This window comes from Lonchura striata, chromosome Z (assembly GCF_050655825.1).
Source record: "Lonchura striata isolate lonStrDom1 chromosome Z, ASM5065582v1, whole genome shotgun sequence".
Taxonomy (NCBI): Eukaryota; Metazoa; Chordata; class Aves; order Passeriformes; family Estrildidae; genus Lonchura; species Lonchura striata.
Genome location: NC_140740.1, coordinates 63496614 through 63640792, shown reverse-complemented (window position 1 = coordinate 63640792; position 144179 = coordinate 63496614). Strand labels below are relative to the sequence as shown.

The following is a 144179-nucleotide window of genomic DNA, read 5'->3' as shown; positions in this document are numbered from 1 at the left end:
GAAAGGAAACAAGCTCAAGACTATTTCAACTCAAAAGGATTTAGATTCACATCTGTGCATCAAAAAAGTTCAGCTGCAAAACAGCACATAGAAGAACTTATGTCATACAGCAGCAACAAATGTAAGGCTCATGAAGTGTCAGATGAGACACAGGGCCTTGGTGTGTCTCTGCAAAGGCAGAGTCCAAGTGCTGCTGGAGAAAACAAATTATGGGCGGAAAGAGGGAAGTAAGGATAGGAATAAATGGCAAATTTTCAAATCAGACTGCCAAAGGGAAAGGTGTCAGGTGTCCCAGGAATTCATAATTGTGGTATGCAAAAGGTGACTTACAGTCAGGAAAGTGACAAATATTTGCCATTATTAAGTAATTTAGACTAACAAAAAAGAATGGTCAAGAAATTGGGAGTTGCTGAAAGACATCTGCACTGGGTTACAAGATAATAAAATGGAAAGTGAAATTAATTATTGACATATGCAAACTGCTATGCATGGGGAAAATAGTTCTGGTTTTATATACATAACAATAGGTCCTAAAGTTTGGATTTTTATGAAGCTATGATAGATAGTACTAAGAAAATGTTGGTTTATCAGTCATTAGCTGTGAAAACAGAAAAAATATTGGCAAAAGAACAGAGACCACAACAGAAAATACCATGTCCTTCTTTAAATCTAAAGGAAACTGGAATGCATCAGGGACACCTTTGAGTTCCTCACACCTGAAATATATCTGAGGTACCTTAAAATTGTCAGGATATAGAAGGAATCAGAGGCAATGATCAAAGGTACATCTTCTGCACATGTAGCAATCCAATAGTCAAAGACTTTTCAGCATGGAAAGCATGGATATATATACATATTTACAGAATTGTCAGAGACCTGGAGAAGGTGCAGAGGCATACTTGCTCATTCTTTCTCTTAATACCAGAACTGTGAATCTTCAGAAGGATTCAAAACAAACAGAAAGATGGGATACTTCACACAGCACACATTGAATTAATTGTTGCAGGATGTTCAGAGTGTTAAAGTTTTACATGCATTTTAAGAACAAGTGGAAAATCACTGACAATTGATCCATAAAAACTCACTATCTCTTGCTCAGATTTGCTATGCTAATAATATATTTCAGAATGTATTGGGACATACTTTTCCTGTCTTACTCTTTCTAAAGCATTCATTAATTGTTAACTGTTGGAGCCAGTTTACTGGGATAGATGAACATCTGGGGTTGCCTATGACAATTGTTCTTCAGTAGAGAGGGGATCAGAATTCGTGACTTTCACTTGTAGATAAGGGTCTAGAATGAAAGCAATTCTTTAATGCTATTTCAGTGTACAATATATTAAAGGCTATATGTTCTATATGAATAATATTTTAAATGGTTCAGGAATGTACAAATTAGTCATTTCAAGGACAGTGTTGCATTGATTGGAATAATTTGTTTATTTTCTGGTGAAATCAATTTAAACAACTAAAAATTTTCTGCATGAGAGACTTAGCCCCTTTTTTATATTATGCCAGGATAATTGATATAGTAGGCTACATATAGGTACAAATGTAAATGCTCTCTAAGATGGAGAAGCAACTCAGACATCTGTATCCTGGTAATGTAATAGTGGTGAGTCTATGCCATGCATGTCTGAAGCATCAATAGTGTTGCAGGCATTAGCAGAAGTGTCAGTGCTTTATTTTTGTCTCTATCTCCTTGTTTAGTTACAGGACCAGTGAAAAGAAGCAGCTTTTTGAAGAAGGAAATAAACAAGTTCTGACAATGGTAAAATAGCTCTAGTACTGAGTTTCACGGAGTCTAAAAGATAAGTTTGACTGCATTTGACATCCAGAATATCCTACAATAACTTGTAATATTTCTCTAGACTTCACATGGATGCTTAATCTACACTGAGAGATTTCCAATGAGATACAAAAATCTGTTTTCAGGGAAAAGACATGGGAGAAAGCTGTAAGTTCACAATGCATGGCCTGCTTTTATTATGTATTGCTTATTAAAATAATTATTGAATAATAGATATGAATGGCCCAATGATGACTGATAATGCCCCAATTTTTTATGCTAGGGTTATATTAAAGCAGTCATTTGGAAAAGTGAGAACAAATCAATATTCCTTATCAACTAATCATGCCTCTTACTGTCAAAATTGAGGTTTTCAGTAGAACACCAGTGAGTACATAATTAGGCAAAGAGGTCTTCCACAAATAAGGGATGTTATTTATTTATCAGTCTTCAATTTACCAAAAAACAGAATTTTAATTTTACTGTACAACAAGCTCCCAGTGGGTACGGTTTTCCTTTGACGATGGTTGAAATAATTTGAAGTTCAATCAATTACTAATTATGGATAGAAGTGCATAGAGAAAGAAGGAAAAATGTATTTTCATGTATTGCTTACACCATAGAACTGCCACTGGAAAATGATAGTTTGCTGAAAAAATATGTGAGAAACTTTTTAGTGTAATTGTAGTAGCCATTTGTGCTTTATGAACCTGTTGTTTTATGTGGAATGTGTGATTTGGATTTATCCTCTCCTAAATCTTGAAATGAGGGTATTTTTAATCCCTGTGTGGTCTTTTGACTGTGTCTGGTATGAATTTGTACCATAACAGATTAGTAAACATGCAAATTACTGTGATACTTCATATGTTTAATAAAATATATGGTTGCAACTGGTAGGTGCTTGCATCTTTATAAACTGATTATTACTGATTGACCATTGAAAGCTTTCCTGGTATACACATTAAAAAAATGCAATGTAATGTGCAACATTTCTAGCTGATTATTACTGTTACACAAATTTTTAAGTTGAATGGGATTGTTGGCATCAGACCTAGAAAGAGAATCAACTCATTGCTTCCCCAAGTATTTGTGATAAAGAAAAAAACATAAAAGGATGAATATGATATATCTCCAAAGTTAAGTTACACCAATTATCGGTTACAGAAAACTCATTGAATATGCAGGAATATGAATGAAGGTCAAGAAAAAATCTGAAGTTTTAATAGATTCATAATACCTTTAGCATGCATACAATGCTCTTATTGTCCCCTCCATTTCTTCCTTACTTGCACAGTACTTTTTAAATTTACTGCTTTATTTATTTACTGCTCTGAGTTTTCTTAATTTCATATTGTAATCCCAGAATCTTAATTCTTTATTGTAAGACCAAACTCAGAATTCTCTGAGTTTGACAGTGAATTTCTCTTAAGTTCTCCTGGAATATGAAATTCCCTATTTCTTGTGATATTGTATGATTTTATGTCATTTTTTCTCTGAAGCTATATAATTTTTTCAGGGTGAAAATTTTTTATGGGTAAGTTAAGTCTGCTCTCAATAGATTCAATTTTCCTAATGTGCCTAAGAAACACCAAACCTATACATTTCTCCCAAGCAGAAATCAGAAAACTGTTAAATTCAACCACGTTCCTCTAATTTGCTGAAAATTCAAATTGCCTCACTGATTAGATGGCCATGAAAAAGAGTGATACCACACTAATGGCACTGATTCGTTGTCATCAGAGGTATCTTGAGTGTCCCAGCAGTTTTCTGGAACTCTCAAAAGTAGTAAGTGGGCATTTTTTAAAATTCATGACAAGAGAAGGCAGAAAGGCATTTGTCACTACTGGCTGTTAAGGGCATAACTTATGGTAACATTTTTGCAAAGATGGTAGCTGCAAGACTCCACTAAGATCTCACTCTGTTCTTCTGAGGGAAGTTACCTCTTTGGAACAACACTCTGATTTTTTTCATTGTAATGTCAACAATCCCTGCCTTGGGCTTATTGTGTGCCTTTTTAATTCAGAGCACTATAGCATAATTTGCTGTTGCACAATTAATTTAAGAAAAACAAAATCTCTGGCACTTTTGCATAACTTAAGAAGAAAATGTTAAAGTCAAGAAAGCTGTACCAGCACAGGCTGAAGTAAATCAAGGCTGTCATACAGGTGAGAGCATCCTAATTGCCTATATGATATGTTTTTTATCAGTGTTACCAAAAATACTACAAGGTCAGTAAAGATAATTTTCTTTAAATGGATCCTTTAAGTATCTCTTTTTCTTTCCTTACATTTTTTTTTCCCAACAATGCCGTCACAAGAAAACCATCAGATTTGAAATGCAAAAAAACTACACTGAGACTCTAAGGCAAGAATATTGAACATCTTTATAGAAAGTTCCAAAGATTGACAATGCTTCATGAAATGTAGTACTTCAATCTCAAAATTTTGGAAAGTCATTTAGGAATAATACTTAGAGATGACATATCAAAGGAATTAGAATTGGGCATGAATTGGCTTATTAGTGGAGAAAGATTCACAAACAGTACAGAAATAAACTCTGGTCTCTCAAAGGATGACAAGTGTGTTCAATGACTTCATCAAAATTAAAAAGAGCACACTGAAGAGAACTTACAAAATTGATCTTTGTGCTGCTGAAGACATTTTAACTTTTCAAGTTTCTTTGATTTTAGAATTTCTCATTAAATATTTAATAAGGACATTGACATCCAGGTGATAATTCTCCCAGTAGCCACAGAAGACTAAGAGAAAGGGTTGATTAATGCAGTTTCCATTCACATCTTTGGTAGATATAAGGAAGGATTCAATTAATTTGATCCAGTATGGCCAAGACATTCAGAGACTGCTCTATAGATAACAGAACTTGTTAGTACTGTTGTTATGTGTACATGAACTCGCCTTTCTGGCTCACCAGCCCAAACAATGAAAACACTGTAGTATCTTAGTGAAAAGCACCATCATAACAAAATAACAAGTAAACAAACAAACAAACAAACCCCCTCAAAACCAAAACAAACTAAAACCCCCCAAACAAACAAAAAATGTTACATGTTAATTTCTGGGGAACTTGCAAATCAGATGGGAAATAAAGTACATTTTTTTTTCAGACTAGACCCTCAGAGCATCAAGGAGTCCAGTCAAGATTGAGCTGGATATTTTTCATGCTAGATAGAGCTGTAGGATATAAAAAGGTACTACTTACGTATTTTACAGAGAACATAATGAAAACCTAACTTTGCTTAGATACCTGGTAGCACAGACAGAGACTGTATCTAAACCTCACAAATAGTGGTTCAAGCTCCACATTCTCTCTCATGGGAAGAACCTTTTGATACTTTTCTCCTAATTCAATTCCCAGAAATGGATGAATGTAAATAACTAAAGGCTTATGAAATGCATCATTATGTTCATAAAACTCTGCTGTAGGTGCTGGTACCTGTCATACTTTGAAGAAAGCAATGATAAAATCCACTTGCATTCTCAAGCAAATAAACTTTGGGTACCAGCACTGACTCAGAGACAGTCTGAATTCAGACATATTTCCTCTTTCCTTTGAGTTTTATCTGAGCCAGATATTTTCATTTTCTTACTGAGCTAAGCTAGCTAATCAGGTCTTCTCATCCCTTTGAACTCTGTAGTTTCTAATTAGCAATATCCCATTTCGAAGTGCTATGGAGCTTTGGTTCCTTGGAAGAACTGCCTCATTCCACCTTGAGGTCCTGATGCTTGCAGATGGCAGTGCCCAGCCCCAGATATGGATACATGGATAGATGTCAGGTTTTTGTTGCTTTGAACTTAACCCATTTAGGCAGCTGCTGTCAGCTCTAGAATGGACACCACCCAGTTCTTCATGGCTATGCATCTATTTATTCTCAATTTTTCTGCTTACCAAATGTTTCTTGATGCCATATATAGCAGTGATAAAAACCAGGAAAATGGGGAGGATGAAAGTTTCATGGAAGAAGTAAAGGATGCAAAGAGCTTGTAAAATATTCTATCAGGCCCTCATTCTAAGCATTTCTATTAATTGCTTTGTCATCGAAATGCTTAGAGGGACCCTAATGATCTCAAAGGATTCAGCTGGACCACCCAGAGCAACAAATGGACAAAGAAGCCACAAGGGCCTCTTGTAGGATTAAACTTACTCCCATTCTAACATCTTGGAAAATATTCTATGAGGGTTCTTCCCACCATCACCAAATAGTGAAAACCTTTCTTTGCACTCATCCAATGACTTTAGTGCCACTGTCCTGCCTGAAAGACAGACCGGAAGAAAATATTCGCCTCTAAGACTGACTTGACAGAAGTGTTATGTCATAGCAGTATTACCATTGGAAACACATCTTAAAGGTTTCTGTATTCTTGTGAAATGTAATTAATATGCTACCTGCCTATAGAATTAGCATTTCTATAGAAACAGAAGGGAAATAAAAAGTAGTAACATAATAGATACATTATTTTAAAGTTATGGTCAATAAACCATGAGAAATCTTCCCCCAGCAGTGGAGTAGAATTGAATACAACAAAACCATTGTGAGTTATCTGAGCTGGAATTGAGGCTGTGGTGAATATCAGGCATATGGTCTGTTACTTATTTTTCATCTGTTTTTTTGCATCTGATTGTCCATAGTTATGAACTAAAAACCTGCTGTGTACCTCTTCTGTTAATAAATATGTGTAAAAAGATGAAAATGCAGTGCAAAAAGATGACCACATGGCAAGGTCATAGACTGAACAAAAGGCAAACACTTTCATTAGCACCTGATGTCCATTAAATTTTACAGCAATCAGCTTGCATTTTAACCTCAACAGTTGCACTTGCTTTGGCCTTCTGAGATTATCCAAGACCATGATAGTTATAAGAGCACTGTTATAAGAGCAAGTACTTTTAATGATGTGTTTTGGAGATGCTCACATTAAAACAAAAGTCTTCTTTATGAAGCACTGAAACTGTACTTTTTAATGAGGTGAAACTCTCAATTTATCTCAATTTTTAGAGACTGCAGAGAAGATAATTTCACTGCATGAGAAAATATTCAAATGTAAGAAGAATCCCTCACAGAGAGGGAAAAGTTTTAAAGTATAAAAAGGCCACAATTTTGCCCTACGTCATAAATCCTTCTGTAATCCATTGGTAGAGTGTGAGCTGTATCAGAAATGGAGTGTTACATGCAGAGACACACAGCATATGTTCACAGTGTACTCTTAGATGAACGTGTGTTTTAGTACTCCCTTTTCAATTCCTCATATATCATGAAGATGATTTCTCTATAAGTGCGTGAAACAGGTTAAATTCTCATTAGAGACCAATCCAGCCACATGAATAATAGCATTCTTAAATTAAAAGGTAGACTTAACAAACTAATTGACAGGACAAAGCTTTTAAAGCCTACATAAAATCTCTTAGCACATTTAGGAAGATTATGGTTTAATGTACAACTCTTTGGCTTTTCTGACATATCTTCAGTGCCTGCCGAAACCTTCCCCCCTCCTGCACCTGGACTGGAGCTCATTGTGCTTTAAGGAGGGTTATTTTGGCTTGAAGAGAAGAGGACTTTCATGACTTCAAACATGGACATTAGATCAAGTTTTTATCTTCTCACATAATCCTGTCTTTGATGTCACCAGGCTGAGGCCTCTCAGAATAGAAAGAGAAAGCTGTGAAAAGAGGCCCATTTAATTTATACATTTAAGTGATGCTGTTCTAATTCACCAGACTAGCATTTTCATTGTTTTCTGCTTTGCATCCTAAAGGCAGGCTTACACCAGGCAATTATGAATGGCTCTTCTGAACAAATAATTGAAATTCTCTAGTTGTGGGATATGGTTAAGCAATGTCAGAATTGGAGACGAGAGGTCAAATGTATTCCCATTGGCACCACTGAAGTTACAGACTACTCTTTTCACTTGCCTTAAAGGATGAGTATTTGTAATAATTTGTTTTAACAGCAGTTAATCAGGTAAGCTGCATGATACAAAGAGCAAACAAGAAAATAATATTTTGTATTTGTCTTCAATCCAGAACAATTGTCTTGAGTTAAAATAACAAATCCTGAGAAGGTGGTATGGAAGAATGCTTTGCAGCATGACGATTATCTAATGAGAATTAAGCTGGTAAAGATACATAACATTTACAAAACTTTTCTCTTGGAACTGTGCTAAGGAGACAGCTGTAAAAACAGCAATTGATTCTATGCACAAATTTTACTGTTGAATAATTCCACCAAGCTATTGGTGGAGCAATGGCTCTGTAATTGAATATTTTTCCTAAACCTAAAAAAGAAATTGAAACACCTGAGGGATTGAGATATAATTTCAGCATTGTTTACCTTGTAAAGCAAATAATTTAGTCTTTCATGAAACAACTAGCCCCAAATTATCAACAAAGAATCCACCTACATTATTTTCTAGTGAATTTTGTAATTTAGGAATTTTGTGCCATTTTTTACATATCCTAAGGGAATCAAAACTCTCTGTGTGTGCATGTGGACAATGGAATTATACTGCAGAAACACAAATCATGAGATAAAACACCTTATCAAGCTGCAATTTGAATAGAAAGGTCTTTTTGTTCAGAGGATTCACTCAAGGAATGGACTGACTGGAAGAAAAACAGGATATTCCAGAAATAAAATATACCTACCTTCCTGATTCAGAGATATTTATACATAGTGATCATTGCCATGAACCACAACCAAAACCATTTGTTCTTCCACTTTCACCAAAATACAATATACAGGATAAAATTTACATACTGTTTGTTGCCATACATACTATTGTGCCTGTTTCACAAAATACACTTGGTCCAAAGCAAAGTACTGCTAATTCAAGCCATTCAAAATTCAAAACTTCTGTCTCTTTCACAACCCCCAGATATTTTTCTTTTCCTTTTGAAAGTATAAACGGCCAAAGTTCAGTCCTTCTTTATAACAACAAAGCTAAAACATATTTCTCTTTAAAACAGAATCTGATATGGATCATAGTTATAATTACATTAATTGGAGAGAACAGAGTTCATAAATGTACCCATTAAAATTATTGGAATTTTTATACTACTACCACTTCTCACCACTGCAGTCCCAAAACTCCATTTTAATTACATCTTTAAACATCATGTAGATTAAAGCTCCACACTTACAGTTAATGAGTTTAAAGCAGAAAATTTTAGTTTTTCATGAAACTATTTTTTTCTTCAGCGTTTGACAACCATTTTATATCACCAGCACAAATAAATATTACCTATAGAATCCCACCCATGGCACAATTACATATTATTGCCCATTTTACAGTGCCTTTTATGGTTATTAAAGTGTATTTGAAGACACACGTTCTATATTTTTTCCTGCTTTCTAGTGTGAGGTTAACATAAGTTATACTCCAATTCATGTTTATTAGTGTGTTCTGGTTCTGACAGCATCTCCATGAGAAACATTACTGACTTCCACAACTACCTTTCTGATGATCATAAAACAAATACTGAACAATGTGGAAAACCTAAAAAATAACCCCCACAACCCTGCAACCAAATAAAAAAGGCCCCACAAACCAATTGCCAACCCCATCCCCCCACCCTCTCCCCCCAACCCTGCTTCCCCCGGTCTGAAATTGAGGAATGGCTGTCTCTAAATACAATCTAGAATCTATGCTGCATCTCTTTGTGTAAATTTTTTTTGCTGCTGTGGTTTGAGATGTAAAAATTTATATTGGAGCACTGTCCCATCTGTGCCAGTCTATACCAGCGATTCCAAGACTTTTGGAACAGAAGGTTAAAAAAATTCCTTACACTAGTCAGAATAAATTAAACTCTGGGCAAGGGAATGTCACATCTCTGCTGTTGTTACTATTGATATTAGTCCCACTGACTTCTCCAGGAGAAGATCAGTCTCTTGTTTTGGTGAAAAACTGTCGACCTGCCAGTTCTACTGCCTAGGGATTGACCATATTTAAGTAGATTAGCCACTCAGAATAAGCAGATTTCTTCTCAGTAGGTACATGAAAACATTAGCATCAGCATTATACTAGTTCATTAGACTATACAACATCATGTTAAGAAAACAATATAAATATAGTGTATAGAGGTATGGTTTATTTAATTGTAATTTATGTGGTTTCATGAGAGAATTTGATCAAATAGTAGAATCAGAATTTCTGCAGGTACTGTAATACTACAATACCTGGGCTGCTAGTGGCTGGAGACCATTTCAGAGTAGTCCAAAGTCTGCACTTTGTCACACATGGATGGCAGTCCAGGGAATGGTAGAGTGGATGGCTGACAATTTCCTGTCTGCTGAATTTTCCTCTGAGTAGAGCAGCAAAACTGGGAACTACTAATGCATCCACAGATTACCTCCTTTCCCTCCTAATGGGTGAAACTGTCACTTTTTTCTTGGCCTCAACAAGGTTGTTTGTTTCCCTCACATGCCCTGGCTGCTAGGAGAAGTTGTTAACAATATAATGCAATCTAGAAATCTTTTGTCCAGTGGGGAAGAGGTTTTGAGCTACAGTTTCTATATACAATAAAAAACCAACCAACCAACCAACCAACCAACCAACCAACCAACCAACCAACCAGAGCAAAGTCCTTAAAGATGGAAAGTGTTAGGACTGAGCACTTTGCTGTGTCCCTTCATCTGGCTGGCTTAGTTCCTGGCCAACAGAATTTTAGTCACCTAGGGAACATCTTAGTAGGGGACAGATAATTAATAGCATATTCTATGAAGAAGAAATATTTCACTAGCCTTAAACAGGAATCAAGCCGTGTCTCATGCAGCCTGAGTGAATGTATCATGGAGCTGCTGGAAACCAGGATGCACATCTCCTTCAGCCACAGAATAAAGAAATGGAGTTTGACTCTCAGTCAACACTGGCTATGTTGGGTGTCTTACAGAATGACTTTGATGTATCCCATTGTAAAGCAAGTATTTTCTGTGGGGATTCCAGACAGCTAAATCAGTGGCTCTGGATTCTGCCACCTGACCCAGGCATACACATTTTTCTGTGACTATAATCCTACCTATGTATATTTAAATAATACGGAAATACTTATACCTTGTCATACTTTGCTCCATGCTCTCTTTCCTTCAGCATACACAGAGATAAAGAGATGCAGAAATAAGTTGTAATACCAGTAAATATTGAGCAGAAAATATTGAGCAGTGGAGCACAGAGGAATTATCACTTCCAACAGTTCTGCCAATACAACAACACTCACCTCTGCAGCTGTAGCTGCTGGAACCTCCTTTTGGGCTCATTTATCTTATTCTATCCAGTTACACAGCAAGTCAGTACTAGATAAATAAGGGTAATCTAGTCTTTTCAGAATGTTGACTCACGATTTTTAAAGCCATTTATTTGAAAACAAAATATGGTACACAGTGTCAATAATGAAAGTGAACACAGATCTTTACTTAGATGGCAGCTCTTGCCTATCTTACACAGTTGTAAGTAGTTAAGGTAAATGTTGTCAGGGGAGAATTTAATCCCAGGAAAAATATTTCTTTCTGACTTGCAATCATCCTTAGGACCGTGTATTTTCTGAACTACCCATGACTAACATTAGAGTCAGAATTTTTTAATATAATTTATTACAAAGGAGAGATCAGACAGCTTACAAACAGAATAAAGATGCATGCACTAATGATGTTTGTATTTTGAAAATGCTTCTTAGCATAATGTTCATCATATTTCCATGAAAGTAGAGTGGTGATGATGTGATTAGACAGTTAAGTTACTTTGTCATTAAAATGATTTTATGAATAGGATAAATAATGACAACTGGATACCTGTGATAGCCTTGATCTGGAGAGTCTGTTACCTATATACAGAGATCAGAATGAGAATAATATATGTAAAAAAAAAAAAAAGTAAAATTAAAACTGTTTAAAAACTGCCATGAGCCAAATTTGCCAAAGAGAATTTTATAAATGTGGGTAAGAGAGAGTATTCACAGGCAGGGAGATATACTTGTGACTAGGAATAATTGGGAAGTTGAAATCCAGTTAGTATTTGTGCTTGTGAGTACTGGCAAAGTGGAAACAAATGGGAATACTGCAGGGATAAGAGTAAGCAAAGAAAGGTTTGAGATTTGATGTAATGAGAAGACAAAGAGTGAAGGAAAGAAAGAGGGACAGAGAGGAAGGAAGGAAGGAAGGAAGGAAGGAAGGAAGGAAGGAAGGAAGGAAGGAAAAAATGAAAGAAAGAGGAGAAAGAAAGAAAGAAAGAAAGAAAGAAAGAAAGAAAGAAAGAAAGAAAGAAAGAAAGAAAGAAAGAAAGAAAGAAAGAAAAGAAAGAAAGAAAAGAAAGAAAGAAAGAAAGAAAGAAAGAAAGAAAGAAAGATAGATAGATAGATAGATAGATGCTGAAAATATTGTGTGAGAGAATGACAAGAGTTTGACAAGATCTGGAAAGGAGTTTCAAAGTCAGCAATAAAACACAAAAATCATTGGTCAAACTGATGTTGTCCTTATGGGATTTACTGCTGGGGCCATCATAGCAGTACAATCAAATCTTCAGCAGACTTCAGTACCCATTTTAAAGAAGACAACATCATAAATGTGATAGAGGGTGCTTTTCAAAAGGGCAGACTCATAAAGTCAGTAGTGGAGACTGCTGGAAGACAATGTTCATGTACATCAAAAGCTCTTAAACATATGACCCCAAATACCTATGGCAGGTCATTACTAAAATGTCATCTTTCAAATTGTTCATTCATATAGACTACTTCGGCTCCACAGATTTATACATTGATGAGATACCCATGTTCTAGTTATAGTAGGGATCTGAAGTGGAACAAGATGGTTTTCAAATTATCAGGAAAACTGAAATTCTTCACTTTTTGGAAAAACAAACACAGAGTAGAGAATGTTTCAAAGGACTTCAGAAGATTTTGGTCCCAAACACAGTTGAGACAAGTTGAACTGAACTCACAGCATTTTGGTGTTGAAGAGCACATCACAAAACCAATAACACACAGCACAAGTACTTGTGTCTAAGAAAATTTTCCCAGTGTAGGTAAATTTAGGTGAAGTAATTTTCAATTGCACAGATCAAGTCCCTATTCTCAAATACTGATATGAAAATGACATTCCAGTTAAAGAGAATGTACAATATAGGTTCACTATTTTGATAACATTTTAAGAATTATTAGAAGTTACATTAAAAAGAAGTTGCAGATCCAAATTCCCCTTAGAGTCTGGCTCTTACAAAGATTCTAGAAGGCTGTATTTTTATCTTCATATTACTGTTGGCTTATATTAATACATATGAGAAGTAGGTGAAAATTTTTCATTTTTTTGTTTCCAAATCATGCCATACATTGATTTTGTAGGAATGGCAAAACAATTTGTTTTGAAACTCTGCAAGAGAAAACAAAGTTTTTTATGAGCAATGGAAGCACGAAAGCTGAGACACTATAGATTTTCTTCCTATATTCTCTAGAGCCCATGACTCATATGCGTACTCAATTTTTCTTTCAGTTATCACAAACCATCCAGTTCTTTTGGTTTCATGCTTAATGAAAGCCAAAGAAATTTCATTATTTTTAGGACTATAATTCTCTGGAAAGGTGGAGGCTTGAAGGGAAGAGGAATGGAGAGTCTGACTGCCCAATTTTTTAAGGTGTTTTGTGAAGGAAACTAGAGAATAAAATTATAATATTAATGTAACCAGTACCACACAACCAAAGACAGTGTGGGAACTATTTTAGCTTGAACTATTAGCTTGTAAGTGGATGAGATTTCAGTAATTCCATGTATGTTAAGTACTGGAAATTCTGGGCCAATTATTACCATCAGGTCCTTAGAAACACAAACTAATTAAAAAATACTCCCCATTCATCAATTCATGGACACACATACAGAGAAAGAAAACCCCGCAGAACTGAGAGATTAAACCTTGATTACAGCTGAAGTACAATTTGCACTGATGGTTATGAGTTCTTTGACTAAATAAAATAAATTTAAATTAGATAGTCTAGTAAAACTTACTTGGACTTAGAAATAAGAGTAGATTATCTTTCTTTAAATTGATAATAAATAGTAGTTACTGAATTTGAAAAAAGGAAATAAAGCTGTTGAGACATTTAATCTTCAGCATAGGATCCTGCTTCTAAGAAGAACAGGAGATTGTATAACATGCCATGAATAAATGCATTTTTAAAAACTATTGAAAGATTGACACTAGTTCTTATAAAAACTGATAAATATGAATGGGAAAATGAATAAAATATAAGGTCATCAGCAGCTTACCCTATTTTATGAACTTTGATCATGTAATAGGGTTTGCATTTGTTTCTCAGATCTGAATGGAGATGGAATTCAAGATAAGATATTAATCATAATTAAACTGACTATAACAGGTCTATGCTAGCAAATTCTTAACGACAACAAAGAATGCTTAGCCATAATGAACTGCTTCATTCATTAATTTCCTCATTAAGGGGCCCTCCACTTAATAAGTTCTGTAAAAAGTTAATATAATATTGTATTTGTATTCTCTCTTTTATCAATTTCCACTTCGGTGGTATATTATTTGGAAAATGAAATAAATAATTTAAAACATGTAATTGCTTGTATATATTCACATAGTAATTCCCTAAGCAATGCTGTGTTTATAAGTTGTCAGTGTGCATATTAATTTGTCATACCCACCAATCTCATGTTCATTTATTTACTACTATTCATTGAGAAACAGATTAAAAAGGACATGCTGCCCCTTCTTCGAAAGTTTTAATGAGGCCAAGTAGGCCAAACTGTATATTCCAATTGAATCCTGCTGGTTGTTAGGACTTGAAAATTACTCATTACTTTTCTCCATGATTTAATATGTTTGTATGCATGATTATTTATGAATATATGTTAAATGATAGACAAAATAACACTTTCTCATTTGGATATTAGAATGTATTAATTGTTTAGTATGTACAGGCTCATAGGAACTTGTTGAATACCATTAATTAACTGAAAAGCGTGTCATATTGATAAAAACTCGTGACAGCCCTGTGCAGAATAAACAGGGATTGAACTAAAAGGACATCTTTCTTTTCCTTGTTCTTCTCCTCTTCTCTCCTTCCTACCACCAAACCAGGCCCTTATAAATACCTATATGACAACTACCCACAGAATTCAGGAGCTAAGCTTTTGTTTTCCAGAAAAAGCTGTGAACACACTGCATGTAAGCAAGTAAAAAAGCATATTGTTCTCACCTTTCCCAAAAGCTACCAGAATCAAAGAATTATTAAGGCAGGGAAGGACTTCTTGAGATCATCTCATGGAATCTACTGCTCAACTAGTGCTACAAAGCTGGGTTTTGAATATCTTCACAGAAGAAAATTCCACAGCTTGTCAGGACAAACTCTGCTGGTGTTTGGCCATCCTCACAATATAAAAATATTTCTATGTTCAGAAAAATGTCCACTGTGTAAACCACTAGTGATCACAATATTTTGGGCCTGGCCATTCACCCTTTGTTTACCAAAGTAGTCACCTCAGTGCAGAAATATTTCAGGTTTCACTGGATGTTGAAAGGGTAGCCAAGAAATGAGATAACTCTCTGCTTCTTTTAGCACTACCAGCAGGAAAAAAATAATAGGAAAAAAAAGGTATTATTGCAATCCTTGCATATGTTTAGGGAAGAAGAATTGAGGATTTATTGCAAAACTGTGTAATTTAAGTGATGTTTTCAAAAAATAAGATGTTGTGCAACAGATTTTCTCTGACAATATGAAATCCTAGACCTAAATCCATATGCTCATGGAAATAAGATTCTAGAGAATGTGAAGAAAAGTATCTCTTGGACCCATTCAATACCTTCATGACCAGCTCTCTTGTTGATGAACCATTAATAGTAAAAGATCTAACTGCATTTCTTTGTTTGGCCAAAAGTCCCACTGCTGGGAGGATGCCTTTCTGGGGACTGAAGAGGAAGACAGTGTATACCTAGGAGCTGCCTGAAAGTGGAAAATGCTATAAAGCAGTAGTTAAGTACTTTATGGAGTTAAAAGAACAATAGATTGAACTCATATTTTAATCTGAAATGCCTTTAAGCTTTTCAATGCTTTATTATATGTTTTATAACTATATAAATATATAGAAGTAATGATATGTTTTACATTTTTTATTTCATTTTCCAAATAATGTATCACTGAAGTGGAAATTGACAAAAAAGAAAATAAAAAATACTATTAATTACACTGTATTTTGGAAGAGCAAAGTGAAGGAGTTTCTACCTAGCACAGACTCTAATGAATGAACCTTAACTCAGCCAGTTACTCTAATACTTTACAGAATTCAATAATAGGGTTTCATGGTAATTCTGTATGAAAGTGCTTATGTCCTGCATTAAGCAACTCTTTCCTACACTTCCTTTTAATATTAGGACATTAAACAAATAACAGTAACAATGTTTATAAAGCAAGGTTTTCTATGAAAGGAAGACTGTCTCAAGGCACAGCCTTTGCAGAAATGAGTGGGTTTGTTGCCCTGAAGATAGATTAACAGTCTGAACTGCTTGTTGAAGAACATATTTGACTGGTATTCCTATTCAAATTCTTAATTACTTTCACATACCTGAAAGAGGAAACTAGCAAACTGATTCTACCATCTTTAACAGACAACTACTCACATCTGCCCTAGATAAAGAATAACATAGTTACAAATGAAACCACACAGATTATAAATATTTTGTGGTTTTTCTCTAAATTGCAGGTCACTGCAAAAAGATGTTGAGATAATAAATCTACCAAATAAACATATTCTCCTGGCACTCAGCAGGGGCTGGCTTGGGCTCATTTGTCTCCAGTTCATTATCTTTGTCTGCATTATTCAGTAGTCTGGTTCATGGTCAATGGGCTTCAAACAACTTTTAACAGCTAAAGTATTTTTCAGTTTTGAGTCACTCTCTCACTTTATAAGACAAATTTGAGAGTTGCTCAAATTGCTGTGGTAAATTAATGTCATTAATGCTGTAACTGAGTGTCATTTATTCACATGGTATTGTGAATGTTCAACTTGGAATTAGCTAACATATGTGGCAAATTTCCAAATTTTCCATTTAAGCACTGTTAGATTCAGTTTCATATATGAATAGCAGCTGTTAATTGAAAAAAGACTTGTGCTGCATCCTTTACACATATATATGACTATTATTGTTTTAAAATTATAAAATATATACTATTTATTTTATAAATACTTATTTTATATACAAAGATCTACAAAACACATTGAAATAAAACTCTGAACAACAAAATATTTATTTGCATATATTTATAATTTATTGACATGTAGCAGTACTTAAAATCCCCAGAATTATGTATTTCTAAATCATGACTCGGACATATTTCAATCTTAGGGTGCCAAAGATATTTTTAATACTGTTTATTGGGTTTGCAAAGTTTTGATAGCAGGGTGACTAAAGGCATGAGTGAAGGCGCTAGAATGTTCCTCCATTCTTCCATGTCTGACTGAGCCAATGCCAGCTAGGCATTGGCTGCCACAAGCCAAGGCAGAGCCAATAAATGATGCCTTTGAAATGACTTATTTAAGAAGGGAGGAAAAAACCCTTCTGCACAAAAAGCAGCAGAGAGGAGTGAGAGCAAATGGGAGAACAGCCCTGAAGACAGCAAAGTCAGTGGAAAAGGAAAGGAAGGAGGAACTAAGATTCCTCTGAAGCTTGTGATGAAAACCAGGGTGAGGGAACTGTGCCCCTGCAGCCTGTGGAGGTTTGTGGTACAGCAGAGATCCCACCTACAGGCCATGGAGGACCTCATCATGGAGCAGGTGGATATCCAAAGGAGGCTGTGACTCCATGGGAAGCCTGCACTTGAGCAGATTCCTGGCAGGACCTGTGGCCTTATGGGGACAGGAGCCCACACTGGAGCAGATTTTTTGGCAGGACTTGTGTCTCTGGTGGGGGACCCATGCTAGAACAGTGTTTTCCTGAAAGACTGCAGCACATGGAAGGGACCCATGCTGGAGTAGTTTGTGAAGAACTTCAACCCCCGGGAAGGAGAAGGACCCATGTTGGAGTAGGTTGTGGAGGACTGACTGCCATGGGAAGAATCCCATGCTGAAGCAGAGGAAGAGAGTGAGAAGGAAGTGAGAAGGAAGTGAGAAGGAAGGAGCAGCAGAGATAGCATGTGATGAGCAAACTCAGAGGGTCAACAAGACCCATTCCTTGTCACCCTGTGCCACTGGGAGGGTGAAGGTAGTACAAATTGGGAATGAAGCTGAGCCTGTGAAGAAGGAAGGGTTGGCTGGTGGAATGTGCTTGAAGAGTTGGGTTTATTTCACATTACCCTATTCTGCTGTGTTTGGTAATAAAGTGATTTCCCCAAGCTGAGTCTGTTTTGCCTGTGACAGCAATTGGTGACCCCTTCCTTTTCTTATCTCATTCCATGATCCTTTCATTGTATTCTCCTCCCTCTGTGAAGCTGGGAAAGGCGAATGATAGAGCAGCTTCATGGGCATGTGGTGGACAGTTTTCTCATTCTCATGAAGATCCAAAAATTGCTCCTTGACAATTGTGGGCCCATATGTCCAATTTCAGAATTAATCTGTGATAGGGTTATGTCTGTAAATTACTTTTGTCACAGAAGGAAGGTCTGGGTTTCTCCTTACATTCAGGCAAGAAGATAAAGTTGCATGTTTTGAATTTAGGAAAAAACCTCTTTTTTTGATCTAGGGAAAACAAATCTAACCAAATCTGAATTCTAAATAAATTAAACTGCAAGACATTTTTCAATATGAAATTCTAGGATTTTCAGAGACACAGGTTTGTTTTTTTTTCCCTAAAAATGCAACAAAATATATTCTTGCATTTAAAACAGCTGGCATCCACACAGAAAAAACTCACATTTAAATACTTCCAAAGCAAATATATAACATTGTATACACTTAGCAGTAAAGTTGCATCAAGGAAAGAGCTGAACGACAAAAAACAAACCAGAAATTCTAGCTTAATTTTATTATGTTTATTTGTCACAGGTCTTAAGACAGGCATGAGTTGTGTCAGACAACAATAATTTTTTTCACACTGTTAGGCAGTTCTATCTGGGGCCAGAACAAACTGTAATTTGACTCTTGGTGATACCATTTGATAGGTACACAAAAGCAGTAGAGACTACATCAGGCCCAGAAATCAAATAGCTATGCATGCTACATAGAAGAACATACACCAGTGCAAAATAAATAGTCTTTTTTTTTTTTCTCTATCAGGTTAGATTACACAGTAACATCTCAGCTGAAATTTGGGAAAATGGAAAGGATAATAAATATCCTTAAATATTGATGTTAAATTCATTACATGCTTATCACTGCATGCTAATTTATAAAGCTTCACTGCTGGGGAAGAACATATTCTGCAGTCTAAAGGCTGTGCCAGCAAAAGTATTTCAGCACCAATTGCTTCCAAGTTCATTAACAAGAGGTCATAACTGAATACAGAACAAAACAAAATTCTTTTGTGAGCAAAGTGATTTCAGGAACTGCCAAAAATGCATGCAAATACAGAATGGGGGTAAAACATTATTACAAAAAAAAAATCAAACAGAGGCAGCTTAGGGACCTAGCAAATGCCAGCTATTTCATACTATTAATTTTTTGTAATTAAACAACTAGCAAACACCTAACAATGCTGGGATAACAATGCTGGCAAGTCTGAGAAGTAAAAGTAGTGTGAAAAAGAAGTAATTTGGAAATAATCAGACACTCATCCATTTTCATTATGGATTTCCTATCAGCATAATTTCTCTGTCATTCAGTAGTCAGACCACAGCATGACCCTCCTACAAAATCAATAGGTGAAACTTCCAAATTTGTTTCCACACTAAAAATACATGGAAATAATTTAAATAAAACAGTGAAAATTATTTTGCTTTCAAAAGCAAAAGGATTAATAATATTGTTTTTAATTTGGTCTGATATCTATCTGAAGATCAGTTACTGCAATTTGTAAGCTGTGCAGTGGCATAATACTCAGCTGGCTGGCAGGAGACACCAACACTGAAGCTGCAAATAAATTATTAGACTACAAAAGAGAACTTCATTCATGCTTTTGAAATCTTGATTATTTAGGAAAGAATTCCAACAAGATAAATGAAAAAAGATACTTGAAGAAAATACAAAGAGAATGGAGGAAAATCATGGGCATCCCGTAGCTGTGTGAGGACATGAATTTTTGTACAGTAAATATAAATGACTAAGGGTTTGCAAGAAAGCTTTGCTGGGATGTGAGCAACTGAAATGTATATAAAATGAAAAATATGTGTTATTAAAGAGATGAAAAAATAACACCAGGTTTGAAAACATATATGGGCTTGAGATTCTTCTTGCAACTGAAAAAAGCAAAAAAAAGTGAATATACATATAATAGTACTGTTTCTTAAAGTATACCTCCTCATTGAGATTAACTTCGTATCAAGAAAATACACAAGAATTTTAATACTGGTCAAAAGAGCCTTCTGGGTTTTTGGCACTTCTTTACACTCTCTGAAGACAAAAATCTACTAGTCTTTTGCAGTTGGGCAGCTAGAGATGATAGATCTGCTTCAATTTCACTGGGATACATTTAATGGAACATCTGCACCTTAAACCATTTAAAAAATATATTTTCAAATGTATCCTATCCTCAGGTGGTAAAACCTGTTTTCTGTGTATATGTCTTTTAATAACAGGAGCTGTGGTGCATTTGCTTATATCATTATTGCCCTACTGATTAAGTAATCCAAATTGCAATTGTGATACTTACAAAAGCAAATCATTCTCCAGAGTCTTTATATTCTGCTGTGTACTGAGAAATTAATTTGAATGGGGATAGGAGAGACTGTGTAAGAGAGTGATAATGGTAATGATCGATAAAATAAACCAAAAACAGAAGAGGCAGATTGTTTACTACATATTACTAGACATCACTAGACATCACTAGACATCAGAATTCATAATTCATACAGTTAAAAAAAAATCAATCAAGATGTTCTCATGCTTCACTGATTTGAATTAATTATGTGGGTTAGGGTTTTTTTCTTATTAGGAAAAAAATGCCTTCAAAATCAAGGTCTAACTTGTTTTCACTTCTGCAAGTTTGTAGTTGCTCAGAAGCGCTAGCGTAGATGTGGTATTTGTTGAGTAATACATGTTCTTATTTTAAAGATTTGTAAAGAGGGAGACCAGAAACCATATGAGATGTAAAAAGACAAATGTAATCACACAAAGAATGATAACTTTATGAACTAGGAATCTTGACTACTTGGCATTCATTCTCAATTACCTATCTCTTGTTCCATCAGTTGATTGAAGAGCACTAGAAAATATCTCAAGTAAATGAATGGATTTTATGAACCCACTCTGGCACAAAAAGTATGCTTCAATAAATTGACCCTTTTCACCAGAGCAGGTTGCTCAGAGCCTCGCCCAGTCTGGCCTTGAACACTGCCAGGAATTGGGCATTCACAGCTTTTCCGTACAGCCTGTTCCAGCACCTTCCCACCCTCACAGTAAACAATTTCTTCCAATGTCTAATATAAACCTCCTTCAGCCCAAAGCCATTTCCTCTCATTCTACTATTACATGCCCTTGTACAGAACCCCTCTCCTGCTTTCTTGCGGGCCCTCTTCATGTACTGAAAAGCTGCTATAAACTCTCCCTGAAGTCTTCTCTTTGCCAGATTGAACAATCTCAGCTTTCTCAGCTTGTGGTCATGGGAGAGGTGTTCCAGCCCTGTGATCAATTTAATGGTTCTCCCCTAGACTTGTTCCAGCAGATCCATGTCTTTCTCACGCTGGAGACCCCAGACCTGGATACAGCGCTGCAGATGGGGTCTCACCAGAGGGGCAGAATCCTCTCCCACATCCTGCTGGCCACCCTGCCTTTGGATGAGCCCAGGATACAATTTGCTTTCTGGGCTGTGGGTACACAATGAACTTCTGATCCACAAACACCCCCAAGTCTTTCTCAGGATTCTCTCAATCCCTTTCCCACTCAGACTGCACTTATGCTGGGGATTGCACCAACTCTGGTGCAAGACCTTGCACTTTACTTTCTTGAACCTCATGAGACTTGCATGGGCCCATCTCTGAAGCCTGTCACAGTCTCTCTGAATGGCATCCCTTCCCTCCAGTACGTCAACCACACCACACAGCTTGGTGCTGTTGACAAACTTGTTGAGGGTGCGCTTCATCACCCTGTCCATGTTGCCAAGAACAGTGCTGGTCACAGTATGCGTTATAAAAGAACATATTCTTAGATCTGCATATTTATTGTGATAATGGGTTTGTTTGAGAATCATTTTTACAGCATTTTTATATTAGGAAGCGAGAGAAGTCTCTCACAGATTCACCAATCACACAGTGAACCAAAGAATCAAACCAACTGATTCAATTGATCAAACCAATTAGCTAGCAGAAAAAAATAGCAATTACTTCCTGTCTAAATCTGATAACTTGTCTCTAAGTGACAAAAGTCTTGAAGGACCAATTAAAAAGGCGGCAGTATTTCCTCTACTGTATTTAATTTTGGAAATAAGTCATACCTAATTTTCAGCATGACCTATCTTTTATAACAGATAGGTGCAACAACCCTTATTATTTTTCAATATTATAATATTGATGTGTGATACTGTCATTTAAGGCACTTGAATATTTATACTTTCAAACCATTACTTTTTGAATCTGTTTTTCTACCATCTGGTTGGCATTCAGATCCTACGACAATTCTTGCTAACATTCCCCTGACCAGTGTAACACAGAATCTTTTTTACAGGCATCTATCCAACAAATATGATCTTTTTTCTTCTTGTTCCTATAATTTTAGTATGGCCACTTAGTTTACTGTGGAGTTCACAAGTTTTGTCCATTTCCCCCACTAATCTATTCACTCGACAGAAGAGAAATAATAAAAGGTTTCACAGCTGTTCTATTTAGAAGTGAAATTAATTCCTGAACATGATGTTTCCATGTGCAAAAATACTACTTTTTTCAGTTCAACTGTAGTGTTTTGCTTTAATTTCCTTCCCTCAGTGTATACCTGTTGGACTATCAGCAGATACAGAAAACCAAGTCAAATGTCATGATTTAATAGAAAAAGAATATCAGGCAACATCACTAAGTCACTGAAAAAACATCAATATACCACTATTCACTCATGGCTCACATGTGTCTTGAACAGGTAAAGTGGAAAAACAAAGTTATAGGATGGTTTGTCTGAGAAGAAAATAGATTAAGATTCTTCACACTTATGAAGGCCCAGATGAGACAAGATATGCAGCAGGCTTTTCAAAGCCACTGTAAGTGGCTTCCAGATCACTTTGGATGATATTTAAAACTTACACCAAAATACTTACACTGCCATTCATTAAATTTAAGCACTTTGAAGGATGCTTTATGACAGCACTACTATTTAATTATTTGTGAGGTTCATAGTATTTTGCTCCTGGCTCCTCTCTGATCCATGGTAATTTACATTAAGTTGGGAGCATTTTTCTCACCTGAACATTATCAAGATCTGCTGAGCTATCTACTGAAAGCTAGCCTTAATGTTTGGCCCAGTAGACAATTTCCAGAAAGGATTTAAAATTATCCCACTGAGTTTCTCTCACCAAGTGTGATATTCTGATTAAATTGTGCAGATTTGTGTTTCTTCCTACCTTTCCGCAAACTAACATTATATACAGTACTCAAATTAAAATCCAGAAAGTAAATATTAAACCTGCTGTACCTCTATCTGCTGGTTCAATCCTATCTACCCTGCCAAACTAGAAACAGACTGATACACTGATAATTAGACCTCAGTTTTAAGTGTTCCCACCAAGATCCATGGAAGCACTACCCTCATTCTGAGCTATCCTGAAATCAACATAAAAAGTTATCTTCCATCACCATTAATACCTTCAACCTTTGATATGCCTATTCAGAAACCCCACCTATCTTGAAAACATATGCTGCAAAAAGCTCCAGAATGGCAGTATGAAGAGAAAAAGTTACTATACATGGAGTTTTGTAGTTATGTATTCAATAGATTATTGCATAATTTCTTTGGCATGTGCACACTGATAGCCCCTCACAGTATTAGTCTTTTCAAATGTATAAATCTGTTTGAAATGGATTAGCCCTCTTATGTCCCTGTACTGAATAATGGTACTGATACAAATGTAAATTAGCTCTTTCTGTTACACATCACATTCAAAGCAAATGCTTGCATTACAAAGGATATTGATTTGCTCTGAAGATGTGAAGAGGTTCAGCGGCACAAAATTCTAATCAACACTTGCTGCCATCTTCTGGTTTCCTAGAAGTCCACAGAAAGTACTTCAAACCCAAATAGTTCTTTGGTACAAACACAAAATTAAATGCCACTAATCTACTTTCCAATTTCCTACAAAAACATACATTAAGTTTTGACAACAGAAATAAAAAAGAAATTAGGGAAAAATACTCATAATGCATATTTTGCATAAATGCACAGATGTTGCATAGATGTTAAAATAATGTATTTGGTAAGCTTTCAGTGACAGATATGCTTTACTATATAATGTCATTTATGATACACATGTATAGTCTTTCTAATGTATTATATGTACTGGTATTTTAAATTTGTATAAAAACTAGATTAGCAACAGAACCACCAAAACATAGTAAAGCAAATTTTGGTTTTAAGCCCTTTTGACATGCAGAGCACAGAATACTTTTGGACACTGAAGGTCAACCTTAATGTAGTACTAGGAGATGTGGAAGAGGGAATCTGAAGAATTCTGAAGTAGCTTCCAAGGCCCAAATCCAATAGAATTGAGCATGGGCATGAAATGGGAGGCAAGGCCCTAAATTCTAAATTGACAAGGCCCTTAATTGAGGTTCAAAACATCAGAAGATATGGGAATACAAAACAATAACACAAGAACTTGCCAGCTAATTATAAATAAGCTTGACCTGAAAATGGATTAGGACCTTAACGTCTAGGAAAATAGATTAATTAATATACATATACAAGCAATTTAGTGGTCTGGTAATCCAAAATGCATGCATGATAACATACCACAATTTAGGAGCATATGATTTTCTTTAGCATGACCACTTCAAGCCTACCCTGTTCAGTTTGAAAACAACATTTTCAATAAAGCACCTTCATGGTGGGATAGGAGTGTCCTGCTGGATGGTTACAGGCAGGACAGAAGAGGCTGGGAGGTGGCATTCTATGTAATGACAATAATAGAATCTATGAAGCTTACAGTTGGCAATGGCACAGATGAGACAAGGGATTAACAAATAATGTGGATATCATTGTGGGCGTCTGCTACAGACTTCCCAGCCAGGATGATAATGCTGACAAATTATTTGAGAAACTAAAGGACACTTCAAAGTCAACTGCCGTTGTCCTTATGGTGGACCTCAACTTCCCAGAAATCAACTGGGAGCATCACACAGATGGTACAATCTGGGACAGAAGATTCATAAAAAAACCTGTGTGACAACTTTGTGAAAGAGGTTTTAAGCCAGCTGACCCAGAATCACGGAATCATAGAATATACTGGATTGGAAGGCACCCATCAGGATAATCAAGACCAGATCCTGGCCCTATGCATGACACCCCAAGAATCACACCGTGTGCCCAAGAGCATTGTACAAACACTTCTTGACACAGAGAGGCTTGGTGCTGTGGCCACCTCACTCGGCAGCTTGCTCCAGTGCTCCAGCTTCACCCTCTGGGTGAGTGAAGAACCTTTTCCTAATATACAACCTAAACCCCCCCCCCCAATTCAGCTTCATGCAATTTCCTTGAGTCCTGTCATTAGTCATGGAGGGAACAGATCAATGTCTGTGCCTCCCCTTCCCCTCACAGGGAAGTTGCAGACTACAGTGAGGCCTGTCTCTCCTCAGTCTCCTTTTCTCCCGGCTGAACAGACCAAGTGACGTCAGCCACTCCTCATCCTGACTTTTCCTCAAGGTCCTTCACCATCTTTTCAGCCCTTCTTTGGATCCTCTCTAACAGTTCAATGTCTTTCTTATATTGCAGTGCCCAAACCAGCCCCCAGCACTCGAGGTGAGGCTGCCCCAGCTCAGAGCAGAGCAGGACAATCCCCTCCCTTGCCTGGCTGGTGAAGCTGTGCCTGATGCCCCCTGGGACAGAGTTGGCCCTCCTGGCTGCCAGGGCACTGCTGATCCATGTTCAACTTTCTTTCAAACAGGACCCCCAGGTCCATTATTACAGGACTGCTGTCTCATTCCCCAGTGTGTACATCCACGGTTGCCCCATCCCAGGTGCAGAATCTGGCCCTTTCCCTTGTTGAACTTCATATGGCTGGTGCTTGCCCAGACCTCTAATTTGTCAAGGTCTCTCTGAAGGGCCACTGGAGTACAAGAGCCTATACAACCATTTTCTATTAAAACACTCATACAGAAGAACTATAGGATTAAGATTTGCTTTTGAGCCATGCAGTCCAAGTATATTTTTTTAGAACCATAAAGTGAGTAACATTGCAGAAAGTAAAGCATAGCAGTGATAGCTCCAGTCACTCTGGTCTGAGCAGAGATGGCTAAGTTGACACCCCGTTTCAGTGGGGATAGTCATGGTTCATTTTCAGATGTTCACATTCTGAAGAACAGTTTTGCAAGGGCTTGTCTTCAGGGACTCTCCAAAGACTACAATATCAATGATTTTTCAAAAGGGGACACAAATGTGGCATTAGTCACTAGGACTTCTAGAAATAATTTTTAGTATCTACATTGTCTTATCCTGCAGACAGAGTAAACATGCAAGAATGTCTTTACAATAAGTTCTCTCTTCTCTTCTACATGTGGTACCTAAGAATAAGCAACATGGGAAAATCACAGTCTTTATCTAATTCCATATAGATTACACCCATTCAATGCTAGATGACTGCTGTGCTGTCACGGGTGCTTTCTAAACACCAATTTCACTTCAACTGTCCAAGACCAACTCCAAATGCAACCACCTTGTGTTGTGAGAATTCACATTTTCCATGTGCACCTCATTAAAAAAGGGATATAACATAATTAAAATGTATTAAATGTATCTCTTTTTTGAATATAAACTATCATTAAATCCTTGAACCCATGAAAACAACACAAAAATCTGTGTACAGCCACCAGATGGTGCCACCTCCATAATTTAACTCTCCCATCCAAGCATCCTTCACAAAAAACAGCAAAATCAATCATTTGCTCTGAGTCTTGCAATCTTGTGAGTAAAAAAAAACAAAGGTCAACTTTAAGATCCAGAGACTCCATTTTGGTTAAAACTGCTCACTGGCATTTGAGCTTTTCCACTCTCTTTTCTGCAAAACAGTCACACTTCATGATAAAGAGTTGTCTTTCTGGTTTGGTGTGATGGTTTTTACTGAGATAGCGTTAATTTTCTTCACAATAGCTAGTGTAGGGTTATGTTTTGGATTTGTGCTGGAAGCATTGCTGCTAACTCAGGGATGTTTACTGCCAAGCAGGGCTTACAAGGTGTCAAGACATTTTCTGCTCTTCACAGCACCCCATGAGTGTGTGGGCTGGGAATGCATAAGGAGCTGGGAGAGGACACAGCCAGGACAACTGAACTCAATTGACCAAAGGGATATTCCAAACCATATGCTGTTGGGGAAGAAGGAAGAAGGGGGGACTTTCAAAGTGGTATAATTTGCCTTCCCATGTGTCTGTTATATGTGATGGAGCCCTGCCTTCCTGGAGGTGGCTGAACACCTGCCTGTCAATGGATAGTGACAAATGAATTCCTTATTTTGCTTTGCTTGTGTGCATGGTTTGTATTTTACCTATTAAACTGTCTTTACCTCAGCTCATGAGTTTTCTCACTTGTGATTCTCTCCTTCATCCTGCTGCAGGGGTGTGAGTGGGCAGCTGGGTAGTGCTTAGTTGCCAGCTGGGATTAAACCTTGATGTTTGGTCAACTGAAACAAGTGAAAAAATATTTACCCATATGCTGGCCTTCAGATCTGACACCATACACTTACCTACTTACCTTCTCTCTTGTCTCCCTTCCTATTTTCCCCCATCAAGACATGCATTTAACAGACTCGAGAGTCTTACAGATCAAATCTAGCATGTAGACTACTGTTTGACTACTGCTATTACCAACCTTGAGCATTATCAGTGTGCAGCTGCATTAGCACAATGGTATCATCTGAGGTTCAGTAGCACAACAGAAGTGGGAATGCAGTATAGAAGTGCAGGCTTCATTGAAGACCAGTGCTTAGTGTCTAATTAAAACACAAATAAGGTGTTCAATAACTACTTATAATATATGAAAAGAGGCAAATTTCTACACATTGAGCAGGATAAGCAGCATATTGTAGGTATTTATGTGGCATATTATGAGTATTTGTCTGTGTAGCACAGCAGAAATGTACACTGGTGTTGAATATAAGGAGCTGTTTATAATAAAAATATGAATATGAGGATGGCAAATAAGTTCTATGAATTGATTTCTCAAAACTGAGGAAATAACATATACCTGCCCTTTGTGTCAAAAAGAGGTCTGTGTCATGCAAAGTATCATGTAGTGTGCCCTGAGCAGTTCTGTCAATTGTACCTGTATACTCTGAATAATTTTATTGACACATTCTCTTGTGCAAATTTGTCATGTCAAATACAGATTATTTGTATTTTCAGTACACAGAGTTGCCCTACTGGGGTCCTGGTGCCATTTCTACTGGATTAAGTGGCAACGCATCCACTTACTTTGCTGATGAGGGAACCATTTGGAATGATACCTAACACTGCTCTTCCAAAAACAGACAATATAACAAATGCTACTGTAAAACTTTACTTTTTTGGAACTTCAGAGTATGTGTGATGGAAGTGCCAAGGAAGTGGCACTTTTAAGAAGAGTTGCTCAAGCTGCTCAGCCTTCTTTTCTATGTTTCTTTTTTTTTCATTGGAAACTCTTTAGAGTTCTTCTTTCCCCATATTTTATCTATACTGGAAAAATAAGGATCAGGATAGAGCTTTCAAAATTCCTTTGAGAAATACAGTAGGAATAGGTTTGATATGGGTCTAACAATTCAAAGGATGAAAGGTCTCAATATTTCAAGTGCTTTAATACTGAAGCAATTTTGTACTATGTGTGTTCAAACTGAGTAGTTGTTTCTCTCATTCCCTTTTCACTGACAACTCCAATTTTTTGTTTATATGATAATACTTGGGCTTTCAGTGAAACTGCATACTTTAAAAGAGTAAAAGATGCTTTGATAGGCTTCAGTAATCAAAGACCTAGAAAAGCAGTGGAGCAAGAACAAATCTCTCAAATGGTATAAAACAAAGAACAGATCATTTATATGTGAAATTTTTGATAGAATAATGGTTTTCTTTACATATAAATGTATAAAACTGTAAATCCTTCTGAACCGATTTGCTGGAAAAAAATTACTGCTATTACTAAAAAAGTGTCAGAATTTTTGTCTGTCTGAAACCATAATCCATAGGTTTGGAACTGTACATCAGCATGGCTTTTTTATTTTTATTAATTTTTTTGAAAAAAAAGCCCAACTACATGTTTGTAGGACCTCTCCATATTGTCTCAGTCTCCACACAGATTGTTTTTCCCCCTTTTGCAGGTTCTTAATTTACAACAATTCTACATAATTCCCTCAAACAAAAACATCTCTCCTTACATCACTTGTAAACCCTGGATATATGCCCTCTGAGAAGGATAGGTAAACTATAAAATCCATGAATACTGCTTGTGTGGGAAGATGATGGGATTAAAGGTAATGGTATGAAAAACACAGGGGAAAATACAGTTGCTACTCCCTGGATGGAATGTGGCCAGCATACCTGACCTCCCACACACAACACAGTCTCAAGGGAATTAAAGGAAGGGTGGAGTGGGACACCAAGACCAGGCTCTGTTGACACCCTTGCAGAGGAGGGAGGAACTTGGTAGTACTTTCTAGCTGATAAACTGCATAGCAGCTGAAAAACAAATGAGATAAAGAAACATGTCATGCTGTTGCATCAGCAGCTATGGTGAATTCACTCTCCTTGGACTGACACATATCCCTGTCCCAAGGTTATGTTTGGTACTATACTAAGATATCTGCTGCTGAGGTACAGCCTGTTTTGTCTACTGCCATGTCAGACTACAATTTTGAACAAAGCTTGAAGATCAGAGTCTTCTCAGGGACAGTCTTAAAAAGGCTACTGGACTTCTAAAGCCTCTATTTTACCAAATCACTGAATGAATCCTTTGATGATGACAAGAAGAATAAAATTACTCTCTAGTTTGTTCCTTGAACTGCAAGAACTGGCCTTAAAATTTAGCTGAAGTGTCTTATTGATAAGAAAATCCTGGAGTTTTTATTGCATAGCTTGAGCAGATAAAAACCTCTGATTTTATCTTTGGATTTCAAAGTCCTTAAGCAGTTCATGCTCAGTAAGACTGATTTACTAAGATTACTATATGTTTCAGCAGTAACTGCATTGCTGCATGTGTAATTGAAGGATTGTATGACTTACACATTTCACCTTCTCTTGAGGAAAAGTTAATGTAAGCAGAGCAAACATTCCACCACGATTCAGCTGATTCTGAAGGAGATTCAAAATCAGGTGACTCCAAAAGATTTAGGAAATAAGACACCCTTGTGGTGTGTGGTTTTGCTGCAGTTATAGTCTAAAAATCTCCAACTAGCTCAACAATTTTGAAAGCCCTGTAAGATTAGGCTTTTAGGTTTTCAGGGACACAATAAGAAGGTTCACAGTTCCTCCTGCTGTATTCACTGCACTTGGTGCTTCTTTGAATTAAAACCATTTGAAAGCACTATTGCAACATGGAAGAAACAAGGATAAGAACATTCATATTGATGAACATGAAAATGCATAGAATCATGGCCGTATGCCTAAAGTAATGTAACTTCATTAGATACTGGAAATTAGAAGTTTTTAAAGAGAGTGTAAACTAAGAAGAAACATCTTTTACACTGGATTCTATTTTTTTTAAATGATAAATCTACTTTCCTGAATTCTAATATGTGGCTGAGAGGGATGTTTGTGATTGTCCTGAAGCAAGGACAACATTTACCCTGAAGATGACCTGCCATCCTGGCAGACCTGTGAGGTTCTGAGTCACTTGAGTAGAAGTCTTAGCAGGCTTCACAAAGAGGGTAGCAGAAAGCTGACCTGGAATCCCTCACTGTCTCAAAGAAGTCTGTGGCCTCCAGGCTCAGCTTGCAGAAATTCCATGAGCAGTGAACCCAGAAAATTGGTTGCTAACATCTTGCCACATGTTAAACAGCTTTGTTACAGCTGTAAAGTGCCACATATTAAATAGCTTTGTTACAGGTGTAAAGTGCCATCAGGCACTTCAGAAGCTTTGGTTACAAAAATGGGAAAAGCGGAGTGATTACTAATTGATTTCAATGGAGACTGCAGGAACATACAGGATAAGAGTTCAAGTGGAAAAACTGCTGTCCAGGTGCCTCTGATTGTCATGTTGGCTCTGATTGCATTGTGTATGTAGACAGAGTTCCCAAATTTTGTGGAAATACCAGGGAGAAACTTTGGTTCATGGGACTGGATGGATGCCCCAAGATGCTCCACTATTTGATGCACTCTGTTCCTTACTTCACAGATACTGCTCCAGCCTGGGCTTGAAATTACACTGCTCCTGCCAGTGCTAGTGAGCTGTGGGACATGAAGAGGAATGAAGGGGAAAAAGATAGAACTCCGTGCCTTGATGAGTCTGCAAATGTTATGGATTTCTAAGTAGGTAAGAGTCACTAGTAGGACACACATGCTTGTCTGTGGTCACATACCCTAGGCCTAGCAGTTCATCAGCAGTAAGCAGTTTTTCTCAGGTGGAGAGCTTCAAGCCTCACTGATTGCTGTAGAAGTTTCCCCCACACTTTGTGAATTCAAAAAAATCCATCATACCATAAAATTTTCTTTGCAATAACAGAATAAAAATTGTATCACTGTGATCAAAAGAAATCATACTTGACCTAGGACACTCCTGCTTCCCTGACTTCAGAAAGCCTTCTCCAGAATATTTGAACAAGACAAAGAAATTTTACCCATACCCTAAGGAACAGTAGACTTGCAAAGTAAAGTTACTTTGGAAAACTAACTGGTAGAAGATAATCTTGAAGACATATAGTGCCAAAGCCCAATTTTGGAAGAGTAACTGGACAGAAATAGATTTAATGTCTAGCTTTTCTAAAAATAAATAGGAAGGTGTGTGATTTGAGTCACAAAATAAAGCCTTGTGTCCACACTTTTCTCTAGAGATAGCTTATAAGAAATATGTCTGGCTTTGTGTAAGAAATTTATAAAAGCCAGCTAGAGATTCTATAGAGATTCTCATGTATGTGTATTAGTGCATGGACACAGTTACATTTGGTGTGCACAAGCTGCTGATCACATTCAGGTTCATTGGTCCAATTAACCTCTTTCTAATGTAGTTGTGGGTTGTGTTTTTTGTTGTGTGTGTGGGGAGTGTTTTTATTTTATTTTATTTTTATTTCTGCGGTTTTTCAATAGAAAAAGATGCTAAACCCAAGAACTGGAAATGCTGAGATTGTAATTTTTCCAAACAATACAAAGTAACTTCAGAGAAACCTAGGACTGTGCATTTACATCTTCTGTTATCATTCTTCAGTCTCACTCTTCCCACTTCCTTGTGTTAATAAGGAACAATGTAATTTTTATATACATAAAAATGTATTTATTTATATCAAGATACTTATTTCCAAATTACTTTATACTGCATATTGGGTGGATGCAAGGCATTACTGGTGTGGCAAGTTCTGGTAAGCAGGCTTATAAATCCCACAGTGAAAGGAAAGGTCAGTATTATTAGGCAGTATTATTTATTTCTGTAAAAACGAACAAAAAGGTGTATAATATCTGGCAGTTTTCTCATTCCTTTTCCCTCAGTGGTTTAATTTTTTATACTGAATACAAAGGTTCAGCAACACTGACAAACATGAGGTGTGTAGGAAATCCAGTGGCTCACTTCAGTGACTCCCTGTAGCCACCTGCTGTGAAGGGCCTTCGGTCCGAGCAGTGAAAGTCTCCAGCATCAGGAGTGCAACTGCCAGGGAACCTTGTGAATGGTCAGACAGGGAAATTTCCTTAAAAAACCTGTGACTGCAGGGGTACTCAGCACAGCCACTCAGGGCAAACATGGCCCAGTTATTTCCATGTGATTCAGCTGATACCCAAGCCAGAAAACACCCTGGGAGTCAAGCTCTTTGGAGAGACAAATTCAATTCAGTTTGTTTCAGTCATTATGCCAGTAATAGCTCAGCCACTTTTGAACAGCTCAAGACATGCAGTAATTTCAATATCTGCCTAGGCTGGGGAAGAGAAAAATACTCCCAAACCTGTTATGGCTATGCCACATTTAAATCCCTTGGACAAACTAATGGGTTCAGTGGGGAGCAAATAGATGATTAAGGGATTGGAATCCCTTAGGTTGAGGGAGTCGGGCCTGCTCAGCCTCAAGAAGAACTGAGTGAGAGGCAACCTTAACAACGTCTGTGAGTACCTGAAGGATCCAGACCCTGCTCAGTGGTGCCGAGCAATAGCACAGGGGTCAACGGGCAGAAAATGATGTACAGGAATCTCCATCTATACATGAGGAATAGCTTCTTTACTGTGCAGTGACCGAGCACTGGAACAGGCTGCCCAGAGAGGTTGCTGAGTCTCCCTAACTGGCGATATTCAAGAGCAAGCGGGCCGCAGTCCTGCGCCATTTGCTCTCCTTGCCTGAGCAAGGAGATTGGAGCAGACCTCCTGCGGTCCCTTCCAGCCTCCCCGATCTGCGGTACCGCGTACCTGCACTGGAGCGGGCAGCCGGCACGGAGCGGCCCGGCGGGCGGGGCCGGCGGCAGGCGGCGCTGCGCGGCCCCGCGGCCGCCGCCGCCTCGGCCAGGCCCCGCCTGTTCCTGGGCGCCCGCAGCGGGAGGAGCGGGCAGCGCTGCTCCGCCCTCGGGCCGCGGGCGGGGCGGGCTGGCGGAGCGGCCGGAGCCGGGGCGGCGGCGCTGCTGCTGCTGCCGGGCGGCGTGAGGCAGGATGGTGTTCGAATCCCTGGTCGTGGACGTCCTGAACCGTTTCCTTGGCGACTACGTGGTGAACCTGGACAGCTCCCAGCTGAAGCTGGGCATCTGGGGAGGTACGGGCCTGGGGAGCCGCCTGCCCTCCCTGCCTCCCTCCCGCGGCCGCGTGCCTTCCTGCCCGGCCGGGCTCGCCCTGCCGCCCGCACCAGGGAGGAGGCCGGGGCGGCGTCCCGGGCGCGGCCGGGCCGGGCCGCCGGCCCACCCGACGGCTCTGCCGCCTTCCCACCTGCCCGGCCGCTTAAAAATAGCCGCGGGGGCGGGCTGGGAGGCGGCGCCCGCGGAGCGGCCGGCCGCGGCGGCGCGGGAGGGGCTGCAGAACCGGGGCAGGAGAAACCGGACCAAGTCCTGGAGGCGCATGAACGGCCGCTTCTGTTTTGTTTTTCCATATGGAGCCTCCCGTGCTGTCTCCTAAATGGGGACGGACCTTGGCTGACCGCGGTGTCTCTGGTGCTGGCGGAAAGTTTGGGAATTGCTCGGCGGGCAGTTTGGAGGCGGGAGCCTGACCTGGTTGTGGGAATGCGACACTGAACTGGTTTACGGGCGTTTTCCACTCCCGGAAATAAGCCGTGCATAAACGCCAAGGGTTTTGACGGTGTTTTAGTTCTTGTGGGAGTGAGTGGCCTCTCCGCGAGCGGCAGTGACATCCCATTCGTTCTTGGCGCTGTCATCTGTAGGTCTGGAATATTTGTTATTTTTAGCCTTAAAGAACCAGGAGTAGATACTGCCTTAGGTGTTTGCAAAGGCGGTGCCTGGCTGTACTAGGCGAGGTAAGCAGTGGTTACATGATCATGCCAGTTCTGAAGACAGTAAAGTGTTCTGTTTGAATATGCGCTCCTGAGGTCTCCTTAGTAAGGTATCTACAAGAAAACAGCACCAAAGGTCTGTCAGACACAGACCATGAACGGATGCCTATGCAGTGATTTGTGCTGGCTCAGTTTTGAATGTACATCCCTGGTGTCTGCAGCATCAGCAAAAGCAAACACAGAGGGTCAGGTTTTTTTACAGGTGCATTCAGACAGTAGGTGTGAAACATCCTCGAGGTATTTGCCTACCTGCAAATCCATTCCTAGGCACTCATATACATTAACAAGATTTTGTAAGCTTCTTGAGCATATTGCAGCATGGACATTTTTGTTTTCATGCTTGTTTTCTGAAATGGCGTCCTCATTTAGTTTCAGCTCTGCAGCAATTTTCCTTCAGTTAGTCAAGGCGTTCATAGCATCTTTGTAAAGTTTAGTCTCTATAAGGACTCCTAACACAGCAGCAGCACGTGTAACTGCTGGGGACAATGTATTAGTCCTTAATCTCTAGCAGTAAGGCTTAATATCGCATATCTCTTGCTGATCAGGTGAGCCTTATTTGAAAAGTTTGATAATTGCACCTTTCTGCAGAACTGTGTCAAGCTAATTGCATGATTTATGTACTGAAGTTACCATCGTTTCTTCTTGCTGTTCAGTGAAGACAGAATATTTCATGAAAAATATGGAACATTGTATATGTTTTGGGAAATAGTTGTACATTGCAAAAAAGGTGAAACTTATTTTTCCCAGCTCTCTAGGTTGCTGATGGTTAGTCATGACAGCTTGTGCCTCTGTGAAACAACTATTAACAGATTGTACATTGTCTCAATTAAAAAAAAAAAAACAAAACCAAACTGAACAGCCCAACTCAAACAAAAACTAAAAAAAACTTCTCACTTTTTCTTTGAAGTTTTGATATTCAGCTGTCATATTTTTCCATGTCTATGGAACTTAATTTTCTTTTTATTATTTTATCTCCAAGAGGCTCTCACATTTTAGAGGCTTTAGTATATATTTAATATATATTTGTATTTAAACTAAATTTCTTGTTTCTCTAGTGCTTATGTACTAGAATAAAATTATTTTTTCTCTACATAGCCTCTTGACTTGTTTATAATGTATACTGATATACCAATGTCTTGCTCTTAGAGGCTCAGAACAGCCTCTGTTGTGTTGGTAAGGCATCACCTGTAGAGTTTTATATTTTCCTGGACTACCACATTTTTTGACTTAAATTATGTCAATGTTTAATGGTATGTGTATCTACAATATTTCTTTTATTTCAAATATCTCACAGGACCTAGAAATTGCATTCTGCTATGTAAAAGGCAGCAACTATTAGTAGTAGCAGCAGTAGAAAATGTAGACTACATTTATATGGAGTGCATAATTGATTATCAGATCCTTACACTCACAGTATACCTAAAGTCTATGGATAATTTTGTAAGCTTGTTAATTACTGAAATTCTGTAACTAAGGTATTTTTAAGAAAAGTACCATTTTTGCCTTCATATTTTGTGTACACTTAATAGCTGTTCATGCTTGTCTGTGTGCTCTGAAAGCATTTCCATTACAGCTGTGTGTTTTCTTACAGTGTTTGTCTTTCTGTATCATGATAAGATTGCAAAATTTTACATAATTCCTGTACTACTGAAATTGTCCCAAATCCATCAAATGAAAAGAAAAAAAAAAAAGGAAAGTTGTTTGGTTTTTTTTCCCCTGTAACAAATCACCACTGCTTTTTGGATGCTAGAGCATTGCACAAGTATTCTCTCTCTCTCCCTCTCTCTCTCTCTCTCTCTATATATATATATATATATATATATATATATATTCTTAAATTTTAAAAGGCATGCATTTTTTTTTTTGCCTCTGAATGATTAAAAACTGGAATGGTTTATATTAGAAGGCTGTAGGGAGCAAATAGTGCCCTTGTGGTTTTTTTATAGCTAGCCTCTTTGAATTAAGGTTAGTAACATGTTCATAGGCTGTGTATAAAATCCAATTTTACATAGTTTCAGCCTCTAAATTCAGAGCATTATTAATGACTTTTTAATGATCATGCCTAATATTAACCTTGGTTTTGATAAATGAGATAATTCATCATGCACTATTAAAGCTATTCTATATTTAGTCAGTGTAGTAAAGTTGTTTGAGGACGCTGCTCCAGAAAATACATGAACACATTAATAATTACAGTAATGACGTTTTTTCTTGTTAAAAAACCCACAGAATAAAGGGTATTCAATATGGACGATCTCAATATTGAAAAGCATATGATATCCTAAAACATGAATGGCTGAGAATGTTGCAAGAACTGAATGACCTGAAATATAAAAGGTAGTGCAGAAAGTTGAAGGTAGCTCAACCCACACAGGTATAAAAGGTAATTTGAACATGTGAAGCCAATACTGGAGAAGCCAAGGCTCAGAAAAAAGTGTAAAAGGAGAAAATCATATGCCTTGGGAAATCCATTAATATGAAGTAAGGTAAAAAAATGTGTTAAGCAGCCATTAGAGAAAGCTGTAGGATAGCTGATACTGGGAAGGACAGTATTTTTTAACCTCTTTTTTTTTGGTGTTCACTAAGAAAGATAGTTTCAATGGGCTGCGTTAACCAGTGTGCAAGTACTTGGCTTAGATGAACAGGTTAGATAAGTATTTAGGTCAGTCAAATATTTTTGAATGCTCTGGATCTGGTCAAGTTAAAATACTTGAAAAGATGCTTGCAGCAATGTGAGATGTCTGCAGTTATTTTTGACAAGAAGTGAAATGCCAGTGAGGTTTCCAGTAGTGAGAGATTAAACAATTGTTTTATTACAGTTCATTATACTGTTATTTTCTTTTGACTCTGCCTAATTTTTCAGTGTTTTGTACTACCCTTTAAAAAGCTTAAATCTTGGTTGACTTGGCACACTTGTGTAAGGTTTCAAGCATGTCTTACTTAACACAACTTAGTATTTGAGTAGCTGGTGTCTTTTTTGGGGCAGCTGTGTGAGTAAGATGATATAGGCAGATAATTGGCATGTTTGTGAGCATACAAACACTTTTATTTTTGCCTACAACTATTATTATAGTGAAAGACAAATACTTTTGTTTACTTTGCCTTGTCTAGGTACAGCAGGTGCAACCTCCTGCCCTCCTCTTACATAATAGTAATTTGAATTCACTGGAGTGATACATAATGTCTGGTAGTTTTTACTGTCTTTCACGATCTATTTTACAGTAGATGTCAATAGACGAGATATTTGGCAGGCGCTGATCCTCAAAGGCTTGCAGCTTGTCTCTAGAGAGCATGCTTAAACACAAATAATTAACAGCACAAACACAAGTGGGAAATGACTAGCAAAAGCAGGTGTTTGTGTTAAGTGATCAGAGAGGTTCACAAGCTGACAATGCTGTTGGAAAAAAGCAGAAATTTTGTTACAATATTTGAACAGGAGTGTTGGGTACTGATTAGATACTAGCTAAGGTATTTGCATTTTCTCATCTTTCATCTCTCTCTTGTCTGCTTTCCTTCCCCTGCCCTTTTATTTGCAAGACAGCAGAGAGTGGTTAATTAGATAAAATCTACAGGATTTTTATGTTGATTAGTTTTATTCCCCCTTTTATCTTTTGTTTTCAACCATAATGAATTTTCTGTTAGACTTCTTTGGTGAAATAGTTTACTAGATCTATTTTTGCAAGCTGAATCCTTGGTAGTAGATGTTAGTTCATGCATTTAAATTAATGAAGTTATTTCGAGTATCTAAAATTAAGACAATAAAGCTATTTTTCTAGAATTTTGACAGCTGATTTATTTTGATGAATTATTCACATTGTCCAGAGATCAGTAAATCTAAAAATTTGCTTTATAGTGTAGCCTAAATAAATTCTAGACTTTACTATAGATATTTATAACTGTTCTGGCTTTTATTATTGTTTTGGCTGGTAGCCTGCATGTTTAACCGTAGGTATTTATACAACTCCGACTACTTGTACGTACAGTTTCTAAGGTTGCTTAGTTGGGTAATTTTTAATCATGTATTGGATGCATGTCTGACATCAAAACACTTAGTTGCTCCCAACAGGAGGACACCAGCCCTGCCAAAAAAACCCAACCAACCATCAGCAAAAATGACAATAAAGTCTTTAAAGTCTTTATGTGTTTTCTGATTTTTGCAATTAAAATCTACTGTCCAAGGCTAATTCACAAGCTGTTTTACATCCTGTAACTAGGGTTTATTACCTGGTTTTCTTGCTTCTGTTTGTGGGGGTTTTTGGTTTTTTTTTTGCCTCCAATCCCCACCTGAATGGTCAGGATTCAATGTGGTTGCACTTAGATCTGCATTTCATTGCAAGGGAAATGACTACATGTAGTGGAGACTAAATTTTGATAATGAAGGAGAATACTACAATAACTACATTTCAAATACTGAGCATCAGAGTTGGTTGCAAGCTTTGCAAGTGTGATGGCTTTGGAAATATTTCCTGTTTACTGCTGGAATGTTTAGTCAGTGTCTTGGGCTCTCTTTCAAGTATACTAAAAAGAAAGGTTACATCAATATACATAACCTAGTGCCTGTTTAGTAGACTTTCATATGCTTTGATGGTCCATTCACTGATCAGACCATAACAAGGCTTTTGCAAGTGAACTGTTATATTTTAGTGAACATGTTTCAGTAAGTTTGTACTAAAATTCAGATGCTTGGAGTTGTACTAATGGGTATTTCTTCTAGTAATTCTTAATTAAAACATCAAACTTTTTAATTGTAAAATCATAAGTGATTTTTAAAAATAGTAAAATCATAATCAAAAACAGTGAAGAATTATGTACCTCACTTCCAAATCCCAGCATTTAATGTAGAATTTTCGAAAGCTTCCCATTTGAAACATTATTGATTCTCGAGTTATTGTCTGCCATTATAATGTGCTCAAATAAAATGAGAAATAGTTCTGCCATCACAAAACATTATTTGTAAATGTTTAAGATAATCCTTACTCACTTTGCAGTACTTAGTTTTTGGAAGCATCTGGGCTGCCAAATTATTGTAGCTTGTACCTCTGTGCCTCTGTGGAACAGTGGCATGTGTCAGACTCTTGATAAATGAGAGGGGTTGTTTACATAGCCATCAGTGAAAGTGAAGAAACTCAACCCAGCTAAACTGCTTCATGGCACAACTGAAGAAACTGCAGAAATCGCACCTTGTGCCTGGTAGCTTGGTTACGAACCTGAACCTTTGCTCTGGATACCCTTAGAATTACTTGCCATGAATACAATTATAATTAGTGATATCTTCTTGAAGAAGCAAACTGGTTTTTTTTTTTTTTTTAGTGTTAAAATGGTATCTACAGAGTAAGCTTTATCAGGGAATAAATTTAGAATGGAATTGAAAACTATGGTATATAAAACTCTGCATGTAGTATTTCTCTGGAGAGGCTGATGTTAGCACATATCAGGTGTATAGATTTCTACTGGAATGTGATTCTAAATTGCTGCAATGAATAAATTAAAACATTAAAATCTTCATAGTATTTTGTGAGTGCTATGAGATGGATGGATTAGTTTACCTGATCAACTCCTCCATATCAGTTCAACGACTTGAGTCAACTGTTCTAGTGCGTACACTTTTGAGATTTGGGTCTAATTTCCCAAAATTGGTGCTACTTTGAACAGTTGTTGATTGCCATTAGCACTATATAACTGCAAGAATATTCTTGCAATTGGAGAGCTCCCATTTCTCCATACATTTTGCTATTTCTAACGTGCATCCCAAAAGAAAAGCATTTTGGGTTAATTCAACCTTCATTTGCAACCTCAAGTTGTATTGCTTTCCAGGCCTGTAATCTGCTTCTGGTTTCTGGAATCTCATTTATGCCTCTGCTCAGCTGTCTATTTCATGTGCATGTGTTAATGCTCTACAGCTAGTTTGAAAGTAATCATCACAGAAGATCCATTCGTGTAGATTTTGCAGAAGACATTGCTTTGGACTGTGTGCACATGTTTATGTTATGAGTTTTCTGGTCCCAGTATTCTTTTTGTTATGGCAAGTGTTTGATGTGAAGTATGTTGTAAAACTGATCTTGCAATTTAAATTTTCTTTGTTCTCTCCTTAAAATTTAGGTTACCAAAATACTTACTGTGAATTTTTGTAGGCCTATAAATAAAACTGGCAAAAATAAGATCTTTTGAGGGCCAAAATTCCACTCACATTTACTGTTGCTGGATTTCTACAAGGATAGGAGACAGATGGTTGAGAAAAAATAAGCTAACTTTTGATTTCAAAATGGGTTCTTAGAAAATTGAGAAAGGGTTTTCCAGCATCTTTACTTTGAGTAATTTTATGTTATTTTTCATGGACATGCAAGCTCCGTGAGACAATCTCAGATATAATTTTGTGGAATGATTAATCATCTTTCATGGATATTTGCCATGTAGGCTGTGGATCTCTTCCACGGTAGAAGTTTTGGGGACCATAGGTCACGGACCACTGGGGTGCGCCACTGAAGGGGAATGAAGCTCCTAAAATTTGTAGGTACTTGTGGTTAAAAAGGAACAACAGAAGTGAATCAGCAGTCCTGACTCCAGTGTCAGTGCAGCTGATGGTGTGTCCAAGGTCCAGGTTTGATTCTGGGTATCTTTATACAGTTAAGATTTCTGTGCCATGGAGCTAATTTGCTTGTTTACTATGAAAATGAGATATCATCTGCAGTTTGTTCTTCTAAACCTCTCTGGGAATAGGTCAGAGGTCTTTGGGTGTCTCTGGAGGTCTTGATCCCTCCTTACTGGATTGACCTTAGGTAGACAGTCCATGCCTGCTTCTTGTCCTCATTCCTTTGCTTATGCTCATTTTCAGGAGCCAGAACAAAGACCTTTGTCCAAGAAGAATTCTGGCTTATGGTGGTCTGTATGGCCACCCTTTCCTGCCACATCCTGTTCCTTCTCATGGCATGTTCTCACTAACAAATCTTGGTTGACTCCACTGCTATCCTCCATTGGTGTTTGAGACATATTAGGCCCCTTATCTTCTAGGCTTCTGTAACCCACAGGTTCAAACTTTGGGACTTGTAGTGTGTACCACTTTGGTTATTCCAATTTTTCTTTTGGCTTCTTTTCTTTTAGGAGCTGTAGCACTGAAAAATCTGGAAATAAAAGAAAATGCACTGGTAAGCTTGTGAAAGTAACAGTAATACTTGCAAAAATTATTCCTGAGCTATGTTATATGTGTTTAATGGGTTTAATGTTCATTTTTTGGTTCTTATTTTAGAACACACTTTCTTTTAAGTGGAAGCTCACTGATTTCTTTCTCTGCTCATATATATATTATCTGATAAATTTGAAATTAAATTTAAAGGGGAAAGTATGCATTTTTCATCCCCCTAGGAGAGCTCTCAGCAATTGCTAGAAGAATGTGCTTAGGTCAATGTGCTTTTAGTAATACTGAAAGACCTTTTTTTTCGTGTAGCTCATGAAGCTAGGACTATGTTTTTGTGAATGTATTTAGCCTAACATAGCATAACAGTCTAAACTGGTAACCAAATGCTTGCTTAACCATTTTACTGATTTTTTTTTTCTTATGAGGTTAGTTTGTTAAGGTTTTCATGATAACTTTTCCTGCATTGAAACATTTCACAAGTTGCTGAATTGAGCTTAAATTTTCTAAACATCTTTCTTTCAGAGTCAGTTGGATGTGCCATTTAAAGTTAAAGCAGGACATATTAGTAAGTTATATTTTATCTTATACACATGCAGGAGTTTCTAAAAGTACTACCTTTCCTTGCAAGTGACTTTAGGCATCCCAAGCAAGTGATTTCCATACTTTGTATACTTTGTACACTCTGAAGTTATCTCTTCTGAAAAGAAACTCTTTTGAGTTTTCAAAAAAGTGTACTGGAGTCTTGTTTAATCACCTCAATATTAATGAGGAAATACCCAGCACAGCAAATATGAGCAATTGGGCAGGATTGGATCTCATTCCTTGCCTTAATAAGACTCCACAACTGATTTTTACCTTTCACATGCCTTTTCATCTCCTTCCTTCCTTGTTTTTGCTAAAATAAAAAGTTTTCTTGTTGCGAGTTGATTGTTTTATAAAAGTGGTTTCTTAAAGTAACGTAAGTTTAAAGCCATTGTGCTTCCTTTAAATTGACCCTGGAATAATGTGTTTTCTGTGATTGATTTAGTATTTTATTAAAATTTGCACTTGGGAGGGCACTATAACCTCATGCTCCCTGTGTTCACAAAACCTAGTATTTATGACTGATAATGTATAAGCTGCCCATATGCTTTTCTTGTTTCTGAGGGTGCTGCAGTGGATTGTCAAGGAGGGAGACACTGCTGTTAAGAAGTAGGAATGTAGTTTAAGGAAATAAGGAAAGACTGTAGATTTGATAGTTCTGCTTGTGGAATAACTTCTCATGTTGTTTATATATTGTGTAAGAAAATAAAATCCAACTGAGGAATCTTTTGCCTCAGGTTCATTGGGGTATTTTCTCTCCAGTATAATAACTGTTAAGAGATTTTATATTTAATATTAATTATTTTTTAATTTCTTTTCCAGTCAACTATTTAATTGTCTATTTTGACCTTTTGTATTTGTAGGTCAACTTAACCTACAGATTCCATGGCAAAACCTTTATACTCAACCTGTTGAGGCAGTCCTTGATGGAGTTTATTTGCTTATTGTGCCCACAGCCAGTAAGTTAATTTATAGGAAGAAGTGACTATAGATTGGTGGGATTTCAGAATTATCTGGAATGGGTTGATACTGTTTTGATGAGCTTTATTCTTAGTAGATACTTTTAGCAATTACAGTTAAATAATGGAATGGAAGTCTTTCAGTAATTTAGGTTTCATCACCTATTTTTTTTGCTATGCAGCTGTTATATGTGACTTTTACAAAAATGTAAAAATTACAGCTTTTGAAACAGTATCTTTAAAAACAATATACAAGGCTTTTCGGTATTATACATTTTTACATTATGTGTTTAGGCATAAAATATGATGCTGAAAAAGAAGCCAGGCAGCTCTTGGAAGCAAGACAAAGGGAACTGCAGAGAATAGAAGAAGCAAAGCAGAAGATAGCTGACAAAGGTAAGACTGGGAAAAGCTAATGGAAATGATGCTGCTTCTTTCTTTACTTGAATCCAGAAAGTATGTCTATGTATTCTAGATTCTTGTTTTTTCCTTGTTACTTAAAAACCTATTAGTTATGGTTTTTTAGGTGTAATTGCCATCAGTATTGCAGAACCAGCATTCTGAAAATAAAAAGGTTTGAGTGTTGATGTGGTCTGATATAAATTGTGCTTTTGTATCGTATGTCACCTGACATTTTCTTTCCTCTTTTATGAGAAGCAGTTTATTTCCAGTATCAAAGCATTTTTACTGATACGGCTTTTTAAAGGTTTGCTTCAATCTGTTCTTCATGCAAATTTGCTCACCTAGAGTATTGGTGGGTGCTGATCATACTTTTGAATTACCTGATTCTTCACTCTGCAGGTGTTAAAGCTAGGAAACCTACTAATCTGAGGTTGTTAATGTTGTAGATTATACAGAGTAAACATGTGTCTATATAAATGGAGTACAATGTTATGGAAAATTCAAACACTTATCATGCTATATTTATTGTGTTATTGTTTTGTCTAATTAAAAAAGATACTGAAATGTAAACAAAATGTTAAATTGTTTTTCTTTAACATAGATAAAGTAAAAGAAGAGAAACAAGACACTTTTGTAGAAAAGCTAGTAACTCAGGTCATCAAAAATCTTCAGCTGAAGATTTCTAATATCCATATTCGCTATGAAGATGATGTAAGTACTTTTGTTTATCTTAGCGTAAGGGGTTGTGCACTGTAACATGAAATTGGGAACTTGTCTGATTTCTTCTAGTTCCTTTTCATGTTGAGAGAATACCAGTAAAGTTGTGGAATTTTAATAGTTTGATTAGAAAGAAACAAACATATGCTTATGGAATATTAATTAATTTGTTGTCTTTTCCTGTTTTTTTAGATCACAAATCGTGACAACCCCTTGTCATTTGGGATTTCACTTCAGAATCTAAGTTTGCAGGTAATTTTATATCTTACCTTTTATCTGACAAACATGTTAATTTCTACAAATAGATGAAATATTTTTGTGTGTTGGGCTTTATGGTAACATACTGTCTAATGGAAAATGCACCTATAATCATCAGTAGTGCAAGATGGTAACTACTTGGTTTATCAAATTCAGCATAAGTACTGTGGTGGGTCTGCCATTAAAGATAAAATGCTAGCATTAAAGTAGATCTCTAGGAGGAAATTGTTATTTGCCTGCTGTTTTTTGTGGTTTCCAATACACTTTGCTGGATTTGGGATGTTCATTCTGCATATTTTACTGAAACTGACTTGAGCTCCAAGAAAGGAAGTTACTGCCTGATAACAGGGAGTGTTGGGAAAGGAAAAAAACGGAAAAAGAAAAAAAAAAAGACATATTTTTCTCAACTGGAGGTAATTTTTTTTTGTCTGTGGGCTGCACTTTAAGGTGCTAAGAGTAGTAATCACAAGATGGTATGAATTTTTTTGTTTCTGGAAGACTGTGTAGCAGGAGCAGTATGTTGCTTGTGCTGAGTTGCTCTGATCTTAAGTAGTTTTTGCTGTCTAACTGCTAGTCTTAAAATATGCCTTAAGTAAATGTTACTTTCTTGAATGAAATGGTGATTTTGTAAGGGTCTTCTTTAGGCTCAAACTAAAATTAATTGCTTCCAGATTTATAAAAGAATTCAGTCCCTTGTTTCTCTCTGTCCAAAAAACCTGTCTAAAAATATTATTGGTGTAAAGGAAAACAGTTTGCAATACTGAAAACAGAATCTTAAAGTATCTTTGTTTCTTGTGTGCAGCCTATCAGTGTACATACATGTACCTATTTTTGGGGGAATTAGCCTTTTCAAGTTTTTGTTTAAATTAATGGATTAATCATCTTAAATCAGAAGATTGTATTACATTATTTTCCATGGTATTTAGTAATGATGATGCTACTTTCTTTTTCTGTACTTATAACATGTTGGTGAATTATAGATATTGGAGTATTTTTGTTTAATTCTCATTTCAGACCTCAGATAAGAATTGGAATCCATGTTTACATGATGAAACTGCCAAGTTGTTCCACAAGGTACAGTATAGACTGTATGCTAAAGAAAGAATTGCTAATAAAACAAGCTGCATTAGAGTTTCAGAAATTAAGATCAAGAAAACATGTAACTGTGTAGACTTATTGTAAAAGTAACATTCTGAATATTTTTATTCATCCAGACTTAGTGAAATCCAAATTATTAATCTAAAATTTTTAGATACCAATACATATGTTCTGTTGTGTTTCCAGCTTGTGCGACTGGATAACCTTTTTGCTTATTGGAATGTGAAATCAGAGATGTTCTACCATGGTGGTTGGGATGAATCATTGGTAAGATAGTGTATCTTGTCTTCTAGTTGAAACTGGGAAGCAGAGAACACGCTTCACATTCAGGCCTGCTTCTTTTTATGTCAATGTCCTGGGGAATTCTCTGTAACTAAAAGCATTTTAAGGAAAAAACAGTATACCTTAAGTCTTTCATGTGATAGAAGTATAATCCTCATCTGAGAAAGTTAAAAAAAGCCAGTCTTCTGTAAATATCTGAATTTAGACAATTGATGGTCATCTTACCACTATTGGGTGTTATTTTATTAGATAAATATAGACGCATCATTCTGTTTAAAACATAGATGAGTATTTTGAATTTTGCTTTGGGTCAGAGGGATTATCTGAGAACTGTTTAAAAATGTTAACACTTTGTATTTTAAAAAATTTATGTGGAAATAGAAATGCAACTTCCTGTTCACTTCACTGTGTGTGTAGGTTAACTTAAAACAGGGAGTTGCCAGCCACAACATGATTCCAGACGGTTATGATTTTGGTAAGTGTTAATTGTAATACTAATTTTTAATTGTATTTTTTACTGCATCTCCGAGGTTGTCACTTTGGCTGTTACTCAAAAATCTTACTAAGGAGTGCCATTTAAGCCTGGAAGAGTAATTGTTTTCTGACAGTGAATACAGTATTGTATAGTGATATTAAAAAAGCCTTTATAACAGTGAGTCTTGAGTCATGTATCATTCTAATGGAATGTAGTAACATTAGAATAGTAATTAGAATAGATTCTCATTGTTAACATCCGTTGATTAATTCCTTTATTTAAGAAGTTTAGCAGTAACATACACACTGTGTAAGTTTGGTGAATTCACAGTAGCTTGAGTATGTTTTTGAGGTCACCTGCTTTATGCAAAGTATCTTTTTTTCCATGAGAGGTGGAAAAAGTAATCACACAACTTTGAAACATTAATTTCCTTTTTTTTTTAGTGGGACTATTGCAAGTTAGATTGTTTGAGTATTACTTATGTAAGTCTGAAAATCACATTGGATTACTCAAACATGGTGATATTTTGCTTTCCACTGTACGGAAAATACATGTTTTTTGTTTATGATGTCCATCTGTGACTGCTTAGAAACTGTTCACAAGTCTGAATGGCCTTGGAAGTGGCTTGTTCTCCAGCAGGAAAGTCCTCAGTTCACTATAGCCAGGGTTAGAAAAGGCACTGTCATTTTTATGCTGCTACCTTCCCCTAAAAGTCTCTATGTTGACTGACAGAGAACTATCTAGTAATTTCTTCTGATTCCTTAGCCATCTCTTTTAGTTGCTGGATTTGATTATTGTTGCAAGAAAACTAATGTTAAACATTATAAATTGCTAAAGTCTTTATGCAGTAAGTTCAAAATAGGTTTATGTAAAGATTAGGATTCAAGATTTACACTCTTAAAATTCAGCAGTGCCATCAGAAATGCTGACCATGCTTGTTTACTGTGGTAGATGAAAATTTGGTCCTGTTTGATGCAAGTCTTTGGAAGTCTAAAACTTTGATAGGAAAGTAATAAGCATGAAGTCTAATTTTATACTTCATGTAAATAGAAACATTATACTTATGTATAAGAACCATAAAAAAGAGGAATTTAGGAAGCTAAATAGAGGGAGAAAATTAATTGAAATGCTACCATATAGAGGTGTAGCTAAAAGTTTCATGGTTTCTTGTAAAAATGCATGTTTCCACTAGTATGAACCTTTCAGATAATTTGGAATATTTGATACGTAGGTAATATATCAGTATTTTTGTTGAGATGAAAGAAACAATATTTGAAAAAAATATGATTTACATGAACTCAGATAATATAAGAATTCTTAGTGTTGCTTAATTGCTGAAACAGATGTAAATATTGAACTAAACATGGCTTCAAAAGCCTGATATTGCCAAACTATGGAACAGATAAAATATTTCTGCTCTGAATGTTTTTTCTTGTAATATTGATTTTGTTCCATGCTTACTTGGGCTTGGAATTAGAAACATGGAATGTTTGGTTTTAACCATTGTTGTGAGTATAATTTATTGAAGAGTAAAGCATTTGTAACAGCAACAATAACAAAAAAATCTTAAGGAATCACAGTTCCTATAATGAAATAAATGCTATATCTGAAACTGTCTTGTACTATAGTATCTTGTATCATAGCCAAAAAAGATTCCATTTGTTACAAATGTAGACTATTTATTGAAACATCTGCATGTAATTCAGTGTACAGGAAAGTTAGTGGTGGTGTTCTGCAAAAATTTGTTTTGTAAATGTTGACAGAGTGAAACTGAAAATTGAGTATAGATTGTATTCTAAGTTGTGCTGGTGCAGTTCATGTTTTTCAAATCTAGCATTCTAAAACTAATAGTCTGGCATAATTTAAGATAAATATATATATAATTTACTGCAGTCTTAAATAATTCAATTACATTTTTTATATCAACTTGTATTTTTTAGTATTCCGCCCAATTTCAGCTAAAGCCAAGCTCCTTATGAATCCTCGATCTGATGTTGACTTTTCATCACCGAAAATAGATCTAGATGTAAACTTACAGGATATAACTGTTGAATTCAATAAGCCACAGGTACCAACTGTTTTTCTGAAATTATATGTAATGTAGTAAAAAAGTTAGTTTGCAGAATAAGGAAGGCAGTCTGAAATTTTATAGTGTACATATAGAATCTAGTAACTCAGTCTTGTTTTTTTTGTAACTGATTTTCTGTTCAAAGAGAAGCTTGATACCTGTTGTTCTCAGAAAGATAATAATACTGTTTGAATTTGTTTGCCCAGTACTTCAGTGTTATGGAGCTTCTTGAGTCTGTTGATATGATGACTCGAAATCTGCCATATAGGAAGTACAGACCTGATATTCCAGTGCACAGCAACCCCAGGAGATGGTAGGCAAACTTTGACTTTAAAAATAATTTGTTGGTTATTAACTTGAAATAATTACCAAGGAATTTCTTCTTACTTAAGAAGGTTAGAACTCATTTCCTTCTGAAAGGAAGTATTCTCTTTTGTTTTTATTATTTTTTTAAGCTGAGGACCTCAAAGCAAAGCAAAGCTATGGACACAGTATTTGAAAATCTTAAACTCTTAAAGACCATTATCAGGAGCTTAAGTCTGATAGTATTTTTGTATCATAAATTTGTTTAAGTGAAAGCCCCTGTTATATGTTAGGTAGTTCTACAAGAATATAGTTATTACCTAAAAACAGGCAAACCTTTGCAGTACGGATGGCAAGGGTTTGATTTATTTTCAGAAGATTCCTTGCAAATATATTTGTATTAGTCTAACATGTGCATGCATAGATTTGTGGATACTTTCAAACACCTTTGAACCAGCAATCTGTCAACTTTTTGTGGAGGGGTAAGAGGAAAATTCTTAGGTTTCTCAGCTGATCAGAAGTGTGCTATTAGTCAGGGGAGTTTACTCTTGGCAACTTGAATTTGTGAGAGTCTGCAAAGCCTTAATATACCAAAAGAAAGATAAGCTATATGTTTTTCTTTGCTTTTAGGTGGAAATATGCTATTGATGGCATCCTTGGAGTAAATGTTCAACCTAAGCTCCAAATGTGGTCATGGGAACATATTTCACATCATAGGAAGCAAGTGAAGAACTATAAAGATTTGTATAAAACAAAGATAACATCAAAAAAACCTAATGAAGAAATCTTAAAATTGTTGGAGGTTAGTAATTTTCTGTTGAAGGCTTAAATATTGCTCATCTTGATACTTGTTCGAACTTCAGTGTTAAAATGTTCCTAAATAATTTCTAAGTTATAATAAAATTTTCATTGGCCATACTTGCATCTTTGTCACTACCTTTCTTTGTAAGTAGTATTAATGAATACATGAAGTAAATCTTTAAATTAGGAACTGCAAGAAAAAACAGCTTTAGCTGTTTTTTAAGTTTTCAGATTGAGCGAATTAACTTGGATTGCATGAATTGAATTGCTTGCTGTTGTTTCCTGTAAAACTGAGGTGTGGTATGTAACAGTTGTTGAATTGTCAAAAATAATTTTTCATCTCTCTTCTAGGAATTTGAAAAATCCTTGGATATTTTTAATATCACTTTAGCAAGGCAACAAGCAGAAGTTGAGGTAAAAGTGCATCATTTCAATGTTATGAATAACTGAAACATGAAGTTGTGGAGATTTTAGGCAGATGCCTTTTAGCTATGGTGATTGAATTGTGTATCATACAGTCATTCAATTTTCCTTGTTAATGGCTTTTTATTATAAGGCATAGTTTTTCATCTTTAATAAAACAAAAATTAGATAACACCATATACTCTTTCTTCAAAATGATTGATCTGGAATCACTCTTTCTACTTCTGTTGGGAAAGATCTGCTGTGGAAAATGTGGCCAACGGATGACTGAAGTTAAATTGGAAATGTTACACCCAAAGCTGTCACTCCCCACAACAGCCTAGGCTATTAGTTTATTCCTTTTCTTCATGATACTGTGTTATATTGAGTGATCAGCTGTAGTATGTTGGCTCTTTGAAAAGAGATGCAGTATTTCTGTTTGCAAATGTTACTCTGAGTACAGCAAATGCAGAATACATTTAAGTAAATTAGTGCAATTAGGCAAGATAATGTGACTTGAGTAGTTAGCTTGATTTTTTAGCCTTGGTTTTCCTAGGCTAATGTACTGCTTAGTTTTACATATAGTATCTGAACACCTTTCTAGAACATTGAAGTGAAATATTTGTAGTTTTTCTGAAATCTATGATCTTTCTCCATTAATAATTAAGGCACCTAAAAGTAAGCAGAATAAGAAGTATACAATCTGAAAGAATGCAGTGATAATTAATAAAACTTTATAAAGCTCAGTTACTACTTATGGCAGTGCTTGAAAGCAATTTCATTTTTACTTTTTTTGGTGTGTGAAGTATATTAAATATAGTATAAATGCAATTGCTCCAGTCAGAAATATTGTGCTTCTAACCCAAAACTGTGAAGAGTAATCTATAAATGTGATTTTTCCTTCTATTTGTCTGTATGTACACCCCCATTTGAATGCTTGTGTTACCATTATCCAGACTCTTAACAGAACCAGAAGAAATACTCAGGACTGTTCAGTTCCCCTTCAGTTTGTCCAAACTGGAGTGCTTTTCAAGGGTTGGGGGAAGGTTTGGTTTTGGTTTAGTTCTCTTTTTATTTTACAGTAGTCTTGTAGTGTATAGTATCTCTTGGTTTTTATCTTTTTCCTTTAACTTTCTGCAAGCTGATGGAAATTTAAAAATATTTCCTATCTAGTTTTGTTCTTCCTTCCCCCAGTGTGATTATGCTGCTTACAAAAGGTTATGTCATATTGCATTCCTTACTACCTTCCCTTCAAATCCTGAGTTTTAAGATACATTTCTGTAACACTTAGAAGTAGGTTGCAAGAAAAAGAATTTTCAGTTGTTTGGGCTTTAAGTCTTGCATTTGAAAAATGTTGGAAGCACATCTTGAAAGATGTGCTGGCTCATTATCTGAATATATTTCAAAGTATTGAAAATCGGGTCACAGTGATTCTAAGGTGTGTTCTGTCTCCATCTATCTGTCAAGACACATTTGTGTTGTTGTTATCAGGTCATACCTTTGAAAAAGGATTCCAATGACTTAGAAGGGACAAATCTACTACTACTTTGGTATCCTGACAGTTAGCCTTAGGTCTGCCGGGTCACCCACTAGATGTGGGTTGAGTAAAACCAGGCAAATGATCCTGCTGTTTGCGAAGCTTTTCTGTTTTTTAAAAGCATACCTAAGAGTTGAATTTTAAAGGCTTACCTTTATTTAGATCTTGAAATCAAGCTGCTCAGAAATTGTGTTTGTGATCACAGTGCTGATTTTCAGGCAACTTTGTAGCCAGAACTTTATATTCCAAACCTCAGACCATTTTTTGCTTTTTTTATAATATTTGAAGTACCAAATAGTAGCTTCAGTGAGCTAAGCATCAGGTCTCTGTATCAGCCTGAGAAATGTTATCTTTTCAGCCTAGGGCAGACTTTTAGCATTTACTTCAGTAAGAACACAGGATAGAGTAGTGGAATCATTAAGATTGGAAAAGACCTGGAAGATCACCAAGTTCAACTGTTAACAGAAAATTGCTAAGTCTACCAGTAAACCATGTTCCAGAGCACCACTCTACGTGCCTTTTAAACCCCTCCAGGGGTAATGATTAAGCCGCATCCCTGGGAAGCTTGTCACTTTGCTTGGCAACCCTTTCAATGAAGACACTTTTCCTAAAAGCCAATATAAACCTTCCCTAGTACAACTTAGGACTGTTTCTGCATATTCAGTTGCTTGTTACTTAAGAGACTGACCTATCTGGCTACACCCACCTTTCAAGTAGTTCTCTCTTTTAGTCAAAATAGTTGACCTTGCTAATTAGGTCTATGACTGTGTTGATTACTAAACCATTGTAAATGGAAGAGAGAGAAAGTTCAAGAGGATTATTCCGCAAATTTTTGTAGCTCCTGTACTGGACAGATTATTTTTCTTCACCTTTGCAGAAGTGGCTTCTGTCTGCAGTCCTTCTTTCCCTGGGTTCTGGTGCCTGCTTCTGCCTCAGACACGTGAAAGAGTCATAGCTTTAAACATTGCTTATTCTCCATGGCAGTTATCCTTTAGCACGAACCCCTCAGTATCCCAGAAATCTGTAGTTTCACAGGCTTAACCTCCTTATATCGAAGGCCTATCCATTTTTCTTTTGGGTCATTCACTTTGTAACTTCTGCTTGATGACATGGTAAGCTTTATAAGGAGGACTATTGAGTACTTTGTTCAAACTTTTTGTAGATTTGTGTTGTTAGGCTCACATTCTCCATCATCTCTCTGAGGTGAATCAATAATATAAATCTACAAGCCTTTACATTTTTGTGGTGAGTCCTGCCTTCCTTTGTCCAGTAGGTATGTAGATGTGACAAGTCCCTACAGAGTACAGATTTATAGTCAGCTGTTTGTTTCGTAATTGTGTTGCAGAGATATTTGGATTTTGAATGCTGAGAAGGGATTCTTATCTCACTTTCACTAGAGTATCTTTAAATTTAGGGCTTATCTGCAACTGATTGTTTATTTTTGGATTGTATTAGTCATGAAGAGTCACTGTAGTTCTGAGAGCAAACTTGTCTCTTGGACCACTTGATGTTTGTTTGCTCATCTCCATGGCAAACTTTCAGTGGTCAATTTTGGATGTAGTCTACACTTTCTGTGAGGACACAGTATTGGAATCATCACTGGCATCAGACAGGGCATCCTCTATTTGTGGAAGTAATGAGTGTGGGAGGAGGGAGGGCTTCCTTACTACTCTAACTATATGTATCACATGCAGGAATAGTTAGAGTAAATACTGTATTATGAGAGTAAATACTTTTTTTATTGCTTTTGGTATCCATCTTGAAAAAGAAAATATAGGGGTAATATAAAATTTGGCCTGTGATGGCCATTTAATTGCTTACATATGAATTTTAAATTATTTAAATTTCTTTAGAAATCCATTGCATATAATGTATATGGTGAAAGCTGGAGAGAAGTCTGCTATGTAAGGAGTGTTTATTGACCTTTTACATGCTCTGTTCTTTTGTAAAGATGGTTGTTACTATGCAAAATAAAATTGGTCCATAATGTACTGTGTACTTGAAAAAGTGACTAGAAGGGAAGCTAAATAAAAACATTTTGCCTTTTTAATGCTTGTCTAATGATGTTCTAATATGTTAGAGCTGCTCTGGGTCTATATTTTTCTTAGGAAAATGAATAAAAAAGCATGAAGAAATTTACTTACCTGAATATTTTTAAAATTTAAGGCAACTAAGGCTGGATTGAAAATCTACAGGCCAGGAGTAAAACAAGATGCTGAAAATTCTGGTGGCTGGTTTAGCTGGATATGGAGCTGGTCGGGTCAAAAAAATGATGAACAGAAACAAGAAGTAAAGGGTTCAAGTATGATAATTTACTGGTATTCTTTTTGTTAGTAGGAATCCATTAGAGTCCTAGGTACTAGCAGTGGAATTTGTTATCAAGTTATTCCTGTATGAATTTTCTCTTAGCCTTTTCTTTTGCTGATATAATTGTTAATTGCGAGTAATAGAGGTTGTACAATTGTACAACTCCTCCATAGTTCCTTCTGAACTTCAGTACAGTAGAAGTTAACAGAACATAAACTATTTTATTTGCATTCATTTAAAAATTTGTGTATTTCATGCAATTTATGTTTGATATGAGGCACCTAGTAAAGATTATGGAACATAGAAAGTAAATTTCCAAGGCTGCTTCTGTTTTTAGCCAGATAGGAAATAGAGTATGTAAGGACAAAATTATAAGTGCATTTTAAAGCATGCTTTAGATTTGCAAGATTTGGCTATAAACCCCAGGGTATTTTTTTCTACTAATTCAGGACAATAATGTTGACAATATCTACTATATATTGTAGAGCTACCAGGCACAGGAAAATGTATAACAGTATTTGCATTTTTCAGATACTTATACTCAGTTTAACTAACCTCTTGCAATGTGACAGGTCTTGAACAGCTGATGACACAGGAAGAGAAGGCTAAACTTTATGCAGCAATTGGATATAGTGAAACAGCTGTGGATCCAACCCTTCCAAAATCAGTGAGTCATAGCTGACTATACGGTAACAAACAGTAGCTCTGTCAACTAACAAAAATCCATAAAGATGATATGAAATCACTTTTAAATTACTTGAAGCTTTGTCTCTGTATTTGGATATTGTTCTAATACTGCATGCTGGTTTTCTGCATCCTTAGATTCAGTTTCAGTGTAGTGGCTACAAAGCTTTCTTTTGGATATCCTGAAATAGTAAAGAATAAATTTTTTCTTCCTCTAACAAGAATAAGATCATAGATGTGGTGTACTGTAGTTTAAATATTGAAATATATCCATATATTATCATACAATATTCAAAAGCTTTGTAAGAAAATGCACTAGGGAATCTTAATAAATGATCAGGAAGTGCACTATAATCTAAAATATGAGTGATAGTAGATGAGGTAGAATAAGTGATTATATTTTATGTAAGGAAAGAGATGATTCAGGGATTGTACTGGGAAAGAGTAACATTTTGAACTGTTTGGGAAGAGTCGGTTAAGTCCTTTTACTGTGAGATACCAGGGATGATATAATGAACTGATTTCTGCCTTTGCATCAGAGAGTCATTTTCATAAAATGTGGTGAAGATATAAAAGCCTCATATTTAGCCCTGCCTCTTTGTAGACTTTTACACCAGCTATGATACAAGCTATGCACGAAAGCAGTAGTTTCAAACTTAGTTGTAGCCTTCATCTCTTTCTACACTGTATCTAGAGGTATATTAATGTATTTTATATTCCTGTGTTGTTTTTCTGGCATATCTAGTATGAAGCCATGAAGTTCTCTGTGAACTTATTAAGCATGTCGATATCAATAAGAGAAAACCACCAAACTCCTAAGCTAATAGAATTTTCATTGGCTGACTTGAGTACAGTATTTACCCAACGACCAGGTGCACAAGCAATAAGGTGAGCTTTCTCTGTCAAACTGGTTTTGCCTCTCATGAAATGATGATGATGACTAGTAGGCATTTTAAGACTGTGTTATGGTATTTAAGTGTCATTTCTTGTGCAGTTTGGACTGAAATCATTCTGCGGCTAAGGGATGAATCATGGATATTCTTCCCATGATTGAATTCTCTGCATCTCCAGAGCTTTTTGTGCTAATATGGATATACTCCTTTTTTTTTTTTTTTCAGTTTGTCATTGTTGCATGCAAACAATCCAGTTACTAACTTGTTATTTGCTTTGAAAAGTGACCGTTAAGTTTCATTTTGAAACTTAACCTGAGCAAGGTGATCTTGCAACCACTTGTTTGTGAGCATTTAACATGACTGGAAAGTTCTTTTGTTCCCAGTTCACTTTGAGATTTGGGGAAGAAAGATGTAACTGATGATTTTTCCTTTGTTTTGTGCTCTCACAGTAAGTGGTGAAAAGCATCTACTGAAAAATTTCCATTTTATTTCAAATGTAATGACTTTAAAATTCTGGGAGAAGGTAACCCTCCTGTTTTAAACCTTATTCCCTCTACTTTGAGATGTATAAGTATAATATATATATATATGGTATTAAGATATTATTGATCTTGATTAGTTTTATGTATAATTTTTTCTAAGATTTTGCATCAGTGTTTTCTGTTGGTACTCTTGTGCATCTAAATGGCCCTGACAATGCTATTGTGCTAAAAAAAGGGGAAAAATACTACATTTTTTACAGTGAAATATTTTTCTTACAGTGTTGGGAGATAAAAAAATCTTCAACTGAGAGCTGTTACAGAGGTGGATAGCATCTTGGAAAAAAAAAGTCCAAGATCTAAAAAGTACCTCTTGGAGTAATTAGACTGCTTATCTTTGTTTCTTTCATTTCTCTGCACCAGAACCCTTTTCTCTCTTCTGTGTATCTGTTTCCCACTATAAATACACCATCTAATTCTTGAAGTCATAGTAGAGAATTGTCATTTGAATTCTACAACTTTGCAGAATCTCTTACCTGCCCTGACACCTGAACTCATGAAAAGTGTATGAAGGAAATAACTTGGATGCCCTTTTGTATTTAGACAGGGAAGCTAATAGACACAAAAGATAATGAAATGGAAAACAATTAACACATGGATGTATGTATTATATCGTTAGAATAAGTTATTTATAGTTAAGTTAGGGTAGAAGAAATGTGTTGTATTGCTTTGTGATTTGGGTTTTTTTCCATCTAATTTTTTATATTCTTACCATGTAGTTGTACTTAGCCAGATGGATATTGCATCTGAACAGTCTACTTACATTTTTTTTACAGGTTTGAAACAAAAATTACCTCTCTTGAAGTTACAGGAGTGTCTCAAGAGAAGTGTACACCCCGTCTCCTGTCTTCTCGAACAGTCTATTCAGATGACAGTACCTCACTTTTAAGCATAATGTTTGAGACTAACCCTTTGGATGAGAAAGCAGATCAGAGGATTAGAATAGAATCACAACCACTAGAAATAGTATATGATGCAGTAAGTAAATATTTGAATAAGCTATAAATCCTTAAAAATCCAACTTAATATAAATTTACCATGATTTTTTTTTTTTTAAACAGATGACAGTAAATAACTTAGTGGATTTCTTCAGACCTCCAAAAGATGTACATTTAGAGCAATTGACATCAGCAACTCTGATGAAACTTGAAGAATTCCGTGAAAAAACATCAACAGGCAAGTGCTGCATGCACTTCTGACATCACATTCAGACAAATTTTAGATTGTAGGAATGCTAAGAGTGTATCTTTCCCTATGGAGATGTGTGTGTCCAAATCATAGCTTTTTTTAACACAACACCTAAACAAGTTGAATTACTCAATCTTATGCAGTATGTTTATTCTAGGTATTGAATAGGCGTACAGCAATAAACATCTATGCTTGTATCTCTTTTAACTTAAACTATTTCTACTCATTTACAAAATATGCTCCAAAGCCATAGATAGTCTTTCAGTGTTACTCCATACAGAGTTAAAAGAGTTTGTTACATCTTCTGTTCGGTTCATCTGATACGTAGAAGGCCTTTGTTATTTATTACTCCTCAAATGCTGATTCTTAGCTCTTAGTCCTCTAAGTTAATCTCTGAATTATTTTCAGATTTCTTGTTTTTCAGGATATTATGCCTTTGCATAGGTGTTTTTGATTCTCTGACTTCCTTGATGAATATTGATTTTGATTTGGATTGACTCAGTTCAAGATATATAAACTGTATTTATCTGTTTTCCAGCTGCTCAGTTTTACAGCCATTACACTAGCTTTCATTTCATCCTGTTTATCTCTAGAGAACTTGTATTTTAAAGCATGAATGCAAATGCTGAATACTGTGAAGACTAACACTGAAATCTGTGGACTTAATTTGTTCCAATAAGGATGTCTGAGGCATCATAGATGTGTCCTGTCTCTTGTGGATGGGAGTGGATGCTGATGGGAGATTTCATGTATAAATTATTTTTAAAAGGAAAAAGAAACAAACAATGGATGTTTTCTTAAACATCTTACACTTTCTTAGCTTATTAATAATTAAATTGTAAATATAAAAAAATATGAATACTCAAATGATAAAGATTTAAAGAAAACTCAAGCAAAAAGTTTATTTAATTGATTGCTTCTATCAGGCTAGTACTGAGACGGGAATCAGTGGTATTTTTATTCCTTAGTTCTTCTTTGAGTGAACTATTTAATTAAGGTCTAATATCAGATTAACCAGAATTACATGGATCAGCTTGCTTGTCTTTTCTTTCAGAAATTCCTTGAGCAATATTGAGTATATTGACACAACAGTTGATTGTTGATTTCTGAGATAAAATTTTAAATTTGCTTAGATATAATATTCCTGGTTTTCTGCGCATTAGCACCAAATATAGTGGTGTTGATCATAATTAATATTTTGTGGAAATATGAAATCATGCTGTGTTTATTACAGTTTGAGCATATCATTACTGTAGAGGTATATCCAACACTGTTAGTACCCTCACAAGAATGCTGTGTTAAACCTTGTTCCAGTCACAAACGAAAAATTTGATGAGAGTATCTAAAAATATGTGGCACATTGCTTGTAAAATCTTGTCTGAGTCTTAGAGAATTGCCAGGGAAAAAAGATTTGATCTGCAGAATATTTCTATTGCAGAAGACTGGAGACTATGCTACTCTCAGAGGTAGAATAAGAAAAATGGGAACATATAAATGTAATTAATATGTCCAGACCTGCAGTCCTCAAGAATGACTTCTTAACACTTTTCTTCAAAACAATAGAAGGTAGCTGGAAAATATAGGGGAGCTGTGAACTGAAAAATTGGAGGAACCTGCTACACTGGAGTAGTTACGATTTTCAGCATTAAAATATACTACAACTGTTTGGTTTACCAGAGCTCAATTTATGGATTCCACTATATTTTCTTCCCAAATAAAAGAAACAAGAAAATATTTACTTGACCTTTCTACACACTCGAATTCAACTAGGCAGTGCAAACTGATAAGATCCTACTCTTATTATTATTCTGAGTTGTTGCATCTTGCAAATCCTGAAATGTAGTTGCCATCCAGTTCTTTAATGACTAGCCTGGCTCTCCTGTGACAGTGCAACCTTTGATAATATAACAGTTTTAATTGTCTTCTTAGCAGTGGATGTGTTCACTGTCATGTTATCTTCATAATTCATTATGTCTACTGCTGTGATCATCAGCTTGTTGTAAACTGTAAATATTTAATGAGTTGAGGCTGCTTCATAAGGCAGTTTCCAGAGGTAACTTGAAGCAATACCATTCACTCTTCAGCTGAGCAAAAAAGCAGAATTTGATCTCAAATCGTATGAATGTCTGATTTTCCCAACTAATTGCATGATTTTAAAACTTAATTTTGTAAGATCATATGTTTGCAAATCTTTGGTATCTCAAGATGGAGATGTTTGCCAGCAGAGTTAGTGTAAACTTGTATATCTCAGTATCAAAAAACACTCACAGTTCGACCAGTGGATTTGGATACTCCCAAGAAGAAATTCCAGAGCAATTAAATTTCTGAATCTATGGAACATAGTGGGTTAATTCATTAATTTCAAAGTTGCAGTTCACATTCCAGTTCCTCTCATTTAATCTCTGCTCAGTGGGAAACATTTTTGAGTTTGCATATGTCATGTTGTTTATACTTGTCAGTTAGCACTGTTTGCTATCATCATTTAATCTACTTGATTCTTCTTTAAAGAGTGTCTATAATGAATGGTTCAGAAAAAATATGAAGAGCATATGTACCTTAGTTAGCTAGCATACAGAGTTTGTTTAAAATTAGACCTGATTTTCCTTTTATTGCTTTCTTTTAATCCTATAGGTTCTGTGTGAATTACTTCTGTTTGTTTGTATTTAGTAATTGTATTATTTTTTCAGGTTTGTTGTATATTATTGAAACCCAGAAAGTTCTTGACCTCAAAATAAATCTCATGGCTTCATACATCATTGTCCCACAAAAAGGATTCTATGATCATACATCAAATTTGCTACTTCTGGATCTTGGTAGTTTTAAAGTATGTATTTATGTAATGCGGTAATTTACCAAAAATAATAATTCAGCTTTTTACCTGATTTAGTTTCTTGATTTGAGTTTTATGGTAATGAAGAGTACCACAGTACTTACTCTTACTCCTGCAAGAGTAAGAGTACCTCTTGCAGTTTATTTATTAGGTATTTATTTTAAAGTGCTTTCTAGTCAAGGCAAAAGTTACTGAACTCTTCTCAGTGGATTTGTTCAGTGCAAAAGAATTGCTAGAAAATACTCCTTTCCTAGTATGAAATGACTGTTGATACTTTGCCCTGTTATGTGGAAAATGTCTAGTAATTTTTTACATTGTCTTATAAAATAATGAACCTCTTTGTTACATGTTTAAATGCTATTCTTATTTTTCGTATTATTATTAATTATCCTTTAATCACTGAATTTACTTTAAAATGAGAAAAGTGAACATACTGGCAATATTCAACATAATTTGGATGAGATTAGAGGTATGTTTGAGATAATGATTTATCTTTTTGACTTTTCCGTTGCATGAGTATGTAGAATTCTAATTTATCACTATAAAAAAGAAATAGACTTTGAAATAAAATAGAAGAAACTTTGTCCATAGTATTAACAGTCTTCTTACTCACTGATGTACTTGTTCTTCAGGATAAATGATCTTAAATGTGTACAGGCAATTTACTTTTTACTTACTTGTGTTCTGGGTAAAATTGATTCTGCCAGTTACTATCTGTTTAGATTGCTGTCTGTGTTTTAGCAAAAATTGGTTTAAAATCCTAGAATCTTGCTAAACAGAGTTAGTTTTCTATGTAATTTCCACATAATTACTTTCTGAACATGTGATTTCAGTTTGAATTATAGAATTGTTTGGCTTGGAAGAGACCTTTAAAGGTCATTGAGTTTAACCTCCCTGCAATGAGCAGAGACGTCTTTAATTAGATCAGGTTCCTCAGCCACCTGTCCATCCTGACCTTGAATGTTCCCAGGGATGGGCATCTGCCTCCTCTCTGGGCAACTTGTGCCATGTCTTGCCACTCTCATTTTAAGAAAATTCCTTATATCTACTCTTAGTTTTAAAGTGTTACCCCTTGACTTGTCGGAACAAGTCCTGTTACCATCTTTCTTTTTGGCCTTTGAATACTGAAAGGCTACTGAAAAGTCTCCCTAGAGCCTTCTCTTCTTCAGGCTGAACAGCACCAACTCTCACTGCCTTTTTCTTAGAGGAGATGTGTTCTGTCTCTCTGATCATTTTTCTGGCCCTTCTGTGGACCTGGTCCCAGAGGTTGCAGTACTCCAGGTGATGAGCAGAGTAGAGGGTACAATCCCCTCCCTTGCCCTCCTGGCCACACTGCTTTGGGTGCAGCCCAGGATATGTTTGGCTTCCTGGGCTCTGAGTCCACATTGCGAGGTATCATCCAGGTTTTCATCCACCAGCACTCCAGGCCCTGCTCTATAGAGCAACTCTCAATCCCATTGTCAGCAGTCTATATTGATCACAGAACTACTGAATCACTTAGATTGGAAAAAGTCTTTAGGATCCTTAAGTCCAACCATTAACTCAGTACTGCCAAGTCACCACTGATTTATGTCCCTAAGTGCCATGTCTATATGGCTTCTAAATTCCTCTGAGTTCAGTGATTCAACCATGTCCCTAGGCAGCCTGTTCCAGTGCATGGTAACCCTTTCAATGAAGAAAATTTTCCTAATATCCATTCTAAACCATCCCTGGTACAACTTGAGGCTGTTTTTGCATGTTGAATTTCTTGTTTCTTGGGGTAAGAGGCTAACCCCTGAACTACATCCTCAAGAGCTACAAGCTCCTTTTGGGTAGTTTTAAGGTAAGTGTCTCACTCTGCCTCTTTTTCTCAAGACTAAAGAACTCCAGCTCCCTTGGCTACTCCTCACAGGACTTGTGTTCCAGATCCCTCCCCAGCTCTGTTGCCCTTCTCTGGACATCTTCCAGCACCCCAATGTCTTTGTTGCTGTGAGGAACTCCAAATATAGTATTCAAGCTGCAGCCTCACCAGTGCCAACTACAGGGGGACAATCCCTTCCCTTGTTCTGCTGGCCACACTATTGCTTTTGTCCACCTGGGCACTCACTGTCTCTCATTCAGATGGCTGTCAATTAGCTTGACCTGCTGCTCTCCTCCCTGAGCTATGTCACTAAACAGAGGGATTCTCTATTTGGGCACACTTCCCACAGGTGTGCTCACTGCTGCTGTCGTGTTGGCATGAGTCGGGCACATCTACAGCCTGGCATCTGGGTGGGCAGCATGTTCCCACCAGAGCTCAGATCAGGTACATCAGCCATGGTGGTACATGCTTTGGTAGTGGGCTGTTCCAGTCCCAGTGCAGGTCTGTGCAATAGGTCATGTTTAAAAAGAATGTGCCGAATTGCTTCAGAAAGTAGAATTAATGAAGAAACTTGCTCTGTAGATACTAAAAATTATGTGATGTGGTTGTAAATCCCAAGTTATTTCAGTGACAAATAATTTCATCAGCTCTTCTGAGTATTAGTCATCTGTAGGCAGTTTGTAGGATTGGCACTTTGTAGTTGTTTGTGTGCTTGAGACGGCCTCCTGGATCTAATCGTAGATCTAATAGCACACCTCCTTTTCCATCCATACAAGATTACTCTCGGAAGCATTACGTATAAGAACACATTTTGAAATCCAACTTCCTTGTGTGTGACATCTTTTTCCTGAAGTGGATGAGTAATTTTTTTAGTGAATGTGACTCCTAGATTGGTTTTTCTGATTCAATAGAACTTAGAAATACCATAAGAGAAAATTTAGTTGCCTCTTAGGATGTGATTAGTAATTCTGTATTCACTTTGAGTGATATATGCTTAGCTGAGAGGTGGGTCGTTTGTTGAATGAGTATATTTAACACAAAACAAATAATCGTTTTCCCTCAGTTGCGTACTGGAAAACATCAAGCTGCAGGAGGAAAAATGGCATGTAAAATTTAAACCGTGTCTTAGTAGATAAATAGGGTTATTAATTTAGTAATTCTGAATTTGTATCTCCAAGTTATTTTTAACATAAAAGTTACGATGGACTTAGGGTCCAGCAGTACTGAAAAATAAATGCTGTGTTTTAAGTGCTACTTTTTAAACCTCTTTTAGTTCTTTTGGCTATTACTTGGGTTTGACAAAGCCAAATATGAATCCAAAATTATTAGATGGATAAGGATGAGGACAAACAAATTTTATCAGAGATGAACTCAGGGAGGGCATATACAAATGTGAAATACCAAAGAAAAGTGGGAGTCCCAAAGCTGAATCAAAGGAATATTGACTGATACTAAAGGAAAGACATTGATGATGAGCAGTCCACATCATCTTTTCCTCTCTAATGTGTCACAACTGAATTAAACAGAGTTCAGAAGTAGCTTTCACATGTCTGAGTTGTTTAATGCAGTAGTATTTTTTATATAAAAATTCTGAATGATTATTCTACTGATTACAAAGGATTTGAGACTTTATAGTTTGAAGTATAAGCAATTTATTAAAGAAAATTATTCTGTACATAGTATATATTTTAATTTGCTGTTTGTTTCTTTCTTTGAGGAAGAAATGATGTTAATACTCTGTCCTTTGTTTTGGTGCAGTCTAGGAATTTGAGATATTTGCTGTGCTTTGATAGTTGTAGGACTCTGTGACCTATATTTGCTGTGGTAGGAATAATTCGTTGTGGTAGGAACAAGTATTTGTAGAATTAGTACTTTGAATATTTCTGAAATTGATTTATCCTTCTGTTTTTGTTTTTTTTTTGACATGTTTTAAGATGACAAGCAAACGTCGTTCTGATTTATCAGAAATCAAAGTAGGACAAACCTCTATTGAAGATATAATGTCCAGAGCTTATGACAGTTTTGATGTCCAGCTCAGCAGCATGCAGTTACTGTACAGCAAACATGGTAAGTATTCATGAAAGTAATCTTTCTTTATATGACTAAATACAATGTGGTGATTGGTGGTTGTGCCTCATATTTTTAGCTGAAGCAGTGGAGAATCTATTAGAATGTACTTCTTCAAAAGTAAGTGTTCTAAATTCAGTACTATGACCATGTGGTGAATTTCCAAAACGTACCTTGGACTTCAGTTCCAATCTTAGCAAACTCATAATAAAATTCTTTTTGTTGAAGACATCTCATTTGATTTGTTGCATAAGTGTAAGACTGTAATTACTTTGTTTATGGTGTTTTCCTTCAGTGCCTTTTGCTTTTCTCCAGATTTAAAGCAGAATCCACAAGTAGTTGTAGGTTTGATCATTTTTTTGAGGGTAAAGAATAGATGAGAGTTGTACTACTTCAATGAGGTATCAAAGGAAACTTTAGTATTTTGGGAACTAGCAACATAGAGTCAGTCATAATTAGAGAAGTGTTAATAATTTGATTCTTAATCCTTTGGATTTAATTCAATTTAATGGTTTAACTCTTCAGGGGAGAATCCAGAGCCTAAACTCCCAGTACCATGCATGGTAAGAATTGGGTCCTTAGAAGTCTACTCCATGGATGCTGTAGCTGCGAAGATGAGAATAGGAGACATTATTAATTAGTCTTGTGTATCTGAAGTTCAGATCCTGTATAAATACATCTATTGATGGAACTGTAAAAGAGATCATGACACCTGAATTTTTAGGAATATGTACTAATATCAGATACTTGAATTCTGTGATGTGTACTGAGAAAGAATATGTTTCAGTGTTTAAAGTAGATTTACTCTGCTCTTCTAGATGAGAACTGGCGAGAAGCTCGGAAGCTGAAAAACTCATCTCAGTGTATCTTGCAGCCCTTGGATGTAAAACTGGAATTTAGCAGGGCTATGGTTGTTACAGATGCAAGAATGCCCAGGTATGTATTTTTCTCAATTTTGAAATGTTAGGGTAAATTACTTTTTTGAGGGGAAAAAGAGGAAAATAAGAATATAGTCATACCTGTGCACTTTTGCATTGGCTATATTTAAATATTGAAAGTAAAATACATTTATCTAGAAAAACAGAAAACAAAATAAGTTTTCAGATACTGAAACGGTGATAGAATGTTATAGTAGGATGCTTAACATATTTAAAGATTTTTATTAAAGATATTACTGCCTCTTCTAATTCAGTCTTCCTAATAGCTATATTTCAGTTCTTGTTGAAAATACCAAGGAGCTAAAAATATGTAATTAAAATAAATTCTACAAATACAAAAAAATATTTTGAGAAGTAATGTGCTGTCATACTTCCTCTCTTTTGACTTGGCTTATTGCTCTGGTTGGTTTACCTACTATGGAAACAGTTCTTAATGCCTTGAGTTTGCAGTTAGGGTTATTTAGCAAAATCTTGTTAGTTATGGAAATTGTACCAATCAGAAAATTATTAGTACTGTTAATAATGATCACTGATTGCATTACGTAATGCTGCCACCTTCTGGAAACCTGGGAGGCCAGATTCTGAATTTTGATGCTTAAAAAACATCCTAATGTTTTCCCTCCTTTGTTTTTCTCTGGTGAAGGAGGTCAAATAAGGGGAATATAATTCACATACAATTTTATGTTCGAAAGTGAGATTTCATTTCTATGGTCATATAACAGAATGACATAATTTTAATCAGTTGGTAATTCACATCTCTTAAAAATTACCCTGATGTAACCTGGATTAAGGAGTGTCTTCTCTTAATGAGTACACGTGTTGAAGTATTGCAATACTACCTGTTTGTCTTGGCTACCAGGTGTGCTTTGGCAGTTAATGTGTCAAACTGATTCTGAAAAATTTCTGCATAAATTTTCTCTGTATCACATTGGGCACAAATGATAAAGGTTAACTGTAGCTTTTGTGTCAGCAAGAATCCCCGAAACTATAAATTTTAGTATAGTTGAATAGGGTTGGATATATAGTTTAGTTGAATATTATGCTCACATCAATTACACATATATATATGTACATAAAAATGTATTTTTAGTGTACATGTATCTGATCCTTTATAATTCGGTTTTTATAAGTATACTGTCATGTAAACACAATATTATATTTTCTCAGAATTTTTAAATTAATGTTTGGAACTGCCTACATAGAACAGCATAGTTCTTTTGAGAAAAATGAGTGGAAAGATGTTACTTTTACAGCAAAACGTACTACTAGAATTGTTGTTTAATGTAGCAGATGTTTACAAATTAGTTTCTTAGTTTGGAAGGCCCCTCTTTTACATTTATTCATCTGAAAAGGAGATGATTTGGTGTCTCTGTTTTTTGATTCTTTGATTGTATGTCTTTCAGTGACCATTGAACTCATTTGAATTCCTTGCAGTTTTGTTGCAATTATGCTACTAAGTGGATAGTTGCTGAACAAGTAACCTTTCTGTGAGCAACAGAAGAGTTGCAGATATATACATATATATATATATATATATATATATATATATATACACATGTTTATGTATATATACACAATACATGCAGTGGTTACATGAAGAATTTTCTGACCCTGAAGACTTTCATGTTTTTCAGAAGAAAGATAATGTGAAGTTTGATTGAAATAATTTTGAGATTAATTAACTGTGGAACTTTGGTTCTTTAAAAAACAGGTTCAAACTGTCAGGACAGTTGCCTTTACTTTCTATCCAAATATCAGACCAGAAGGTGACAAGTATCTTGGAGCTAATTGATAGCATTCCTATGCCAGAAAGTGCACCTGCTACCAGTTCTCCTCCAAAAGTGACTGAGGTAAGATTTTTGAAAGAGATTTCATTAAAAATGATCAGAAAAATACCTTCTTGATATTAGCATTCCAGTTTTGAAAGGTGCACAAAAAAATGATGAACAAGCATTGACTTAGAGCCTCTTGAAAAAGTTAGCTCTTTCTCTAAAGCTGTAGAAAATTTTATTGCTGTTTAGTTAGTTTTTCGTGAACTTTAGCCAATAATCATGAAATAGTTGTCCAGTGTTCCAATTTAAAATAGAGCCCCTCAGAGTTTTACTACTATGGCAAGCAATTTGTAGTTCATAATAATCTTGACTAACAAGCATACTCAGTTTTGTTGAGGATTAGTTTAATTGTACCTTCAAATTTACAAATGTATCATAATGCTGCAGAATTTGGGTTCAGCTGTTTTGTGTAGTGAAGAAAACATTAAATGCTGAAATTTTTGAAGTTCAAGTATTATGTTAGGTTAGATGAGAGTGACAAAAGCCAAACAAAAAATACTCACTATATCTGTTTTATAAACAATGCCTGCCTGGCAAAAGTAGCAGGTTTTTTTCAGCTGACTTCAGTGCTTTTTCATTTCAAGTCCTTTACACAATGTAGCTCAGGGGTGGAAGTTTTTTCTTGTGCTTGTATCAATTAGTTTGGAGAGTTCTTGCTCTTTCACCACTTGCTTTCCTTGGTGAAAATGGTTTGGGTCACTGTTTTATACCTTCTTCAGAACAGAAGTTTGTCCCCTTCTTATTATTCCTGAAAAAGATATTTCACCTTTTGAGCTGTTCTTAACAAAATTAGGAAATTAACTCACAGTTACTAATTTTTGACATGGCTAGTCTTTGTGATCTGGCTATGTTGTATATGTGTGTAAAGCAGTCCTATTATTAGAATGTATGTGAACTCTTATAAAAGGCAAAGACAAAATTTGGCTCTCCATTTTTTTGTCATTTGTAAATACTTCTAACAATTTGTTATTTAGTAACTCATTAACTTCATTCTACAGGAATAATGGTCATCTTTGTATTTGGGGTTTTTTTAGATTATTTGAAAATTGTCTTTCTGTCTTTGTACAAATTATTCTGTACTGTTGTGGAAAGCTGTTACTGCAGTTTGGTATTTTCTGTGGGTTATATTAGTATAATATTTAGTAACAGTAAATGCAACAATTAGATATGCATACCTATTGAAAGTATATGTACAGTGAAGACTGTTTTTCTTCATGTGGTTCTTGCGATCTTTTTAGTGGTGCCATTAAAATTTTAGCTAATTCTGATTTCTTTCACTCTTCATGTACTGATAGTATACTCAGCCAAAGGCACCTTAGTCTCTGTTATTTTGTGCAACTAATCACAGAATAACTTTTTGAGGGTAGGTATTGGGACTTTACTTAAATAGAATTTGCATGTATAAGATGCACATTGTCTAGTGATTTATAACAATGACTATATTGAATTTAATTATAGAATTCAGCTGTTAACATCTGAGGTATTTTAAGTGACCTTGAAGTAGTTAGTATTACGTGTACATTGATTGTGATACACAGTAGATGAGGTTAGGAAAGACTGTGAACCAAGTATAAATATATTTGTGTTATATGCGAATCCATAGCAAAACTTAGGCTTTAACCTGTCTCCTCAAGCTTCCATTTACTTCAGAACATGACAGACTACAATTGCTGATTAATTCAGTTAATTTGAGTGGATTTTCTGCTTTGATGGTGGCAGGTATACTACCATGCTTTCATCTTTACAGTCTGAACTTTGTTAACATCCCATCATTTCTGAACTGAAAAGAATGTGAAATCTGCTGTGTTCTTCTTTATATTCTGAGTTAGTGGTGGAAATGTTCTTGAGCTGTGAAAACAGAAGACATTTTGGAACATTTTACATTTTTGTGCTCAGCATTTTAGTCTAAGATGACACGTAAAAGGCTGTTTTTTGTTACTTGGTACTATGAAGTCAAATTTCAGTTTTTTCTCCTTGTTTTCATAGAATATGGAAGTGTTACAGATGAGACATTTTCACCTATTTCTTAAATACTATGTCTATTTATTACTTGTAGACATGAATATATTCAGTCAAGTCAGATTATGTAGCCTGGGGTTAGCCCGGGAGAGATGTAGGAATGTTGAGAATGAGGTGAAAAATGTAGCCTTGGAAACAGTATTCAAGATGAGTGTTTCTTGTTGCCATATGTATAGATTTGATGCTGTGACATTGTGAACAATGGCCTGGAGCTTGACCTTTGAAAGGTGCAGTGACAAGGGATAGGAGAAGCTGTGGTGCAGGGAAAGAATTTCTCTCAACCCTGTAGTCCAAGACCAAAGGCACTCAGAAAGAAAAGGCACACAGTGCACAGTTCTCTTACTTTAATACTCTGTGCAAGGCACATATATAATACATGTGCATATGGAACTTGCAGGTAAGAATTCTTTATGAGCTCAGATTGCTGAGATTGCTTTCTGAGACTTGATAAATAAAGCATTTGGATACCTTTACTAAGAGCATTTAATTCTATCATATACGAAACCACATGGAGTGGAGGATTCCTGTTCTAGAGTGCACTCTGGTGGCATGTCACACATTTTCAGTTATGATGAATTGTGCATAACTGCATTTCACAGTTGAAGACTCAGAATCGGATTATCCTGGCCTGGAAAGGGCCCACATGCATCACTGAAGTCCAGCTCCTGACCCTACACAGGACCATCCCTAGGACTCAACACCATATACCTGAGAGCATTGTCTAAACTCTCTCAGGCTGGTGCATTCACCACTTACCTGGGGAGTCTGTTCCAGTGCTTAACCACTTTCTTGGGAAGGGAACTTTTCCTAGTGTAAACCTCCGTGACACTCCTTCATGCTGTTCCCTTGAGTCATGTCACTGGTTACCAGAGAGAAGGGATCAGTGTCTGCCCCTCTGCTTCCTCTTCTGAGAAAGATGAAGACTACTGTGAGGCCTCCTCTCAGTACTTTACCAGTTATTTTTTTTCCCCTAATATCTGAAGCAGTGCAATTCAATGAGGCAAAGTGCTAGATTCTGCGCTTGGGTCACAGCAACCCCAAGCAGTGCTCCAGGCTGGGGACAGAGTTGCTGGGAAGCTGCCCAGCAGATTAACAGGCAGCTGAACACGAGCCAGTGTGTGCCCAGGTGGCCAAGAAGGCCAAGGGCATCCTGGCCTGTATCAGCAATATTGTGGCCAGCAGCACCAGGGCAGGGATTGTCCCCCTGTCCTTGGCACTGATGGGGGCCTCACCTTGAATACTGTTCGCAGTTTTAGGCTCCTCATTGTGAGAAAGACTGAGGTGTTGGTCTTTTCTCCCAAGTAAAGAGTGACAGGATAAGAGTAAATGGCCTCAGATTACTCCAGAGGAGGTTTAGATAGGATATTAGGAAAATTTTTTCAACAAAATGATTGTCCAACATTGGATCAGGCTGCCCAGTGGATGACTCACCATCCCTGCAGCTATTTAAAAGGCTTGTAGATGTGCCATTTAAGCTTACCACTAAACCATGTCTCTTGTAGTACTAGTTTTACACTTGGACTTGGTGATTTGAAGGGTCTTTTCTAAGCTAAATGTTTCTATGCTTCTATGAAATAGAAAGCAGTCCTGTCTGCGCTAATGTTTTGCGTATCTCTTACTTTTTTCCCCACCCAGCACTTGAGTAAGTTTTGTAAAGAACTGTTGATCTTTATTGTTCTCTGAAGTTGCTGTATTGTAGTCCTTTGAGGAACTAGGGTTTCTGTGAATTTTCATATAATGTGCCATTTCTAACCATCTTTTGGTCTGTGAAGTTGAATGTTTGAACCTTTTCACTGTGTTTCATAGTGTTCTCTCTAGTTAGATGCAAGTGCAAAAGCTGCTACTTCTACCTATTTTATGCCTCATTTCTCCCCATGCTTATAATTTTAGTAATGTGTTTAATTTTATTGAATTTCAGTTAAGCTAAGTTTCCCTAAGTTGTAAAACTTGGATGTAACATATATGCATGCAATAGTATGACAATAAATACAAGAAAAATTTTCCTATCTCCTGTTTCAGGCTACAGTGTCCCCTGTGCTTTCAGGGCCACGTTTATCTCAAGGCGTGTGTCCTGTTCTGGATCTTCACTCATTTGCTGAGTCAGGTAGTATAATCTGTTTTAAAGTCTTAAGAAGCAGGTCAAGTGAAGAAGTTTTTGAGTTCTTTGAATTAATTTATTATTCAAATAATAAATTATTATTTGAATAATAATTGAAACAAGGCTATGAGGCTTTGTTTCAAGTTCTTGAGGGCTGGGTAGTGTTATATTCTGTTTAGCTTACAAAAATAGCTTGACACTGTACAAATGACTTCAGTATTTTCTTATCGCAGTAAAATTCTGTATGCTTGTTTTTGTTGTTCCCTTCCTGAGGGTATAGCAGAAAATTTTGTTTGGTATGGTGGATTTTTTTTTTTTGTATTTTTTGTTGGCATATATTATTGCAAATCTGTATTTAGGGCATTTGAAGTAATATGAAATGTTTAGCTTTAACATGTACTTAGTTCTCTGATGATGCTTTTAATTATTTTCTTATGGTGAAGGATTTCTGTCCTATTTAGGTGGATTTGTTTAAATTACAAGGCAGCTCCTTTAAGTGTTCAAAGGTAGAGTGGAAATCTCTTTCAGTTCTTAAAAACTAGGCTGAAGTGAGAATGCATGCTAGCAACAAGTAATTTGAGAAAGTAATAGCTAGATAGGTAGATTTAGATTTGAATAGGTAGATTTAGATTTGAATCAAGTCTGATTTTAATCTATACTATACCTACAGCTATACAGTCCTTTTAAGCAATTTATGTTAGTTCTCTATCTTCAGCCTCCAAAATCTCAGGGCTGCTTTAAAGCTTTACAAAATACTTAATGTAATTTGTTGAGTTTTTAAAGAAGGCTGTTTCTTCCACAATTACCTTTTACTTCAGTATTTATGGTTTTTAGTTGAAGAAGAATTTCACAGACAATATATAGTGCATTCTTTTATCTTGGTTATATTTCTGCAGTAATGTAAAGTAGATTAAAAGCTTGATAACTCTTAGGAGTCTCTCTGAAATGGGAGATCTACAACAGTGAGAAATCCCAAGTAGTGTGGCTGATAATGAGGCCAAGGCTCCTGTACTGTCAACAGCAGTCTGATCAGCAGATGAGTTAAGCTGTTAGGTCACACTGAAGGCAAGACAAAGCATCGATTGTGCCATCTTTTGCAAAGCCAGAAGAGAATGCTGATGAAGGAATTAGCTAATGAGATCTGAAGTTTATGATTATATGATGGAGGCAGCTGTAGGTGTGTGTAAAGTTGGGGAGGCAGGCACTGAGTTGTTATGGAAACAGATTTTATTATTAGGTGTCAGCTAGATACTTGTATGTTTAAGCTTTTATAGATGTAGATGTAAAAACTCTAGGTCATAATACTGTAAAATATTGGCTGTGTAAACTGCATATATAATGTTGTTGTGAATTAATCCTTAGAATCAGAAGAAGAATTTTATGATGCTCTAAGCAGTCCTGTGGAAGATGTGCCATTTTTTGAAGTCTCATCTGATTCCCTCAAGCAGGCTGTCAATACAAGGCGAAACAACCTACAAAAACAAGAATCTCTGAAAAATATGACAGATTTCCAGCTAAAGTTTGAAGTAGCTGAGGTAAAATTACTGTTTAAAATTTCCCTGAAGCACAGCAGGACTATAATTTTTTTCCACGTTTGTTGTGTTTATAATTCATGTGTGCAGAGATACTCATTCCCCATTTTTCCCTGAAACTATTTTGCAGAGCTTTTTCCAAGCCATAATTGTGCTTTTGTATCCTTGTCATCAGTGAAGTGCTTTGATTTATCCACTTGATTTCCCAGCTCGCTTTGTCACTAAATTTTCTTTACCTATATCTCAGAAATCACATTACATCTTTGTTTTAGCTAAATAGGTGCTTGTGGCATCTTTTTTTCAGATGCTGCTGTGGTCAGTGGGAAACCTTTATTTATGTTTTATGTTGTAACAAGCACCTTATTTTTCCGTTCTAGTTTTTGCCATATGTTGTCCGCACATGGACGACACCTTCATTATAAAGAGTTTTTTGTGTTCTTGCTGTTTTAGGCTTTGGGGGAGGGATAAAAGAGTACTTTATCCAAATGCAAGAACACTTGCTAACTGTATCAGTTCTAGTAAAAGTAGTAACACTACTTGATAGTAGTGTTACTAATGATAGTAACACTATCATTAACTTTGTCATTAGACCATCATGGCTGTGACACTGTTATTCCTGCAACTCAGTGTATTTTACTTTACATTTATTTTAAAAATAAATCATACTAATTCAGTTAACTTTACAAGTTTTGTTTTATGTAGGGTTTACAGAATGTCTTCAACACACCACAGCTAGCTTTTAGCATACTACCTACTACACTACTACAAATAAAACGGAAATGTACTGTTTATGTAATGACAAGACCATATTTAGAACTACTAGTCTAAAACAAGGATGCTGTGTTTTATGTTATTTTCTAATGACAATTAATTTACAATCTTCAAGAAAAAATTAATTTAGGAATATATTGGAAATCACCTCTGTTGTCCTTGTAGTTTAAAATTGCTTAATGGGTTTTGTTTTGATTTTCCTTATTTGTAGACAGCATCACATGGAAAGGAAGAATACATATATTTGTTTGGTTGTCAAAGTCAGATACAACAGCTCAGCTACATATTTATTTAACAACAGTGTTGTCATACTTTGGTGAATATGCAGTAAATCCTCTTGCCAGACATTCAGCTTGCGAATCTAACTCTTAGGAGAAGAATTCAGAGAAATTCCAATTAAAGTAATATATACTTGGTGCTGACTGAAAATCTAGTTTTGGCTGTATTGAACATTACTGAGTGCTCTACAGAATTTTTTTTTAAAATAATGTAGTTTGTGTAACTGTTACTTTGGTATTACATACATGCATATTTGAAATTTTTGTTATAATAACAGCAACCAGTACTGCTTGTTGAATTGTTTATTTCTCTTCAAGGCATTTGCTGTATAGAGTTAAATTATCAATACACAAATAGACATTAACCAGTATAATGTAAGTAAATATGTCCTGTATAAAAATTAAGGAGTTTTTATACTTCTTATAATCCCTTATTGGTTTTGGGTGTGTGTTTTGGTTCTTTTTTTTAGGTCTTAATTAAATTATGCCGTCTTACTGGTGATACTGAGATGCCTGTGCTCCAGCTTGATATTTTGGGCTTAGGTACTGAACTTAAAATGAGAACATTTGACATGACTGGGAGTGCTTTCCTTCGTGAAGTTGGTCTTCTGTGCCCAGAGTATATTGGTAAGTATTTATAATCTGGTCAAGGAATTCTTCACAAATAACACTGTGAATTTGTCTTCAAAAACTCTGTAGGGCTTTTGTAAAATAAGGAAGATTTACTTCCTAACTTAAATGCAGGGCTGAGGGCAAGTCAATCAGGAGGTCATCCACTTTTTAGTGCTTTGGTAAATATGTTCTGGTGGTGATGATTGTAGATTGTAGATGTTTAACTATTATATGTCTGCAAAATAGGAGTTTTTTTTAAGCAGCAATGACAGATAGTAGCCCAACTGGCAGTTTATAGATGAAGAAAGTTTTGATTTTTTTTTTTCTTTTGAAATAAGTAATTTTCCTTATTCTTTTTTTTCTTATTTCTTTTTAGATGATAATGACAAGCCAGTTTACATAATTACTACATTGGATAATGTAGAAGATGATCTTCTCACTCTGGAGTATACAAAGGTTAGGAAAGAGTAGACTTTGCTTTTGAATTGTAAGCCTGTCATACGTATCACATTAATAATGCACCAGATGTTGAAGCTTTTTCCTTATTGATGTTTTTAATGTCTTGAGTGTCATGTGTGAAGTCTGCCTGCTCCTTCAATGGAATATCTTTTAATACTTAAGTTGTAGTGGATTTAAAAATAAGGTTTTTTAAAATGAAATTTACAAACTTCTGATTTGTTTGTTTTATGTACACTTCTGGTGAAATAGACTGATACTAAGGGACCAGAACTGAAAACTGTCTGTCAGAATGTTCTACAGAAAATAAAGGTATGATAAGTTCTTTTAAACATAATTATCTCAGTCTGGGAAAAGAGGCATACTGGATAAACAGAAGTTTTTCTTTCAGGTGAACTTTTCTTCTCTAGATGTTCATTTGCATACTGAAGCTCTGCTGAATGCTATGAACTATCTGAATAATCTTCTGCCTAAACAAGCATCTAAAGTTGTGGAAGAACCAGTCCATGAGAAAACGGAGGAGAAGAAGGATGTTCTCAAAAAATTAAGTTAGTTTCTTTATTATTTTTTCCTCCTTTCATTCATCTCTCTTCACTTAAGTGAGAAATAAAACAAATGTACTTTCTATTTTTTCTATTTTTGCAAGCCTGTCAATGATGTTTGATATGAGAAATTATGCTTCAAATTATATATATATTTATTAGGGTTGTATCCTTAGCAATGTGCACTTTTCTGACATATAGGTCAAGGCATACCTTTGCTGTGTACTGGAAGCACTAAGTCAATGTAAATAGAAAAGCCATGAATTGTTGTCAGGTTTTTATATTTTTTTTCCTGGTATGAATTAAAGCATTTGATGGCATTATGGTTATTACCTTATACTTGAGGAGCATTAACCTCTTGCTTTCTGTGCAACTCAAAGGGATACCAAGATAGCACATGTCCTCATTGAAGAATGGTAACTTTTGTTATTTTTTATTTCCTATAGCATCAAAAAAATCAAAGTGTGAAGATGTTATTGACCTCATTATCTGTGCGGATTTATCATGTTTGCGTGTTTTTATCAGAGAGAAAAACCGTAAAATAGCTGAAATTCACATTGAAGGTAGGAACAAACCTTTAATCACAAAGACACAAAACTTTGTAACTATATTAGTGTATAGATTTTATATGTCTTGTTTTTAAGGTCTGGACAGCCAAGTGATCATGAAGAAAGCAGCAACTAATGTGACTGCAAAATTGAAGAACATCAGTATTTTGGATTCTGATGAGAAAGCATTATATAAAAAGGTAGGCATATGCATGTATTGTTGATTTTCTTTTTGAATGAATTCTAAAGTAAATTACCTTTTAGACTCTAATCTCTACTGTGACATTTTTCAGTCATGTTTTATGTATTTGGTGGGAGTAATATTCTTGATATGACAGATTAATTTTGCTCCCACAACCAGTAACTATTAGATCGATACTAATTCGTGCAACTGTGATATTTAGCTGCTCATTGTACCTCTAACTGTGTTGACTTTTCTGAAAAGAATTATTCAAGCTGAGATGTCAGCTGAATATTTTCAGCTATTTCAGTGGATTTTAAAAATTTGGTGGTTTTTTTCTGTCTATTGTTGAGATACTTGAAGTAAAAATGTCCTAGTGGTGTGTGGTACTACGTTTTGTTTTGAATTTAAGTTTCTCCAGTATGTAAGTTTTTACAGTTAGGATGCTATTTTTTTTTCTTCTTAAGGCTCTTTACATCACAGAAAAAGAAGTCTTCAACTTCAGAATGGTATCATATGTAAATGCTACAGATGGCATTGCATATACAAATATGGATGTTGTTGACAATCGTATTTACCTAACTGTTGGGTGTATTCAGGTAGTTTTTGTCAACAAGTTTGTTTCATCTGTTTTGGTAAGTTAAATTTTCCAGATACTGTTTCTTATCATACAGGTGAAGTTGTCAGAGCAAGCAAGGGATAAGATGTTCCATATGGGGTGGTGTCCCATATTTGTGTAAGAGCTCTTATATGCTATTGTAAAAAACTTTACTGGGCTTGATGGTTTATTTTTCTTCTACATATGTTTGTTACTGTGGAGCAGATGAGTAAGCAAGAATGTTTACTATTGTTAATAATAATGTTTTTCTTAGATGGTTTGAGACAGCTGTTAAATATACATACCATTCATTATTTATAACCCTGAAATATAAGTAAGAAACCATGAAAATTAATCCCCTTTCCATAAATACTGCTAAGTAAATCAATCTTCTGCTGCTCATATGATTAAATAAAATGTAATTCCTACAAGTCATGTTACATGGTCATTGCTCTTACCATCTAATTTTCCAAATATTTGGTATAAAAATTTATTTTTATATATGCATAATTTATCATATTTGAGGGGAGAATTAGACAAGAATTTGGACAAAATGTATATAGCAAAAAGAACATTTTAGCTATTTAAATAACTATGATTCATAGTGTTTTTGAAATACTGTAATTCTTAATGATACTGTAATTCTTAATAATTAATTCCTGAGATCTGTATTCCTTTCCTAGGCTTTTATAAATAACTTTCAAGCTGCCAAGGAAGCCCTTACTGAGGCAACTGTTCGAACAGCAGAGAAAGCAGCTACAGGTGTAAAAGAGTTAGCAGAGCGTAGTTCCCGTTTGGCGCTGGATATCAATATCAAGGCACCTGTTGTGATAATTCCACAGTCAGCAATGTCTGCAAATGTCCTGGTGGCTGATCTTGGTCTAATCACTGTGAAGAACCAATTCTTTATTGCTAAAACAAAAACACGGTGTAGTCTTCCACCTGTTATTGACTCTATGACAGTGAAATTGAGTGAACTGAAGTTATACAGGTAATGTAATGTCAATTTTTTCTAGAATTCATTTAATCTTTTTGACATTCTTCAGTTAGAGAGCTTCAAGGAATAGTTAAATAATTAGTTAATGGTTCTTGACTGACAGACTATTATCTTGGAATGTAACAGCAAACAAATATTTTTTAAAGCAATGAAAATGTATGGTTTAGGAAAAAGAGCAATCTGCACATCTTTAAATAGAAGTAAATATTTGTTCAGGATAAGTTGTGTAGTACTGTAGAGTTATACATTATTCATTACTTTGGGACAGGCTACACCTATGTGTATTAGATTGTTTTGATGAGATTTTCAAGCTATACATAGCAGCAAAGGTCCTCTGTTAAATAGCCATTACGAACTGTTTGAACATGGTCCTTGGTGCAGGGGGTTCATGGAGGGAGAGGGAATGGAAGGGCCTTTTCAAACACAGTTGAAGAGTACTGAAGAAAGAAGGAATTACTCTCCACTGGAGAGCAGGTAAGATGTCCTGACTTGTTAGAGTTTGTGTGTTGTGTGCCTGATCCCTCTTCTCTACAAAGGAAGGAGGTCTACTTGGTGGAGTAAAGCTTCAACTAGAGCTATTTGGAGTAGTAAAAAGGCAGTTTTATAGCATTATTTAAAAGGATGAGGAAAAGACAGAAATGTAGCTTTTAGAATGTGAAATATGTGAAAGCTGGAAGTATTTTGCTTCTTTTCACAGATCTTACTATGAGCAAGATTCTTTGCAAACTGAAGTACAGTTGCTGCAGCCAGTCAATCTGGAAGTAGCTGTTGAAAGAAATTTAGCTGCTGCATGGTATAATGAAGTTCCTGATATTGAAATATCTGGCCGACTTAAGCCTATGAATGTAAGCATTTGTTTCTGAATGCAACTGTTAAAATATTTGTGGAAAATAGATTCATTTTTTTTCTATAAATGTCCAACATTAGTTAAATTGTTGTTTGAGTCCAAGACATAAGGTAGAACAGCTTTTGTTGTTTCATAGGGGAAAAGGAAATTAATAGATTTCAGATCTGATTTAAGGTCTGTATTTAATTTGTGATACTCCAGGCTTTGTACTGTGAATTACTGTTACTAGTTAAAAATGTTTATTCTGTTCTAGCCTTTTGTCTGTCAGTGTCTTCCAATAAAGGATTGGAAAAGCTGGGGTTTATTGATTTGTTCAATAGCAGTGCTGAATTTGTACCTCTGAATAGTTAATAGCCTGAATAGTTATTAGTGACCTGCTGTGTCCCATAGATATTCACAGATCTATGGGAACAGATGGGATTCATCCTAGCATGATTTAAATTAACATTAAAAAAAAAAAGTAAATTGAAATTTCAAGAGAGCATATTTTAATTTAACATTAAAAAATAGAAAGGTTGTGAAATGTGTGAGGAAAACCAATTTGCCAGATTTTGAAATAGAACTCGTAAGTATTACTGTAAAGTGCCTTGTGACTAAATGCAGATAAACATTTTGGTCAACTGTAAGTCAAACTGTATGTGTACATCTTCTGACATTCCAGTTTCTAAATTGTAACTTGGTAGGGAAAGTTTGTAGATGAAAACAAAATAATATGTGACTGCTTTGTAGAAATTACTGTAAGGAGTTATGTGAATTTGAGATAAATGTTCAGCATCCTAAAGAGACTCAGATGAGATTAATTTGATTTATCTGTTTACTTGTAAGCTCAGATTTTAGTTACCACAAGTTATGCAAACAGAGTTGTTCTGATTTCCATTCCAATCTTTTTTAAAGCTCATTCTCAGTCAGGAAGATATAACCACAATACTGAGGACACTAAATGAAAATGCAGGTGAAAGCTCTGTTGCATCAACAGCTTTACCAGAATCTAAAGCATCAACTAGTCACTCTAGTGAAATGCAAGGTACTTCTCAGCACTCTGCAGGTAATATTTTCTAAAATTACATCTTCTGGCATTTTTAGGTATTATTGTCAATATATGGCTTCTGTTGGAATTGCATCTAAAGTGGATGCCAGATTCATCTGTGTATACCAGTACTGTAGAATCACAGAATAACTAATATTGCAAAAGACCTTCTAAACCATCAAATGCAACCTTTGACTAAACACCACCATGTCAACTAAACTGTAGCACTAAGTGCCCTGTCCAGATCTTCTTGAATGCTTCCAGGGATGGTGATTCCATTACCTTCCTTTGCAGAAATTCTTCTTGATGTCCAGCCTGAACCTCTCCTGTCTCAGCTTGAGGGTGCATCATCTTACTCTGTCACTCACTTGCTGTCTGTGAAAAGATACCAGCTGCCCATCTTGCTACAACCTTGTTTCAAGTAGTTGTGGGGTGCAATAGGGTCCCTCTGAGCTTCCTTTTCTAGCCTGAGTACCCCCATCTCCATCCACTCCTCATATAACTTGTGTTCCAGACCATTCAGCCTTTTGGACCATTCATTTTCCTTTTCTGGACATGTTTCAGGACCTCAATGCCATTGTTTGGTGAGGGGCCCAGAACTGGAAATAGGATTTGAAGTGCGACATCTCTTTAAGTACTGGCTGAGTACATCTGGACAATCACTGTCCTGGTCCTGCTTGCCACACTGTTGTTGATGCAGGCCAGGATGACATTGGCCACCTGGGCACAGCTGGCTCATGTTCAGACACTACTGACTAGCAGCTTTTCAGACACTCTGTCTTCAACCTGTAGCACCGCCTGGGGTTATTGTGATCCAAGAGCAGGACTTGGCACTTCAGCTTGTTGTGCCTCATGTTATTGGCTTCAGCCCATTATCCAGCTTGTCCAGATGCCTCTGCAGAGCCTTCCAACCCTCCAGCATACCAACACTCCTGCCTCACTTGGTGTCATCTGTGAACTGACTATGGGGCACTTGATATCTGTACCCAAATCCTTAATATTAAGTTGTTAAACTGAACTGGTCCCAGTATTGAGCTCTGGAGAACACCTCTGGTGACTGTGTGCCAAGTGGATAGAATTCCATTTATTACCAATCTCTAGGTCCAGCCATCCAGCCAGTTTTTAACCCAGCAAAGAATTTACCTTTCTAAGCTCTGGCCTGATAGCTTCTTTAGGAGTATGCTGTGGGAGAAAGTATTGAAGACTTCACTGATGTACAGGTAGCTGACGTCTGCAGCCTTCTCTCTTTAACTACATGAGTCATCTAGTTGAAAAAGGAGATCAGGTTGGTCAAGCAGGACCTGCTTTTCCTAAACCCATTCTGAAACCATTCTGGCTGGACCTGATCCCTTTGTTGTCGAGTTTGTGCCATGTGATTGCACTCCAGATGATCTGCTCCATAACTTTCCCCAGCACTGAGGCCAGACCAACAGGCTTTTAGTTCTCTGGATCTTTCTTTTGTAGATGGACATCACATTGGCCAATCTCCACTCATCTGGGGCCTCTCCAGTTAACCAGGATTGATAATAAATGGTGGAGAGTGCCTTGGTGAGCCCATCTGCCAGCTCCATCGTCACCCTAGGCTGAATCCTGTCGGGTCCTATAGAGTTGTGAACATCTAGGGTTACAGCAGTCATTGATTACTTCCTCATAGATTGCAGCAGGTTTCTTCTACTCTCTGACGCTGTCTACCAGCATAGGTGGCCAGTTTGCCCAGAGAATAACCATGTTCACTCTTAAAGACTGAGGTAAAGAAGGCATGAAGTACCTCAGTCGTTTCCTCATCCTTGGTGGCAGGGGTACTCCTCCACATCCAGTAAAGGGTGGAGATTATTCCTTTGCCTGCTCTTTGTTGTTAATATATTCATAAAAACACTTCTTATTCTCCTTTGCAGCAGTGGTCAGATTGAGATCTAGATGAGTTTTAACCTTGCTGATTTTCTATGTGACTTAACAGCATCCTTATACTTTTCTTCCAATTGCCTGCTTGTTCTTCCAAAAGTCATAAAATCTCATTTTTCTCCCTGTGTTCCTCCCTCTTCAGCCAAGCTAGCACATATGGAGAATATGGTCCTATGCCTATAAGATTTCATTCTTAAAGTATATCTAGACTTTATGGACCCCTTTGGTTTAAAGGGCTTATTGCCAAGGGACTGTCTGAACCAGTGTCCTAAAAGTCCAAGATTTTGTTGACACCCCTGAGTATTGAAAACTTGTGTCATGGTTGCTGTGCTCAAGATGGCTCCAACCATGGCCTCTCCCACCAGCCAGTCTCTGTTTCTAAGCAGCAGATCCAGTAGGGCAGCACCCCTGGTAGGCTCACTTCCCAGCTGTGTTGGGAAGTTATCTTCACACACTCCAGGAATTTCCTGGACTGCCTGCTCTTCCGTGTTGAATTTCCAGCAGATATCTGGCAGGTTGAAATCACCCACAAGAGCAAGGGCTCACAATCATGAAACATCACCATCACATAATAGAATCCACCTCCTCATCCTGGTTGGGTGGTTTAAAACCCACTCCCGCAAGGATATATCTGCCTTTTCAGCCTTCCTCCTGATTGTCACCATAGGCATTCAACCTTATCATCACTGTCCTTGAGCTCTGTACAATCAAAACACTTCCTAATGTACAGAGCCACCCCACCACCTCTCCTTCCTTGCCTGTCCCTACTGAAGAGCTTGTAGCCATCCAGTGCAGTGCACTGGTCATCCCACTACATTTCTGTCATTGCTTTCCTGCTGTACAGTCACCTCCACCTCTTCCTGTTTGTTACCCATATTTTGTGCGTTGGTATAGTTGCACTTCAACTGGGCTACTGATTTTACTCCTAGCCCTGGCATGTTACCCGCAGGCTCATCCTAAGTGAGCCTGGTCTTCTTCCATCCCCCTGCAAACCTAGTTTAAAGCCCTCTCAACTTATGCCAACTCATGGCAAGAATTGTTTTACCCATTTGAGAATTTGAGACAGATGAACCTCATCTGTCCCAATCAGTATTACATCAATTGCCTCATCGTCAAAACAAGAAAATTCCACTGATGTCACCAGCCTTCAAGCATTGTGTTCATCGGGTGGGTTCTCCTGTTCATTTCAGCATTCTTCCCTGTTACTGATGGGATCAAGGAAAACACCACCTTATGCTCCTGTGCCTTCAACCATCCTAAAGTCCTTTCTAGTTGCTGTAGGACTTTTTTCCTCAACCTCATAATTGCCAACCTGTAGAAGCAGAAGTGGGTAGTAATCAGGGGGCTGAATCAGTCTGGATCTTACAGAATCACAGAGTGGGTCATTTTGGAAGAGACCACAGCAGGGCATCTGGTCCAACCCCCTTGCTCTAGCAGGGTCATCCCAGAGCACATGGAATTGGATTTTGTCCAGTGAGGCAGACTCTACAACCTCTTTGGGCAGTCTGTGCCAGTGTGTGGCCATCTACACAGTAAAGAGGTTCTGTTTGGAACTTCCTGTCCATAACTTTCTACCCTGTCCACCCCACTGTTCATTGATCCAAGCAACACTTGCGAGTTTGCCTGTGAGGATGTTGTGAGAGGCATTATTGAAAGCCTTGTTGGAGTCAAAGCAGACAATAACCACTGCTCTTACCTCATCCATCCAAGTAGTTATTTCATTATAGAAGACATCATGTTGGTCAAGCATGATTCCCTTCAGGTGAATCCATGCTGAATACTCCTGACCACATTTTTGTCTTCCATGGGGATAGAAGAAATGGCCTCCAGAATGAAGCAGTCCATCACCTTTGCAGGGATTGAAGTGAGGCTGTCTGGCTGGTAGTTCCTTGGGTTCTCCTTCATTGCTGTCTTTGAAGTCTGGAATGACATTTGATTCCTTCCAGTCCTCAGACATCGCTCCTAATCACCACAGCCTTTCAAAGATGAATGTGTACAGTCAGCTCTCTCAGCATTCATAAATGTATCCCATCCCATCAGGGCCCATGGTGTTGTGGATGTCAAGGTAACCAAGGGAAAAGCTTTCTTCCAACATTCCTTTACTCAGGCCTCTGGATCAAAGATTTCTGAGGACTGGTCTTGTCAATGAAGACTGATGTGAAGAAGGAATTCATTATTTCCTTCGCTTCCTCTGTTACCAGTGTCCCCCCTCCATTTAGCAATGGCCCCACATTATCCTTAGTTTTACTTCTCTTATTGGAGAAGCCCTTCTTGTTATCTTTGACATCCTTGGCCAGATTTAATTCCTGACTGTCTCCTTGGGTTTCATTGTCTCTACTTAGCCTGAGAACCTCTCTATATGCATTACACTTAGATCTCCTGTGTATTTCCTGCGTATTTGTGAGTAGTTCAGAAGCTCTTTATTCATCCATGTCCCTTTACCTGATTTCTTGCTCACTGGCCTCCATTGGGATGCCAGTTCTTGTGCCTGGAGGAGGTGATTCTTGAATGTCAACTCCTGTTCCCTGCAGGGCCTGTTTCCACAGATTCTTTCAAGAGAATTCCCTGAAATGGCTGAAGTTCTTTCTCCTGAAGTCTATGGTTGCAGTCTTACTTGCTGCCTTGTTTATTCCTCACTCAATGTGGAACTCCACAATCTCATGATCGCTACCCAGCCAAGACTGCCCCCAACATTCACTTCCCCCACAAGGCCTTCCCTGCTTGTTAGTGTGAGGTCAAATGGCTACAACATTCCTCATGGGATGCTCCACTATCCATAGCAGGGAGCTGTGAGCAGTGCTTTTAAGGAACCTGCTGGGCTGTTTGTGTTTCAGAGTGATGGTTCTGCAGCAGATGTCAGGGCAGTTAAAGTTGAACCGGTGTTTGTGTTTCTGAGGCTACTTTGTGCCACATGTCAAAGTCATCATCCACTTCCTTCTTCTGCTTGGGTGGCCTGTAGCTATCACTCACAGTATCATCCCTACCATCCCAGGGTCTGCCCTTTTATCCTGACCCATAAGCTTCTGACTTGCTCATAATCCACCACAAGACAGAGCGTGACACATTCTGAGTGTTTCCTCACATAGAATGTTTCTCCTAAACAGAATATAGCCCTTCATGACAACATTCCAGTCACGTGAGCTATCCCACCATATCTCTGTAATTGCAATTGGGTCTAAGTCCTCTAAGTCCTTTGACTGCGCACCCATTTCGTGTTTCTCCTGTTTATTTTCCGCACTGTGTGCATTGTTGTATAGGCACATTATCGAAATATTTGATTGTGCAAAGGGATGTCCCCATGTCTGTCTTGAGGTAACATCTTTGGATACTTATACTCACTGAAAGTATTCCCTCTTAAGCCTCCTTTTGCTGCTTGAGTGGTCACTATTTCTCCTCTTCCCACACCTTATCTCTGTCAAGCCTGGCCCTGTCCTCATTCCTCTTCAAATCTAGCTTAAAGCTCTCAACAAGCCCTGCTAATTCCTAAGCTAAAGTCCTTTTCCCCCATTGAGACAGGAGGACCCTCAGTGTTCTATGGACCCATTATGAACAAAACCAAAATTCTGATGGTAACACAGAATAGATGAATACCAAGGTGTTCATCTGCATGATTTTCTTGACAGGACAAAAGAGAACACAACTTGTGTTCCAGATCCTATATCTTAGTAGAGCCTCTTACCTGAACCCCAGGAAGGTGTGAGTTTGTAGGCCCCATTCTGGGCAACTCGCTGAGGGCTCCTCTGGCAGGGGGAAGCCCTCCTGAAGCAGTTCTTTGTCAGGAAAAACAGATGCATAGGACTTTTTCTGTCTTCAGGTTCTTGTTTTATTATTACCTTATCAAGACTTCAGCACACTGTCTGCACCCAGACTTCACATGTGTGAAAACAGCAAAAAAATGGCTAACAACCTCGTGCTGCAAGGTCTTTTTAAGTCTAATCAAAAACTACTCAATTAAGAAGTGACACCTAGATTATTTCCCTTTCTAAGCCCATAACTGACCCCTAAAGACCCACAATGCGGATTTTTCTACCCAATTACAAAATACCATCCAAACCCAAGAAGAAGAAAGAAGAAAGGAACTTGAGACAACACCCTGTATCCTCCATCTTGTACCCATCTACAATATGCTAAAAATCCTAGAATCTAAATTTCTCACCCATGTGACATACTAAACTACTCTCTACAATCTCTACAATCTATTTCACACTTTTGTGGTCTCTAGTTTACTTTGAGGCTTAGGAGGCCTTCTCCAAGAATGAGGGTCAAAGTCAGTGTGTTCCTGGGAGTCAGAGCACCCCAGGGCAGACAGGGGGATATTCCCCTTGCCCTGGGTTTCCACAGGAAGGCAGAAGACCTGCTGTTGGCTGGGGATAGGTCCAGCCGGCATGCAGGGCCCTCAGTTCCCCTCAGAAGAGAGTTGGAATAATTACTTTTCTTTCTCTCTTTTTTAACCTGAAATTGTGATGCATTTGGTTGACTGACTTGCTGTGGCAACTCCCCGGGTAGACCTTCACCTTCACTATCATTTTCTTCACCCTCAGATTCTGGAGACTCATACCTATTTCCTAAAGTTACCTGTGAAGGCAGGGAAGATGATTCTTCTGCTGCCCCGAGCAGGCACCTGTTTCCATTTCTCCCTTGTCTTCTAGATCCCCTCCTTCTCTCTGATGACAAGAATGTTGAAGTTCCTCACTTGCACTGAGCTTCCACCGCCTACATTTCTCTCAGGAATTTTCACCAATCTATTTTTCTATTAGACCCCTTGATACTCTTCAGCCTCTCCACTTCTTCTCTAAGCTCAGCCACCAGGCTCAGTACATCATCCAGCTGCTCCCACTGCACACAAGTGTAGTCTTTTCTGCCCTCTGCTGCTAATGACAAGCTCAAACACTCCCTGCAGCTGCAGACATGAACAGATGCATGCTTCTGAGAAGCTTGGTCTGGGTTGCTGTGATACTGGCAATGGCTTTTGGCTTTATGGAGATCACTGTTGTGTCTGTTCTCATGGGGTAGGTGAAAACCACCTTAGCTCTCCTTAGGAGCTGGGGAGGGTCACCCTGCCCTTCTGCATGCCCTGCCCACATGAACTGCTGCAGCAAGTGCTGTGCCACATCCTTCTGACGTGCCATGTCCTGTTTGCCCGCATTTTCACTGTGCTCCAAGTTCTTATGCTCCCAAGAGTCGTTTAAATCTCCCTTCATTGCTCTGACAAGGCCCTCACCATGTAGGCCTCACTTAGGAGAGCTCCTGGGCCCTGCCAGATCTCTCCCATCTCTTGGGTTTCCTGACTTTGGGACCCCCCTGCCATGCTCTTTGAGGTATTTTGCCCTCCAACTGTAGCCACTGCTGCTGCTGCTGTTTCTGCTGTCACTAAATGCCTCCTTGGCTGATGAGGTTGGTTGACTGTCAGTGGACCTATTAGCTTGACATTGTGGTTTGAGCTATATCTGATGGTAATAGTAATGCATAGAAGCAAGTTAGCCACTGTAGTGAGTTTTGGAGCATGACATGGAATCAAGAGTAATGTAAAGCTCTTGTTTTTCTGGTTGTAATACAAGGCAGCACTTAAAAGTCTGTCAAACCATTTGTTAACATCCCAACTTTGGAATGCTACCATTTTACTCTCTTTCCTGTATATGGTGGTTTCCTTGCTATTCTGATTAAATCTGTTAGTCTGTTGTAATGACGACACCCCTGAAAGATGTTCCTATTCGATAGATGTCACTGCCCATCAAATCAGCACGCACTAAAAAGAAAAGCAAGTAAAGTTACAAAAACGATATTTTGCTGAACTCCTTTATTGCATATGAAAACCAGCAACAATGTGGCAGATGAACAAATGAGGAGGAAAGTGAATTTGTATTTTTTGTAACACTCTTGCACACAGTACTGTATATATTAATAATAAGTTGTATATTTGAGTTTTAAAGATGGTAAAAATCCCATGTAGAATATGTAAGGGAAGTGTTTTATATTCTCAAATGTGTGATTTTGCCAAAAGTAGTTACATAAAGCATGATAAACATATGCTAAGTGTGGCTGGATTTACATGTGGAGAAAAAGGGAAGTTGCTGTCTTTATGGTTGTAAGTGAGGATAGTTTATTTTGGTTTTATTCTTATTTGCAGTCAGGTAATTTTCTTAATGTTAACAATTTTTCTGATTCCTGAAAGGTGTAACTGTCGTGACATCAGCTGTGGTGGAATTGCATTCACCTATGAAAATAAAAACAACACTAAAACTGGACTTCATATTTGATTCTCTCACTTTAGTGTTGTATAGTCCAAATTCGAAACAGGTAAGTATAATTTTGGTTACAGAGAGTAATCAGCAGCTTTAAAGTTGTCTAGAGTCCTGGAAATTCTGAACAAGAATAGCTTAATTTATGACAGAGAAAGTGTGTTCTAGCAGTAATAACAAATGTGATGGAAATGAGATAACAGCTATTTTATCTAAATTGCTTGGCAGATACTACAGGAATAAATAGAATAACCAGTGGTAGGACATAGTTCGTGGCATCTTCTGTCACCTGACTAAAAATCTGATGGAAATTTGTATTAATTTAAAATATAGTTTGGGAGAAAAATATGCAGAGGAATGAAGCATATTCGTTAGTTACATATAAGGAGAGGTACATGGACACACACAAAATGTTGGAGAAAGATTCTTAAATTTGTCAATAGGAATACATTTATATTCATCTTTGTTTGAACTTGCAAAACTTGTTACCAGATTTCTGACTAAAAGTTTGTAATTTATTATAAATTTAGGTCTCTCACATTAACTTGCTTTAGAAAGATGGTAGAAGGGCAAAGCTTTGCTTTCTGAAAGTTTTGTCTTGTATGTTTGTGGCTGTCTCGAATTATTAGTCGGTTTATTTAATTTATTATTATTGAAAATATCATCAGGTAGAGTAAAACTGTATATCACACCTATATATTATTTTTGCTACCTGTAATGAAATCTACAAATGTTTCATTTAAACAGGTTAACAGTTTGGATCAGAGAGATGACCTTTTGAAGCTTGCAGAGTTTAAATTAGTTCTCATGTCAGCTGCTGTGAAAATGTTATCAGATGGTTCAATGAATGCTTCAGTCAAACTTACAAACTGTACATTAGATGATAAAAGACAGTCAATCCAGAAGGCTACACCAAGGTCTGTAATTTTATATAATTTACTGTTTATTAGAGTTAGACACAGAGTTCATAATGTTTACATTTTATTAGTATTCTGTTAAAACTGCAATTGTTTTAGTGTAGGAGTTCTTAAAGTACTTAGGACTGTGCATTTATGTATGTCACGTGGCTTTTGTTCCTTGTCTTTGGAAGACACCAATGCTAGATACAAAAAATGAAATAAACTGAACTTTAAATATAAATTTAATATGTGCATAGAAAACATTTTCTCTTTCCGCTTTAATGAAGTTCTAAGTAAGACTGAGATTATGTCTCATGAATAGTAACAAACTTCAGTAAAATGTAGTACTTTTGATATGTAAATGAGGAAATATGATGGTTTGTCTTGTTAAATTACTTACATCTTTAGTTACCAGTGTATGGGATTCCAGTTAGTTTTAAATTTATTAAAAAATTATGCCAATCTTGGTATCAGACATATTCTAAAATTAATTGTATTACTTTTTAAATTCAGTCTTGTTAATGTATTGCATCTAGAATGAGAATCTTGAGTGTTTTTCAGTATTTGTGGCTGGCTTTTTATTGTTTCATTAAATCTTCCTTAATTGCCTTTCAGAATGGTGGAAATGAAACATGGATTTGAAAAGAAAGTTATGGTGGATGTAAACTACAAACAGGGGAGAGATGGCACTGTTCTTGATGCTATTGTTCAAGAGATATACCTTTGTGCAAGCATGGAGTTTCTACTTACTGTAGCAGATATATTTCTAAAGGCTAATGCAGAAAGTGCTGCTGCACAGAGAAATCTCAAACAGTCATTACCTGTAAAGGACCAAGGTATATACCAGTATACACTGGAAATAGTTTAAAATCTGTATTTGAATATCCGCTTAATTTTGGTATTTTAATACTATGTAAGAAATACAGTACTCCTTTTATGCTCTTTCCTATGTTTGTATGTATAGAACAGCTTTTAACCATTGATGTTGCTTTCTTTGCATCATGGAAATAGATTCATGACCTTTACTCTTTGTTTCCAAATGAAGTCTTGTCTTACTAGAGAAAGAGATACTTAAAAATGTATCTTTAAAATAAAATGGGATTAATAATGGAGTGTGTTATATGTACTTACATGTGGAATTGGCCTGCCTGATATTGCTGCCTGGAAATGTCATAATGTCCACTGATGTGCATTTCTTCCTACATCAGAAACCAGACTTTTAGCTTGAGTACCTGACAACAAAAATTGGTCCATTAGTGCATCAGAGCAGGAAATACTCTTTGTATGCTTCCAGGCCTTAGGTAGCTCTCATCAGGTATGCCAAAGCAAGTCCCTGTATTTTTGGTGTTGTTTTCCTGTGCCCTAAATATTGTAGTTGTGTCCCTGTCAACCTGCCCTGTTGTGATTATTTACTGATGATCGAAGTCTGAACAGATAAGGAGGTCTTATATGAAAGTATGTTTTTATTGCAAGTGTTTACATTAGGCATCAGTAATGTTGCATTATTTTCCTGTGAAAAAATTAGGGTATGCTACTCCAGAGAGCTGAAAATGTGCCCAGCATTTTTGTAAGACTCTTATCAGAGTTGGCAGATGTAGGTAAAGAGTGAAGCTGATAACATTTGTTATTGTCAGAGATAGTAACAGTTGTGATACTCCTCATTTTTGCTTTTCATTTTGACAGAGAAGCTTTGTGGATGGAGTTTTCTGTTATACCCAAGAGTAATTAGATATCAAATGGTTTTGTGCCTATAATGAAGAGCCCAGAAATGTCAGTTGCAGGGATCTACAGATTTGCTACACTAGTTATGTTAGATCTTAACCCTAAATAGTCAGTGCCTCCCTGTAAATTATAAGAATTAAATAATTATTGTAATCAGTGTTATTAATTATAATAATTAATTATATTAATAACTAAATCACAACAAGAATATAATTAAGATTTAATCTTTGAACAACTAAACTATTGTAATTTATATTTCTGAAGCATCTGTGCAGCCTGTATCTACGATGGAAATGAACATTATTGTTAAAAATCCAGAGATTGTGTTTGTGGCTGATTTAACAAGAAGTGATGCTCCTGCATTGGTGGTTACAACACAGTGTGAGGTCTTCATTAAAAATAGCCCTGAAAGGTACAACATGACAGCTGCTGTTAGAGAAATGCAGATGAAAGCATGCCCATTTCTTCCAGAAGAAAGGAAAGGGAACATTACTACGGTGAGTTTGCAACCATTCAGTGTATTTAAAAGGTGCTGTGTAACTAAAATGCATTTAATTTCTGAGATGTTAATCAGTAAAATATATACTACAATATGGTAGTATAGATTTACGTATGAGTAAAATTTCTTGGCTAACATTTTATTCTCTTTTGTCTGATATGCCTGAAGCATCATCTTGATCTGTGGCACTGGGGTTTACTTTGTATGACAAGCTACAATGCAGAACCCCAAAGAGTATAATGTTAGTTGTCTTTGATATCCCATGTAAGCCTAATAAATAAAATTTTGTAAGTGTATGCTATGACAAATGCCGTATAATAAATTTGGAGTGTTATCAGTCTAAAACTTTGTATTAAATAGCTATGTAAGAGAATAAGTGTCACCAAAAAAAATGGGAAGTGCATATTGAGAAGTTGTTTACTTATTGTATGCTGTTCATAAATTCCTTTATGTTAAGGTCTATATATCAGTTATAGTGAAGCTGCCTATTTATATTTGACAACAAAATCAGACTTGTTAGTTACTGACCAGGTGAAAATCACATTGATTCCTGGAGCTTCTTACAACTTTTCTGCCTCTACGGCAGACTGTTCTTCAGTTAACTCCGTAATAATATTGTTACATCAGAGAAAAAATTCAAAGTGACTATATATTCAACAGTTACCCATGTCCTCAGACCACAGATGAATTTTGAAGAGCAAACTTCAGCTCTCTATTAATGCCTGCTTACTTCTGGAGTAATGTAGGAAAGCTGTAGGCAGAAAGGACTGGGGCTTCACTTTCATATCAGTTTCAGGAAGAATCATAGCACCTCAGTTTACTCCTTGGGTTCACACAGTCTTTAATTCCACTAAAATGTTTATATAGTCATTTAGAAAGTGATGCACTAGCATTGATAGCCACAATACAGAGTTGTTTGACTTCTGGTTTTGTGGCTGGCAAATGTGGCATAAATGTTACTTTTTTCATAGAAAGCTATTGGACACCAAATTTTACCTCATACAGGAATATCTTCTGATGGAATCTCTTACCTCAGACTGTAGAAACCAGGAAAAAGACCTGAATCTGACAGGGTGCTTGTGCTATAGATAGGAAAAAAAAAATGTCAGTGGACACTAGTTTCAGTGCTTAAAAACAGTACCTTGAAAGATTCAGAAAGTTCTTGAGATGAGTCAAAAAAGCCACCAAAAAATCCCCACGTATTTCCTGCAGGTAGGAGCATAATTGCTCCTTTTGAAAACATGTGTAAGCAAACCTCTGAACCCAGGTTTTTCTGTAAACAATCTAATTTTAGTCTGGGAAAGTGTATTAGTTGTAAGCAAACTAGAGGGAAATCCCAAGTCAGATGTACAATCTAATAGGAAAATTAAAATAAATGCAATAGTACAGGAACACTGAGTTAGAAAACAAACTGACACCCTGTTAGTCAGGGAACACTGATAGCAGTCCGATTAAATGGTGGCTGCAGTTCTGTTGAAATGTCAGACGTGGTTCTGTTAAAAGCAGTGCAGTGATCCTGTAGAAGGGTCTGATCTTCCTCTGAAGGTCCAGTCATGGCTATGGAGCTCTTGTCTGCTGGGAATCTGGTAGCCATTTGGGTGTTCAAACCTCAGATTATATCCAGGTAGGAATGCTTGTTTCCTCCCCCTGGACAGCGCATCTTGCAATGGGATGATGTAATTTTATCAGTCATGCAGTGAGGCTTGATGACCCATTAGCAGAAGATATCTACACCCTCCCCCCCCCCCCCCACACCAGAGGGAGTTACCAGGGATGAATCATGGAAGAGATAAGGAACACTGCCCCACTTGATTTTAAAAGTTTATGATAATAGAGTACATCTTTTTGGGTACATCTTACATTGTAACCTAAGACAGAAAGTAATTGGGTTGGATGAATTAATCCGTTTGATGATAGACTCATCAAAACTGAAAGAGACCTTCAGGATCATTTAGTTGAAGTGTCAACCCAGGACTGTCATAGTCACCTCTAAACCATATCCCTAAGTGTTATGTTCAGATGTCAAGTAGGGAAGCTAATCTCCAGATTTAAAATAGCATGAATGTTGAGAGGTTCTTTGTGTATTTCTCATATGTGTGTTGGTGTAAAGAGAAATCTTATTTTTGGTTCCTGAATGTAATGCAGAGTAAGAAAAAAAAGGTAATTTGAGCAATAGAGTAAAAAATAATATTATGGACAAAAACTTCTGTTAGATCAGACTTATTTGGGAAAAGTGTGGTCAGACTGATTCAGGGTATACCTATGCCTCAAGCATCTGATTCAGATATGGATAGGGATGTCAGAAAAGATTGCTGGATCAGTTTGGTTTGAAATTACAGTTTTGGAAAAACTGACCATCTCAGATGGGGATTTGAGAGCAAATTTTTCTGTCTGTACAGTGTATAGTCTAATTTCATCTGAGTCCTTTATTAATAACATTGCACTGGTCTTGTTTATAGCATACCTCTGATTTGTAAACTTTGGCTAGTGAAAATGTTTAGGGACTGATTGCAGAACAAAGTAGGAGCTTAGTGATTGTGATTCAGATAGTTGTATTGTTATTCAGGAAAACTGTAGCTGTGTCAGTTGCTGTGTTGCTGGTTCTCCCTAAAAAGCAGAGGCATGGTGGTGCAGTGCATTGAAGGTATTGGCACACTTTACCATAAGAATTGAATTACTGAAGTGTAATGTGTTTTACTGTAGTTGAGGTTTCAGTCTTTGATGATTGAGAATGGCTGTAGTGATGTTTCTGGATACTTGTTTTTTCTTTCAACATGTTTCTATTGTTCAGATTTCTCTTAGTTTTGAAGAACTGAATATTGGTAAGTTTTATTTCAGTAAAAAGAAAGAAAACCTTTTTTTAACATAAAAAACTTCCTTTTTTATGTGTATGGTTTCTGAAAATATTTTTCTCTATATATGACATGTGTTTTTACTTTATTGCATAGGTGTTGCAACCTTGTGACTTCTTCTTTGAAATGAAACAGTCAGGTACTAATCCACAGACAGCTGATCTAACCATTAAATCTCTAACAATAGAAGTAAGTAGACTTGTACTGTGTTTTTAGTTTTCATCTCCCACTCAGCAGGCTGTGAAGCTGCTTCAGGAATGACTGAAGCAGGGAATTGTTCTATTCTTCATTAGGTCACGTACCTGTTGAGCATGTCAAAATGAATAAAATTGAAAATAAACAACTCTGTCACTGTGCTTCAGTTTTGAATCTACAGTTTTATAAAATGCCTGGTGTGCAGCGATAAGTTTTGAAGTGTTCAGATAAATCATTGAATGATGTAGTTTTTTCTAGCTTCCATCTGGAAATAAGGCAGGGATAGCAAATCTGAAAAGATTGAACTATTGCTTGTGGAAGGGAAGTATATTCCAGTGAGAGTCCTGTAGAAAATGGAAGTGTTTTGTTATTGTACCATACTCATTATATTTTTGTGTCTGAAACTAGCTGTTTCTGTATTAGATTCTCATTTTCAGTTATTCCAATTTCTTGCTTGTAGGTTTCACCAATAATCATAAACACAGTAATTACTATTACATCAGCCCTTTATCAAACTACAGAAACAACGAAAGAAGAGATTAGTCAAATTCCTCCTGACTTGTGGAATAAGAAAGATATAAAAAATCTGAAAATGTGGTTTCTTGAAGAGACTAATGAAAATGAAGATAAAAATCCAAACACTGAACTGGTTCCTACAGGAGAGTCATTGAAAATTAATATAGAATCTGTTTTTATAACACTTGAAGCTGGGGTTGGGCACAGAACAGTGCCAATGCTTTTAGCCAAGTCCTCTTTTGTTGGAGAAGTCAAGAACTGGAGTACTTTAATCAACCTAAATTCTCGTCTTGAGCTAGAGGTGAGAAATCTTACATTAAGAAAACAAAGTTTTCCTAGGATACTCAACCTTATTGTCTAAATTTTACATACATGTTATTTAGACAATAAAAGAAAAATAACCCATATATTTGGTGGCTAAACTCCTGCAAATATGTGTTGTGGGAACATGATGGGAATGAGGGCTTAAGATAGCCAAATTAAAATGAAAATCTGCTGCACTAGATGTGATGTTAATTAATGGCACAGTAATTGGTGTTGTGCAGCCTCACATTTACACTTTTTGCAAATTCCTGAAGACCTATTGCATCAGTGTTAAATGTTGGAATGGCAGCTGGCTAAAAGTCTCTAATAATCTTCAGTTATTATTACAGTAGAATATATAATGTATTCTTTCTATAAAATGCAATTTTGTTCATAAAACATCCAAACTGACTCATATTTGGAAATTATGGCAAAATTCAGTGATTATTGTAGGTAGAGTCTCCTTTATTCGTAGTGCTTTTTAATTCCAGTGTAGCTACTATGTAAGCAAAATTGTATTTTAAATTGCTCAATTTTTATGATTTACTTGGAATCAGGACTGTGCAGTAGAGACTTAGCTGCCTCATTTATTTCTCTAATGCATTTTTTTCATCTTATGGTAGCAGCTGAAAGTGCAATCTGATTATGAATCTTTTAGATTACCAAAATAATTAATATACTTGTAAATCAGAATTTTTAATTTAAGTTTTATATAAATTCCTAACTGATTTCTGGATTTTGATAGGTACATTATTTTAATGAGATGTTTGGCGTGTGGGAACCTTTGCTTGAACCATTAGAAGTTGAGAAGACTGACTTATTTAAGCCATGGACTCTTGAAATCAAGGTATAGTTTACAAAGCTGATCTCAATTATCATATTATGATACCTTAAAAAAACCCAAATGCTCTCTACCTTTCATTTCTGAGACTAACCTAACAATTTTGTTCCTTCTTGATGGTTACTGAGAGTTTTTCCCAAATAGTAAATGAAACCACTTCTTATACAAGGATAGATCCAGATACACAGATCTGTTAAATATTGTCTTTCAAGTGGCAAAATTTTATTTTAGTTGCATGAGGTAATCATAACAGCTTTATATCAGTTTGTCCTATTAGGCCATATGCTAATGATGCATTCAGTGACTTCAGAAAGACAAGACACTGGTCTTGTTCCACAGTGGTATGTGTAGCAAAATTGTATTAGAAAAACTAATAGCTGTTGAGTGGCACAAAGAGTACTGTGAGAGTTACCACTTAATTTTCATCTTTCATGGAAATAGTCTAGATTCTGGTCTCGAACTACATAAAGTGTCATTCATTATAGGATGGGACTTAACTTTTATTTTTCCTCCTTTTATCTTAACTGTTTCATTTCATTGTTTCCTGCCTTTCTTCAAAACTGTTCAAGTACTTTTAGGGGTTGCTCAGAACTGAAGGGGTTGCTCAGAACTGAAGACCCATCCTTTTCCTAGTTATCAAAAACTTTCTACAGTGATAGCCTCAGAAGGGTAAAGACTTTGGACTAAGATACTGCAGTTAAAAAACGCTATTAGAAATACCCCTGACACTTTTCCAGAAAGGTACATGACATACAGGAGAGAGAAGGTATTGAGTCAAAGTTCATGTCTTTTCACCCCAGTATGAAATAAAATATTTGGAAATACATAATTTCTAGAAGTGTTGAAGGCTAGAGAAATGTATTCCATCAGGGTTTTAATTTTTTTTTTTCTTTCAATGAAATGAAAACAAAATAGGTATTTGATTTGGAAACATAAAGACTAAATTTGGAGACTGTGTTAACACTAGGAAGTCCATTATGTGTAACATTTTACACAGTGTTACTAAAGAGATTAAGATTAATGTTATCACACAGAATTTACTGGATATGTTAGTATGTATTTTCTTTACTTTGAAATAATCATAAATTTAGTTACTGGAATTTCATTGACTTCCTGAATATATTTAGACTCTTATTTTCTCCCCTTTGGTTTTTATTTGAAAATAAAAATGTAAACAACAAAAAAGGAAAACTCAAGACATAGAAATGGGAAAGGGAGACACAGAAAATCTGGAGGTTAAACATTCTTCTACAGAATGAGTGGTCAGATAAGAATTCTTTAACCATCTCCTTTCAGATGAAGAAGGCTAAAAAAGCACTGTTTGAATCAGATGAGGAGGAAGAGGAGAACTACAAAGTTCCAGAATATAAAACAGTAATAAATGTTTCCTCAAAAGACCAGCTTAACATTACACTGTCCAAGCTAGGACTGCAAATGCTGAGTAACTTGGGCACGGTAAGAAAGATTTCTTAACTATGTGGTGTTAGAGTTGCTAGATGAATACTTGCAGAGATCATCTTGGTGAAGTCTTACTCAGTATGTTCATGTTTTGTTTTGATTCTTTGCTTTCTAGGCATTTGCTGAAGCAGCTAGTCAAACTTCAGACATCTTCAAAAAAGATCGAGCACCATTTTTAATAATAAATTCTTTAGGAGTTCCCATCACGGTTTCACCTAGTGATTCCTTTAGTGTCCTTAATGTTGAATTTGGAGCAAAAATATTTCATTTAGAAGACAAAGCAAGTTTAAATATGGATTTTGTCAGAAGTAGAAATGAGAGTGACCAGTTCACAGCAATGACAACACTGAGTAGCAAGAGATTTTACATTCAGATATGTAAGTTCTGGAGTTCATACATCTTCCATTTTTGTAAATATTTATCATCCTTGATACAGCATCTTGTACAGGACAGTGAATGTTGGAGGACAACATAGCATGAAAGGAGTGTCTCTTTGAATTCTAGATGCACATCAGTATTTGAAATCCTGCTTTACCTTTACAGCTTAAAGTTATATATATCATACTTCTTAATTTTTACAGCATAGATTTTCTACTGTGACAAATTATTTATGTAATAATATTTATTGAGTCATATATTTGTTTGCATTTATATGTTATTGCAGGATTCAGCTGCTCAGAATAATTTTTGTTTTAAAATTGAGTTCTGTGTACATGTGTGTTTACAGAAGTTATTCTTAAGAGGGGTGTTTTTTAAAAAAGATTGTTTTAAATAACTTTAAGCCACCATTTAAGGCTAAATTTTAAATATATCTATTTTTAATGGTGTGGTTTTTTTTAAATTTAGATTGATTTATTGTAGCAATTGGCAGTTTTTCAAACTTGACCATACGATGAATTGTTTCTACAGTATAATACCATATGTATTCCTTGTTAATTTAATACCATATATACCTTGTTAATGAGCTGTTACATCTTGTAAACATTTCCTGTGAGACATTTTATTTGCAATAACAAAACCCACTTAAATATTTGAGTGATGGATTCATTTACTCTTTTTTTGTGGCAAGAAAGAATCTTTGCTGTTTCCTTAGTAACACTGCAAGAGCAGCGTATTAAGAGTGCTGATTGTACTTTTTCACCATTGGATGTTTTTTTTTATTAGATTGAATGATGTAGAAAATTCTACTGAATGCACATTTTTGTCTTTCTACTCTTTCTTTATGCTCCTTTTGAGTGTTTCATGTCTCATCTTGTAAATTTTAGGTCCTCATAATCATTCTGCTGTGGAAAAGATTCCTTTGACTAAAGTGGGTCGATGTATTTACAAAGTGAGACACAAGGAATCAGGTGTTGAAAGGTCCATCGTCAGTCAAATTGACACTGTTGAAGGAAGCAAGATGATAACTATACGTTCCCCTATTCAGGTCATTATATATTCATACATAAAAAAATTAAATGTATTAAAGTGATCCTGTAGTCTTTAAACAAACAGTGAAAAATGTACTTTAAAACTTACCTGAATGGTCCATACAGCATTGCTTTGTGTTTGATTTTTCAAGAATAAAAAGCATTTTCAAAGTGACAGACGGGTTGGATGCTGACAGATGTCAGTTAGACTTTGACTGTATTAACTAATACTGGCTGTAATTTTTGTCTTGAACTATTTACTTTGTATGAAGTGATCAAACTTCTTTTAATCTTACCTTTATTCCACGAGTTATCCTTCAGTCAGGTTATTTCATTTTCTTCATCCTGTACTATTGATAGGTTATTTTTAAATTTAGTAGTGTCAGTTGAAAAGTGAGACCTTTGAGTATATGTCTTTTGATTGCATAGTATTCTTAATAGACATTATATGGTTTATATCTACAGGGATGAATTAGATATTACAGTTCTATGGAGATAGTGTTCTTGTTAAATTTCAGTTGCTCTTTTTCACTTCAAAGTGGTTTATGACTTGATTAATAACAAAAACTTGTATTTTGTTATTTTCTAAATTATTTTTTTTTCTAGGAACTAATTAATGCCATTAAATTAATAATGAAATAGATAAAAACGTGTGTGGGAAAGATAACTACATGCCCTGGAATGGACATTAATGATTTAACCTGAAACTTCTGACTTCCCTTACACTTCCACTATATGGATTTTTGAACCTTGTATATATTATAATTTTAGGAGACCACTGTTTGGAAAGTTACCATATAGTTGAGATTTACTTGTCTTTGGTTTTTCAAAGTCTTGTGTTTCTCCTTGAAAAGTGTTTTACAGTTAAAATATTAATTTAATAAATAAAATACAGCATTAAACTGCTCAACCAGATCATTTAAAAAGATTTGATGTTTTAGATTCAGTTCTTCTGAAGTACTGCCTTTGAATGGTGTAGGGGTAAGATGAAAAACAAGATTTCTCATTCTTGCTTTTCTAAGCTCAGAATACTTTGTCTTTACAGTTTTTCCTAATATGTGTTGCTGGATTTTTATTTTATATAGATAAGGAATCACTTTGCAATCCCATTTAATGTTTTTGAAGAAGGAAGATGTTTAGGGACTGCTTCACCAGCAAATGAATTCAACATCCCATTTTCCTCTTACAGGTACTTAATTGTCTTTTTCTTTTATTGTAGAATATATTTATACATTTTTGATTATTGTATCTATACAATTATGATAAAAAAATTGTTTATCCTTGCTACCTAATGCTGAAATGACATAGTGCTGTCGTTGTTAGGTAGGATCTTCTCAGGGCATGTAGTCTGAGTTAATCAGAGTGCTATTTCATTGTTAGATTGGAAGTATTTTGAAATCCATTTTTATGAACAAGTTAAATTTGCTAAAATTGAAATCTGAGCTCAGGTACTTTTTAAACACAGTGATTGTAATTCACATGGTACACTTCCTAGTGGGTGATGTTTGGTCAATTAGCACAGCTTTTTTGTTTTTTATGAAAAGGCTGCTTCTGATTTTTTGATTATGAAGTAAAAGATTAAAAGCTATATATTTAAACTCTATCAGAGATATAGAAAAAACTCATCAGCCTTAGAAAAACTTGGCATGTAGCATAACTATGCTATTATCACAGTTAAGATAATAACAAAACTGCAATGAGTTTGAATATAAATTTTACATGAACTGTAACCAAGTTGTAGGTAGGTAGGTTTGCTTTGATGGATTTTTTATGGTTGCAGAGACTTTAGAGACTTTTCCCTTCTGTTTTCTCCCAAGCACTCTCCTCATTTTTTACAGTGAAAGCTTTTTATCTCCTTCATTACTTGAGTAATGTTGTACTGTAGATTCATGAATTCATTGATATTTCTAATGATTTGTATAAGATTTAGTGGTGTTCTGATTCATTGCACAGATGAGTTCCACTAGGCAGTCAGGAAATGTATTAAAACAAAAAAAATCTTCATTCAGGAGAAGCTGTATTAAATTAAAGCCATTACCTTATAAAAGCCATGGCTGTAAATAATGCATGAACTAACTTGGTGCTTTATGTGAGTGAAGAAAAGGGCATTTTCTGCACATTTGTTTTAGGAGTAAGTTGTTGATCTGGACCTTAAGCTTGGAAAAGGAACAGAGCAGCACTTATAAGGAAATTTAGTAGTCTTTATGTAAGAATCTTCAATAACTCTTCCTTTGTAAGGGAAGCATGTGGAGATATGGAACAAAAAACCACTGCTATTAAAATAGTAAGAAATTTTAGGATCTAATACATAATTTGATTCCTCTTTTAATCAAGATAAAGGCAGGCAATGAACTACTGCTAAAAATCTTCCTAAATATAAATAATATTAAAATGTCCCTGTTGCATAGTACTTTTTTATAATTGAAACATTCAGTCGCATGTTAAGTGTCTAAAAATGTTTTCATTTACAGATCCATGCTGAGTTTGCAACCGCTAGCCAATGAAAATGGAGTGGGTGGAGAATATGATGTGTGTGAAGGAATTACTTTTGATGAAATTATGAAAAATGTTGACAGTTTATTACAAAGGAAATGCCAATCTGTGAGGTCAACTAACCACTCACTTATCATCAATATTGTTCCTGTAAAAGATGCATTGACAACTTCATTAGATGCAGAAGATGAATGGGATTTTCCATATGTTGTTCATTTATGGCCTTCTGTTCTTCTCCGCAATCTTCTTCCTTACCAAATAACTTATTCTGTAGAGGTAATTGTATAATGCTTGAATTTTAGTGATGTTTTCCACTTAAAATGTGAAATGAAGATTAGAGCAAAGGGGTTATGATGGGAGTATTTGTGAAGCAAGTTCACAGATCTTATAAGGGCAAGTCTTACATAAAGTCTGTATTTTCAGAATTGAAATATCACAGAATGTGAAATGTAGTGTTATTAAGCCATACTTTAGATATATATGCAAAATAAAACTTAACACTGTACAAGTTGGGCCCTAGAAGAGTCAGTTGCTCAAGTGCAAATTCAGAATAATTAAATAGTGCAGCTTTTTCTGTGAAGACTTCCTCAGGTGGATCACCCTATATTAACATTTTATGTGCAGTCACTGACTTTCAATAGTAGCATGCTTTTAATAAATTCTCACAGGCCTGCCTTTTTGCCAGGTTTTGGCTTGAATTGTAGCCTACTGCCAAACTTCAAATTCTTTCCAGATGAAATTAAACAATTAGGTACACTTTGACTGTTAATAGGCATTCTTTCCAGTGCCAGGTGAGAGACAGTCTTAAGTAAAATACCTAAAACATGCAGTATAGACATTGATTCCTTAGCACTGTATGTTTCATTCTATGGATCTGGTATAATTGTGTCCGACTCCTTATTGATGTCAGTTAGGATAATACAAATACCATTGGGAGACATATTTTTTTTTTCAGATGATCTTAATATTTATTATTTGAACTCAAATAGTAGAATCTAAAACTTAATCACAAATAAACAGTTACTAGGACTGGAGATTGTGGCTTATACCAAATGTATGGAAGTAACAGGCTCTGTATATATTTTACAAATTTAAATTTACTGAAGAAAATACTGTGTTGAGGAAATTTGTCATGTAAGAATATTTGTTTGTGTGAATTAGGTGACTGATGGGCTTTTTGATGTTGAATATAGATGACCATGCATTAAGGTTCTCTTTGCAAAATATTGTTTTAAGGTAGATGTTTAGGAAAGTAGCATATTTAAATAGCACAAAAGATATTTTAAAATTGTACCTAAGTAGCTTGTATCTTAATTTTTAGAGCTAGCTAAAAGATAAAAGTTGGTAAGAATTTTGTGTGTGATTCATGTAGATGTATCCTGTTTGATGTCGTCTTGTCTTTTTAAGGGGAATGGGAACAAATATGACACTCTCCAAGAAGGATGTTCTGCCCAGATTCATAATGCAGTCTTGGACCAAACAAAACTAGATTTGCAGTTGCTTAACTATCTTGATCAAGACTGGAGAAGCGAGTACCATATAAAAAGCAATCTGCCTGATATCACCTTCACAACATTTCACTGTGTCACAGAGCTGGATAAGACTGAGCTGGATATTGCTGTTCACGTGACCTACACAACTGGGCAGATGATCATAGAAATTCACAGTCCCTACTGGATGGTGAATAAAACTGGTCGAATGCTACAATACAAAGCGGATGGTATTCACCGCAAGCATCCTCCAGATTACAAAAAGCCCCTCCTTTTTTCTTTCCAGCCTAAAAACTTCCTTCAAAATAACAAGGTATTGTATTTTGCAAACCTGACAGCTCTGTACTCCCTTATGTTGCTGTATGAAAGCATTTTTGCACTTTAAAATGTTTTTACTCTATCCTGTGCTTTGTAAAGGGCATGAAACCTATAATATCTCTGTCTAGAGACAGTGCTCTAAATAAGTGTGTGGTCATATTTGCTTGAGATAGGAAATTTACATTATCAGAGGTGTTTTCAAGGAAGAGATCTTCACTTTGAAAGAAGTTAACTGAGAAATTGTTAGAAATTGTTTTCTAAATAAAACAAATTCCTTTTACATTTACTGCATCAACAAAGGTTCTTATTCCAAGTAAGACATAGAAACTGTAGGAAATGTAGGAAACTGTAGGAAATGTAAAGCTGCGGTACTGAACAGTGAGTGCTACTTGAAAAATTAATACTTGCAGTGGTGGTTGGTAGATTGGTTCTGAGTATATAGAATACTAAGGTTAAGTTCACCATTTGAGTTTCCTGAGTTATTTCATGGTGAATGTTACTGAGGGATGAATGATATAAAAGAGATTACAAGAGTGCATTGATTTTCCTTTGAAATTTTAATTACGATGATTTTTAAAGAATCCTTATCTGATTTTAAAGAACCCTTATCCTTCCTCTTTAATGTCTATACTTACAATAGTTATTCCACATGGGTTATAACTAAGCATGGTAGAAAATACATTTATTAGGTGGTACTGGCAGTTGCTATGTCTTGATCTTTTAATTGAAACACAAGTATTTCCATTTATCTTTATGCTTACTTTATAGCTATAATTTTAAATGTTTTCAATGACTTGTAAATTGAAAATAAATTCAGGGTGCTTCTTCATAGGTGCAGCTTCGGGTAACTGACAGTGAACTGTCTGATCCGTTTTCACTGGACACTGTTGGAAGTCATGGTTCTGTGAGATGCAAGAGTCATAAAAAGGAATATCAAGTGAGTTAAATTTATCTTTCAAATTAATTATTTTCAGGAGATACAAATGGGGTTTAAAAAGTGTACTTTAAATAATGTCTTTCTGTTCACAGGTTGGTGTCACCATAAACAATAGCAGTTTCAATATTACTAGAATTGTAACCTTCACTCCATTTTTTATGATTTCAAATAGAAGTAAATATACTTTGGAAGTAGCCGAAGAGGGCAAGGAAAAGTGGATTCCCATTGTTTTGCAACAGGTAAACTTACAATGAAACCTATCCCAAGTTGTGTCACTAAGGGAAAAAAAACTGGTTTGAACACTCTGATGGAAAACGTGAGCTGTATGTCGTGTTCCATGACAATGCCTGACTATGTCATGCTTTTTCAATAAACAGTCTGTGTCCTTTACCATTCCTCAGTGTTGCATTAGGACATACTGTAAAGCTGGTTTACATTGTAATTGGAATTTTTTATTCTGTCATGTTGTATCATAAATAACATGAGAAAAATACCTTTACTATATTATATTATTACTGTATTAGCTCTCTGCAGTGGCACTGAAGTTTCTGTTCAGTTAAGCAGTGGTTTGTGGTAGAATATTTTGGTTGACCTGGTATGTATAAAGCCACTTTGGTATGGGAGAAATTCCCTCATATGGTTCAGTTCAGAGTGATCCACATGGTTCTTCTGGATCTAGTTGCACTTCTGCTAGTAAGTGCTCAATGCATGCTTCCTAGAAAGGGATCCCCGGCCTTCAGGCCAAGTGGTGTGAAAACGGGATTAGGGCTTTCGTCTGTGCTGCCGAGACTGTTGCTGCTGGGCGTGCATCTTGGTGGTTTGCACTGCAGTATCACACAATTATGTTTTTTATGTGTGTTGGGACTTGGGGCATCATGCCTTCCTGCAGGGCATGTAGGAGAAGCAGTGCTTGTTTGGGGTAGTGTTGGAGGTTTCTTAAAGCTGTAAGTGATCTGTAGTGCCTTCTGGGAAGAGTGAAATATTTCACCTCCCCCTCCCCTTCCTCCTCTTCCTCCCCCTCCCCCTTCTGACAAGAGCATTATTCAAAACAGTTTAGCCTAAAAAATAGTGTGGTTGAAGGCCCGGTTGATTTCCTTTAGAATCCTAGAAGTACAGGATTGTTAGACTTGGAAAAGATTTCTTAAGATAAAGTATCAAGTCCACCCACAAACCTGGCACTACCATAAGTAAATCACCACAAAAATAAATACCCAAATGCTGCATTCACAAATTTTTTGAACACTTCCATTGATGGTGATTCCACCACTTCCCTGAGTAGTCTATTCTAATGCCAGACTTCCCCTTTAGTGAAGAAATTTTTCCTCACAGCCACTTTAAATGTCTCCTGGTGCCATCTGAGGCTGTTTCCTTTGGTCCTGATGCTTGGAGACCAGCTCCCACTTTGCCACATCCTGCTTTCAGGCAAGTTGTAGAGAGTGATAAGGTGGCCTCTGTGCCTCCTTTTCTCCAGACTGAACAATCTGAGCTCCCTCAGCCACTCCTCCTAGGACTTGCACTGCAGACCTTCAGCAGTGTTGTCGCCATTCTTAAGACACACTCCAGCACCTCAATATCAACATTTGTAAATACTCCGAGTGGTTGCTAAAAATGTTTGCAAACCAAATTGCAAAAGTTAAAAGAATATGGTCAGTCAGATTCCTAACCAGATCTGTTACTTTTCTGGTACCTGCAGTATATGCTCCTTAGCTGTGTATATTATCTTTAATGATGCAGTCATTAAAGATATGCCATTTAAATAGCAGTTTATTTCTGCTGTTTATTTACTGAAATGGATATGTTGTTCCATTGTGATTTTTCTTAAGTGTGCATAAAGGTTTAAATCCTTAGATGTTGAAGTCACTACAGTTTCCCATTATGCTCATCATTTTCAAAGTAAGATTCTTTGCTTTTACTCAACTGGACTGTTTGACATATGCCTGCTTCTTTGTTCTATGTCCTAATATTCTTATGTTCCTCTAAACCAAGCTTTTTTGCTTGGCCTTACATAGTTTTTGAGTTCTTTACATGTATGATTCCTCCTCTAGTTTATTGATGAAGGTCTGAAATGACTACATCATTATAGTAGTGTATGTGTAGTAGTATGGGCAACTTCATATCTAATTTTTTACTTTTAGGAAATATGTTCAGATGGTATTACTTCTCATTTTGTGGTGTATATTTGATATATCTTGGCTATTAGAATAAGCTAAAATATTTACAAAAAGTTCTGCAATTTCTATAAGAACTACTCAAAGGTAGTTTTGATAGTTGAAATACATCCTGCGTATATCATCCCTAGGTTTCCTATGTTGGCCGTTTTATTTGTATGCCTACAGGATTTTCTAGTTTGTTCCACAAATGTCAGTGTTTCTTAGGTGATTCATAATTGTATTGATTAATCTTAGCCTTATTTCAGTAATAAAGTATCCAAGGAAGACTTGTGGATCTTAGGATCACTCCTAAAAACTTTTAAAAGGGTAGATATGGCAGTTTGCCAAATAGATACCGGTCAACAAATGAATCTGTATCCTCTTCTAAAGCCTGTTTTCACATTGTGTCAGTATTTTCCCCTTTGAGAGGCAGTCTCTAAAAATCCATGTTGTGACAACTTGGTCTGCCAGGGTTGTTCTTCTGTCATTCAGTTGCCTAATCCAATATCCAATATTCTTCTAAATGTAAGTAGTATCAAGCATCTGTTGGTCTCTCTTTGGTCTGTCTCTGTTTTTAATCCAGAACAATTTCCAGGAGCAAGTTTACAAGTGATTCTGTTGCTGACGTGGACAGCTCTGCTATTCTGCTAGTCTAGATTTTTTTTAAAATAATGCCTGTAATTTTTTTTAGTATTTCCCACATAACTCTCTTACATTAGGTTGATCTTCAAAAAAATTGAGCAGCTTACTGAAGTGTTAATGCATATTTTGGCTTGCCCCTTTCTCCCACTATTCTATTTTTTGTTATTTTAAGTTAAGTGGAGGCTTTCCTGCTGATTATTTCTTAATTCAGTCTTCTTTTTACTGACAGATAACTTTTCTTTTTAGGAAAGAAAGCAATTCTAATGTAGAACTAATCTCTGAGACATCTTCCCTTCCTATCTTTCCATGTGGAAAGTAGTAAATATATCAGAAACCTTAATCACTATTTCTAGAAAAATCAATTGTTCTTCAAAGATTGCAGTAGACTTTATTGGACAGTGATGAGTGTGCAGTGGTTTGCTAAGGACAGTCCTTTTAATTATGTGTAGTGCAAGGCAGTTGATCAACGAATATCCTTAGAGGAAGAAGACATTGCTGAAGACTATTCATAAGACCAGTGCTAAATATAAATTGAAGATACCACTGTGGAAGCAAAATTGTTGTATAGATATAACATCTGGTGAAGCACTTAGCAAGTGTGTGGTAAAAGGCTTGAAAATGACATCATTATGTGGCACAATCTTTGGCTAAAGTGTACTACAAAAATTTTTCAGTTCCCTGTAGTTGATTCTGTAATGTCTTATTTGGCCAATCTTTTTTATTTACTTTGTTTGGATTTTAAACTTCCATTTGCTATTGACTAATTCTCCTTGAAATTCCTCTGGGTTCCATTAATTCCATGTTGAGACTCACATGCTGTGTTTTATTATAGTTTGCAGCGCAGTTTAAGTTTCCTTTGTCTGTGGGATACATGTTGATGTAAATTATGCTTTCAATCTTACTGTTTAACTATATTTTTTTCCTTTGTCTTCCTGCTTCCTGTGGTGTGAGAAACAATGGGAAAGGGAACTTAGTGGCATGGTAAGTTGGTGAACTAGTCTTCACCACTGAAGAATTAATTACAGGATTCAGATGCAATGAAATAGGGACATCTCATTTATTAAACTATGTTAGAGAAAAATGGTTCTAAAATTTTGGATTCTGCATGTCAACAGTTTGAAATACAGGAAAGATAGTCTATCTAAAAAGACTTAGGCTGTACTATTAGTCTTAGCTTTTTCTTGTGGCAGGAGTCAGAGGCTTTTTACTAGTTACAATTACAACTTTTGTCTTCTCCGTCTCCTGGTTGTCTCCATTTAGCAAGTAAACTATTGAAGAGAGTTTGCCTTTGAGATTTTTAAATCCATAATTGTTAGGATTTCGACTATGAAGGTAAATAGCAGGATGTGCTCTCTGATTTAGCTGCCTGATGCTCCATACTATGTGTTTTATACTCACATACATATGTGTAGATACAAAACACTTTAAAAAGGACTGCTAGTATCTGATGTCCTGTGTACTCAAGTTGTTCTGGTGTGGCATTTATGCTAATATCCCATTTTGTTATTCATTCTCAGTGTAAAATTGATTTGAAATTTATACTTTTTTTGGAAAAAGGTCTGCTAATGGAAGAGCAATTTCATCTTTTTTATTTTACCAAGCTTGGAATTTCTAATGTTGTAGTTATTTTATACTCTGGATTTTATGTACTTTATCAGTTTTAAATTTACTTCTTTGAAGTCTTACTGTGTCCATTTTAGCTCCTTAACTCCTCATTTTCTTCACTGTACTCAGAATTATTTCTTGACTTCCTTTCAATTTACTGTATCCAGGTAAGTGATAAGTTTCAGGGTTTTTTTAATAGGTTTCTGATCCTAATTGATACACTTTTGGACAGACTTTATTAGATGAATTATGGGCTAATGTGAATGGCATTTAAAGCCTGATTTGTATTCTCACTTTGAAATTTCTGATTTTTCTTTTCTAGTGCATTCCCTTTTGGCCTGAAAATGATGCCAACAAACTGCTTGTTAGAGTTGAAAATTCTGATCTCCCTCCAAAGAAGATAAATTTTGATCAGCAAGAAAACTGTCTTTTACTGCATTTAGACAATAAGGTAACATATTGCCTTCCATGTTTACATGTTAGATAAAACAGCATAAATCACTTTTTAATTTCATTCTCAAAGCTTTGTTTTCCCATCAACCATCAACTATTGCAGAACCTTAGCTGAGGTAAAGATTATGTTTATGCAAATACATTCTCATGCTCTCTCTTTTGTGTGTGTGTACAAACAGATGTAAGTAGGTATTCTGTTTTAAGTGTTTCTCTGGGGAGCAATTTTACAGGAGATAAAATACAGATTGTTTTGCAAGTATTCTTTGTGAGAAGTATTAATATTAGTTCTAAAGGAACACTGAGTAACTTTGATTTCACTAAATTTTCTTTTATGTTGCTGATAGTCTCATTTATCAGTAGTTTTTAAGTAGTTGAGTGGTTTTTGTGGTATAATGTTCTTGAGGGCATGAATGTGTATGCTTGTAATAAGGAAGGTTACTCTACTACCAGTCTAACTTTTCACGGTACAGAACTCCTGCATAGTTCTAATTATGAATTGTAATGCCTACTACCTAGTATTTAGATCAAGGAAGTATTTTGCAGCTAGTTTTACTACATGATAGTTTTATCTTATGATGAGAGGAAAAGGTCTTCAAAATATTTAAATTACATATGCTTTGCTGGAAATCCATTCCACTGTTACTTACTTTATAATTTTTACAACTGATAGCTTGGAGGAATTGCAGTGGATGTTAATCTGACTGAACATTCTACGGTGATTACCTTTTCTAATTACCATGATGGTGCAGCTCCATTTCTGTTGATAAATCATACCAAAGAGGAGATTATTGAGTATGGACAAAGGTATGTATGAGGAGGTTTAGTGTGGATGTTTGCATGGAGACATATGAACTTTAGTTTTGTATATTGTAAGCATACATTCTCTAAAGAAGCCTGTTTTGAGGAAATGGCTGTCAAATTTTGTCAGAGCACGCAAAAATCTCTTGCTTGGTAAATTGAAGACAGTGAATTGTTAGCAATGTTACATAGTGCTAGGTAGTTTTACAAGTGAGCTGCTTTATGGTATCTTTTTTATATGAATTTTGTGGCTTTGTGACATCTACATTCCTGGTGGGGGGCAAAGGATGTGCTTTTCTGGAACTGTGCAGGTTCTGACTGTGCAAAACAAGTAACAGAGAAAATTTAGCTGAAGGAATGGGTTCAAGTTATGTGAGATAGGGGATGAGAGGTAATTACACTAATTTTGCCAAGCCAAGACAAAACTAAGTTAATTTTAACAAATAATAATTTTCTGCAGTGAGTGAATATTTACTTCTGCACCTGCATACAGTTTATGTTGTTCTCTACCTGTAATGTTTTGTAATGCTTTGTCACTGTATGCAGATACCATGCAAAGCTCAGAAGTGTGTACCTGCAGCATTCTTGAATTATTTCTTTTTAAAAACCAAACAGCCTACTCTTCTCTCCTTTTAGTCAGTCAGAGCAGTGTTGTTTAAATATTTTTACTTGGAAGGTGAAAGAATTGTTAGTTAAATCCTGTTTGCTTCTTGTTTAAGTGCCTCACCACTTCAGGTCTGATCAAAAGTTAAAGCATGTTATTAAGGCTATTGTCCAAGTCAAGGGCTTGGGGCACCTCCTGCTTCTCAAGAAAACCTGTTCCAGTGTCTTTAAAGAAAATCTTCCTAACATTCAGTCTAAACCTCCCCTGGCACAGCATGGATGCAATGCAATGGTTGAAATCACTGGATCCCAGCAAGCAGAAATCAGCATCTCTCCACTTTCTCTCCCTGGGTAGCCTCTTTCAGAGAACGGTAGAAGACAATTCTGCAAGTTTTTGACTATATGTGAGGGGGAATGGAGTTTAAAGCACGTCTGTCTAAAAATGTTGATCACAAAGGGAGAAGCAAATGAGTATATAAAATCCACTGTACATACTTTATTTTTAAAGTATATGTATGTATATTAAAGTATGAACTCTCATTCTTATTGCTGTTCTTAGAATGTTTTTGTGCATGTTTTTTAATGCATAATGTTATGTTTGTTCTGTTCTCATTACTTGAAAATGTTATTAGTGTTCTTCTTGAAATGCTAGAATGCAAAGGTCATTGACACAAAATATTAATTTACATTTGAATTTAAAATTACTTTGTTCTAGCTCCCTCAGTGAATTGGAAGACTGCCTTCAGCCAAATAAGGCAGTATTGTATACCTGGGCAGATCCAACAGGATCTAAGAAATTAAAATGGAGATGTGGAAATAGAACTGAGGAAATTGCTGCAAAAGAGGTATATTTTTAAATCAAAATCTTCTTTTAATGGTGCCTAATTTTATATGTCCATTCATCAGTGTATGCATGAAATTTCACATTTAATGAGCACGATCAGCAGTCTCATATATGAGTTCCTAACACTTTGTTTGTCAGTGCTTGTTCAAATAAGCAGTCTGCAGTTGAAAAGTGTCAGTGTGTGTGTGGTGAGAGGCTGTCATAAAACTTTGTAATTACTTTTTCCTGTACCATTTAAAAAAAAAAAAAATCTTCCATTGTTGTGTTGCTAAGACTCTGGCTTGGTTTGGTTTTTTTGGTGTTTTTTGGTGTGGTTTTTTTTTTGTTTTGTTTTGTTTTGGGGTTGTTTTTTTGTTTTTTTCTTTTTTTTGTGTGTGTGAAGTAGAATGATTAATAGAGTTGTAAAAACTTTTCCTCTCATTTGCAGGACAAAATGGAAGTACTCAGTGTGGATTCTAGAAAAGTGGTCTATTTAATGTCATTTTATGAAGGTTTGCAGCGTATTGTCCTTTTCACTGAAGATGAGAATGTATTTAAATTGACATATGAAAGTGTAAAAGCAGAACTAGCAGAACAAGAAATTATTCTGTCTTTGCAAGATGTTGGAATTTCATTGGTTAATAATTATACAAAACAAGAGGTGTCCTACATTGGAATTACAAGGTAATTTACTTTGTGTGCAACGGTCTAAAATGTTTAGCTTCAGGTATTTTCACTCTTTGAATTTCATTTTGGCTTGTGCTGAAAGAGCAAATAGAGGTCTGGGTTAATAATGTTTAAATCTTTTCACTTTATTTTGCTGCTGCCAAGAGAAATGCTTTCACTGTATTTTGTACTAATGAATATGCTAACTGTATTTAGATGTACATAGTTTTGGTACATGTATTTGTAACTCTGGCAGACTTCCCAATACACTCGACAGAAAATATTTCCTGTCTACATAGTTTGAGAAGTGATAATAGAGTTTTAAGGCGCATGGTCTGCAAATAGTTTGTGTCCGTGGGTTTTGTTATCTTCCCTGCAGAAACAGCTGAATTCTGTGTTGGCAATTTTGATGCAAAAGCTTGTAGGTCTCCTTAGTTTTGGTTGATTAATTATGGTGATCCAGGGCTCTACTGCTTGTGTTTCCTACTATAATTATACATTTCAGAGGGAAGCAGAAAAGAAATTATGTAATGCTTTGGAAATGTGTGCTACCATATATTTGAACATGGGCTCTTTGGAATAATAGTGGGACACTGGAATATAATTGCCATAATCCACACACTTCTTTTTATTCAGTTATGAGGTTGACAGAATGAGAGTTATTTTTTCTTGATTAATTCTTTGCACTTTACTGAAAAAAAAACCAAGTGTGAACTTCTCATAAACATAGGCCACACAATCATATCCATCATTTACTAAGAAAATTCCAGTACTTGCCCTCATCTGAGAAGCTATGCTCTGATATTTAGGCTGTGGAAACACTCTATTAAAAGTGACAATTGATTCACAAGATTCACAATAGTATTGAGATTTCACTAAATTGTTTTTTCTTTGAAAGCAGTCATCCATAGTCGTTAGTCTAGCGGTGCTTAGTTTTGTTTTCTTGTCAAACCTTGATAAGATGTCAGATTTCTTGAAAGTGGATGGCAGTACTGTTGAATTTGGCTTCACTTTTTTTTAGGAGCAGGAAAAAAACCTACAAAACCCAAAAACAAGACCAAAAAAGGTGGAAAGAAAAAAAAAAGTGGGGGGTGGGAAACTCTGAGCAATCAAAATAGTACTCCTTTTTGTAGTTGTATTGAACTTCAGGTTACCTTTTTTTTCCTGTCGTTGATGTGTCTCAACACCGACACAGATATAGCTAAAAGAGGTTAGGTGGCTGTTTGGAAAGCTACATATTTGTAGACTAGAGAGTAACTTGTGGAAAGAAGTACCTTCTACCTGCCTGATAATGTTGGTTTATGTCCTATTTTTGTGCTTTGACTATAAGGTGAAATCAGGCACAGAGCTTTTCACAGAAGCAGTGGAAAAAAGTCTAATGCCCTTTAAGGTTGTTTAATTATTTGCATTAATAAAACTGAGAAACAGAAGAAAGGATAACATTTAAAAAAAATCAAACAAGAAACAAACCCAAAACTCCCACCTTGAAATCATTAGAAGAAACATGTAAAACTAAACCACCTCTTGATTTTAGATGGAAAGACTAAATGAACATGCTTATCAAAAATAAGATGCAGTGCAGAAGGCACTTTATCTTGACTTGAGCTTTTCAATATGTAGTAAATTTAAAATGCCAAAATAAATGCAGGACTATAAGCAGAAAACTATATTGAGATTGTAGGACAATGGATGGCAGTACAGCTTCTTTGATAGAGCTTCCTTAGTATCACTACATACTCATCTTCATCAAAGTGGGAAGTTAAACAGACTTGTTAACTACATTTTTCCATCGTAATTGAGAGGCTGGCTTCTGCTTAGTTCCAAGAAGGCAGTGCATGATTTAGGTTGCTTCTGTTTGCTACAGTAGTGCTTTATGTTGTGGTTTCTCATTCCCTAGTTACAACATATTAGAAGTCACACTAAAATAGTTATGTTCTTGAAAACTTGTTTTCAAAAAGCTAATCCTTCTCTTTTGGTTTTTTGTTTTGTTTTCAAAGTTCTGATGTGGTGTGGGAGACAAAACCCAAGAAGAAGTCAAGATGGAGACCAATGAGTGTTAAGCAAATTGATAAATTAGAACAAGAATTCAGAGATTACAGCGAGCTAAGTCCTTCAGAAAATAAGATTATTGAGTTGGAATCAAATGTTTTGGTAATACTGATAGTTCTCTATTACTTATATGAATGCACAAGAAAAAAGATAATATATGAATTTTGCTGTCTTTGATAAAACTTATGGTAGAATTTGAGATTCTTGATTTACCTACTCCATTTGCAAACACTTCTTTGTCCCTGTATTAAAATGCAAGAAAAATTCCACAAACTTGATATATTGCTACAGACTTTTTGTTGTTAGTGCCTGACTTTGAAATTGAGGTGTAACGTTTTTGGAGGTGTAACGTTGAAGTGTAACATTGTAGTATGAAATAGCATAAAATTACAGTGAGGAAGGTTTGCATTTGTTTCATATATTATACCAGCAAATATGTTAGTTTGGGGTTGATTTGTTTCTTTTAGCCTGAAATCCTGCTGTGGAATGATTTAGCTGTCATTCAACTACATAAAATTGAAAAAGAAATTTCAGAAATTATTCTGCAATGTAGAAGCAGATATGCTCCAAATGCTCGGTGCTTGTGTATGGATGATTCTAGACACTCATTAGAAATGAGGAAAATAACTGCTGTAGGAAAATAAACACTGGATAGATAAATGATCCAATGTTTATGTCAGTGATAGTCCATTACACTGTTCAGCTTTTCTTCTAGATAGCTATGTGGTAAATGATGGTAACACCCAAATAATACACTATTTTGTGGTTTTATTTCTATTTTTAGTTTATGGCAAAAATGTAAAAAATTTAAAAATTTATTTGCTTTAAATAGAGGAAAATTATGATATCTAACTTAAAAGGTGCAGAACTTTTACCGCTGAGCTTTACAGTATTGGTGAAAAGGGTAAATTTTTAAGTATATTATATGAAGCAGGATTTTAAAACACTTGGCATACTAAATTTTCTTTAATAATAATACACTAGGTATGTTTAACTCCTAATGGAATGAACATGACAATTCAACAGCCAAATGAGATTCCTATCAGAAGAAATTATCTGCCAGCTTTAAAAGTAGAATACAGTTCCTCTGCACATCAGAAGTCTTTCAGAATTCAAATTTACAGGATACAAGTGAGTGATGTCAAAAAGTAGTTGTTATTTATTCTGAAGGAACAGCTTTATGGAAACTTGGGTTCATTTATAGAATTGTTTGGATATCTCATGTTTTCAATTTAATTGTGATCATAGTCTTTTACATCAGTGCTTCTCAGTCTTTGAAAATACTACTTAAGTGCTTCTTGGAAACAAAGGAAGACAAATATGACTCTTCAGAAAAAAATATTTGGCATTCATCTTACTTGCTTTTTCTTGGAGCATTTCTGTATAACAAGCAAAAAGAAGTGTTATGCTCAGTATTTTAAGAACAAATCCTTTGCAGAACTTTTGTGGATCATTTATTATTAGTAATTTAAATAAGCTTTTCTAAATTTTTTGAATTTGATTATTAGAGTTTAAAAATAGATATATTTTAAGTACAGTAGTAGTGGCTTTTTTCTGCTTTTGGATTGGTGGAAGGCCGCAGGTAAAGATCATATTTCTAGAATTTGCCCTGGTTTTAAAATATTTCACTATTGAAAAGCTAATGTGCTGCACCTTGTCCTGTCCTTACCCCTACTAGATACAAAACCAGATTCCTGGAGCCATATTTCCCTTTGTGTTCTATCCTATTAAACCTCCAAAGTCCATCACCTTGGATTCAGGTTTGTTCTAGTTTAACATAATCCTACCTTTTAAAACAAAAGATAACTTAACTTGTACTGAAGTTAATAATTTTATCAGATTTATCACTTTTATCAGGTGAAGTCTGCATGAGCTTTCTGATTATGGATAATACAAATAATAATGGTAGAAGTAAGGAAACAGTTACCTCTGCAAAGAAGATATTCAGAACACTGTTTCAACAGTTAACAATTAACAGAAAAAAAGAAAATGTCTTCTATTTGTCATTATCATACCTTTTAAGAGAATATTTTTGGTACATTACTTAATTGATTGTGGAGAACATACGACGTGAAAGTTACATGATAAACTTAAAAGGAGTTTTTAGTTCAGACCATCACTAAAATTTAATGCTGACTAATTCATGAGAAGACTTGTCTGTTCATAAGATAAATTTTGTTGATTTTGATGATAGTGAATCTGTTGCACTGTTTCTGTGCTACTTACATTTGGAGTTTTGGGGAAGTGAGGATTAACTTGTCATCTTTAGCCTTCCACTATTTCCCTACTGCTCTAGCATCATGCAGTGCATAATCTAGTAATTTATGTGAAGTAATCTTAACTACTAAGAATAGAAAGGTGCCTAAGCTCATAGTTGTTACGGGAGGCTTATAAGGTCTCCAGATGTCAAATTATATTTTGTATGGTTTTTGGGTAGCTTTCTGCATTACTTGGAGCATAGCACTCAATGTTGCTACACTAAGTGGTGAATTGGAATCTTTCATTAATTCTTTCACACCAAAGTCACTTGAAAAACCTAAGTAATATCAAAAGGGACTCTGGATTGAGACAAAGAATACCGCTTGCAATTTTGTTTGGAAGCTAGTGGGATTGTCAGTTGTTCATTCTGAATATGACTGGTTTTAAGCTACAGTGCATGAATCTACAGAATTAATTTTTGTTTAGTTTACATTTTTGTATCAGCCATTGGAAAATCTTATTCCATTAATAAAGAAATTACCTAAATGTAATATTATATCAATATTAATTTGCTTTTAAATGAAAATGGTGCATTTTCAGTTAAACAGCATCTTCATGTTTCATTTCATCCTTGTCTTCCTATTACTTTCTGTTCCTGCTCTTTTCCCTGTCTTAGTTGTTTGCCAGTCATATCCATTATGTAATCCTGTTGTACAGGATTGAGAAAACCCTGAATGTATATGACATTTACATAGGAAAACTTAGGAAGTTGTGTATATCATGAAGCAATCTGTGCTGATCTCTTTTTATTTGACAACTTCATAGCACCAAAACCATTTACTGATGTCAGTATTGTCATGAGAACTGCAGGACACTCACAAATATCTCATATTAAGTAAGTATTTTGACATGTTGCATCTCTATTGCTATTGGGTATGTTTAATCAAGCTTTAAAATTAAAATTATTACATAATGAAAAGTAATTTTGACACAAACTCAGTCTTGGAAACTCAGAGCATTTTAACAGAGATGAAAGCTCAGTGTCCTTTATTATCCACATAACTGAAGAGTAAAGACAGGATTTTTAGATGTCTTTTTAATGCATATTTTTAGTCATCTTTATTTAGAAAAAAAATCTATGTATAGTGGTGCTATATGCAGTGTTAAATGCTGCTATATTTTAAAATTGTTTTGGTTATTTTGAAATGTGTTTATCTTACACCTAAGTGGGAAGTCTTCTTTTCATCAGCAATGATGAATCCCTCAAAAAAACCACAAACAAATAAAAAAAAAAAAGAAAACCAGCAATAAAAAAAAACCCTCCAAAACCCCAAAGTGAAAACCCACACCAAAAAAACCCCACCAAAACCAGTACCGGAAGTGTAAGTGGTCTAAATAATGTTTTTGTAGAACACCCTTAATAATTATTTTTGTTTCATCTGTAGATATTTCAAGGTTCTGATTCAGGAGATGGATCTCAGATTAGATCTTGGCTTCCTGTATGCAGTTGGTGAATTCTTTACACAGACTGATGTGCCGAGTGACCAAGAGGTAGAAACCTTTTGTTGTTTGAAGATAAATGGGTTTTACATTTGTAACTATTCAACTTGTCTTTTTAAAAAATATTAAAAATTATTTTTTGTGTCCATATCATTGGTTAATTTCTGTGTATCTGGGAATAATATGAAGCTATGAGGTTTTCATTTACTTTTACCTGAGTCAAATAGTAGAACCCTTCCTTTATGCTCATCCTGTATGCTATGCAAAGGAGGCTTTAAACATTATGGTACAGGGACAGTGACAGGAGTTTGTGCATGAGAGAGTATAAGTAGTATTAATCCATGTATTGTATCAGTGACAAATGACTAGTAGTTTTATATACTCCAAATTTTGAAGAAATATCTATTTCTAATGCATTTACAGCTACAACTTTTTGAAAAGGATGTTGAATCTCTTCAAGAAGAACTAATGAGTGTGTCATCAATGGATACGTCACAAATCAGCTTGTATGAATACTTCCATATATCTCCAATTAAGGTATTCCTTTTTCACCTTATAGACTGAGTTTGCTCTCTGAAAATTTTTTGTCTCATGCAGGATAGTAGGCACTGGAAATAACAATTGAAACAGCTGATTTAATAAAAAAAAGGGCTAATAAAGTATTTTCATTGTAACCACTATACCATCTTACTTTATGAGTAATTTTTTTTCATTTTATTATTTATGAGTTTCTTGCAGAATGCTCTGGTTTGTGTGCACATAGGGTAATATGGATTGGAGAACGACATAATTTCTTAAAAACACACACAGCCAGGGTAGGAGATTAGTGTGCAGCTGACATTGTTACAACTGTGATAGGACTTCATAGGCTCTCTAACAATTGGCAAGAGAGTCTCCCATCTATCCAAGGGAAGTAGATCGAAGAATTATTAGTGTTGTACCTCTTCATAGTATCTTGTGAGAGGTTAGAAATGATATTTGACAAGAAAAAATGCAGGGAGGAAATAGGATGGAATAAATGGGCTTGAGATTTTAGTAGAAGATTGGTCTTTAGTGGTCATGGATGGAGTGACAGTGGTTGTGCAAGGTAAGCTGTCTATCACTGAAATGAGTTACTGTTAAGCTCTGTTATAACATAATGAATGTTGCGTGATACTGTCTTCAGAGAGTCAGAAACAGGCATAAGTTTCTTTAAGCTGATTTTGAAAACTGCTGGATATATTTCTACCATTTTGTGTCATGAAAGCCATTTCAGCAATTTTCCTGAATTCTGTTCTTTTCTGATTTCTTTGACACAAATGCTCTGGTTATTTCAGGTGTGCACAGGTAGGATTTCTCCTGTATGCATATTCCAGTAATTATTTGGCACCTGCAAAACTTGCGTTAATAATTACTTGTTTTCACACTTTTATGTTACATTCTTTCTTGGACACTATGTTATATTGTCATTTTCTATCTGCTTTGATTTTGGGTATAACTTAGACACTAACTAAATGTTTTAAAAATGAGATAATAACCTAAATTATAGCTGAAAGAATCTGGAGACTATCTCTGAAAACAGAAGTAAGCAGTTTCAAGTTCTTGTTTTCTTAGAAGCAGTTTAAATTCTTCACTTTAGCTTTAAATGTCAGTGGGCTTTTTTGGTCTACATTATGTATTTGTGTATTCTGTTACAAAGTCTGACTGGTTTCAGTCAGACTAGAAATGTCTAACTCAATTTTAAAATAATGTAAAATATTTTAAAGATAGCAATATTGTACATCTAAAAACTAACAACTAACCATGTTATTTCTCAATCTCATTTTTATCCTTCAGTTACACTTGAGCTTTTCACTCAGTACGGGTGGAGAAGATAGTAACAAAGAAGAGGGAAAGAATGAATTGATACCATTTCAGTCCTTGAATCTCCTGCTGAAGAGTATAGGGGCCACCCTTACAGATGTACAAGATATTGTCTTTAAGTAGGTTAAAAGTACTAATGTAAAAATCACTCAAAAAGATTATACCAGTATTATATACGTTGAGTTTTATTATGTTCTGTGTAGTAAGGGTTTACTTTTTCGATCATCTTTTTTTAGGCTGGCATTCTTTGAGCTCAGATATCACTTCTGTACTACACAGCAGCTCCAATCAGCAGTTGTAAGGCATTATTCAAAACAGGTGAGAATAAGAAAATTGTTAATATTCCAATAGATTTTATTTTGAAGCTGCTGCTGTGCACTTCCATTCTATTAAACGAAATAAAATTTACTTTCATACTTGCATTTATATACAAAGGTTAAATAAATGCTTGCAAACCAAATTACTCGTTAATAGGATTTAATTGCCTTGCCAGGTGGCATGGATAACAAAACAGCTTGCTGGGGATAGATGGGGAACCAAACACATTGGAGCTCTGATAGAACATGATTGGCATTAAAATACTAATACCTTTTGTTGGACATTAGTACTACTTGAATCATGTTCCTTCTTGGCTTTTGTTACTGGTGAAAGTCCTGTCATCCAGTGGAGAGAATCCAACAAATATACTTTTGCAGAAAAGAATTAGTCATCTCCATCCATGATTATTAATAAGGGGATACTGAAATGCTTTTAAGTACTTTTGTTTCTTGGCTGACATAATAGGGGTTACTCTCTGATTTTCTTTTTAGTGCAACTACTTCTCTGGACAATTTTGAGGTTTTTATATTCAACTCATGTTTCTTTCCCTGTTTTAATCTGAGATACTACACTGTTTGCCTTTGTTTTAGTGTAATTTAGGAAATATTTTCACTAATACCTATTTTCATTTTAGGCTATTAAACAGATGTATATTCTTATTCTTGGCCTTGATGTGTTGGGTAATCCATTTGGATTCATAAGAGGCTTGTCTGAAGGAGTAGAAGCTTTTTTCTATGAACCATACCAGGTAAAATTCTTTGCTGCCCTTTTTACAAGTAGATGGATAGACATTGTATTGAAAATCTATATTAATACCTTTTTGGCTTAAATTTTTGATTTAGAATTTAAAATTTCAAAAGAGATTAAAAAGTACAGAGATGTCTACTTAACTACCAAAAGGCCGCTTCTTACAGTTTATACCTTAAAATTAATCTTTCTCTTCTCCTTAAAATAAGCAGACTTCAGTGAATAAATTATTATTCTAAAATTGTCTTTCTGTCACAGGAGCTTTTGTGGGTGCTTTCACACTTTATCACTCAGTGTCATCCTGTTTTCCTCTTTGTCACATATAAATTCCAATACAACTGCAAGATGTAATAATACATAATGCATACTATTCAAAGCTCATTATGAATGTATTCTTTTTTCTTCACAGGGAGCCATCCAGGGTCCTGAGGAATTTATAGAAGGAATGGCACTAGGACTTAAAGCACTGGTAGGGGGAGCTGTTGGTAAGTTTCAGTGCTGTGATGGTAGTTGGCCTAATAGTAAACAATAGAGGTGAGTATTTGTAAATTGCATTATAATTTTAATTTGGTTTATATTCTAATAGGTGGATTAGCAGGAGCTGCCTCAAGAATCACAGGTGCTATGGCAAAAGGAGTAGCTGCAATAACTATGGATGAAGATTACCAGCAAAAGAGGAGAGAAGCCATGAATAAACAACCCACTGGTCTGAGAGAGGGTATCACTCGTGGTGGAAAAGGACTAGTTTCTGTAAGGAGGAAAATAAAAATTAATTCATTTTATGTAGGCAGAAGTATGAGGTTCTTGTTTTATTCACCAGAGAGTTGTTGATTTTCAATTTTTTTTAGTTAGTTTTTTGTTAGTTTCTTAAATTTAATATTGGTTTTGCAGGTGTATAGCTACAATTAAGTGATAGTTTTATAGAAAAATGCAAGAGGGGAGAAAAGAAGGTAGAAACTGTGAAGCAGGTGCCTCTAATTATGTTGGCTTGTAGTGAATTCTAGAATATTCGCACGCATGTACTTTGAGGCTATTCACCAATGAAATAGAAAGAGAAATGTTAAAAACGAAAAATAATGTATGGAAGCATATTTGTAATGTCTGTTTTGTTTATTCTGGTAGGGTTTTGTCAGTGGCATAACAGGAATAGTTACAAAACCAATAAGAGGTAAGTTTGGTCTTGATGCATTAACCATTAACATGATGGTAAATTCTTTGTATTTGATGAGCTGTTGTAAATCAGAGTTAGAAAACCCTTTGTCAAGATTTTATATTTCTGATGACTTACTGTTTAAACATTATTTACATGAACTTTGTGTGGTGGAGACTATGTAGTTGTATAGCAAATAATATTTGTAATTAAATGGTAATAAAACTTGTTAAGATTTTAAGAGAAACTCTGTGGTTTATAATTATTTACTCCTTTTAATGCTTTTAGGAGCTCAGGAAGAAGGAGCAGCTGGTTTTTTCAAAGGCGTTGGAAAAGGCTTAGTTGGAGCAGTAGCTAGGCCCACTGGTGGCATCATAGATATGGCAAGCAGCACATTTCAGGGTATTAAAAAGTAAGTAAAATAAGTGTACATAATATCATATAGCATAGAGACAATAGTAATGCTAGTAGTACTTTGTGTCTTTGTATCATTTCTATGTTACTTACATTATAAATAGGTGGCTCTTTAACAAAATACACACTTGATATAATTTAAAAAACACAGACACAAATCTAGTATTTCTAGCATTACTGAACAAAACCAGTTTAAATATCTCCGCAGTCAGACTTCCTTCAGCTGATGATTTTTAACTTTTACCCCAAATAAGCAGGAAAAAAAAAGGACTTCTCAGATGTGTTCAAAGTTACTTTATATATTATTACTATGATATGAAATGAGTTCCAAGACCGCTAGATTGTGCCAGTCTCAGAACTATGTTGAGACAACATTTAAATATTGTGATAGTCACACTTCAATAAGTTCATTGATGAAGATTATTCTATACTTTTTTGTGCAATGAAGGAGGACACAGTGTTTTGAAGAAGTACTTAGTAACTTTAAATACAATTGTTCAGTGGCCCTGTTCTTAGTGAGTTGGATCACTTCTGTTACCATAAGAATGCCAGTCTCTTTTGTTTTCCTGCTCAAGGTTTTTAGTAGAGAAATGAAAGAAAAATATAAGAGTGAAATATGATATAGCTCTATTTTATATGTTACAGTTGTCTTTACTTTTGAGGTTTTGACGTGCAGTAGTTAGACACTAATTAAGTATTTGCAGGTATGTGCTGCTCTGTGCTATCTAATTTGATAATTGTTATTCTTGGAAATAGATGTCTGAATATATTGCTGTTTTATATAATGTCTGTTACTATACAAAAATGCATATATAGACAACAATAGTTGTTATTCAAGTTATATTTAAATTGTATACAAAATAATTTAGTTCCTTAGCTAAATAGTATAGTTGAGTAGAGATACTGATATGTATCTTAAATTTTCTGCTTTTTTAGGGTTGCAGATTCATCAGAAGATGTGATAAGCCTGCGACCACCTCGCTTCTTTGGTGAAGATGGAGTTATTAGACCTTACAGATTAAGAGATGGAACTGGAAGTCAAATGTTACAGGTGAAGAAAATGAAAGATACATTTTTGACATAAATTTAAACTCATCTTACATAGAAATAAATACTTTATAAATTCTATTCCTAAATTTCCATTCACTTCTTACCTAGTAACTCAGTAGTCAAGAATTTAATTTTATTTCTTAGGCTTGTAACCACAATGGGGATTTGGCTGCTGTGGTACAATTTTTGAGGAAGACACCCTAAAGTAGATCAGTATATCTATAAATGTTTATGCACGAGCATTCTGAAGAAAGAGAAAGGTTTATATGTGCAAATGAGAAATTTTATGCCTTTAATTTTTTTTGTGAAACACATTGTTTTTTCAGTAATTTTATAATACATAGGTTAAACAGTGACTTTTAAGTCTCAAATTTATGTAAAATAGGATTTTAAAGACACTTAGAAATAGTTGTATTTGTGTCACACTGAAGCCTTTGGAAAAACATAAACAGTTCTGAAATGGAATACTGTTTGCAGGAAGTATATGCTGAACAGCCCTTACTTTTTAAAGATTCATCTGTCATTTAAGCAAATTTGACTCAAAAAATTCCCCTCTGAAAGGGAAATAATTTCAACTGTGATGCACACAGCTTACTGAGTTTCTGGTTTTTTCCTTTTGATAGAAATAAAACATCTTTGTAGAAATGTTCAACCATAACAAAGTAGTAATTAGTGATTGCATGAATTTAAACAGAATTTAAAAAATACACATGGAAGAATTCACAGTGTGCTCCAAAAATGTTGTACCAAAATAACCTTTCTGGAGAAGTAAATAAGAATGTAGTAGCTTTTGGAGAGTATTTTATGATTAATTTTGGTTATTGCTACAGCTGTTTATTCCATGTTGAGTTCCACTTACGTTTCTGTTTCTCCTTCATTTCATTAGTTTGTCATTCATTTTTTGTTACAAGAAGATTGATCTGTTGGGGGCACCTTAGCTATGTTGATTGTTCCATTCACTGGTCATGTAGTTCAGCCAACTGTGAAAGTGCTTTGATAATAAATACTGTACCTGTGCCTTTCTTTTAAATGAGATGGCTTTAACCTGTGCTCTCCCATTTATAACTGGTGTTATAAAGCCTTAACTACCCTCTGCTCTCTAGTAGTTAGAAGCTACTACTGATTAATAACATAAATTTTTTATTAATATTTATCCTCTTTTTGTTAAGAAAACAAATTTTAAAACATCCCCTTGTCTGTTTTTAAATATATTGCTAAAACAAATGCTGGAAAACAGTCAACACTGATGAGCTGACTTTACATTACATTTGCTTCTTAAATTTGTACATTTTTCTATTTTGGGTTTTTTTCTGAGAAACCTTTACAAAAATCTGCCAGGTAGCATGTAGTTTTATTTTTTCTGTGTCGTATGGTTGAGTACAGTACCTTCCATTATCCAACTTAAAATACACTAAGGCGTATCCTTGTGTAATGCCTTTGAGATTTTGTGATGGTAGCCACCATTTGAATGTAGCTAAAACTGAAGGATTGTTAGCTTCATATTAGTTTTTGCTGTTGATGATTCTAAGGCATGATTACTCTTGAAGAAATGTTTTCAGAGCTCCAAGCAGAGTAGACAGCTTTTTCTAGAGACAGTCAAATAAGAAAATAGAGATTTGCATTTTTTTCCCCAGACATTAAATTCTGCTATATTTGTTGTCTTAATTTAACCCTTACATATACTAATGTTTTCGGTTCTTAGTGTTTGTGATTCTAGAGCTGTTAGTTTGTTTTGCATGAGACTCAGTCTGTTGCATGTCCACTATTTCAAAGAGTTTGAATAGAATACTATTTTTTTATGGATAAAAGATTTCTCTCCCCTTTTGCAATGCTTCTTTGCATACAGGTCTGGTGACTGGTCACACTGTGATCACTGTATTGTAGCTTTTCAACAGATTGCAGGATTAGGTTGGAATAAAACTTCTTTTGGTTATTCAGAGATTGTAAATGCTGATCAAAGGAAATAGGATATAGGTTGTTTTGTGTCCCCTTAGCATGTCACATCAGAATTTCTGGTTTCTGTGGTTTTATTTTGCTTTAATTAACAAATTTTCCAGGCAAACTAGTACTTTTAAACTAATACTTCTGCTTTCTTCTTCCCTTACCATGCTTTCAGAAAAGGCAGGCCTACAAAGAGTGGACTATGGCTCACAGTAGTAGTGATGATGATGACAGTTAGGATAACATGGATTGTAACAGACATACGTGGCCTTTTTGCATTCTTTTGACCTTTAATTTTTAAATGTTGCTGCTATAATTCCACTGAGAAATTGGAGTTTTGTGATACTAAAGTCTTACTTTTTAAACTGTGAAAAAAATGTGGGGATAATAAAATGCATGATGATGCGTGCTAGGCAAATAAGAAAATATAATAAATATAGTCTTACAGATAAAAACATATATTAGGTAAAATGGTATTGAATAATATGAAGAAATAAGTAATACCGTGACTTAGAGTTTATTTCAAGATGTATTTTTATCAGCTGTGTTTAATGTTTTTTTGCATTTATATAATGTTTAACAGGGTTTATTTACTATTGCTTTATATGTGTTTAGTAAAACTTTACTGATTTGTACAGTCCTTATTGGTGTTAAAATGCTGTTTGACTGTTTTATTCAATTACTATTTCAAAAGTATTTTGTCTGCCTTTCTTCTTAACAATAAACATGTCTAAAGTATATCTAAAATGGATTCATCTGTTCTGTTCCAACATTGTTTCTCATATTTTCTGGAACTAGACAGTGTAAGAACACTAAATGGCTTATAAACTTATTTCATAGATAAGATACATACATTTTTCAAGAAACATCAAGCTTTTAGTTTTTCATTTATCATTTGTTTTACCATAATTTTTAATACTTATTTTGTGTAACTTTTGGTATCCTTAAACATGTGAAATAACAGTTTATTTTGGTTTTTATTTTGACTATAAATTATTTGTTTCATTAGTCAATATTTTTATTTTCATAACAAGAAAAAAGTAAAAAATCTGCCCCAGAACTAAACTCCATGTAAAAACCACAGACAGATGTAAAAAAATACCAGTAGTTCTTCAAGAAATTGTGTAATAAAACATACATAAATTGCAAAAGTGTTTAGTTTTTGATTTACTTAGACATTGGGGAGTGAGGGGAAAGTGTGAACACTGATTGACTACAATTTGGTATTATAAATTCTACCAAATACCTTTACAAGTTTCTGGTTTCTTAAAAAAGTATTTATTCTATATTCACTGAAATGCTTGCACAGTTTTCTTGGTTTTTTGTTTGTTTGTTTGTTTGTTTTTGGGGTTTTTTGGGGTTTTTTTGTGGTTTGTTACTAAATTCAGATTTTTGTGTTGCATTTTAATGATATCTTATAATAGATAATTCTGTACCAGTAAGTATTATAATGAGAATTAGTTTTTCTGCCACCATCTGAGCAGTTGGCATTGCTCTAAAACAATAAGAGCTTCTGAAATGTTTGCATATGCAATGAGGCAATGGTCTTTCATTGTCTGTTGGCTTCCATTTATCAAAATTCTGGGGCAAGAACCATTAAAATTGTTAAGATTGGTTGTTCTGGCACTGTGCATTCAAAAACTGCAGTATAGGGTGATCTCTTGGGCAGTTATCCTTTGCCCTTAATGTCACAGAGAAAAAGGGGGACAAACTAAGTTTGGGAAATGGTTTTACCTAAAATTGCTGATGCTTATGATTGCTACAGGTCATGTGTTCCTATTTGTTTTGTAATGCTGTCACCTGAAAAGGATGCCTTGCAGAAACAAATGAAAGGCTCTACTGCAGTGTGTTAGGCCTGAAACATTGTGGGAAGGATTTTGAATGTTTCAGGTACAACTGGATCTCCCATGTTTCTTTGAAGAACATAGGAAGTAATTTTGCTCTTCAGTTCTGAAGACACGTGATGTCAAAAAGTTGAGGAAATTGTTAAGTATAGCATAATGGAAATGTTACTGTGACATTTAATTAACTTAGGTTTTGAAAATTTGGAATAATGTTGCTTAACATTATCTTTTTCCTTTGCACTGCTTTACGGCAATTTGGTTTTTATCCTCTGAAATTGTTTTTCTTTTGTAATAACTGATCTTACTAGGAAATACATGTGCATTTTATGAAAAAAACATATTTCTTCCTCATTTAGAAATGTCATAATTTTTTTACCAAAAATTGACCTAGGTTTTAAATTTTTTATCTTAATATCCTACAAGTTTATGCTGAACATGGAGGTAAAATTAGTACATGAATGGTAGTATTTCTGTGTCAGATATTACTAATTCATTTTGCAGTGCAGTATAAATGAAAATAATTTATTCTTTACTTCCTAGATTAAGAAATTGTAGAATGCTAATTAAAAAAAAAAAAAAATCCAACAAAACTAACATCTCCAGTTGGAGCTGAAAAATATTATTATATGCCCTAGAATATTCTGTCTCTTTGGTGGACTATAGTTCTATTTTTCTATATTTGAAGGTTTTGTGTTAATAGAAAATATAGGAGTTTTGTACAAGTATTTTACTTGTTTCTCTCTTGAGTCTAGGCTTCTCTGAACATACATAGAAAAACAAATAAATTGGATCTGTGGGTATGGGGATTTAGGATAACAAAAAATTCTACCATCTGGGATATTAGTACTTACTTTCTCTTTAGGTCATGTGGCAAAAGCTGTGAAAACTAATAGCAGAAACTGATGCTCTTTCAGGATAGAAACATCCCTGGAACTAAAACAACAGTGCTGAAACATTTGGAGATTTTCTTTAGAGATTTAAAGTAACCTAGCAAAATAAAGAGACCACATTTTCATTTTTTTTTTTTCTTCAGTTTAAAGTATTTTAGCAGTTGAACTTTTGGCATCATAATTCCACCATACCATGCCTTTTTAACTGCTGAATTTGAAGTCCAGTACTGTCCCTGAAAACTCCAGGTCTAAGTGCCCTCCTTTTGTCTCAGATTGCTAAATTTTGTGCTGTTGACAAATTAACAATGCATCTTTTCCCAAGAATTCAGTTTTACTCTTAGTGACTTGTATAACTTCCTCCTTGCTGAGCTCTTTACCTTTGATGTCATGCAGAACATCCCTTTTGTTCAGGCCTCTCTGGTAGTCTGGTTTTCTCAAGACGCTCTGTATACGTAGGTCAGTGCAAGGGGATAAAATAAACATTTCGTTTCAGGGATCATTTAATAGACTGTTAATGCATAAATTGTTATTAGTAATTTCCAGAAGCAACAGATATGTGAGGTCTTGGCCCTGCTAAAACACTGGTTTTGTGCTTTTGAAGCTAAGCCATTAACAGTTGCGCCATGCAGTCAGTGGTTCTCTGTGTCAATGTCTACCCAACCTCAAAACATATTCAAAATATTTTTGTTATTATTTTAAATTTTGTTTTATAAATTGTGAGTTTGTGAGGGTGCTTATACTGTGTTGTATAAGGTTGCTGCACAATTATGTTGCTTCAGAGAAGACAGTCGTTCAAAGCTGTGCTTCAATACCATATCCTCTTGTATTGGAGGTGTTCAGCTTTTGGTTTAGTGACTCTTTTTGGTCATGAGCTTCGTATCAGGTAGAATGTTGAAGTGATTTGAGCAGGCCCTTGTTCCTTAGTATTCACACTTTGGCCTACCAGAAAGAACATCTGAGGGGTTGGAAAAGTATGTCATGCTAATCCTTGCTGTCTTTGCTTCGCTGCTCTTGAGCTTGGTTTCAAATCAAAACTTAAACATCCATATCCTGAAGTACCCTAAAACTAAGGTTTCACTTTGCAAAATTACATTCTTTATGACGTTCAAAATAACTTCATTTTTATTTCACATTATCCAGACTTAGCACGTATTCATGCATGCCACCTAGTTTGCTGGTCCCTTTACTGAGTCACAGATGTCATGATCTGTCCTACTTTGGAAAACCTTGTCTGTCTAGGTTTAAGGAAAAAAGCAGGATCCTTACCACTTAAATATGCAACATTTGGATACTATTACATAGCCATTGCCCAATCCAAAATAGAAGACAGTTATGGGAAGCTGTCTGAAACCAGCTGACACCAGTTGTTCCAGAGGAATATGGAAGCTTGCATGACTCAATTTCATTTTAACTTGATTGTGATTGAAGCATAAAGACAATATTCTTTTATTTCCTTGCTGATCCAGTAATCATGCTTCTGATGGTATGAATCCAAGAGTTGTGGTTGTATTGGCAGGAAACAGAACACCTAGATGTGGTCATCATGATGAAAGTGAAGATCAGCATGGTTTTTCCATTTCAGCTGCTCAAATTTTCCTGTGTATTTAGATCAAAAATTTATTAAGATAATTCTGCCAGTCAGCATAAGCAATTTATATTTCTGCTGTGAAGTAGAAGTTTTACATTCTTCAAGAAAGCTGCTGTTGTAATTTTCATTGTCTTGCTGTGGCCTTAGATTTAAATGATAACCACAACCACAAATTCCCACTGATTTTAATATAACCAGGTTGATTTCAGTTACTGTTCAGCATGGCTAAATGGAATCTGGATACAGATGCTAACACATCATGGACATTGCACATTAGGATAACTGAAATGAGGAAGTAGGTAATAAAGGATTATTGGTGATTATTATTCATAAATGATAGAAGAATTTTGCATGGCGAAAAGTGAATGTTTTACATGTTACTTTTTCATTAACAGTTTTTCCCCTTTTTTCACACTCATTCAAGCTACATCTAAGGAGTCACCTAGGAACTGCTTAGAACTATTAAATGTTTCTGTAGGGAAGACTGGATAAGTAATTATACCAGGTTAGCTTGCTGAAATTAGCAATTCTACAGCTTTTGAAAAAGTTTTGTTATAATTTGAGCTGAAAGATGCATTCAGGGTTAGAGTTTGTAGCAACGACAGTGGATTGCCTTCAGAATTCACACATTTGGACAGTCACCAGCACAGGGAAATATGCTGGTAGTCCAGATGAAAGTTAATTTGAGCATCAAGCAAGAAGAGCAATTTATAACCACTTTTTATGCAGTAACAGCCTTTTCAGTATTCTCTTACATTCTGTTTCATCTGAGTGAGTTCAAGAAGGTTGTCAAACATTCTGACTTAAGTATCACATATACTACTAGTATTTGTTAGAACTATTACCAGAAGATTAATAGATTTTAATTTTTGCCTCCAGTACTTAATTTTGCTCTGTATAATTTCTAACTTTTTCAAAGGCCTTTCAGCTTGCTTCTCATTATGTTAAGAGGATGTGGTGTGATTAGGAATTTGTCCAAGTGCAGAGATTAAGACATTGAGCATATTTGCATATATGTGCTAATCACTTTTACTGTTAGATTCTTGCAGTGACATCTAAGTAATTGTACTACAGGTAAGAATTTGCAAAGGAGGGGATCTCTTCTTGTGTTACTTCTGAAGCTGCTTTACAGTTTCTGGAGTGCCTTTTATTAATAGATTTGCATATACTTAATCAGGTGATTAAAATGTTTTTAATTTTAAATACAGACAGTGCATTTTAAAGATTTGTATGTTTTCTTCCAATGTTGAAATTAACATTGAACAAAGAATGACTGATTAATGTTACCTTTCATAGTTTAGCATCACCAAGCAGTGGTCCAAGCTGCTGTCTTTTCCAAACAATAGCTACATACCATAAAAGTTTTAAAAACTATTTATTCTGTATTGAGTGATCAATTATATATTGTTTTATGTTTGAGTTGTATAAGGGACTTTGGTAGCAGAGTGCAACAGTGAGCTTGTTACAAGAATTGTCAGCAGTCTTCCTCTATGATATATTTCCTAATTAATAGGTAGAAATCTAATGCTAAAAGGGATAAAGTTTGGAAATTAAAGGTAGAAAAATCCAAAGGCAGAAAATTTAAAAGTTCTTACTGCTTAGCATTAGCGTTTGTTCCCTTTCTAAACAGCCTGTGCAGCATTTCTTTGTTTTATTTCCCAATTAACTCCTGTTGTCTACAAAACTATAAACATCAGATAGTTTATGATTTTTGACTCATAGCTAACAATGAGGGTTAGCTATCTCAGTGTATGCTATATGCCAACAATGTTTTTGTGCTCCACAAATCACATGTTTGAGAACTTACAGAATAAAACACTTTTTGTGGAATTTGGTGTATATTTAAGTAGCTTTTGTTTAAGGTTGTTTCATGTGCAATAATTAAGTACTGTACTTCCGTAGTAATTTTCACAATTCCCAATTTGTTATCTGTAAGCTGAGAAGGTTACAGCAGGGGCACATGACTAGTTGAAAATGACCTAGCAAGCTAATCAGAAGACAGAAAGAGGTAATACCCCTTTAGGAAATGGATGTTACTTAAAGGGGATTAATATTTGGTTTGAGAGCCTTACTTCTATGCTATGCAAAGTGTAAGAAGGTTACTTTCTCTAACATGGGACATCTTCTCCATCCTGATCTGGCTAAATTGCTAAATGCTTGTACTTCTGCTTACTTTGAATAGAACAGAGATACTGGTCATTCTGTGTGATATTTATATGTTTGGTCAATTAGAGTAATTTGTGTCATTGTCAAAGTGTCTTGCAGTTAAGTGAAGTGTATTTTATACCTATTCTGAACCACCCTTGCTCTTTCCACACATTTCTTTGAGTTCTTATCAGCCCTTTCCCATTTCCCTGTCATTCTTTCTAGGCCACTGATGAAAGGCCATCAGTGTACAGACCTAGACTAGTAGCCTGACCTGTGGGTCAGGTAGCCTATTCATGCTGTCCATAGTCTGTCCATACAGGCTTCTTTGTTGTGTAACCATCCAGCATATTATGTGCCAGCATGTTATGTTCTTCTAACCATCCAGCATGTTATGTACTGGAATGTAGTAGGGGCTACGTTTTAGGGAGTTTTTTTCCAGTTATTTATTTATTTAGGTCCAAGCTTCTAATACAAAAGGCAGGGAGGAACACGTTGCAGAGGCAGATCAATGCCTTGATGAAGCTTGAGTAAGATGTTTCCAAAAATTAAAAGAAAAAGAAAAAATAGCTTATTTTCCGAGCCCTTAGTTCTTAATTTCTTAGGCCATTCTTCTTGCAGAATTCGTCCTGCTTCTGACACTAGCTCATGCAGAAATAAATGCAAGCAGTAACTTACCTAAGTAGGCATGTGACCAATAGCTGTGATTTTGTAGCCTGAAAGAGATGGTGAAAGAGAAACAATTGGAACTTTCTAAGAGCTTTTAGGGTAACCTGCTACTCAAATATTCGTGTCATGAAAGAATCAGTATCTTTGGGGAAGAGATAATTTTAAAAAGTCTGTTTGTGCAAGTGGAATTATCCACACATTCAAATTTGAAGTTTTTTACACTAATTAAATGTCTTCATCATTTTACTGTGTTGCGGAACATGCATTAAATGGCTTTACTTTCTTAACTGTTTTAAGAACTAATCTAGATATTTTTAAAATTTTGGCATACATATCTGAGTCTATATGTTTGTAGTTCAAAATTTATTGAATCACACTAGTTTGTTCTAATCTGCTGTTGCTTCGAAGTTGTAACAGCTGGGAAACATGCAAGCACTTGTGTTGCTATTCCCAGCCAAGTTGCAGCAATATTAATTTGACCACTAGTTTAATCACTCACTGATCAGGAAGTCAGAAATCCAGTGGTCACCAAGTCATGTGAGAAGTATAGGGCTTCTGTTTTTAAAAAGTCATTAATCTGCTGTCATCAATATTTTAAAGATATTGCTCATTAAAAGTATTCTGCTACAGTATTCACATTAATTGTAGGAAATAGTTTCGTTCATGAGTAAACAAAATAATTTAGAGGAATGCTAAGTACTACCTCAAGTGCATTATTTTTAGTCCCACTGTCTGCATTATAATGGTGCTTATATACAGCCAGATATATATTTATTCTCAGAGTTAATTAGTCACTGTTTGGGGGGCAATGCGAGAAAGTAGGAAAGGAATCTTTATTTTGTTTGCTGTCTCAGAAATTTATTAGTTAGCAGAAGTTCAGTGTATACTAAAAGTATGTGGAAAACTTGAGTCCTGACATTTTTAGAGAAATTATATTATTCCTTGTCAGTTTTGGTTAGGATTGATTTTTATTTACATAGGTGTATTAACAGAAACCAAGTAGTTATGAACATTAGCTATTAGAGATGTTAGTTATATTCTGACTTAATGAAAGTAGCCTTTTATTTAAAGGTCTATGCTTTGTGCTTTGTTACAGTTTTTATTTCTGGAGCATAAATAACTTTGAAGCATAAAATTAGTACATTACTAGCATATTCAAAGCCATAAAACTTCTATCTCTTTTAGAAAATTGAAAATGGAAGATTTGCAAAACTCAGATATATTGCACATGCTATGGTCAACAGTACAGATCTGTTAATGGTAACAAAAAGGTAAACCGTTTTGACTCTAAATAATACGTACCTAAAATAATCATAAAAATGTGCATGCCTTGATGATTTGCTGATCAGTATCTACATTCTCACCATATATGTAGACAAAATAATGGGGAAAGCATGCCTAGTGTGCTGGTAATAATCTTCAACAGTGTCATTGTTTTTACTAGGAGAGTTTTCAGTTATTTCTCTCCTATTTAAGAAGGGAAAGAAATAATGATTTCAAGATTTCTTTAGCTAAGAAGGATTTGTGATACACTGGGTTGGGCCAAAATTAACTGAACTGTGGGATTCAATTATGATGTTGTATTGAAGGAAAGTAAGGATAATACAGGAACAGTCAATATCTAGCAGTGTAGTATGAGGCATCCTTCTCAGATACAGCTTGAAGTAGTGTTGCAGTTTTGCTATGAACACAGTATGTTAAATGTTAGAGGGAGTTTCAAAATTCACACTTTTGGAAAGTGTGCTGTACAGTTAGAGATCATGAGATGAAACCTATTTTACAATGACAGATGAATTCACTAGAGCAAGGATAACATGATAACTTCTAAATATTTTTACATTAATTTTTAAAACTACTTTTATTTTCTGGTGCCTAGTGGTGTGTTATTTGTGACAAAAGGGGCATTTGGACAGCTGACATGTGAATGGCAATACACTTATGATGAATTTACCAAAGAACCATTCATCGTTGATGGTCGAAGATTGCGCATTGAAGCCAAGGTACATTGTTTTTGCCATGTTTTGTTGTCTTTTTGTGTTACTGTTTATGAAATTGAACTTTAAATTTCTGCTCACTCTCCTCTGAATTCTTGATCTCCTTTGTATTTGAGAGGTACTCAGAGAAAGGAGTTGAAACTTGTCATAGGTAAACTCCTCAGATAACTAGCCTCTGTTGTAAGCAGCATAGTGACTTGGTCTTTGCAAATGAGATTTTTCCTTGAGCTGTAGGAATTTTTTGTTTATATGCCCCAGTTCGTGGTGTATTCATAGTCTGGAAAAAGCTTAGCAAAAGGCTCAGCAGATTGCAGAATATTTTTATTATGCTCTCTGGGGCATATAATAAGGTTTTATTGTCTTAAAAACTGACCATAATGACATATATATTTTCCCTCTCGATACAAATTAAAGAATGTTGCTCTTAGTTACAATTTTCCCTTAAAAAAATCCTTTAAATTCTTTTCCCTGGTAAGCTAGCAAAGGACATGAGGAGAAAGATGACCACCAATGGCTATTTACAGAGGCAATTTCTTAATAAAAAATCTTAAATTCTATTGATATGTTAAATGACTTTAGTTTCATTCAGTAAGTTTCTCTGCCAGAATTTTGTTTCTGTTTTTAATAAGCTGCACATGTGTAATTACACATACTGGTTATCAGGACAGTCTTGATGGTGTACAGCGTCAGTTTTTCACTCAGATTATTTGTTTCTATTGCAGAGAGCATGAAAGGCAGAGCCATATTGGTTTGGAATCCTCCAAACTGGATTTCTGACTGCAAGTGAACTTTTACAGGATGAAATAATTCTTAGCGTTTCTGCCATTTCAGACAATGCTGAATAACATATCCATCTTTACCCCTACACAGCAGTCATTTCAGAATCCATTAACATGTCTGCAGTATGCTCTTTATTGAAATCTATGGTTGAAAACCGTGTTTTGCAAATAACTCCTTACATTTTTCTTTCTGAGGTTTATGTTTCTGTTTTCAGTACCTATGTCCACTATTTGCAAGTCAGTATTGGTGGAATGTCCACTCAAGTAGTGACTTGAAGGAGAATTACAAATTAAAACCTTGGGGAGTAATGGATTTTGTTACCACATGCACATTATCTGCCTTCCATTCCTACACATGTTTTATACACCCTTATCCAGGGACTCCATGGTAAAAAGGGGAGTCTATTACTGCTGGACTGTTCACCCTACTGTGCTTTCATGCAGAAAATGGTCTCTCTCAGGGTATGTGCATGTGATGCAAACATACTCAGGTGACTGGTACACGTGGCTGTTTGAACCATTATAGCTGCCTTGATAGTAAATAGCATTGCAGTCTTAAAGTCTGAAGTAACTAACTTCAATTTTGAATTACTGTTTTGTTTTTTGTTTTTTATTTAGGAGCGAGTTAAGTCTGTCTTCCATGCCAAAGAATTTGGAAAAATTATTAATTTTAGAAGTCCAGAGGATGCTAAGGTAAAGTCAAAATACAATTAAAAATATCATTAACTACAATTAAAATAAATACAAATACAAAATACAATTAAAAATGTAGTTACTTTTAAGAAGTGTAACAGAAATACTCTTAACCCAAAACTATGTGTAGTTAAAATTCAGTATTTCCACATATCCATTACAGACATGGAAATAGCAATAATCTACTCAGTACAGAATTTAAAAAATAGTCAATTCCAACACCAGACTTTTCTCTACATACATCTTCTGAATTACAGCAGTTTGACAAAAGATTGATTAAACAGTAATACTAACAAAAACAAAACAATCAAGAATATGAATTAGAATTTTAATAGACCAAAATTATTTGTAAATTACTCCTAGTTTTTTCCAGGTGGTGGGCAGGTGTTGTGTTACTGCTCTGTTCTTTAAAATATTGGGGTTTTTGAAGAATGAAGAAAATCCTTAATAAAAATACCAGTCGTTTATGTGATATATGATATTGCTGCTATTGTTACACATTTTCTATATAACATACTAATTTTGACATCACTAGTTTTCACTGCAACAGACAGTAGCAACAGTTCAGATCTGCTACCAGAAGGTAGCTACATGTCAAAGTTCTGCTTTGTTTTTAACTAGTGTAGCTAGTAATTTTCACAGAAAAAATTAATGAGTCTTGTGTATATTTCAGAGAGGTGTGGTTCCCTGGGATCATGGTTTGAGACAGCTTGCAAAAGTTGCATTCTCATTAGTTTAAGTTGCTTTTACATCTTCTCATCAGTTTAGGCTGTTTTTGTCTTTGTGAGGGTAGTTTCTAGTTACAGGTAAGTGACACCAGTTAACTCGTACCTCAGGAATGTAAGGGCTCTGTGCTAAATCAGGAACTATTCCAAAAGTGAAATTAATACATCATATTACATATACTACAAGTCTTAGGTAAGGGAAAGAAAGGTTAAAAAAATGAATACACCTTTCACAAAAATATTGGGGTGCTTATTTTCCTAGAGAAGCCCAGGAGCCTCACAAAACCAACACAAATGAGGGGATAGAACCTGATACAGTAATAGATTCTGATTTGTAATAATCCACTCATCTTTCTTCAAAGCTATATGCACACCTTTTATGGCAGACCCTTGATATTACTTCATGTCCTACTCTAGATTTCAGTCTCGCTGCCCTTTCTCCCAAACCTCCTTTTTTTTTTTTTTTTAAAATACTCTTGGGAAACTGATTTCCCTTTTATGTGAACATTCCAATATGAAATTCCTTAAAAGAAACAAGGTACAGTTTAAAAAAGCTTTTTTTTAAATAACGTATCACACTGCTGCAACTTATTATTGTTCTCTGTCTGTTGTAATCCTCACTTCTCTATTGTCATCTGTGATTTGTCTAGAGCTGTAGACAAAAGCCGAGCTCTGATGGGGGTTAAATGTTGTCTTCTCTTTTTTTCAAATATTACTCCTTGAAGTGCAGACCAGGAAACAAGTTTAATGCGACATGGTATCAAATGTGGAATATTGGTGCCTACATGTCTCCATTTTCATGTTAGAAAGCTAGGGGTTTATATGCTACAGGAGAATTTTTAACACTGTGTTAAAAGTTGATTAGGAAAAGAGCAGGTAGTAAAGACAGTGACAAAAACCAGTCCAGTTTTCAGCTGTTTTGTCCGTTTTGTACCACAGAAGGATTTTAATTTTTGCTTTTTTTCTTCATACAGTGGATCCTTTCCAAACTAGAAGAAGTACGTGAGAATCAGCCAAAATTGTAATGAATGGAGAAGCACCAAGATGAAGAACACTCAACAGTTGCCTTTTAATTCCTCTTCACAAGCAGAACTGTTTGAATGTCATCAACAAAAGCAAAAACAGGAAGGAGGGAAGATTTATCCAATTATTTATTATGGTCACAACAGTCTATATCAGAAAAGTGGGTGATGTTAGATTAAAAATTATGTAATCATAAAAAAAACCTGCCAAGTTTTGTCTTGGTTTGCTTGATTTTTTAATGTAAGAATTTCAGATTTCATTTTTTATATAAGCAGTATTATACTGCTTATTATGTACTATATATATAAGTGAGTTTGTCTTAACCTTTGATACTGAAATTGAACTCTGGAATAATTCTTATGATAGTATTTGGAGCAAGTCTTGCATTTTTGATTTGATTGTGATAATCAGTAGTTACTTTATGTTTTGGTTTTTATGTGACTTGAGGCTGTGTTGAAATACAAATTTCTCTGTCAAAGCAAATGTTAATATAATCACTAGTTTTACAACTCAAAATATAAGAAGGAATCAGAGAATTTCAATTTAAGTCACGAATGGCTGCTTAGTTGACAATACTAGGGCTTTTTCTAAATGAATGGACCAGGTCACAGTATTGCTTTCAGTGTAAACTTTTTTATATCTTACTCAAGGAAATGTTGCAGCACCTCTGTCAATTATTGCAGAAAATTTAACAGTTTACAAAAATGCATATTGGGGAGAATTAATTCTGCACTAAAAATATTAATAAAAGCCTATTATTCGCTAGTAAGTTAGTAAGTCTTGCAACTCAAGAAGGAGTTTATGGGGTTATAAGTGCACTGTTGCATACCAAATATAAATGCCTTGAAATACACAATATTGTGTGCTAAGTGAAAGACTAGTGGAGTCAAAATTATATTAAATTATAAATATAATATGTCACAGTTGCTTTTCTTAACTTTTCTTACCTAATGAAACTTCTTTGTTTCATACCCAGACAGCAGCATTTTATTAGCTTGAATGTCTGCAATTCTGTTTATTTCTTAGATGTAGTAGTCATGGTATTGTTGAGTGGTTGTTTACTGCAGTTGATACAAAAACTACATAAAACAATGCAGTGTTACATGAAGGTTTCCATAAATTCCCATAGCAAAGTCTTCAAAATTTCTTATACATATAGAAAGCACGTACTGCCAAAATATAATTTCCAAGCAATAGTTTGGAATATTTATAGCTACAGGATAGAATTCTAACATTGCTGGTGATGCTTGAAGTATCCAAATTGTTCTGTTGTTGTAAATTTAAAACAACTAGCATATAGCCTATATTTGCAGATATTTAATTTACTGTAAGTCTTGCCATTGGTGTTGAGTAACCATTTAGCAGGTTACAAAATACAAATCTTGCAATTTTCCCCATAAAACTGTAAATGAAATCAAAATATTATAAGGGGATTCAGAACTATTACAATGATGGTATTACTCCAATAATTTTGTATACCAAGTATATACCAAGAGTATTAACTCAGGTTATATCATGCCAAACTTCCATATTTTGCCTTAGATAAGTAGTGGTTTTAGGTGCACTGTAGCAGCCACACAACACCTGCATTTTTAGTGCACTGAGTACCATTCTTTATCTGTCTCGTTTTTCATCTGTCATTTCTGTCTCAGGCATGATAATGATAGTTCATTTAAGAGCCTCATAATGTTCTTGATAAAGTGTGTGGTTTCCTCTGTGTCCCCAGAATTTACAGACTACCTGCTGTAAATTTCACTTAAAATGCATCAAGTGTGTACTTTGTACATTCCCATTTGTGTGTAGCTTTTCCATTTACCTGATTCTAAATATTTTCTCTCCACAGAGCCTCTATTTTAATTATTTCTTAAATTTATTTTGCCAAAAAAATGATTCTCAAATCTCAGTTGGCTCTTTGGTAATATGTAAGCAAATTAACTCTTAATGTTGAACGATTTCTTTTAAATGTGCATATTTTTGCGGTTAAGCAGCTGATGTTTTGGAAAACATAACAATTCCCCCAGAATGGCATTTTTGTTATAGACTATTAAAATATTTTGATCTTCTATTCTAACTAAAGGCCTTAAGACAGGATCTGAAATGTCCACAAGTCAATGTGGGACTTCTCTTCCATGTCCCTTTGTTTCCACTTATAATGAAAATATGATTTTCTATAGATCTCTTTCCTAGTCCGTAATTTTTGTCTTTTGACTTTGTTTTTTTAATAAATCTTTCTCCATATAGTCATGAAAGAATTTTACCATTTCTTGGCAAAAGCCAGTTTTCTCCTTTAACTATGTATTACCCCAGGGTGAAGAGAAAGGTATTTAGACTTGTGCTTGTGCCATTTTTCTGGATTACTGCAGGTAGTATGAGATGTCTACTCTGCTGTGCCTCATTTCTTATTTCAATATGCATATTTTTTTCAACAAGAAGGCTGAATAGGTATGTTAATTTTTATTGAAAGTGTATATGCAACTAGAAAAGGGGATCTCTATAAACATTAAAATGTAGGCATTTGTTTCTGCCCACTGTGGTGTTTAAAAGTGTATCTTGGCCTTTACTGAAATGCTGAAGAACTGCTCCTCTTCTATATGACTGTTATGAAAACTTAAAACATTTGAGAAATGTCATTTGGGTTCCCAGTTTGCTAAGAGTTACAATTACCTCTAAGAAATTGCTGAAACATTTGCAAGTCTGATTGTTGCACTTCCTTTTTGTTCAGCTGCATGGCTTCATGGCATGGCTCTCTTGGTTTCCACCCCACCCTGCCCCCCCTTCTTAATCTTGAATAAAGTGAAACTGAATTTTATATGACTGAAGTGTGATTATTACTTGCTTTCTTTATGTGCTACTTTAGTTAACAGGTAATACCATTCATTATTCAGAAATTCATAAGTCAAGTCAAATCCTGTCTTTGAGAACACGTAGTCAAACTTCTTTTGCAGCCATCTCAGGAAAAAAAAACTATGGATTTTAGAATTTACCTTTGGTTTATTGTTTTAAGACAAGTTTTTAGTAACTGGATTAACATGTATAAGTTCCTTTTTATTTTTTTTTCAGGTGTGGGGTTTTTTTGGCTGTTTATTTTTGTTGTTTTTTTCCTTCTGTTGATGTTTTGCAAAAGACATAATGATGTTTCCAGATGATAGAATCATGGAATAATTTGGTTGAAAGGGACATTACAGTTGACCTAGTTCCTGTCCCCCTGCTGTGGGCTGGGGCACTTGCAGGTTGCTCAGAGCCCCCCATCTAACCTAGCCTTTGACAACTTCAGAACTGGGGCATGCACAACTTCCTGGGGCAGCCTATTGCCATGATTCACCATCCTCACAGGAAAGAATTTCTTCCTGATACCTTGATCTAAACCTTCAGACTTCTCTTAGTCTGAAGCTGTTCCCTCTTGTCCTGTCTCTACGTGCTCTTGTCAAAAGTTCTTTCTGAGCTTTCTTGTAGGACCCTTTTTGGTACATGAGGCTGCTACATCATCTCCCCAGAATCTTCCCTTCCCAGACTTAATCTCCTGAACTCTGTCTTCATAAAAGAGCTGCTCCAGCCCTCACACCATCTTCCTGGTCTTCCTCCAGACCATCTCCATCAGGCCTGTGTCTTCTATTCAGAGCCACAGATCTGGCACAGCACTCCAGGTGCACTCTGATGAAACTGGAATAGAGGGGCAGAATCCCCTCCCCACCCCTGCTGGCTACACTGCTTTGGATGTAGCCAGGATACTTTTGGATTTCTGGGCTGCAAGTGCAGTTGGCTGGGTCTTCTTCCCTTTTCTCATCCTCCAGCACCTCCAAGCCCTATTCAGGGGTGTTCTCAATGCATTTTCTACTGTGCCTGTATTTGTGCTTAGAATAACCTAATTCTTGTGAAATCCTCTTTTCAGGGGTTTTTGTTTTTTTTTTTCCTCATTATAAGGATTGTGTATGTATGCCATTAGGTATTTGTTATCTTTAGTGTTTTACAAAATTACTCCTACCTGCAGACTTGGGAATTTTCTGCCCTGTATGTGCAAGTACATCTATGCATCAACTCAAGAGACAAAGCTTTATCTAATCTGTGCAATAATGATCTTGGTCACAATTTTTGTGACTGAAAGAATCTAGGGTTCACTGACCACACACCCAAGATTTTTTAATTTGGATTTGATTGTCTTCATGGCAAATCTGGAACAAGAATTGTAAATATTCTTGATATACCTCAAGGGAAGAGTATATTTTTTTTAAGTCAACAAGAAGTAAAATAATGTCTTATGTAATTTTTTTTGTTTTAACTTGTCATGCATGGTACAGCAAAGGCTGAAACATATGGCTGCCAGAACAGGCATGATGAGGTAGGACACTAATATGCAAAATGGAAAAAAAAAAGATTTTTGCTGGTTGTATGTTTTATATCTTTATACATGTACACTCCTTGTTGCATCAAGCAGATTGAGAACTATTTGCAGAGGTTTGTCTTGGTAAATGCCTTCATGTAAACTTCTGATTGTTGGTTGTGAAATGTGACAATAAAGCAAACTTGTGCTGATGGGTCCTGCGATGGTAGCAGTCTCAACATCTGCAAAATTCATACTCCAGCAAAGCCAGGCTCCCACATTCATGGTGCAAATGTCCTACTCACATTCACAGCAAATCAGAGACAACCTCTAAGAGTTTAAACATATTTTTCTGGAATCCCAGGGGGCTCAAAACTGGATGAAGCAGTCCAGGCTTTTGGGCATTTTATATGCTTTCTTCTAATAAATCTGCTGCCCTAGAAAACTATTTCATTGATGTCTTTTCATGTGACTTGATTTTTTTAAATAAACTTCATTATCTATAGATCTTATGGCAAGAATTGTTTTTGAATTATTCTCTGAGCAACAATGGTTAATTTTGGACAGTGTGTTTGAGGACTTAGCATGACATCGGTAATTCTAAAGGGGCGTTCAGATTATATGTTGGATGATATTCACACAGATGGGCTGTTGTATTCTGTGCTTTCTGCCACCCCACCTTGGCTGCCTCTCATTCTGCAAGTGGCTGTATGTCCTGTACCTCAGCCCAGGGTGTTCTTCACTGTTCCCTCAGCATAGAGAACTGCCATTCACTAGTGTGGACGCAGTGTTATAGGTCAGTGTCCTTCACTTCCTTAAAAACATAAAAGCATTGTTAAGAAAGGGCTTCTCCTCCTTTTCCAACAAAAAGAAGCAGATTAGTCAAACATTACAGACTTTTCTTCTGGAAACACTACTTTTTCTGTACTTCTGGAAAAAAAGAGATCTGTGTTGTTTAACATGTGAAACTGCAAACATCTTTTATGAGCAGGGAAAGGTCAGGGTGTGCTTTTCCCAGGACTGAGCTATGAGAGCTATCACCTGGCAGCATACACAAGAGCACTACTCAAACTGAAAAGTCAAGAGAACGTTTTTTATTTTTCTGTGCTGCACAGAAATTGTTATTTTATGCCGATAGTAAAAGCTATTGCTATATTATTTCCCTTAGAAAAATGGCATTTTGATGTATTTAAGTACAGGAGAAACTCAGCACGTATTTTGAGGTTAATTACCACTATTACAAGGCTGTTGTACCAACATGCTGTCTTCACTGGTGTTGCTGGGCAAGCTGATAAGTGCCAGTAACCTCCGAGCTTTGCATAGTAAGAACAGCTTTCAAAATTGCCTTCATGTCTTTATTATTTTGTCTGAGAATTGTTGACCCAGTGAGGAAGTGACTGTGCTATTAGGGGTGTTGCCATCTTTAGTGGAGGGGTTTGTAGTTGGGCAAAAAGTGTAGGAGGTAGGAAAATGGCTGGAAATATCCTAAACAATGACCATTACTGCTCTCTAAGCCATGGAGAACTACGCATGAGGCTTAATAGCAGGGAAAATGCAATGTGCAAAAAGCAGGTTACGTTAGTGACTTGGAGGAATTTAAGGCCTAGTTGATCACAAGTATCTGTGGATAATCTTTCAGCTCCCATGGCAGTGGATGCTGGGAACATTTGTTAAGTGCCGTGCTCTTTGAGAAAAGTGTTACTGTAAAGCATTTGAACAAAAAGGTAGTGATATGAAGGAGTCACCAATAATTAATATTTTGTAATTACTATTAGAACATCCAAGGACTTCATCTATCAAGACTACAGAGAGCTACTTCTATAAAACATAATAGACTTACCCTAGTCTTTCAACTGCATTGTTCAGAACAAGAATCTAAAAATATCTAACTAGCACCCTGAAAAAATCGAACTTGTTACTATTAAAGACAATACTGTTACAAATTTTATAAGGTATGATTGTAAATGCTAAATTAAAAAAAAAAATCTGAAGAAAGTACCAACCGGAGAGCAATGTAGTTTTGTACATTCTTCTAAATACACTTGATTATATAGCTGTCAAAAAATAACTCACTGGCAAAAATTAGATGGGATTTATGAACTCAGTATTTAAATGTACAACTTATTAAAACTAAACTTCAAAATAAATTCTTTAAAACTCTCTTTGTCCATATTTCTTCAGTAAATATAAATCCCCCTTCAATTTCCATAAATGGTATTTTAGAATATGCCCTTTCTAAAATCAACACAGGCTGTGTTATGAGCAACCCACACTTTGTAGCTGCAACCATATTTTTCTTTAAAACAGGTCAAACTCCCTCAGGTTCACTGGACTTGAAAACAGCAAAGACAAAATGAGCATTTTCCGTCTGAGACGTAAGCAGGAAAGATAATCTTGTCTGGATTCTGATCCTGATACATCTCCAAAATTAAGTCTCTGACAGCTTTGACTTCCTCTTTAAATCATAGTTCAAAGCACAGTTTGTGGTTTTGAACAGTTAAGTGCTATGGGGGGGGGGGGGGGGGGGGGGGTAATGAAGAAATATATGGACAGTATCAAAACAGGCTAATTTTGTATTTTGAAATATCCAATTACCATAAAGATATAGTCCTGTTGGGTTTTTTTCATTAATTTGTTCCATTAGTGGAACAAAAGCTGTTTGCAACACTGCTTTCTGAAATGTGTGGAGTATGGTTTTTTCAAAGGTAAGCCTTACAGGTCAACATAATGTTTTCCAAAAGCCTACTGAAATTTTCCAGCATATATTAATAGTTTGCTACACTGTAGTTTGTCAATGACCGTGAGAGAAATGAAGTTTTCTATAACACACAAAGTAAATAGGATTCCCTTTGGCCAAGAGGGAACATATATTTCTCTATAATGAATAAACTAATATAACATTTTCAATTTCTTTTAGTAGGATTCAACATAGAATCATAGAATCATTTAGGTTAGAAAAGACCTCCAAGATCATCAGATCCACCCTTTGATTGATCATCACCTTGTCAACTAGAGCATGCCACATCCAGTTTTTCAGAACACCTCTGTGGGTGGTGACTCCACCCACCACATCCTTGGGAAGCCTGTTCCTGAAGCTCCCCTAGTGTAGCTTGAAGCTTGATACATGTTTTGCAGAATATAATCCTGTACTATGTAACAGAATACCTAATCTTTTTGG

The 144179-nt window shown here is 35.6% G+C and overlaps 2 protein-coding genes across 9 annotated transcripts in view; one reads left to right on the top strand and one right to left on the bottom strand.

Moving 5' to 3' along the window:
* The window catches only part of PRUNE2 (prune homolog 2 with BCH domain), a 177860-nt gene extending 167579 nt beyond the window's left edge, over positions 1 to 10281 (bottom strand). The window contains exon 1 of one of the 2 annotated variants that reach the window (XR_014951409.1): positions 9981 to 10281. The gene's annotated coding sequence lies outside the window, so the exon portion shown is untranslated. The remainder of the gene's footprint in view (positions 1 to 9980) is intronic. The other variant, XR_014951416.1, reaches the window with a different exon arrangement.
* Positions 10282 to 33724: 23443 nt separating this feature from the next.
* VPS13A (vacuolar protein sorting 13 homolog A) lies at positions 33725 to 143161 on the top strand. Of its 7 annotated transcripts, XM_085566299.1 has the most exons (73): positions 33725 to 33923; positions 41769 to 41812; positions 42325 to 42367; positions 43248 to 43343; positions 43638 to 43739; positions 44347 to 44456; positions 44655 to 44714; positions 45735 to 45794; positions 46005 to 46085; positions 46518 to 46575; positions 48516 to 48643; positions 48850 to 48956; positions 49577 to 49748; positions 50099 to 50161; positions 53853 to 53988; positions 54566 to 54660; positions 55423 to 55565; positions 56886 to 57087; positions 57171 to 57285; positions 59985 to 60121; positions 63902 to 64034; positions 64853 to 64970; positions 66684 to 66822; positions 70843 to 70927; positions 72284 to 72456; positions 73973 to 74129; positions 74491 to 74570; positions 74823 to 74882; positions 74962 to 75118; positions 75559 to 75675; positions 75757 to 75860; positions 76309 to 76476; positions 77123 to 77430; positions 78134 to 78281; positions 79178 to 79328; positions 87385 to 87509; positions 88199 to 88368; positions 88966 to 89186; positions 90337 to 90569; positions 93520 to 93612; positions 94079 to 94435; positions 95183 to 95284; positions 96575 to 96733; positions 96852 to 97113; positions 98002 to 98162; positions 99231 to 99334; positions 100617 to 100914; positions 102046 to 102441; positions 103279 to 103383; positions 103476 to 103622; positions 107118 to 107156; positions 108103 to 108231; positions 108904 to 109037; positions 110350 to 110479; positions 110906 to 111141; positions 113121 to 113274; positions 114157 to 114303; positions 114851 to 114932; positions 116197 to 116266; positions 116817 to 116922; positions 117295 to 117408; positions 118687 to 118832; positions 118950 to 119031; positions 119666 to 119779; positions 120188 to 120263; positions 120365 to 120528; positions 120901 to 120946; positions 121217 to 121340; positions 122279 to 122393; positions 132655 to 132740; positions 133346 to 133469; positions 134861 to 134935; positions 136635 to 143161. In XM_085566299.1, the coding sequence occupies exons 1-73, from the start codon at positions 33824 to 33826 to the stop codon at positions 136683 to 136685; spliced, it is 9627 nt and encodes a 3208-aa protein (XP_085422425.1). In that variant the 5' UTR covers positions 33725 to 33823; the 3' UTR covers positions 136686 to 143161. The 7 variants fall into 7 exon arrangements, with proteins under 7 accessions (XP_085422425.1, XP_021386197.2, XP_085422426.1 ...); XM_021530522.4 differs by lacking the exon at positions 107118 to 107156; XM_085566300.1 differs by lacking the exons at positions 134861 to 134935; positions 136635 to 143161 and adding an exon at positions 134186 to 134833.
* The last annotated feature ends 1018 nt before the right edge of the window (positions 143162 to 144179 follow it).

Coding starts and splice junctions, on each gene's coding strand:
- VPS13A (XM_085566299.1), top strand. CDS start 33,824: ATGGTGTTCGAATCCCTGGTCGTGGACGTCCTGAACCGTTTCCTTGGC. Junction 116,923..117,294: donor ATGTGCCGAGTGACCAAGAG/GTAGAAACCTTT, acceptor ATGCATTTACAG/CTACAACTTTTTGAAAAGGA. Junction 119,032..119,665: donor TAAGGCATTATTCAAAACAG/GTGAGAATAAGA, acceptor TTTTCATTTTAG/GCTATTAAACAGATGTATAT.